The sequence below is a fragment of the Gymnodraco acuticeps genome, unplaced genomic scaffold (genome assembly GCF_902827175.1).
Source record: "Gymnodraco acuticeps unplaced genomic scaffold, fGymAcu1.1, whole genome shotgun sequence".
Classification (NCBI taxonomy): domain Eukaryota; kingdom Metazoa; phylum Chordata; class Actinopteri; order Perciformes; family Bathydraconidae; genus Gymnodraco; species Gymnodraco acuticeps.
Genome location: NW_022990692.1, coordinates 544,359 through 688,537, shown reverse-complemented (window position 1 = coordinate 688,537; position 144,179 = coordinate 544,359). Strand labels below are relative to the sequence as shown.

Genomic DNA, 144,179 nt, shown 5'->3' with positions numbered 1-144,179 from the left:
GAGTGTTGTATTCTAGCCTAGATTTTTGTCCTGCCCGGTTTTTGATCCCTGCCTGCCTGTTTACGGATCTCGAGTTCCTGCCTGCTCCCTGTCTGGTTTTGGTTGCCTGTCTGACGGATTTACTGGTTGACCCTGCCTGTCCCTGACCTGAATAAACTGAACATTGCTATACACTGGTTGTATCTGAGTCGTGCTATTGGGTTCTGATCTGTACCTGTGATCGTGACGGAACAATCTGGCCAACATGAACCTAGCCGACTCAGCGACAGAACCGCCTACGCACGATATTGTGTTACAACGCCACGAGCAGCAGCTTACCTTCATGGCTGAAGCAATGCAGGAGATGGCCGCTCATCACGAACGGACCTTTGTGAATCTCCGTGATCATCTTCAGAACCTTCCTGCTACGGTCCAAAGTCCGGAACTAACTCCAGCTTCCGCTGTTCGAATCCAGAGTCCTCCGGCATCGGATGCACGCCTGCCTCCTCCGGAACGCTACTCTGGAGCCCCAGGTTCGTGCAGACCATTCTTGGTCCAATGTTCCCTCGCCTTCGAGCTTCAGCCTTCCGCCTTCCCAACAGAAAGATCCCGGGTGGCGTATATTGTCTCTCTTCTCACGGGAAAAGCTAAAGACTGGGGTACCGCCGAATGGGAGAGACAATCCTCTGCCTGCTCATCTGTAAGCTTATTCTCCGATGAACTGCGTAAAGTCTTTGATCACGCTACACCCGGAAGAGAGGTCGCTCGGGGACTGTTTAACCTGGCGCAAGGAGGGAGATCTGTGTCCGATTACTCCATCGAGTTTCGTACTATAGCCGCCGAGAGTAACTGGAATGCTTCTTCACTTCTCGATGCCTTCTACGGTCTGTCGGATCGCCTTAAAGACGAACTGGCAGCTCGGGACCTTCATGCTGATTTAGATTAGCTGGTGGCTCTCTCCATCCGCATTGACGGCCGTCTGCGGGAGCGGAGGAAAGAGGGGGTTTTCTCCGTCGCCCCTCAGGCTCCGCCTCCCCCGTCAGCGCATGCTACTGAACAGGTGAGAGGAGGATTTTCTAACTCTTCTGAACCAATGCAGCTGGGGCGGACCCGGCTCTCCGAGGCAGAACGACAGCGCCGCCTGCGGGACAACTGCTGTCTTTACTGCGGCCAGGAGGGTCATCTTGCCTTCTCTTGTCCTGTAAAAGGCAGGGCTCACCAGTCATCCAGAGGGCGCTGGTGAGCCGAATTATGAATTTAGAAATGCCCTCTCGACCCCTAACCCATGCTCAGCTGAGCTGCTTGGGGAAAATGCACACTGTGGCTGTTCTTATTGACTCTGGTGCTGATGCCAGTCTTTTGGATATAACACTGGCCTTTCAGATGGGACTTGGTCGGGAGGTTTTGGAGAAGCCCATCAATGCTACAGCTCTAGATGGTCGTCTTCTCTGCAGAGTGACACACCGTTCAACGCCAGTTCAAATGAGCATGTCAGGTAATCACAGCGAAACACTCTCTTTTCACCTTATCCATGCACCACATCAGCCTGTCATTTTGGGGTTTCCTTGGTTAAGGAGGCATAATCCTCATATAGATTGGGCTTCAGGGACTATTAGAGAGTGGAGTGCTCATTGTCATGCTGTCTGCTTAAGATCTAGTTCCTCAATTGATTCCAGTCAGCCGATTATCTCTGAGTGTCAAGACCTTTCTGGTGTTCCCAAGGATTACTGGGACCTTAAAGAGGCCTTTAACAAGGTTCGGGCCACCTCACTCCCGCCTCATCGTGCTAATGACTGTCCTATTGAGCTGTTACCTGGTACTTCTCCTCCTAGAGGTCGACTTTTTTCTTTATCGGCTCCTGAAACTAAGTCAATGGAGAAGTATATCAATGACTCTTTGGATGCAGGGCTTATCCGGCCTTCATCATCTCCTGCTGGTGCAGGTTTTTTCTTCGTGGGTAAGAAGGATAAGACTCTGCGCCCATGCATTGACTACAGAGGACTCAATAACATCACTGTCAAGAACAGGTACCCCCTTCCACTTGTTTCCTCTGCATTTGAACTGTTACAAGGCGCTACTATTTTTACCAAGCTGGACTTACGTAACGCGTACCATTTGGTGAGAATCCGGGAGGGGGACGAGTGGAAGACGGGATTTAACACTCCTAGTGGACATTATGAGTATTTAGTCATGCCTTTTGGACTCACCAATGCACCTGCAGTCTTCCAGGGGTTGGTGAATGATGTTCTGCGGGATCTTCTCAATATCTGTGTTTTTGTATACCTGGATGACATTTTGATTTTTTCCAAGTCAAAACAGGAGCATGTGGTCCATGTTCGCCTAGTCCTCCAGAGGCTCTTGGAGAACCACCTCTTTGTCAAGGCCGAGAAGTGTGTGTGTTCCACACCACAGAAGTCCCGTTCCTGGGATTTGTGGTCTCCACCGGAAACATCAAGATGGATCCTGAAAAGACCAAGGCGGTGACTGACTGGCCACACCCTTCAACACGCAAGGAGCTCCAACGCTTTCTGGGTTTTGCCAACTTCTACTGGAGGTTTATCCGAAACTACAGTTTGGTGGCCGCTCCTCTCACAGCTCTCACCTCTCAGAACATTCCCTTCCTGTGGTCCTTGGTGGCCGAAGGGGCTTTTGGTGAGTTAAAGTCACGCTTCACCTCTGCTCCTATTTTGATTTTTCCAGATTCTACTCGGCAGTTTACTGTAGAGGTAGATGCGTCGGACACTGGAGTTGGGGCAGTTCTTTCTCAACAGTCGGCCGAGGATCAGAAGATGCACCCGTGTGCCTTCTTCTCTCGAAAGCTGTCCCCAGCGGAAAGGAATTATGACATTGGAAATCGAGAACTGTTGGCAGTGAAACTTGCCCTGGAAGAATGGAGACACTGGTTGGAGGGAGCAGAGCAGCCTTTTGTGGTCTGGACTGACCACAAAAATTTGGAGTACATCCGTTCAGCTAAGCGGCTGAACTCCCGTCAAGCCAGGTGAGCCCTCTTCAGCCCCCCTCTAGACCCCCACCACCACCCCGGACTATCGACGGGGAGACTGTTTACACTGTCCGTCACCTCGTCAAGTCCCGGCGACGTGGTAGAGGGTTGCAGTACCTGGTACACTGGGAGGGTTATGGCCCTGAAGAGCGTTCATGCATGGGTGCCTGCTCGCAGTATCTTTGACCCATCTCTCATTACTGACTTTCACCAGGCTCATCCCAATCAACCACGTGGGACGTCAGGAGCCGTCCATAGAGGGGGGTTCTGTCACAAGTTAGACACTTCTATTATTGTTTGTTTTGTGGCTCAACTAAACTCTCCTGTCATTTCAGATCCCGCCTTCCTCCAGGCCCTTGTAATCAGCTCACTTCCCTCATCTGGTCTCCCCAGCCCTTCCCCTCACCTGTTACTCATTCCCTCATCACTCCACAGTATTTATACCACCTCACTATCACTTGTCTTTTGCCAGATTGTCTTGTCGTTTCCACCAAGCTCTCCAGTGAGTGTTGTATTCTAGCCTAGATTTTTGTCCTGCCCGGTTTTTGATCCCTGCCTGCCTACGGATCTCGAGTTCCTGCCTGCTCCCTGTCTGGTTTTGGTTGCCTGTCTGACGGATTTACTGGTTGACCCTGCCTGTCCCTGACCTGAATAAACTGAACATTGCTATACACTGGTTGTATCTGAGTCGTGCTATTGGGTTCTGATCTGTACCTGTGATCGTGACAGATGTTGACTGCATTACTGAACTGTCCTGTTTCAGACTCACACCAGAACACTCCACTAACCCGTCTTCTGGTTATTTTGCATGTGGATCCAGTCATTGCCCCCCAGATAGAACAGGGATAAAGGTAACAAGGTTCATAAAACCTCATCACTCTCCACTCAGTGGAGTTTCCCTCACAGCTCAGTGACAGACGTGTTGCACACTGCCAGGACTCACTGTGAGAGACGCTGCTGAATTCAAATCTGAAACACATAAAGGTGACAAACAAAGCATTTATGTATATTGAAGGCTTAAAGCCAACTTGAACATTAAAAACAAAGAGTGAGTGTCATATTAAATCATGTAATGAATATGAAGAGAATTGCTGAATTTGGAGTTGTTTGTACCATTGGGGAACTTTTATGTAAAACATAACCAAAAGGCATATCCAAAATATTCCAAAACTATTTCAAGTCCTCCATCTAAAAGTTTGGGTGGCATAGAACAAGCAAACATAAGAAGAAATTAAATGTAAGGAAAAGAAGATGAAGGCACATATTTATTGTTTAATTGATTTCCCCGATAGGAGTAATGCTTGCATGTATTTAAAATAATAATCTTTAGACTCAACAAATTAATTAAAAGGAAATAAAATTATAATTCAAAATGTCTTTAATGTGTCATACCCACTTAATGGGAAGAAACTCAGCTATCAGACAATATGAACAATTTTTAGCAAAACGAAACATAAGGGTAATAACAAACGCTCTGAAATAGCCCTAAGCGAAAAAATGCTAACACACTTAGCACAGAACTTGTTAAAATACCTTTACTTATCGTATCTGCACAAACAAGATATCGATTAGCAAGCTGAGATTCCACAAATTCTACAGGTATTAGTATAATTACTGACCGATCGAAACTCGTGACATGAGAAGCTAACACAGACATCACACCATGTAGCATTAGGTAGCCAACACAGCAATATGTCTTACCTTTGTTGTCTGATCAAAAGTTGTCTTCAATGGCATTAAAACGATAAAAATGCTGCTGAAGGTTAATCCATAGGTTCATCCAATGTGTCTGTGTCACTTTGAAATGATTTCTGATAATCCATCAGCAATAAACCTAGTTTTCAGTTTTCAGATTTCAGAGCGTAAGATAGGTTTCGCTTTGGGCAAACTGCGTGCGCATAGCACTCTCACTATATGTGGAAATTCCCCTTCGGTTCTATTGGCTCTAACAGTTCAAAAGAGATGTCAATCATCAAAATCGACCAATGGGTTCCAGAGAAACGGCAAATACCCATTTCCAACCAAATAACCGCAGAGGTGTTTTTTTTTTGCTAAACCTCTGTAAAAAGGTCAAATGTCACTTGTTTTGCATCAATCTTGATACAGGGTACTTATGATATGTTATAGTTTGGATTCCTAAAGCTGTTGGTTTACTATCCCATCATTCAATGGTGGCTTTCACTATAAGTAATCGTTTATTTTTGGACGGACACTATAATTAAATTTTTTTAACTATGTTCAATCTGAACTTACTTTAAAAAATCTATATTGATTCTGTCTGTTCTACATCCAACTCACAGGTTTATCATTGCTTTGAGAAAAAATATTATTAATTTACCCCTTTTAGAAGGGAAGTTATTGTCATTTGTTCTGGGAATGTCATTTTCGAGCCTGAGACCTGAAAAACAGGCTTGGGGCTTAACAGGTTAAGACATATTCCCAACGGAAGAGAATAAAGAGATAAAAGCATTCAACAGTTAAAGGTGGGGTAGCTAATTTTGGAGAAACCATCTCGAATGCGCTAGAATTTGAAAATACACAGCCGGAAAAAATCTGCCACTTCCTTACAGAGCCCCTCCTCCAACACACACAAACGCGCACATGACCAATGAGGGCACGAGATAAGTTTGTGCACAGATGGAAAGCTGACAGGCAGGTAGGCCATCCAGTTATTTTAGCCGGGCCGGCTCAGATGATTGGTCGTGCTTTTTACAGTACTACGGCTTCCACAGATGTCAAAGCACTTAAGATATTCATTGCTATCTGGATGTTAAGAGCATTCCATGGAAAATAACAAAAAGTGTATCTCGAGCCGGTTTCTCAAATTTACCTACCCCACCTTTAAGGTAAGGTCGAATAATGGAAAGGTCAAAACAAACTTAATTCAAACTCTGTTAGATTTAAATGGCTATGATATTTGGTCAAAAATAAATAAATAGAGAAATAATAAAAGGAACCACATACTGACCTCCAGACCAGACGAACACAAGTTTGCTGTACCAACTGTAAAACACTGGATCTCCTCTTCCTGCTCTGCACACATATCCTGCTGTGTGTGTTTGTCCATCAATGATGAAGAGATGCTGTTCAGTCCCATTCTTGCTGCCAGGCAGCAACTCAAAGCTGTAGGAGTTGACTGACTTTTTGGGAACAGCCTTATACCAGTAGAAGCTCCAGCCAGCAGAAGGATGATCAACACTGCAGTTCAGAGTTACTGAGGCTCCCGGACTCGGCCATGATGGACACACAGTGAGGACAGGCAGAGGTGTGTCTGTTGGAAAGTGATTTAATGATAACGTTATGATGTATAATTGGTGGCTTACATGCACTTCTTGGATCCTATATATCTTATACAAACGTATGAAGCTAATTTAAGGGTGAACTGTCCTTAAATATAAAAACCAAAATACTAGTTTTTATTTTATATAGAGCAAAAAAAGTCAACTGATGATAAATGACTTACTGTCAGATACTGTCAATGTGAAAACAATCCATTTGTCGCAGGTTATAAAGTATAACAAGTTTTGTTGGTAAAACATTATCTTTATGTAAATGCTTTGATGTAAGAAGCTGATCCCTGTCTGTCTTTTTGTTCTTATTTTCAATACTCTTGATTTTGTGATAACCTAACAGCACAAGATTGTACAGCATACATCACCTGCCTTTACAGCATCAGTGGAGCTGTTCAAACGTTAACAAATTAAAATAATTTACTGATTATATACTGTGGAGGAAATAAGTATTTGATCCCTTGCCGATTTTGTAAGTTTACCCACTTAAAAAGAAATTAATAGTCTATAATTTTAATGGTAGGTTTATTTTTAACAATGAGAGTAAGAATATCAACAAGAAAATCCAGAAATTGACATTATATAAAAGATACAAATGTATTTGCATTTAACTGTGGAAAATAAGTATTTGATCCCCTTGTAACCAACAACAATTATTGCTCTCACAGATCGGTTACATCAGTCTTCTTACTTTAAAAAAGTACTCCTAATATCAACTTGTTACCTGTATAAAAGACACCTGTCCACAGAATCAATCAATCAGATTCCAACGTCTCCACCATGAGCAAGACCAAAGAGCTGTCTAAGGACCTCAGGGACAAGATTGTAGACCTGAACAAGGCTGGGATTGGCTACAAGACCATCAGAAAGCAGCTTGGTGAGAAGGAGACAACTGTTGGTGCGATTATTCGGAAATAGAAGAAAAATAAAATGGGCATTAATCGCCGTCGGTCAGGAGCTCCGCACAAGATGTCGCCCTGTGGGGTATTGATGATGGGAGGAACTTGTTAATGATCTCAAGGCAGCTGGGACCACAGTCACCAAGAAAACTATTGGTAATACACTACACCATAATGGATCAAATCCTGCGGCGCCTGCGAGGTCCCCTGCTCAAGAAGAACATGAAAGGCCCATCTGAAGTTTGACAATGAACCTCTGAATCATTCAAAAAAAGGCTTGGGAGAAGATGATGTGGTCGGATGAGACCAAAATTGGAATCTTTGGCATCAACTCGACACGCAGTGTTTGGACAACACATTCTCACTCCCAACTCGGCCTATGTTGACGTAGAGGGGGGGGGCCTTTAGCGTCGAGTTTCAACTATCAGGGCGTCCCATTGACTTGCATAGAGCTCCCTAAACGTTGGTAATAGATGAGTTGGGATCGCGGCGAAATGCTCTCCGCAGATCTTGTGGTGTCTCGTCAATTGTGTTAGTCGTGTTTGTTTTATGTCTGTCACTTCATGTTTAGTCAGGTATGTAATTCCAAGTCTAGTCAGGTTTCTATGTAGAGTCAGGTTTTCTTGTTACTTCATGTCTTGTCTGCCTATTTCATGTCATGTCTCGTTGTCCCATTTCCTGTTTTATTTTGTACTTACCTCTGGTCTTTCCTTTCAGGTCCTGTTAATTCCTCACTTTGGGTGATTTTCCGTCATCGTCAGCGTCTGTGCTGATTGTTTCCACCTGGTCCCTATTCCCTCATGTATAAATAGTCCTTGTCTCCCTTTGTCTTGTGCCAGTTCGTCTTGTTTCAGTGTGCTTCCATGTCCAGAGACCCAGCGTTAAAACCAGAGAGGAGAGTTTTGTTTGTTTGAAATCGAGAAGTTTTGTTTTGTCCTCGCATGAGTGATTTTTTGTTAAAACTTTGTTTTATTTTTTCATTAAAATCTGAGCCGTCGCATTTGAGTCCAGTATTTTTGTACCCCGCTCTAACAGATCTATTCTCACAGCGTTTATCAACCTTTTTCTTACTCAATATCAAGCCACACTTATTGTTTTTACTTCTTTATTTTAATTGAATAATGTAGGACTTTTGTTGACGTCAGTTAGGGAGAGAGTAGGGGCTCAGAATACTGAAATCTCTATTGTTTCATCGTTTTTTCTTTCTAATTTTGCATTATTTTCTAAACCACACACTGTTATTTACTCAACAATAAGACACAATTATCCTTGTGTTCAGAGTTGGGTGTAACGCGTTACAAAGTAAGGGGTTTCCGCCGCAGGTTTATATACATGTAGGCCTATGTAATCTGCGCGATTTGCGAGACCACATCTCCACGTGCAGTGCTGCATAAACATGGCTGAGTCTTTTAATCTGTAAACTCCCTCAACGGGCCGCTCGCTCTCTTTTGTTGATCGCCCTCTCACGGGTGAACAGTTCAATGTCCCGCTTCATTGTAGGAATTCTGCCATGTCTCTACCACTTTAGTTTGACCATCTCTGTTACTAAGTTATGGAATACTAAATAAATAAGTAATTAGATACCTTACCGTTACTGCGCTCATAAAGAATGATAAGAATAATGCGTCTTGAACTGGTTTCATTAATTAGTGTCTTGACGTTTCACAGACTGTTAGCTTGTTGTGTGGCTGGTAGCCTATTTTAGAGCATATAAAAAGAAAGACTTGTGTTATGTCTTCCTTAATGCAATAGTAATTGGGGGTGCAAGTGGAGTCTCGCAGAGGCAAAACTGTGGCGCGCACACTGTAGGTGCGCCGCAGTCTGCGTGATCTGCCTGTAGCGAGGGGCGGGCCGGCCCTGCGAGTAAAGTAACGAGTAAAGTAACGAGTAAAGTAACGAGTTACTTTATGTAGAGAGTAACGAAGTAGTGTAATATATTACTTTTTTTTAATGTAATATGTAATATATTACTTTTTTTTAGTAACGACCCCATCTCTGCTTGTGTTTATTTATTTGTTTGATTAATAAACACAAGTTGGAGTCCGTCAGGACCGAGGGTCGGAGCAGCTCATTTGCTTAAGAGAATTTTACACCCGGAAGTAAGTATTCTCTCCGCTTCGCTTGACAAACCCCGTGATAGTCCTCAAGCTCTGTGATTGGATGTTTGAGTGTGCGCCGAGGGTTACGCCGAGCGTCGAACAGCACTTTGAAATGGGATGGAACCACGGCAGACTGTCAAAAACTGGATTTGAACGGGTCCACCCCACCCCGTCCCAGGAAATACACATGCTGGCTATTGGCACGTCTCTACTGGGAATTGTAGTTTTAAAAGATGTTTTCGTATTTCCCATAATAAGAAGTTGCCAGTATTAAACTGTGTACATCCCTGGAGGTTTAGGGGATAGGAAATTGAAAACATATATTTAATAAATGGGTGAAAATTGCTTGTGTCCATAATGGGCAGCATTAATATATACCCACATGACAGCTAAGGTCAGAATAGCTTTATTTAACAGCTGGTCTTATGTCTGTGACCCCTCCTGTTGTTCATTGATAAGCCTGAACCATGCACTTGTCAAGGTTCAGAGGCACATTTTGCAAATATGGCAGTAGCCATCGATCATCTTAAGATAAGATATATTGATCCCAAGTTGGAGATGTTTTCGTTACAGCAGCATGTGTAACAGTTGTAAATATGCAGTGGTGTTTATTTGTAAATCATTTAGTATAATCACACAAATTCTGTGTTTTATATTTAATAATTCTGTGTTCTTTATTTATTGAATGTTCAATACCTGACAAGGCCGGAGATGAAAAACTTGGGTCGCAGGTTCCTCAACAGTGCATTACAAGACATCTATCAATATGTGTCTACCTCCACCGTTAAACTGTCATATTCTGCACATTTCTTATACTATCTACATACATCTTATAAGAGTTTAATAAACATGTATAATATCAGTTAAAATAAGTGCTTCAACATAGTTAACATGGCAGGAAAGTTGATTGTCAAGTCCCAAAACAAATTATGCAATATATTAGACGTTAAGTACTTTGTCAGGCTTCATATTTATCTGTAGATACCCCCAAAGCGTTTTTATTATTCAAAATAAGACCTTAACCTAAAGTTTTCTTTAATGTTTAAGTAAAGCCTAATGAGTTTGTCTGTTTTGCACATCCTCCTGCTAATGTCTTTGGACATCCGGCACTAAACTGTTTTATTGTAGAGATCACTTACAGTATCTTATCGATATGTTCTATTCTATAGTTCTATCATTGACCTTCTACTTTCCCTCTATTAAAGTATTTACTCTTAATATTTTTGTTTTCATCAAATATAACGTATCAACAAAAAATTCAATAACGTGCTTTAACCACTAGGCGGTTAAAGCACTCAAGTTTACAGTGTTAACACAATAAAATATACTGCTGTTTCCAGTTTAGTTTATGGATGTATTTTGTTATCCAAACATATATTGTTTTTATATTTGTAACATCAAACTGACAAAAAATATGGTCTTAACATGATCCAGTGGTCTAGTTAATAAACAATATATTATGAAACAACTAGAGCTGTCAGTCGATTCAAATATTTAATCGCATGATTGTCCATAGTTAATCGCAAATTAATCGCACATTTATCTGTTCTAAATGTACCTTAGAGGAATATTTTTCAAGTTTTTAATACTCTTATCAACATATGAGTGGACAAATATGCTTGATGCTAATGTTTATTATCATTTGAACAATGACAAATATTCTCATGAATATTAAACACAACAACCTCTGAACATTACAAATATTCGCCTCAATTCAACCTGGAACCTCTCATACAATAATACAATACAAATGGTGTGTGTGTGTGTGTGCGTGCGTTGGAGCTATGTGCAACTCAAGGCATATGCTCGAACGGGAGCTGCCTGGACGCTGCAATCATGTTGCGCACTATCCGTGCTGAGTGTGCTGACTTTTCGTACAATGTCCCACTGTCTGGCTTCCTGCATAAAGTCAAGTGCTCGGCGCAGTTGTGGCAAAATGTCGCTCCTCTGTTTTCATTTAAACAGCTCCTTATATCCGTTAGAGCAGCTAGCTAGCACCAGATGCTAACAACAACAATGCACGTAAGGTCTCTCTCGCTCGGGCCACACATACACACACCCTCCCGGTCCTCCCAGTCCTCCCAGTCCTCCCAGTCAGTGCCTGCCGGTGAGCGTGGAAGTGTGGTCTGCCACAAGCGGGCGGCAGGAGCAGGGCTGTCAGCATCAGCTTGTAGATGGTATTTTAAACTCGATGCTCTCTGAAACTACGGGGCGGCCGAGGAAAAAAAAATACACATGCGTTAATCGCGTTAAAATAATTAGTGGCTTTAATTTTTTTTTGCGTTAACGCGTTATTAACTCGTTAACTTGACAGCCCTAGAAACAACATAATATTAAAATGAACTCTTATTTTGAAAATACAGCTTCCTGTGTTCGAATGAGCTGCTCCGACTGTGGGTTCTGACTGACTTCAAAAGTCTGACATTATACAATCAAACAAATAAACACAAGGATAATTGTGTCTTATTGTTGACTAAATAACAGTGTGTAGTTTAAAAAAGAATACAAAATTAGAAAGAAATCTATGAAACAATACTGTACATATTTTAGTATTCTGAGCCCCTACTCTCCCCCTAACTGACAGAAACAAAAGTCTGACATTATTCAATTAAAATAAAAACAATAAGTTTGACTTGATATTGAGTTAGAAAAAGGTTGATAAACGCTGAGAATGGGTCTGCAGAGAGCATTTCTCACGATCCCAACTCGTCTATTACCAACCAGGGAGCTCTATGCAAGTCAATGCGACTCCCTGATAGTTGAAACTCGACGCTAAAGGGCCCCCATTGCGTTGGAAAGTGACGACAGGGACCCTGACATAACGTCAACATAGGCCGAGTTGGGAGTGAGAATGTGTTGGTTTGGAGGAGGAGAGATTCTGACTATAACCAGAGGAACACCACCTCACCTTCTTTTTGATATTCTTACTCTCATTGTTAAAACAAGCCATATAATAATTTCTTTGTAGGTGGGCAAACTTACCAAATCTGCAAGGGATCAAATACTTATTTCCTCCACAGTACATAAAGTAAAATGTGTTTTCTTTTTGTCAAAAAGTGTATTATACATTGACCAAACCGATGTTTTTTGGAGGGTTACATAGGTAGATTTGTCTTGAGTAAGTATACAAAAAGAAAGACAATTGTATAATTACTGTAGCGGCCAAAATCCTATAGAACTAAAACAGCCGCCGAGGCACTAGTTAGTGGATCTTACGCAGGGCAATGATCATCCAAGTCCAGACAAGAACCTCCATTTGTGCATTTTATTCCAATAATAAAGAACAATGAACAGGTTTCCTAGATCTCTTTCCTTAAGCCTTTCCTATGGCTTTCCCTTGTGTAGCTTGAAACACCCTGGTAAAAAACCGTTTGCCCACTAGTGCTCTGGCTCCCACCACCCACCTGTCTCCAATATATACAATTACACCAGGTGCTCTAATCACCCAGTGCCCAAAACATGCCTTCAAAATAAAAGCATAGAAACTACTTTAACTTATGAGACTAACTAAGAATACATTTACAATAAACAGCAAGGAAATAAATGTTAAACTATTAAATAATATAAAGAGATATATAGCTCCATCATTCCGGCCCCTAATTGTGGCCAGTGTAAACACACAATTACTTAAATATATAAATAAATAAAGCTATACTCTATCTTTATCCTATCCATACAACATACAAATAATCATCTGCATAGTTTTCAGGCAACAGCTTCCTGGAAAAGAAATGGAGAGAAAGAAAAATAGTCTAAAGAAACAAAGAATAAATGTTCATGATGCTACGCTGCTGCATCCAGGAGCAGGCGGATCTTCAAACCGGTCTCTCCATGACACTGGTCTTCATTTGGGGCTCACAGAGCTGACCAATCCTTTTCCGTTCGTCCTTCCCTTCATCCAGGGTCCACTTGTATTTGCAATGAAGAACATATCTCCCGTTGGAAATTATTTTCTGAGCCTTTTCCACTCACTCCGTCATCCAAATCCTCTTCATAAGGAGGCTCCTATGTGTCTCCATCACTGTTCACACAATCTATCTTGAGGTTGGAAAGCATTTCTTCAACCTGTGTTTCGGTCTGATGTTTATGACTTTGTTGACTCTCTGATGTCTTGGAGCTGGTCTCCTCTTTGTGGTTTCTTCCCTGCCTCACTCTCTGTGTGCTTTTCCCATTGCACTGCTAATGTTTTTTCTTTTGCATCATGATGAATGTGAAGTTTGATGAGCATCTTCTCTTGTTGTTCCACTGCAAGCTGGGAGGTTAATACAACAGGGCAGCCAGAGCTGAATCCATTGTCCTGTCCACCAGCCCCAGTATGAACACTTGTCTCTTGACTGTCCAGGTGAAACATGTGCTTTGTTGAAGGATGTGCTTGTATCCTCATCTTCAATGTGAAGGGCTGACAGTTGCTTCTGGTGACACACACTGCACTTCAAATAACTCCAATAGTCTTTGATTATGTGACCAGCAGGGCAAACAAAACTAGATCCATCCACCTTTATGGAATTTGTTTCCTCATTTTCTATTTTCATATTGAAGCTTGAACATGTATCCTGTGAGTGATGGTTGTGTTGGAGAGAAAAACAGTTGTAGTATGGGGCAGAAGGAAACTTTATCTTTTCAGATTTTTGTTTGTTACCATTTTCCACAGATCCTTTCGAGCCACGCCTCGAGTGGATTTTCAGTATGTCAAATTTGGCATTGAGTGCAGTCAGTTTTAGGTCAAAAGCAAGTTTTGTCTTTTCTTTTCTAAGCTCCTCCTCTTGGGCTTCCAATGCATGCTTCCTCTTCAATGCAGCCATGCGTTCTTTAAGGACTGCTAAATCAGCTTCAGCTTTGATTATTGCAGATGATCTGTATGATAATCTGACTACTTTCTGTGGTCTGGAATTATTGTCCTTTAAACATAACATGTGTGGTGCAATGTCCTTAGGATTTACCTCGTCAGAAGATCCACCTCTGTCCTGTGATGTGGCGTCTTGCATCATTTTTCTTTGATTGGCGTTATTTAAATATCCAAATTTGTTATTTTAATCCACAGGAGAAAACGCAGATGCATGCGCATGCCTGCGCATCAGAGTGCGTAATCACTGTGTGCACCTGTTCCACGGTCCAACTATTCTTTAAACTTTTTCCACTGTTCATTAATATGCGGCGAAACAATGACTCCAGTACTCCAATAGTGAGGCCGTTTTCCTATACAGCCACTGGAAAAAATGTTCACATACCGCCCATGTTCCTGTGCCGTTGTTGAAGTCCGTCCAGAGCCCGATGTGTCTTTTAAAGTGAAATCCAATACTCTACTTCAAACGCGGGCAATTCAAAAATCCACAAAAAAGAACTTCAAAAAACAAGTCCGCTTTCACGGCATGGTTTTTTACTTTGTAGCGGCCAAAATCCTATAGAACTATTCTTTTTGATATTCTTACTCTCATTGTTAAAATAAGCCATATAATAATTTCTTTGTAGGTGGGCAAACTTACCAAATCTGCAAGGGATCAAATACTTATTTCCTCCACAGTACATAAAGTAAAATGTGTTTTCTTTTTGTCAAAAAGTGTATTATACATTGACCAAACCGATGTTTTTTGGAGGGTTACATAGGTAGATTTGTCTTGAGTAAGTATACAAAAAGAAAGACAATTGTATAATTACTGTAGCGGCCAAAATCCTATAGAACTAAAACAGCCGCCGAGGCACTAGTTAGTGGATCTTACGCAGGGCAATGATCATCCAAGTCCAGACAAGAACCTCCATTTGTGCATTTTATTCCAATAATAAAGAACAATGAACAGGTTTCCTAGATCTCTTTCCTTAAGCCTTTCCTATGGCTCTCCTTTGTGTAGCTTGAAACACCCTGGTAAAAAACCGTTTGCCTACTAGGGCTCTGGCTCCCACCACCCACCTGTCTCCAATATATACAATTACACCAGGTGCTCTAATCACCCAGTGCCCAAAACATGCCTTCAAAATAAAAGCATAGAAACTACTTTAACTTATGAGACTTACTAAGAATACATTTACAATAAACAGCAAGGAAATAAATGTTAAACTATTAAATAATATAAAGAGATATATAGCTCCAACAATTACCTTGAGCTTGTAAATTGAGTAAAGTAAATTGAGCACTGAAATACATTTGAAACTACATCAGACATTATCAAACTGACAAATATATCATAACCTCAGGCATTTAAAAAGTTGTATCAATGGTAATTAAAACAGGAAAAGTACTCACAGAATAACCCCAGCGTGCAGAGCAAAGTGTGTCCCATCTTCAGATCGAACACTGACTCTCTTACACATACGTCCACTTTAACACGTGAAAACAAATTGAGGAAGACTAACAGAGCACTGTGGGAGGAAATCTGATCTGATCTCAACATGAGCTCATTGGTATTTTACACATTTCCTAAGAATAACTAGTCTCTCTTTCCTTCCTGTTTTACGTTGGCATGACTACTTCATGCTCATGCAAATACATTTTAGCTTCACTCTCGACCAAGATCCCATTTTAAAAAGGTAAATAAGTAAATAGTCATTTTTGCTCAACTCATATCTCAGTACAAATGGATGGCAGTATTATACTTGTGTTTCAAAGACAGATATTTTTAACGCCAACAGTTAGATGGTTCATCGAGACAACTGCAGAATGATTTAACCTCTTCGTCATTCTTTACCTGACCTTTATTGCAATTGTAATTCTGATCATTTATCATGCATTAGTCTAGAAACAAAAGACAAAAGTCAGGATTTTTTGGTAAAATAGGCATCTTGTAAACCTCTAATATTAGATGTTTCCACTGCTTCATCACTATAGTAATAACAAGGACAGATTATTCAAAGTGAGTAGTAGTAACAATGCCACTTCAATCACATTAGTATGCAAGAAAAGTGACAGGTGGTGTGACAGGTCACACCTCTCCCTACTTATGTTAATGAGCTAAGTCCCGCCTCCCATTGTTCGAGGTGGATGTCACACCTAGGTGTGAATTCACACGTAGGTGTGAGATCCTTTGATGTGAGGGGTGAGGTACATCACACGTAGGTGTGAAATGCCCCCCTGTGTAGTGCCTTTGTTAGAGATCCTTTTGAAGTGTATCATGTGAAAAGCCCCGGGCTAGCGCCTTTGTTGTCTAATTCTTTGATGTGTTGATTAAGTCTCTTTGTGTTGTCTGGCCCCTTGTCCCCTCAGAGTTGTATAATCTAATTATGAAGTCTAGTCCTTTGACGGGAGGTGTTATAACACACCGGTGTGACTTCACACTGGTGTGTTATAAGCCTCTGATGTTAATTTAGGAGATGATTAAGTCTCTTTATGCTGTCTGGCCCCTTCCCCCTCAGAGTTGTATAATTATGAAGTCTAATCTATCAGGTGTTGTAAGCCTCTGATGTTAATTTAGGTGTCTCTTGAAGTGAGGTGAGACTGTCTACCAGCCCCCTCCTAGCCTCTCCCCCCTTCCGGGCTATGACGCAGGCAGATAGTGGGGGGTGGTGGAATTAGAAATATGCTCAAACTAATTAAAAAGACAGCAATTCCATTCACCTTTTCAAAAAGAAAAATGGCCAAGAGAAGCCTCGAATGGGGTTAATCAGTCAGTTTACCGCATCCGTCCTGAGCGTCAGTCAAACGAATGCATCAGCAGCAATGCGGGGGTCTCTGTGCACAAACTTATCTCGCGCCCCCTTTTGGTCATGCGCGTTCATGTGTGTTGGAGGAGGGGCTCTGTGAGGAAGTGACAGATTTTCCCCGGTTTGACTGCAAAATACTTTCTTTTTTTTTACAGAGGGCTCCGCCTGCCCTTAACATAACAAGCCCCGCCTTTTCCTCGCCAGATCATTTAAAAATGAGAACACCTCAAGGACATTTTGTGAGCAGCAACCATGGATCTCGAAGAAAACAACTCTCTCACCGCGAGCTGCAGCCTGGAGAAAACGCCTGTAGGACCTCCATCCTCTCCAACAATCTGGACACCAGATCTCGACAGCTATATGGCTGATATTGATATCACGGGGTGGCTGGATATGCATCAACCTCCATCCGAGTCTCCAGGGGAATCAACAGTAGTAGGCGTTGATGTGCCATGCTATACTTGTGTTCCAGAGGTTCATGCTACAGAACGTGAAAGGACAGCTTTGTTCCTGAATACGGTAAAAGCTGTTGTAGCTCATCTGCTGGATAGGGTCGTGCAACTGTAAACATGTAACGGATGTCGAATCGCTCACCCCAGTCAGAGGCAGCACGAGTGTTTGTTTCCGACCCAAGATTACTTTCTGGATATAAATTATGACGATGTGATAAAGAGACTGTGGACCGTTCGTTTCATTCCAGCCATTCGGGACGCTTTACACCAGAGCCAGCTTCATGTGTCGGAGAGGAGAGTCTTTGGAGCTACCGAGGCGATTCTGCACAATCTCAGAAACACCAGACACTTTGAGGCTAAAATGAAGAAGATTTTCGACCAGCTGGTAGATAACGACGAGACCCGTCTGAAGACTATAAGAGCAGCTTGGGTCTTTTGGCAGCAATAGGAAAAACAAATTTGATACTTTTTCGTTAAAGTATGTTTTATATTTTTACTTCTTTTAACATGTGTTTTATACATGTGTGACATATCAATAAAATGCTTTGTAAGAAAAACTGTTGTACTCATTACCTCATCGGGCTGTAACAGGGAACATGTCTGAGAAACGTGTCATGCAAAAGGTGTATTACACTCCTTCTAATCCAGGGAGTTTAGGAGGTGTGGATAAACTCCATAGAGCTGTACAGAATGAAATGGGTAAACAAGTAAATGTAGAGAAAGTCAGGGAATATTTATCTGAGCAGGATGCATATACTTTACATAAGCCGGCTCGGGTGCGTTTTGTAAGAAACAGAGTTTTCGTACTCAGACCGCTGCAGCAATTTCAAGCAGATCTCTGCGATATGCAGTCGCTGTCCGAATATAATGATGGTTTTAATTATTTGTTAACAGTCGTAGATGTATTTTCGAAAAAAGCCTATGCTCAGGCATTAAAGAAGAAGACGGGTATTGAGGTTGCCCAAGCCTTTGATACAATTTGAACACACAGTGAGATTCCTAAAAAGATACAAACAGACGCGGGGAAAGAATTCTTTAACAAAGTTTTTCAAAACTTAATGAAGAAATGAGGTATACAACATTATGCAACCGCCAGTGATATTAAGGCATGTGTGATAGAGAGATTTAATCGTATGCTGAAAACTAAAATGTGGAGGTATTTTACAGCTAAAAACACTCATAGATATATAGACGTCTTACCTGAACTACTTGAAAGTTACAATAATAGTTATCACCGAAGTATTAAAATGACGCCACTGCAGGTAACCAAGGAGAATGCGGCTCAAGTGTTTCGGAATCTATATAACCCCTCCAGCCTTCGTAAAAAAGCTGCTGTCAAAATGAACTTTAAGGAGGGGAGCTTGTAAGGATATCCAAATTGAGAGGAGTATTCGATAAAAAATATGAGCAGAGTTATACGGACGAATTATTTACGGTGTCTGAAGGCTTACCTCGACAGCCACCTGTTTACAAACTCAAAGATTATGATGGAGAAGAGATCAATAGGACTTTTTATGAGAAAGAGTTACAAAAGGTACAGATATCCAAGGACAAGGCTTTTGATGAGAGGGAAAAACAAATGTTTTGTATCTTGTAGCTTCAAGGTTTGAATTTAAGCATAAATCTGTCAAATGTTCAAAACAACCTTTGTTTCACTGAAATAGCCTCAAAATCACAAACTGCCATTAAGAGTCAGATTCTTAACCAAATCTACTAATACAAAGTACTTAATTATCTACTTTTCAGCTTTTATACACAAAAGTGTATCCTTCAGTAACTTTTCTCAGAGAATTTAAGCATAAATCTGTCAAAGATTCTTAACGAAATCTACGGACACAAAGTACTTAATTATCTACTTTTCAGCTTTTATACACAAACGTGTATCTTTCAGTAACTTTCTCAGAGAATTTAAGCATAAATCTGCCAAATGTTTTCAAAAACAGCCTTGTTTCACTGAAATAGCCTCAAAATCACAAACTGCCATTTAGAGTCAGATGCTTTAAGGAATCTAATAAAACAGAGTACTTTCATGACAGTGGTCAGCTTTTAAAAAAGAAAAGTGTATCCTTCAGTAAAGTATAATGGAAAAAGGATAGAAAGACAAAAAACAAAATATCACAGTATGTTGAAAAATATGAAAAAGTAATGTGTTCAAAATAACATGAAGAAATCAAAGTAACGCTTCTAAAAAACATATATTTTAGAAAAGTAATGTTAGTCATGTCAAGTTATCAAGACTGCTGTGTTTCATCGAAACAGTGTTAAAATCACAAACATAACGAAAACGAATTCCTTACAAATTAATGAATATTTTACCCGGTTAAAAAGGTTTGCATCCATTAAAGTGTAACTAAAAGTATCCTAGTAACACCAGAAAAGAGTATAAAGCATTGATGGCAACAAAATGGATTGCTCCATTGAAATAGTGTTAAAATCAAAAAGTCCCTCTAAAGAAAATGTATTCAGATAAAGTATTTTATTTTCAGAAATGTTTAAGGTTTTGCATACATAAAAAGTGTATCTTACAGTTCCTTTTGTGAGAGAATTACACACAAATCTGCAGAGTGTCACTAAAAAGTTTTACACAGGGACTGATATTCTGTATGGGGGTTTCACACGGACACAAAGTACTTCATCTACTTTTTCAGCTTTTATACACAAAAGTGTATCTTTCAGTAACTTTCTCAGAGAATTTAAGCATAAATCTGCCAAACGTTTCAAAAAACAGCCTTGTTTCACTGAAATAGCCTCAAAATCACAAACTGCCATTAAGAGTCAGATTCTTAACCAAATCTACTGATACAGAGTACTTTCATGGTAGTGGTCAGCTTTTATACACAAAAGTGTATCCTTCAGTAACTTTCTCAGAGAATTTAAGCATAAATCTGTCAAAGATTCTTAACGAAATCTACGGACACAAAGTACTTCATTATCTACTTTTCAGCTTTTATACACAAACGTGTATCTTTCAGTAACTTTCTCAGAGAATTTAAGCATAAATCTGCCAAATGTTTCAAAAACAGCCTTGTTTCACTGAAATAGCCTCAAAATCACAAACTGCCATTAAGAGTCAGATGCTTTTACGGAATCTAATAAAACAGAGTATTTTCTACAGATGACTCCTCCCACTCAACGCAATAAGTCCCATCCCACTCAGCAAATCATATAAAACGAAGGACCCCCACTAAGACGACCGTTGAAAGTAGCCATGAATCTGAGAAAAAACAAGTCTGATGTAGCCTCCCCTTATTATCACCAGGATAACGGATATGGGCTTAATGACTGGATGTTACAAAGTAGGGGAGAGGATGTTCCCGAAGAAGAGCCCTCCTCTATATCATATCCATGTAAGGTCTTTAGGACAAAAGAGGACCACGATAACATGACATATGAAGAATATCTTTCTTTAAAAGATGGTATTATAGATAACCTTTATAGAAACAGTATATCTCATACCACTCGCCAAGATCGCAAACGACAATTAGCAGAAAAGAAAAGAAAAAGTAAAGAAAAACGAAGAAAAATGAAAAGGAGAAGAAAAATGAAAAGCAAACGCAGAATGTGAATGAAAAGAAAAGGACGGAAAACCAAAAAGACAAAACGAAGGAAGGTGAAAAGAAAAAGGAACAAAGTGAAGACATTTAATGGTGTTGTTGAGTCATTACCGGATCATAATAATCTTATAGATCATCTACCGCTAACCGACTGCTGCGAATGTGTTGAACAAATACCAAAAGCAATGGCAGAGCTTTGCTTCAATATAATGAGAGAAAAAGCACGATACTGTGGAATTGCCCAAATTGGTGACAGTGCCAGAGCATGCATTAAAAGACTGTTGAAGGATCTCTATTCTAGTATCGGTTGTCATTACATCGAAGGATATGCCAAAACGTGTGACGACATAGACAAAGCTTTTGAAGACAATTATATGGTACCTGTCCTTACAGCTAAACAAATCCTACGCCAGGTATTCAACAGACCACAAGAAGCACAAGAAGCCCCAGAAAGGATTACATTCAGAGCTAATAACGGTGAAACCGAAGAAGAAGCAAAGCAGATTATAATCGTTGCGGGTGAAAGGATAGAGAATTTGCATGTGATGTTAATGCATTTATCTGATATAAAAAATGCATTTGTTTACTTCCAAGAGACCCCTAAACATCTACTTGGGCAATGTGAATTGAACGATAAACCGATCACTGTCAATGAAACGCGGAGAGAAGCAGCAGTGCAAATCGTTAAGTCTATTACCTTGTATGCACTACGACATTAACTTGGTAAAATGTAATGTGTTTTTTATGAAAGTGTGTTGAATGTTGTGTTTTCAATTAAACAACCATTACAAAATGAAAATGTGGTTTTTTTTTTTTGCTCTCATATATAGTAATAGTATTGTAAACGAAACATTTATAATAAATCTTCGACAGGCTGCCACACAGCCTGCAGTCCGTCACCCCGACCCTCAGTATGTGCACTAAAGAAGGGGCAAAGATTACGGCTTTTTCGGTTTTCTAACCACCATTAGGCGTCTAAAAAGAGTTGGTTTTACTGAGGCACCATATTGATTTTTGCTCCACCACAAATGGAGTCATTTTCTTGACCATAAGGACCTGAGATGTGCACAAACCTGGTGACCAAATACAAGAAGCATCTGACCTCTGTGCTGACCAACAAGGGTTTCTCCACCAAGTACTAAGACATGTTTTGCAAGGGGATCAAATACTTATTTCCCACAGTTTAATGCAGATCAATTTTTATCTTTTATATAATGTCAATTTCTGGATTTTCTTTTTGATATTCTTACTCTCATTGTTAAAATAAACCAGTAATTTATTTGTAAGTGGGTACACTTACAAAATATGCAAGGGATCAAATACTTAGGCAATGAAAATCCTAACCCTAAACCTAACCCTGGGTCCTAAGCTTCTCCAATAATGCAACATACAATATACTCAAGACATAAAAAAGATAAGTGAAAACACTTCACAGAGCTCAGGAGTTTTACAGCCTTATTGCCTGTACATCCTTCGTGCACTCAGTTTGCCTAAACAACGCTGTTGTGCATACAGTATGTCAATACAACTTGGTATGTTGAATTGAAACTTGTGTATATGTTGTCCAACAGTATAATCAACCAGTGCTGCTATAAGCTGCCATCACGTCTCCCCCTGCCACGGAGCGTCAGGGCATTGGAGATGATGGACAACCTGAATGCCTCTAAATCCATCTGCCCAAAATGCTATGCGAGATGAGGCTCAAGCCACACCTGCAGGAAAAATTGCAAAATAAATAAATCACTAAAAGTCAATATCACTCTGTTATTGCCACTTCTGTTAACAAGGTTACCATTGAATGTCTTAACTTTTAAAAAATGGTTTAAAGGAGTATGTATGAGGAACTATCAGAATACCTTTATTCGTCCCACAGAGAGGAAATGCATATTTGTTACAGCAAGTGAAGAGTCAAATATGGTGGAGGAAATAAGTATTTGATCCCTTGCATATTGTGTAAGTGTACCCACTTACAAATAAATTACTGGTTTATTTTAACAATGAGAGTAAGAATATCAAAAAGAAAATCCAGAAATTGACATTATATAAAAGATCAAAATTGATTTGCATTAAACTGTGGGAAATAAGTATTTGATCCCCTTGCAAAACATGTCTTAGTACTTGGTGGAGAAACCCTTGTTGGTCAGCACAGAGGTCAGATGCTTCTTGTATTTGGTCACCAGGTTTGTGCACATCTCAGGTCCTTATGGTCAAGAAAATGACTCCATTTGTGGTGGAGCAAAAAATCAATATGGTGCCTCAGTAAAACCAACTCTTTTTAGACGCCTAATGGTGGTTAGAAAACCGAAAAAGCCGTAATCTTTGCCCCTTCTTTAGTGCACATACTGAGGGTCGGGGTGACGGGCTACAGGCTGTGTGGCATCCTGTCGAAGATTTATTATAAATGTTTCGTTTACAATACTATTACTATATATGAGAGCAAAAAAAAAAAAAACACATTTTCATTTTGTAATGGTTGTTTAATTGAAAACACAACATTCAACACACTTTCATAAAAAACACATTACATTTTACCAAGTTAATGTCGTAGTGCATACAAGGTAATAGACTTAACGATTTGCACTGCTGCTTCTCTCCGCGTTTCATTGACAGTGATCGGTTTATCGTTCAATTCACATTGCCCAAGTAGATGTTTAGGGGTCTCTTGGAAGTAAACAAATGCATTTTTTATATCAGATAAATGCATTAACATCACATGCAAATTCTCTATCCTTTCACCCGCAACGATTATAATCTGCTTTGCTTCTTCTTCGGTTTCACCGTTATTAGCTCTGAATGTAATCCTTTCTGGGGCTTCTTGTGCTTCTTGTGGTCTGTTGAATACCTGGCGTAGGATTTGTTTAGCTGTAAGGACAGGTACCATATAATTGTCTTCAAAAGCTTTGTCTATGTCGTCACACGTTTTGGCATATCCTTCGATGTAATGACAACCGATACTAGAATAGAGATCCTTCAACAGTCTTTTAATGCATGTTCTGGCACTGTCACCAATTTGGGCAATTCCACAGTATCGTGCTTTTTCTCTCATTATATTGAAGCAAAGCTCTGCCATTGCTTTTGGTATTTGTTCAACACATTCGCAGCAGTCGGTTAGCGGTAGATGATCTATAAGATTATTATGATCCGGTAATGACTCAACAACACCATTAAATGTCTTCACTTTGTTCCTTTTTCTTTTCACCTTCCTTCGTTTTGTCTTTTTGGTTTTCCGTCCTTTTCTTTTCATTCGCATTCTGCGTTTGCTTTTCATTTTTCTTCTCCTTTTCATTTTTCTTCGTTTTTCTTTACTTTTTCTTTTCTTTTCTGCTAATTGTCGTTTGCGATCTTGGCGAGTGGTATGAGATATACTGTTTCTATAAAGGTTATCTATAATACCATCTTTTAAAGAAAGATATTCTTCATATGTCATGTTATCGTGGTCCTCTTTTGTCCTAAAGACCTTACATGGATATGATATAGAGGAGGGCTCTTCTTCGGGAACATCCTCTCCCCTACTTTGTAACATCCAGTCATTAAGCCCATATCCGTTATCCTGGTGATAATAAGGGGAGGCTACATCAGACTTGTTTTTTCTCAGATTCATGGCTACTTTCAACGGTCGTCTTAGTGGGGGTCCTTAGTTTTATATGATTTGCTGAGTGGGATGGGACTTATTGCGTTGAGTGGGAGGAGTCATCTGTAGAAAATACTCTGTTTTATTAGATTCCGTAAAAGCATCTGACTCTTAATGGCAGTTTGTGATTTTGAGGCTATTTCAGTGAAACAAGGCTGTTTTTGAAACATTTGGCATATTTATGCTTAAATTCTCTGAGAAAGTCACTGAAAGATACACTTTTGTGTATAAAAGCTGAAAAGTAGATGAAGTACTTTGTGTCCGTGTGAAACCCCCATACAGAATGTCAGTCCCTGTGTAAAACTTTTTAGTGACACTCTGCAGATTTGTGTGTAATTCTCTCACAAAAGGAACTGTAAGATACACTTTTTATGTATGCAAAACCTTAAACATTTCTGAAAATAAAATACTTTATCTGAATACATTTTCTTTAGAGGGACTTTTTGATTTTAACACTATTTCAATGGAGCAATCCATTTTGTTGCCATCAATGCTTTATACTCTTTTCTGGTGTTACTAGGATACTTTTAGTTACACTTTAATGGATGCAAACCTTTTTAACCGGGTAAAATATTCATTAATTTGTAAGGAATTCGTTTTCGTTATGTTTGTGATTTTAACACTGTTTCGATGAAACACAGCAGTCTTGATAACTTGACATGACTAACATTACTTTTCTAAAATATATGTTTTTTAGAAGCGTTACTTTGATTTCTTCATGTTATTTTGAACACATTACTTTTTCATATTTTTCAACATACTGTGATATTTTGTTTTTTGTCTTTCTATCCTTTTTCCATTATACTTTACTGAAGGATACACTTTTCTTTTTTATAAGCTGACCACTGTCATGAAAGTACTCTGTTTTATTAGATTCCATAAAGCATCTGACTCTAAATGGCAGTTTGTGATTTTGAGGCTATTTCAGTGAAACAAGGCTGTTTTTGAAAACATTTGGCAGATTTATGCTTAAATTCTCTGAGAAAGTTACTGAAAGATACACTTTTGTGTATAAAAGCTGAAAAGTAGATGATTAAGTACTTTGTGTCCGTAGATTTCGTTAAGAATCTTTGACAGATTTATGCTTAAATTCTCTGAGAAAAGTTACTGAAGGATACACTTTTGTGTATAAAAGCTGAAAAGTAGATAATTAAGTACTTTGTATTAGTAGATTTGGTTAAGAATCTGACTCTTAATGGCAGTTTGTGATTTTGAGGCTATTTCGGTGAAACAAAGGTTGTTTTGAACATTTGACAGATTTATGCTTAAATTCAAACCTTGAAGCTACAAGATACAAAACATTTGTTTTTCCCTCTCATCACCCGCCTTTTTTTAGAATGTTCTCGACTTGAAAAAAAGCCTTGTCCTTGGATATCTGTACTTTTTGTAACTCTTTCTCATAAAAAGTCCTCTTGATCTCTTCTCCATCATAATCTTTTGAGTTTGTAAACAGGTGGCTGTCGAGGTAAGCCTTCAGACACCGTAAATAATTCGTCCGTATAACTCTGCTCATATTTTTTATCGAATACTCCTCTCAATTTGGATATCCTTACAAGCTCCCCCTCCTTAAAGTTCATTTTGACAGCAGCTTTTTTACGAAGGCTGGAGGGGTTATATAGATTCCGAAACACTTGAGCCGCATTCTCCTTGGTTACCTGCAGTGGCGTCATTTTAATACTTCAGTGATAACTATTATTGTAACTTTCAAGTAGTTCAGGTAAGACGTCTATATATCTATGAGTGTTTTTAGCTGTAAAATACCTCCACATTTTAGTTTTCAGCGTACGATTAAATCTCTCTATCACACATGCCTTCATATCACTGGCGGTTGCATAATGTTGTATACCTCGTTTCTTCATTAAGTTTTGAAAAACTTTGTTAAAGAATTCTTTCCCCGCGTCTGTTTGTATCTTTTTAGGAATCTCACTGTGTGTTAAAATTGTATCAAAGGCTTGGGCAACCTCAATACCCGTCTTCTTCTTTAATGCCTGAGCATAGGCTTTTTTTCGAAAATACATCTACGACTGTTAACAAATAATTAAAACCATCATTATATTCGGACAGCGACTGCATATCGCAGAGATCTGCTTGAAATTGCTGCAGCGGTCTGAGTACGAAAACTCTGTTTCTTACAAAATGCACCCGAGCCGGCTTATGTAAAGTATATGCATCCTGCTCAGATAAATATTCCCTGACTTTCTCTACATTTACTTGTTTACCCATTTCATTCTGTACAGCTCTATGGAGTTTATCCACACCTCCTAAACTCCCTGGATTAGAAGGAGTGTAATACACCTTTTGCATGACACGTTTCTCAGACATGTTCCCTGTTACAGCCCGATGAGGTAATGAGTACAACAGTTTTTCTTACAAAGCATTTTATTGATATGTCACACATGTATACAAAACATGTTAAAAGAAGTAAAAATATAAAACATACTTTAACGAAAAAGTATCAAATTTGTTTTTCCTATTGCTGCCAAAAGACCCAAGCTGCTCTTATAGTCTTCAGACGGGTCTCGTCGTTATCTACCAGCTGGTCGAAAATCTTCTTCATTTTAGCCTCAAAGTGTCTGGTGTTTCTGAGATTGTGCAGAATCGCCTCGGTAGCTCCAAAGACTCTCCTCTCCGACACATGAAGCTGGCTCTGGTGTAAAGCGTCCCGAATGGCTGGAATGAAACGAACGGTCCACAGTCTCTTTATCACATCGTCATAATTTATATCCAGAAAGTAATCTTGGGTCGGAAACAAACACTCGTGCTGCCTCTGACTGGGGTGAGCGATTCGACATCCGTTACATGTTTACAGTTGCACGACCCTATCCAGCAGATGAGCTACAACAGCTTTTACCGTATTCAGGAACAAAGCTGTCCTTTCACGTTCTGTAGCATGAACCTCTGGAACACAAGTATAGCATGGCACATCAACGCCTACTACTGTTGATTCCCCTGGAGACTCGGATGGAGGTTGATGCATATCCAGCCACCCCGTGATATCAATATCAGCCATATAGCTGTCGAGATCTGGTGTCCAGATTGTTGGAGAGGATGGAGGTCCTACAGGCGTTTTCTCCAGGCTGCAGCTCGCGGTGAGAGAGTTGTTTTCTTCGAGATCCATGGTTGCTGCTCACAAAATATCCTTGAGGTGTTCTCATTTTTAAATGATCTGGCGAGGAAAAGGCGGGGCTTGTTATGTTAAGGGGAGGCGGAGCCCTCTGTAAAAAAAAAAGAAAGTCTTTTGCAGTCAAACTGGGGAAAATCTGTCACTTCCTCACAGAGCCCCTCCTCCAACACACATGAACGCGCATGACCAAAAGGGGGCGCGAGATAAGTTTGTGCACAGAGACCCCCGCATTGCTGCTGATGCATTCGTTTGACTGACGCTCAGGACGGATGCGGTAAACTGACTGATTAACCCCATTCGAGGCTTCTCTTGGCCATTTTTCTTTTTGAAAAGGTGAATGGAATTGCTGTCTTTTTAATTAGTTTGAGCATATTTCTAATTCCACCACCCCCCACTATCTGCCTGCGTCATAGCCCGGAAGGGGGGAGAGGCTAGGAGGGGGCTGGTAGACAGTCTCACCTCACTTCAAGAGACACCTAAATTAACATCAGAGGCTTACAACACCTCATAGATTAGACTTCATAATTATACAACTCTGAGGGGGCAGGGGGCCAGACAGCATAAAGAGACTTAATCATCTCCTAAATTAACATCAGAGGCTTATAACACACCAGTGTGAAGTCACACCGGTGTGTTATAACACCTCCCGTCAAAGGACTAGACTTCATAATTAGATTATACAACTCTGAGGGGACAAGGGGCCAGACAACACAAAGAGACTTAATCAACACATCAAAGAATTAGACAACAAAGGCGCTAGCCCGGGGCTTTTCACATGACACAAAAGGATCTCTAACAAAGGCACTACACAGGGGGGCATTTCACACCTACGTGTGATGTACCTCACCCCTCACATCAAAGGATCTCACACCTACGTGTGAATTCACACCTAGGTGTGACATCCACCTCGAACAATGGGAGGCGGGACTTAGCTCATTAACATAAGTAGGGAGAGGTGTGACCTGTCACACCACCTGTCACTTTTCTTGCATACTAATGTGATTGAAGTGGCATTGTTACTACTACTAAAGTGACACATTTTTGGTCACATCTCAGCTCTTGCACCTCTAAATTCCTTCTGTCGCCTCAAAGCATGACTGTACTGGATCCCCAGAATAAGAGGGAGGATGATGAAGCAAATCAAACACCTTGTGTAAAGAATAATACGGTGGCCCTGAAGTGCAAGACACCACAGCATTTCACAAAACGCCACAGCATTTCACATTGGACGGAAAGGGTATTCCTTAGGGAGAACACTTCTTGTTTGTGATTGGACAGAGCCAGCCATAGAAGCACTACTGTGATTGGTTGTTTTTGCTGCCAGTCAAGAAATTACGCTTCGTGATTGGCCCAACACATCAGCCGTTAGCTGTTAGCACACACTCAGAGCTCACAGCTCCTCATATCTGTTCAGAAACTGGACAAAAGTTAAACATATACAAAACACAGACTGTCTATGTCATGGCAAATACAGTCGCTGCTTTATTTATGTCTGTATGACGTTGTTGTGAGTGTGGACGGAGCAGCTACAGGTTCGTTTAGCCTGATCGATCCGATTCCGATAGGATTTACTTGGAGATACGGCCCGCCCCCTCTCCAGCGTCTTGTTTGAATGACAGGAGTAAACACAGAATTAATACTTTATTAATTCATGGTTTTTAAGGGGCTTATCTCCATGTAAATACTACGGTAGACTACCCAATATTCGCATCGCTCTAATCGCTCGAGTTTCACCGCGGCTGTCAGCTGTGTTTGCTCCGTTTGCTCCTGTCATTCAAACAAGAGGCGCTGGAGAGGGGGCGGGGCGTATCTCCATGTAAATCCTATGGAAGATACCAACTACAACAAAATGAACATATTTGACCGTAATTTAATTGTAATACACGTTTCAAAGTGATGCCGAAGCAACTACATACTGATAACGGTTAGTAAAACTCATGAATTAACGCTTTAACAAGTCTGCAAACAAGACGGCAAGCGAAAAGCTTTTAAAATTCTTTCATACACACATACGGGTATTGGGCCGAGGGCGACACCGTACTTCCGGTATCCGCCGTTTTACGCGAGGTGCAAGCAGGCCAAGGGTTTAGCCGTACACCGTCTAGGTGTTGCTAAGCTTCCTGTACTGAATATCATAGTCTATTGCCTTAATCAATATCTAGTCAACTCTAAAATACCACATATATGCAATGGCATGATAATATTATTGTGACAAGTGGGGTATTCACCTGGTGTTTCCAGAAATTAGACTTCGAGGATCGTTTTTCCATACATCTGCAGGCAGTCTGTAAGGGCAATCCAACAACCCACACAGCTCTAGTTTACGCTGGTAACGACCTAGAGCACACCCTTCAAGTCCAGAGATGTAATCCGAAGACATGCAGTGATTTCTTCGGTCGTTAATTCAGAAAAAAAACATAGTGCGCTCTGCCTGGCAACGTTAGCTAGCTGTTTATATTTGCACCTCCAGGATATTTGCACCTCCAGGAAAATGGCGTATTTATATATAGATATATTGCATTGTGGGTAGCTCGTGACGTCACTGTGTGTGAAAGAATACTTTAAAATGCGTGTTTTCTGAACGGAATCGGATCCATCAGGCTAAACTAACCTGTTGCTGCTCCGTCCACACTCACAACAACGTCATACAGACATAAATAAAGCAGCGACTGTGTTCACCATGACATAGACAGTCTGTGGTTTTTACATGTTTAACTTTTGTCCAGTTTCTGAACAGATATGAGGAGCTGTGAGCTCTGAGTATGTGCTAACGGCTGATGTGTTGGGACATATTTCGCTGTGGGGTGTTGACCAATCACGAAGTGTCATTTCTTGACTGGCAGCAAAACCAACTAATCACAGCAGTGCTTCTATGGCTGGCTCTGTCCAATCACAAACATGAAGTGTTCTCCCTAAGGAATACCCTTTGCGTCCAATGTGAAATGCTGTGGCGTTTTGTGAAATGCTGTTGTGTTTTGTGAAATGCTGTGGCGTTTTGTGAAATGCTGTGGCGTTTTGTGAAATGCTGTGGCGTTTTGTGAAATGCTGTGGTGTTTTGTGAAATGCTGTGGTGTCTTGCACTTCAGGGCCACGGTAGAATAATCATGTAGAAGCAATTAAGTAAATAAAGTTTATTGATGCAAAACAAAGCTTACTCTTTTTTTAAATACACCTAGATTAAAGCCATATGATGCCTTTTCTTTCAATGATTTGCTATTATATTAACTGTACAAAATACTGTCTGATAAATGGAGAGCAAAGCTGCAAATAAGGTTTAATTAACAAAGGTTTAGTTTTTTATGTTGTTTCCATTCCTCTTGTCCTTACAGAAGACATTGTTTGATCTGGAAGAAAACCAAAGAAGAAAGAGATTACACTTTTTAAAGAATGTGGGTGTTTCATGACATATTAATCCCATTTAAAACATATTTAACAATATATGAAATATATAAAGTGATTGATCTAAATACTTACATGATGTTACGCTGCATTTTTACCAAGAGCTGTTCCTGGTTTGAGTTCAGAATAAACAGTTTCATCCGCTGGTGCAGGACTTGACTTCCCTATGAATTAAGAGATTATTATTATTTATTTCCTTACAGTATTCCCCCAGTTAAAAATGAAAATGTACTGGTATACATTTTCCTCCCAAGAGGGTAGAGTGATAGTTTGATAGAAGAAATTGCTCATGATGATTCACAACAGTTAAACATGTACGGATACAGATGAATGAAATGTCATATGCCCTGATGTTTATTTCATGAATGCATAGAATTGGAAGATAATTAAATAAACAAACAAAGTTTTGTGTAGGGTTTCAACATTGCTGACTTTTGCGACACCTTGTGACACATTTTAAAATGACCCCCTATCAGGCAGCACGTAACCATAACAACAAATTAAAGCGAGTAGTATTTCATCAGACCTGCAGCTGATGCCATCTGCACATGTGAGTAAACGCAATCCTCCGGTTCATTTTTCTTCCCTGTTAGACGGATCAGGAGTAAGCAAGCAAAACTTATTGCATGTTTTTGTTACAACATAAATTAAAAATACTCACCCTTCTTAGAAATGTTTTTGAGCTTGACCACAGAATATGTGACATCCCTGGATTCATCTGAAATATACAATTTCAACGGATCAAGAGAAAGCATGAAAAGACAAAACTTTACTTAATATAGGCACTGCTGGCCTACAAAAGCACCTTAAATATTATATGTTATTACGACATAGAAATTAAATACACCCTAGAACAGTGGTTCCCAACCTGGGGGGCGCGCCCCCCTTGGGGGGGGAACAAAGGTCGCAGGGGGCCAGGCCTCAGATTATTTGAGGCCAAATATCATATTTAGATTTTTAATTTTTTTTACATATAATTGTAACTCAATACATGATTGTCACTAAAAGCCTTGTCTATACATTACAATAAAATATAAAAAATAATTGATTAATTAATTTGAATACAAATTCAAGTTAGTGGCTATTATAGGCATAAAAAGACAGAAATGTATAATTCTTTCTTTAATAGAAATGTTTCTTCTGCGCGTAAAGTTTCCAAACCGGGCTTGTCTGGATAAGCGCATTTTTAAAAACATAGTCATTGTCCATGCCGGTTTCAGTTGGATTATTTGTCACAGTTGCTCCGATCAGATCGGTCTCCTCCATGTTGTAGATTATTTACGATTTTTGAATCCACATAAACACATCGGCAAAATCTGGCTTACTTTGAGCATGTGTTTTAAACAGTTGAATCCCTTTGTGAATTGTTTCCACTTCCGCGCCGTCCTTTAATTTCTTCATACAGCGGGAATCCAAATGAATTAATCCTGAGTCCAATAACCATCAAAGTCACTCCAATAGTGCTCCTTAATTACGCTTTCATCCTCCTTTAACAAAATACATCACATTGATCCAGTAGTTGTAGCATTTTGAGACTTTGAAACTTTAATTACCGCTGTTGCGCCCCCCCCCCCCCCCCCCCCCCCCCCCCCCCCCCTCTTGTGTGTGTCCTAGAAGGCAGCACTTAACCATAACAAAAACCTTAAAGCGTGTAGTGTTTCATCACACCTGCTGCTGCTGATGCCATCTGCACATCTGAGTAAACACAATCCTCCGGTTCATTTTTCTTCCCTGTTAGACGGATCAGGAGAAAGCATGAAAAGACAAAACTTATTGCATGATTTTGTTACAACATAAATTAAAAATACTCACCCTTCTTAGAAATGTTTTTGAGCTTGACCACAGAATATGTGACATCCCTGGATTCATCTGAAATATACAATTTATTTTATATTTAAAAGAGTGACCCTTGAATTGTCATATTCCAGTATTTATATTTACTATACTGTACCATTTGCAGGTTCTCTAGGGCCTTTGACTGTTGCATAGAGACAGGCATTATCTGAAGAGAAATCAAAACAAATATATATATATATATATATATATATACTGTATATATCGAACGCACTTATTGTAAGTCGCTTTGGATAAAAGCGTCAGCTAAATGCAATGTAATGTAATGTAATATTAAAATCACTCTATATGAACTCCTACATTTTTTAAAACAACTAATGAGAAATGGAAATGCTACTCGGTTAATAACGTTAACAATAAATTAAAAACATATTAAGGATTCAGGCTGACCCTGGAGAACAGAAGCATATTCTCTTTGGTTAGTTTCGTCCTGGTTGATCATGTGGTCTGTAGCAGGGCTCTGATTGGTCCTCTGAGATCTGGTGGGCAAAACACATGTAGTAAATGAAGTGGATTTATGAAAGGAACATATGACTGCTGTCATGTTCATAATAAAACAAAAAAAGATGTGTTGTACCAACCTGCTATAGCATGAATCTGTTAAAAACAAAAATAATACTATATTATTTTGCATTGGGAAAGTGTCCTACTGTCAAAACAGTACATGTGATTACATTAGAGTTAATCTTATTTCAGAAGAAAATAATCTCACCTTTTGACTTCCTGTATAAATACAGGAACAGCAGCAGGAGAATAATCAGTGAAACTCCACAAAGCAGCCCAACGATCAGCAGGACGGGAAATTCAGAGGCTTCTCCGTGCCCGGACGCTGCTATTATAAGTAATCCTTATTAATATTATATCTGTAACACTTTCCTGTAATAGATTAACTTTATAAAACCTTTTTCTCTTACACAAACACAGTTTAATTCAGAAGAAACTAAGCTATCTTTATCTCAGACTGTAACACAGTTTACAAAAAAGGAAGTGTTTTTAAATGATACTCACATTTTACTGAGAACCAACTCTCTGGTGATGTCCAACCATCTGCTGAATCTCTCTGTTTACATTTATAAAAGCCTTCGTCTGACTTTGACACTGCAGAGATGTTCAGCTCCCTTCTGGTATCATTCTGGATGAGTTTGTCATTTTTATAGAAATCCAAATTATATACATGTTCTGTCTTGAACTTGCAGCTAAGAGTGACAGGACGTCCCTCAGCCACAGGATGGACAGGACTCACCAGGATAATTTCACCATCTGAAAACAAATCAAAGAATATAAAGGCTTTGTCAGAGACATCAGCTTTTGAAGATTTAATACGTTTATGTGCAACTGGCCTAGTCTGGCAGAAGCTGAAATGTCAGGTAGATGTAAGAGGACAATAAAAAGCAGAATATTATCTTTGATCATTGAGAGAAGTAACCCTGGAGTTCACTTCGCAAATTGGCATTTTTTATAAAGTTTTACTAATTTGAAGAGACATTTGGCTAATGCATGTCACCTTCACATTTTAAAACAACATAATACTTCAGAAACAAACATTTTAAATAATTAAAACTCACACTCTTTAGTGATGTTGACTGCATTACTGAACTGTCCTGTTTCAGACTCACACCAGAACACTCCACTAAGCCAGCCTCTGGTTATTGTGCATGTGGATCCAGTCATTGTCCCCCAGATAGAACAGTGATAAAGGTAGTCAGGTTTAGAAAACATCCTCACTCTCCACTCAGTGGAGTTTCCCTCACAGCTCAGTGACACAGGCGTTTTGGTGAAGTGCTGCACACTGTCAGGACTCACTGTGAGAGACACTGCTGAGTTAATATCTGAAACACACAAAGAGGACAAACAAAGCATTTATGTATATTGAAGGCAACTTGAACATTACAAAAAAAACAAGAAGCATTTAATCAACAATAAAGAGTGAGTGTCTAATATGCATGTCATTAATTGTTGAGTTAATTTTTGAGAGAATTGCTGAATGTAAAGCATTTGGAGTTGTTTGTAAACTTTTTTGTAGAACATATCCAAAATATCCCAACACTCAAAAGAAATGGAGTCCTCCATTTAAAAGTTTAGGGGGCATAGAACAAGATAACATAGAAAGATGGATCGAAGAAAGAACATATATGAAACCTAATACAAACAATAAGAACAAAGCTATGGAGAGAATGAACCTGAACCACAGCTTCCAATTTATCTGATGCTTGTGTGAAGGAAAAGTTCCCAGAATAAGGGAATTCCTACCATTTTGCAATAATGGAGAAGTCAAAGCATACTGACCTCCAGACCAGACAAACTTAGGTTTGCTGTACCAACTGTAAAACACTGGATCTCCTCTTCCTGCTCTGCACACATATCCTGCTGTGTGTGTTTGTCCATCAATGATGAAGAGATCCTGTTCAGTCCCATTCTCGCTGTCAGCTAGCAGCTCATAGCTGTAGGAGTCGTAGGAGTTGTAGGAGTTGTATGACTTTTTGGGAACAGCCTTATACCAGTAGAAGCTCCAGCCAGCAGAAGGATGATCAACCCTGCAGTTCAGAGTTACTGAGGCTCCAGGACTCGGCCATGATGGAGACACAGTGAGGACAGGCTGAGGTCTTTCTGTTGGAAAGTGATTTCAATATACATTTATGATTTGTAATTAGTGGAAAACATGCACCCCTTGCATCCTACATATTTTCTACAAACATGTAAAACAAATGTGAAGGTGCACCATCCTTTAATATAATAACCAACATATTATAGATTATATGTTTATATACATATAGCAAAACAAATCTAATAATGACAAATGACTTACTGTCAGATAATGTGAGGACATCACTCCAATGCGTTGAAGGCATTTCACCTTTCAGTCTGCCCTTACACCCGTAGTCTCCACTTTGTGAGGTCAGAGTAAGTTTAGGATCAGATGTCGGAGGTGTTTCTGACCCAGGTGTCGTCCATATGTAATCCCACTCAGAGTCTCCTCCATCCTTAATTTCACATGTGATCGTTTCTCCAGAGTACATCTCAGGCCAGTTGGGTCGCAGGGTCACAACAGCCCTGTTTGTGACTGTTAGAGTAAGAAGCACAAAATACAAGAATAAATAAAAATAAACACATATAACATTCTTAGCGACCTTCTTAATCCTTACTTTCAAATATTATAATTTGTATTTTCTTTATGACATAATATTAGATGTTTAAATTACCGACTGCATCGCTGTACTCTGTGTAGTAAACAGGGTCTCCTCTTCTTCCTCTGCACCAGTAGACGCCTCCTCGTGAGACACTGATTTGGTCATTTGTGAGGAAAAAAACATCTTGTGTCTTCAGGGGTTCAGAGGTGTTCCCTTTTTTGTACCAGAAGTATCTCCAACCAGAAGCTGATGATGGACCTACAGAGCAAGTTAGAGTCACATTGCCCCCTCCTGGAGATATGTCTCTCAGCCGGGCCTTTGGTTTTGCTGTTTAATGTAGAATAAAGGTACAAATGTTTACAAAATGTTAGTTATTGTCCCTGTAAATAAGCCGAGCTTGACAAATAATACAAATGTATATTTTCTCCAGCAATCTTAGTAATATTCAATCACTGTGTATGCTATAATGAACATAATGAAAATATAGAGAAATAACTATGCTAATATTATATTTATAACCACTGAATTAGTTGGTTAACCTTATGTGGAAACGCACATAAAACGGGGTGAAAATGTCAAAAGCCTTTTTTTATTTGTTCATTGTCCAGTGTTTCTAAGACGATGCAGAAAATATTCTGTTTCATTTTGGGTTTACTAAATGTCTGAAGCTTTTAGGTATGAAAATTACTTACGTTCAGTTCTCAGTGTTCTTGGTTCAGATTCTTCGTTGCTAAATCTACAACTGTAAGAGCTCCCGTCTGACATTACTTGAACGGTGTTTTTTGCCATTAATGGTGACCGGTGGTTTCTGTCCGTTGTGATCAATGATCCGTCTCTGTAGAAGGAAGCATTCTCCTCTCTCTGAGTACGATGCCGACAGCGCAGAGTCACTGATTCTCCTTCAAACAAAGTGGACGCAGGACTTTCCAGGATCACGTTTTTTTCTGTGTCACACAAATGATTCATTATTATAGTAAAACAGTTCAATTAATACAACATTAGTACAAAGAAATACTTCCAGTTATGAAGAATACATTTTCACATTTCATGAAAAAGGAATACATTTTTACCTGCACCGTTTGATTAATTACTGTTAAGCACATTAAGGCGTATTCATTTCTAGAATATATTGGTCTTTCTTCATCATTTGTCACAATTAATAAAGTATAACAAGGTTTGTTGGTAAAGTATTATCTTTATGTGAATGCTTTGATATAAGTAGCTGATCCCTGTCAGTTGTTTTGTTCTTATTTTAATACTCTTGATTTTGTGATAACACAAAGCACAGGATTGTACTGTATTCTTCACCTGCCTATACATCATCAGTGGAGCTGTTCAAACATTAAAATAATTTACAGATTATATATTAGAACTTGTCCAAACTGCGTGTTCATATCAATATGGCTCATAAATAAAAAATGCTTTTATTGAACTTGGTCACGGTGGTATTCCTTTGATCACTTACCTGATATATATAGATGGATTGTATTGCTTGTCTTTGTTGATCCTCTGTTCTGAAACAAGCAACAATATTCACCACTGTAGCCTTTAGATAGAGGGTGTAATGTTCTGAAGTTTTGTTTGTTGGGAAGGAAAAGTTGTCTATGTTGGTGGTAGATTGAGTAAAACCAGTCGCTGTCTTCTCCTCCTGTAATGTCACACTTGAAGGTCACAGACTCTCCAGAAAAAAAAGCAGTCCAGTTTGGCTCAATGGTCAGCGCAGCATCTAGAAACCATCACAAGATACATAAAGTAAAATGTGTTTTCTTTTTGTCAAAACATTTATAATTCATTGACAAAACGGAACACACAAAACAGAGGATGTTGTTTGGAGAGTTACATAGGTAGATTTTTGCTTTACTTATATATTAGTAAACAACAAGAAAGAAAATTGTATAATCACCTTGAGCTTCTCCACGGTAAAGTAAATTCAGCACTGAAAGAAGTATGAAACTAAATCAGACATTATCAAACTGACAAAGATATCATCACCTCAGTCATTGAAGTTGTAACAACGGTAATTAAAACATTCAAAGTACTCACAGAGAAACCCCAGTAGAGAGAGCAAAGTGTGTCCCATCTTCACATCCAACACTGATAATCTGTTCCTCTGCTTCTGAGAAATTCTTCTACTTTGTGAAAATAGAAAGATCGAAACTGCAGCATGAAGAGAAATCAGGAACTACAGAGAAACAAATGCAATGTAATATTGGGAAAGGACGTTATTTTTAACTTCTTTACACGGTCTGGGCTTCCTTCCCGTTTACACAAAGCTCACACAACTGAACAGCTTCTAACACAGCACGTTATGTTTGTGCACCTTGGTTTAGGTATCCTCAAATAATGAAGAGACATAAGGTATTCAAATATACTTCCTGACGTAGATAAGATCATCCTGTGGGCTCATGCTTCGGCACAAATCAGTACTTATTGATGCTGCTATAAAGACTGCTGCATGAAGTGTCTTTTCTAGCACAAATTAAGTGATACAATTGTATGTGTCATACTCACTTTATAATCCATGGGCCTTCTCACCAATATTTCAAATGAAAATGTGTGTAACAGCTTTGACCAAATAGTTGAACTGGAGTGCTGGAGTGTTCTCGAGGAATTCCCTAACCCTTAGAAACAACCTCAAGTGAATGTGAAGAGAGACAAAGTCCTGCCCCCTCCTCGAGATAGACTCTATCTACTTTAAGGGGGCATAATTCCATATATATATATATATCATTAGTAGTAATAAAGCAATCATTTGAATACAGAATATGTTTTGTCCAGGTGCAAAATTGTATCACAACAGTTGTACAAAAATGATTTAATGCCATAAAAATGATCTAAATAAATAAATACCACCATGGGCGTAGGAAGCATTCTGAATGTGGGGGGGACATTTATAACGGGGGGGGGTGCTCCTCCTCCATGAAAAAAATAATTGATTTCCTGTATTCTGGTGCATTTTGGTGGTTTGATACTTTTATGTGGCTATACTAGCATGAGGGAAATGATGGGTACATTTTGTAATTTCATCCAGTAGTAAAGAAAGGAAACATATTTGATTATTAATTCTGAGCCGTCTTTAATTAAAAAAACACTCGTTATTTATTTAAACTCAAGCATCTCTTGCATACAGTTGCAATTTCTGTTAAATGCATTTATTTAATGTTATCAAATGATCAAACAGATTAGACCAGAGGTTCCCAAATTATTTCAGCCCGAGACTCAAAAGAGACATTTGGTGTCTCCCCAGGACCCAAACTTACAAAAATACATCACGAATTGCCATAACATCAACATTTAAAAACTACTGATAAAGAACACAACAAAACATGAATTTTAAATGTATATGACATGTATTTAATTGTAAAAAGAACATTACAAAACTCTGCCAGTTGGCGACCTCATAAAAACAGGTACGCAACCCATTTTGACCCTAACTTTGGGAAAGACTGCTCTGACTATATGAAGGCCCCAAAAACATGCCTTCTTGTATCATTTGCAGAGATAAAGAGCTGGCAAATCTCTTCTATGTCAACTTGATCAAGTTTGTCTTGGTGGATGTGGTAGACCCACATTGTTCAAACGACGTTGACTCATGGAGGAGCGGAGCCATGTCTTAAGCCTTCTTAAGGCACTAAAACTTCATTCTGCTTCGGCTGAGGAGCATGGCACTACAAGAAGAAGTCTAACCAAATACTCTACTTGGGTAAAGAGAGCACGGACTTCTGGCAGCATAGCTTTGAGAGTGTTTACTGCGTCAGCGATGGTGCTGGATGGATATTGAAGCTTAAACATTGTCAGCTGCACCTCCAGTGAATTGTGATTCAGTTCTGGGTAAAGACTGACAACCTCTTCAACCTTTCCAGAGACTAGCACCCTTTCCAACTTGTTAAGAGTATCAAAGCGCTTGGTCAACTGTACATCAACAGCATCTAGCACTTTGAAGAATTCGATTCTATAGTGCTCTTCAGATGATGCTGGTGTGAAAGCTGCTGCATTTCCTGTGTAGCGCTTAGGAGGTCTCCGGATGTGAGGCATCTGGATGGTCTCAATGCCCATTTCACTGATCATGTCACAGGCCCTTGCATAAATCTGATGGAAGCTTTCATCAGACCTCTTCACTCTAAGTGTTTTTTTCACGCAATCAACTGCAGCTAGCATCCCTGTGACGCTTCCAGTTTTGCTCTGAAGGGAGCGGTTGAAGCACTCTAGTTCTTTAAGGGCTTCAGAGGCAAGAAGGAGGCAGAGCGAAGTGTGCCCCTTCTGAAAGCGTTCCAGGAGTCCTCTTGCGGTTGTGCACGTGTCAGAGGAGCCAGATGCAGCCATTTCCTCCAGACTGAGCAATACCTTTTCATACTGTCCTACAACTGCCTGAATGGCCACTAGCCTCACAAGCCATCGTGTAGGGCAGAGGGGCTTTAGAGTTATGAAACTCCCTTCTTCAGATTGGGCAATCTCTTTAAATATAGTCTTATATTTTCCAGACTGGTGGTAGAGAGTGCCAAGTTTGTGGACCAAATTCAGTGCATCAGACACAACAGAGGATGAGCTACAGGCTGTCTGAGTCACAAGGTTGACACAGTGAGGACCACAATGGACATACAAAGCAAGAGGTTGCTTCTCTCTGAGAAGTGCTTGAACTCCTTTGCTTTCGCCGGACATGTTTGCAGCTCCATCGTAGGTCTGCCCTCGAAGACAGGACAAGGGCAAGTTCAACCGCAGGAGAACATCAGTTGCCACCTTAGCCAAATTCTTCCCTGTCGTTGAAGATACCTCATATAGACCTACAAAGTCTTCATGAGGGATAAGGTCATGATCCACATAACGGATACATATGGCCTCTTGTTCAACTCCCGAAACATCCTGAGTTCCATCAATAATAATGGAGTACTGAAGTGCGGGCAACCCCTGTACTGTATTTGTAATCCTCCTAACAATGGAGTTGGCCATGATATTCAAAACCTCATTTTGAATTACAGCACTTGTGTAATTGTTTGAGGGCTTACTCAGCCATCTCTTCAGCACATCATCATCATCCCCTGATCTGAGTCGTAGAAGCTGCCATAGGTTGCCTTCATCACTGTCATGGCCACGCAGAGCTAGACCCTGACGAGCAAGAAAGCAAATTGACTGAACTACTTTGAGCAGACATGATCTCGCCTCTCTTTGCTGCTGTTCCTTGGCTGTGGACAGCTGAGTTACAACACTTTCTTGTTGGTATGTGTGTGTTGTGATTGCAACTTTGTGTGCTTGACTCAGTTGGTGGGTTGAACATTTCTCAATTGCTTTTCTTCAGTTTCGAAAACCAGTGGACACAAAGGCTTGATCCATATTGTTTGCAAGTGTGCTACTCTGTCTTTTGAAGGCTTCCATGCAATAATAGCAGAATACGCCATTCTCCCTAGGAGAATAATGAAACCACGGAAAGTCCCTGAACCACTTCTCCTGAAATCTTAGCGTCTTATTTGCAAGTTGCTGGGGTGGAATGACTCTTGGGTCAGGATGATTTGGCTTGCTATATATCTCAGCCTGGCTCTCACTCTCGTCCCTCTCAAACTGGCTCTCACTCTCCTGGCTCTCACTCTCGTCCCTCTCACTCTCGTCCCTCTCAAACTGGCTCTCACTCTCCTCCCTGTCTAATCTTGCCTTCTCTTCCTACAAACAAAAGTGGAAAATTGAATAGGCCATACATTTTTTATACTGCCAAAAACGTAATATTAAGGATCCCCTGTGTAAGATTTTCGTCATTTCTAAAACATAATATTTGCATTGTGTAACATATGTTGACGCCAGGCTGTGTTTCAAAGCACTTGATTACACTCTCTGCCATTGTGTGTAAATAAATGACAATGATTTGAGGGTGCATTGTGGATTTACAGTTTGAAAGTGAGCATAGCCTAGGACGTATGAAGTCAGATCAGTCTCAATATTAATAAATGCACACAAGGATTCACAAATGTATTTCGGAATTTATATATAAATGACTCTCTCCACAAAAATATTTTTCAATGCACACAGAAATATTTATTGTTGTATATAAATGTAAAAAAATCCACAGATAAAAAAGTTTCACAAATGGTCATATTTCTGACATATACATATTTCTTGTTTTAAGTAATGTAAAAGAAAACCACAATTAGTTAGAATTTCCATAGTTTCCTGTTAAAAAAATATGCATTTGTCATTTCCGTCAGGGAAGTCTAAAAAAAACAAAACACAAATGCAGAGGTTCACAAGAAAAGCAGTTTAAATGCCCATTTTTTGTACATTTATATACAACAATAAATATTTGTGAGTGCATTGAGAGATATTGTTGTGGAGAGTCATTTATATATAAATCGCAAAATACATTTGTGAATCCTTCTGTGAGCATTTATTAATATTGAGACTGATCTGACTCCATACAGATGTTAAGTTCATCTAGGAATCATTGACTTAAATGTTGCTCTTCTGTCTATATTGGCCATATGATGCCCCTTGACTGAAATGTTTCCTGTTCAATATCCCCACTGATTTTCTTAAAATTCTGGGATGAGAGTCCACATCATAATTTACTCTAAACTGTCATTTCCCTTTCATCACTCACCTCAGCAATGGACCTCTCTCCACTATCCCTGTGTTCTGCCTCTGACTCACTCTCAAGCGCCTAGATGTCAAGAGAGGTGGTGAAGTGATAATTATTTATTGAGCAGTATACTCTTTCAGTCTTTCACATTGAATCATAACAAGTCATATTGAATGTAAATACAACTGACTCTAAAGTAAGTCCCCGTCTGTGACATTGGACATTTTGAAGACTCAAAGCCCCAAGCAGTAGGTAGAATATTAGCTAGTCTATGTAATGTGCACAGAAAATAAATAGTTAACTGAATACTGGGATGGAAATTGCCGATAAGCACTCAGTAAAACATAAACACACAAAAAGCTTCTGAATGATAAGAAGTATAATTAAAACATAATGCACATTACCATTTTGAGAGAGAGTACCGAAGTTAAAGAACTCAGAAAATAATCTCTTATCGAACTGAGGCTCCAGTAAAACACACTGAGCACAGAGAGATCGGGTTATTCATGTTCCCTGTTTACATGATAAATACTAGTAACCTGGCATTTCGATGCCTTTTCTCATCTAAACTATTCAGTATTTGTATCTCTCTATCATGACATAAAGACGAAACTCCTCTCAAGAAGTGAGACGCTTTTGCCGCCATCACTGTTAACTGCTACCAGCCCATTACTTACTTTCCTCTTCTTCGAAAAAAATGTTCTTATGTCCATGTTGTCTGGGGGAGAAAACATATCAAACCAAGAGATCGTCAGCTTTGATTTTCGCTGTATTAACAGTGTCCTGAACATTTGGTGTGTGTGCCTTACCTCCGCTACCGGCATCACTTCATACAACAGATCTGAGCTGTCCAACTATGACAACACTCCTTGAACATGCGCGCTATGGGAGAATCTGCCTTGGTACAAAGTAGCAGTGAAAACATGGTACGGAGTTTCATTGATTTGGTCATTCTATCAATAAGCAAGTGGAATGGATTTGATAGTGAAGCACTGACACAGCGCTCTACAAAGTGCGTCGAGTGGACAGACCGATTCACGGACTTTCCGCATGGTAAAAGTGGGGGGGTCTAAACTAATCATTTCAAAAAGTGGGGGGAGACTTGTCCCACCCTGATATAATGGCTGCGACGCCCGTGAATACCACAACACTTCAGTTCAACCCGGAGAGACGTGATGTAAGAATTACATATTTATTGTTTACACGTCATATGAATGAAATGATTGCCATGATAGTACAACAGGAGAATGTAATGGTGTTTGGCGATTAGGCCCCCGGTTTGCAGGATAATCATTCAGGAGGGAAAGCACCGCTCCGATGAAATCCCCGGGGTCTAGACACTGGTGGTGGTGATGAGTAGGTGAGACCAGTCTGAAGGAGGAAGGTTTAGCTTTGTCCTGAAGGAGACGGGAGGCGAGAGGGGTGGAGGCGGGTTGCGTGTGATCATCTGCAATGACAACTGACAGGGAGGAAGAGCAGGTATTTAAGGCATTTAGCATGTGCAGCGATTGGCTGCTGAGGCATGACGCCCTCGTATTTAATGAGGGGGGAAGGGAGCCATAGAGTGACGTGTGAGTGACTCGAGTTAGGTCTTCCTTATTGAACTTGCGCTAAAGCTTTCATTTCAACCCGGAGAGACGTGATGTAAGAATTACATATTTATTGTTTACACGTCATATGAATGAAATGATTGCCATGATAGTACAACAGGAGAATGTAATGGTGTTTGGCGATTAGGCCCCCGGTTTGCAGGATAATCATTCAGGAGGGAAAGCACCGCTCCGATGAAATCCCCAAAACCAGTGAAGTATGAATACTGAGATGAACTGAGTTGCTTACCTTGTGGGGTGACTGGTGATCTGGGGAGGAGAGATAATAGATTAACACGTATATGAGCGACACTGTGCCGGAATCACTGCCGGAGCTTACTGGTCATGCTGAGACTCTGACTGCCGAAATCAGTGCCGGTCTTATCTGAAAACGACCTGCGGGTCGCATGCCTGGCCAGCAGGGCTTGACTACGCCGAGGAGCGAGCGGTTTCGTTTTGTAACGGTGGCCCAACGTCCACGACACCGAAGTGTACGGTAGCCTTCCGCTACGACACCGAAGTGTACGGTGGCCTTCCGCCACGCCTGACTTCGCAGGCTATATATATATATTTCTCTTTATTCTTTTTCCTTTGTTTTGTAACTGACACCGAAGTGTACGGTGGCCTTCCGCCACGCCTGACTTCGCAGGTTATATATATATATATATATATATTTCTCTTTATTCTTTTTCCTTTGTTTTGTAACTGACACCGAAGTGTACGGTAGCCTTCCGCTACGACACCGAAGTGTACGGTGGCCTTCCGCCACGCCTGACTTCGCAGGCTATATATATATATTTTTTTTTTTCTCTTTATTTCTTTTTCCTTTGTTTTGTAACTGACACCGAAGTGTACGGTGGCCTTCCGCCACGCCTGACTTCGCAGGTTATATATATATATATATATATATATATATGTATCTTTTTTTCTTTACTCTTTGTTTTGTAACTGACACCGAAGTGTACGGTAGCCTTCCGCTACGACACCGAAGTGTACGGTGGCCTTCCGCCACGCCTGACTTCGCAGGCTATATATATATATATTTCTCTTTATTCTTTTTCCTTTGTTTTGTAACTGACACCGAAGTGTACGGTGGCCTTCCGCCACGCCTGACTTCGCAGGCTATATATATATATATATATATATATATATATATATATATATATATCTTTACTCTTTCTTTATTTCCTTTGTTTTGTAACTGACACCGGAGTGTACGGTGGCCCGAGTCCACGCGGACTGCAGGAAATACATTTTACACTGATGCGTTTGAGCAAGGCCTGGGAATGAAATACCTGTGTGCCGGAGATGAAGCCCATTACCTGTAGTTGCGGCGTGAGACGAGACATTATTCCCTGTGGGCGGGGCCCGCGGAATTAGGACAGGAATGCAGTTTTGAATATCGGGAACCTTAGTGAGACATGTATACTTGTGAATGTGTTTGAGCCACCACCAGTTATATGTATAACTACCATAGTTAGGGTCTGAGAGATCTTTGGGAAGCCCGTACGGCGCTGATGTCCGGACGAATGAAGGTTGTGAAGGCGGAGGAGGACCACCGTCCTAGTTGTTGTAGGGATGAGGTAGAGAGACCTTGATTAGCAGCAGAGGTGGCTGCACCTATCCTGAAGGAATGCCCGGGTATGATATGGGTGATAGGCTGGATTTAGTGAGAACTTGCTTGGGTAGAAATTGACGGGGCCATGACCCTGCGAACCACTCTCCCTGGAAGAAACCCCCCAAAACCCATGGATGGGCGGCATCCGTGAAGACCTCATTGAGTCAGAGGAACGCACGAGGCCATCGTAAATAAAGTAATTCCGTTCCAGTGGGCGAGCAGGAGGGACCAGAACCGAAGGTCTGAACGGCAGCCTTCGTCTAAGAAAACGCAGTCATGGAGGTTGTCGACCGCTGATGCTGCGTCCAGGAGGCGGGAGATGAACGAGCGCCCCTGGGGGATGACGTGCATGGCGAAGTTGAGGTGTCCGAGAAGGGAGAGCAACTGTTGTTTTGTGATAACTTGTTGCTCGCAGTATGACTTGGTGATGTCCTGGATGCGCTGCGATTTGTCGGAGGGGAGAGACGCCTTCATGTCTATGGAGTCGAGGATGATGCCTAAGAACTCTAAGCGTGTGACGGGACCTAACGTTTTCTCTTTGGAGAGAGGGACACCTCACTCCTGAAGCAGTGTTTAAGCTTGGCCAGTGAGATCCCTGAGCTGTCCTGTGGCGGGTTTATGGGGAGGAAGTCGTCCGGTAGGTGAAGGACGGAGGGGATTCTGACGATGTTCAGCAGGATCCAATGGAGCGCTTCCGAGAAGGAATTGAAGATGCAGGGGCTGCTTCTGCACCCGAAGGTCGTGCGAACGCGAAGATAGAGTTTGGACTCCCACTTAATACCGAACAAGTTCCACTGAGACGGATGAATGGGGATGATTTGAAGGCATCGGTAATGTCCGCTTTGGAGAGCCGAGCTCCGTGCCCTGTGAACTTGATCATCTTTATTGCATTATCCACTGAGGCATGGTGAAGGGAGAACTGATCTGGAGGGATGATGCTATTGACGCTGCAGAATGGGCCGGAGCAGGGAGCGGACAGATCGAAAATCAGCCTTTTATTTACGTGTGGCTATTCCGATGGGATTTGAACGGAACACTGAGAAGGGGGAGGAGCTAAAAGGACCGATTATATATCCTTTGAGAAGTTCTTTGTCGATGAGCTGGGAAACTATGTTGGGTTCTTTAGCGGCTGTAAGTTTCTTGCTACGAAAGTCACTGTGGGAGATGGGAGGACTCCTACCCTGAAGCCTTGGGAGAGCCCTGACGGGAGATAGTCAACGAACACGGAATCTGTAGATAGCGCAGCTGCTAGCTGAGGGATGTTAATGGGAGTGGAGGGGTGATATTCCAGAATGTTTTTTTTTTTTATTTGTTTTTTTATGTTTCTGGCGCAGAGCCACTGTGACGGCCCGTCCACACGGTGGCGTGCGTTACAGATTCCGACGCTTCTGCCCATTCACTTTGAATGGGGTGACGTCACTTTTAGTAGAACTGTATTTTGGGAAGCGACGTGGAGCGTTTGCTGGCGTTGCTCGCTTCAAAAAGTTGAGCAATGTTCAACTTTTGGCGCCTCGGCAGAAGCGTCAGCCAATGAAGTCCCGTTTATGCAAATCTGCCGGTACAAGCGCTAGCCAATCAGACCGCGTGTATGTTGGGAGAGACTACGCAGGTAATTCCTCATATTCCAAAAATGTGAGGGAAAATTCATTATAGCGGTAGTGAATCACCCGGTGCTGTATGATCAGTCTCTGTTCATCTACCGGGATACAAACCAGAGGAGCGAGGCATGGAGGGAGGAGGCAGGGACAGTGGGTGAAACTGGTAGGTTTTCGCCTGTTGGGGATTTTTTTTCCTTTCCAGTTTACTTAGTTTTAACATTGCTATTGCTTTGTGTGTCGGGGGCAAGAGATTCATGTGATTGGTTGTTGCTGCTGTGCGGACCGTAGCGTAGGCAGAAATTTACTTTAGGGTGGGCCTGTAAAAATATAGGGTGGGCCAGATTTTCTTCTGCGCATCGGAAACTAACCACGATCCCGCCGGTACCGGTGGCAGATTACTTTTAGAATACTTCCTTTCCTCTTCTTTTTCTTCTTTCCTCCTCTTCTTTTTATCTTTTCCTCTTCTTTCTATCTTTTCCTTTCTTCTTTCTCTTTAGAATACTTTCTTTTCCATAACAGATGGGTATGTTTTGGTGAACGGGAGACACGTATTTTACTGTTTTAATGGCTTATGAAGAGCACGAACACGACATTTTAGTGTCATTCTTGACAGCTCTCTCATCTGCACCGTACATAAAAAGAAAAACTCACCCAGACTGCATTCTTTGTACTGTCTTAAAACCTTTCCTTGGAAAAGTGTATGCATTGTAAGGTGTCCTTGGGTGCTTTGAAAGGCGCCCCTAAATAGAATACATTATCGTTATTTATTATCTGAAACGATGTAATCACTTTTAAAACTTTTCCCAGTTACTTGTCCCATGCATTCGGCAGCAGCAGGCCATTCAGTTAGATTTGATCCCGTTATGAATGTCATAATTTCGACAATACATAAATGCTACATAAACGTTATCTTCCACGTTTTATCTAAACATCTCCGTTTCTACCTTCCAATATGTTTTGAAAGAGAACTCTCTCTCTCTCTCTCTCATCTGCGTGCGGGGCGGGGCCTCACGGACACGCTACATCTCTCGCTCGCAGATACGCTGCATCGCTGTGCACACGGTTCTGCCGGTAATGAATATTACATTGTGAGGAAACTTTCCACCAATAATTCCAATAAGTATTCACTTCAGGTTTACGAAAGTAACTGCACTCAGTTTACTCGTTTTTTCAAATGTAACGCCAGCTGAATGTACTGATTTTTTTTTTTTTTTTCTTTCTTTTTCTTCCGATTACGTAACACCGTTACATGTATTCCGTTACGACCCAACCCTGTGTAAGGGTCGAGTGCAAACGTTTTCGTTAAAAACTAGTACCTGAGTGCAACGGAAGTTGAAGCTCCTGTGGCGGAGTCTTCCAGAGCCTGGAGGCGAGCATCGATAGCTATCATGGAGCTAGCCAGGGATTGCAGGGAGCCGGCCGCGCTACTCTCCATAGGGGTGTGTGACGCTCCCGGACTGGCGAGCCTGAGAAGGGGTGGATTTTTTGGAGGGGGACGGGATCCTGGAGGGCTCGACTTCCTGCCCTTTTTTTACCTCCGCGGCTGCGGCCTCGTCCTGCTCTCTGGGAAGCTGGCTGGAGCTGCTGCCCCGGACTGGGGAGCTACGCTGGAGACCTGGTCCGAGAGCTATCGCCGCTGAGAGAGAGTGAGGCCTGGGGCTGTGGGAAAGCCCTGCTGCAGGAGCCCGGCGATGAGGAAGTCTTCCTCTGTTGATAAGCCGCTGTGGGGAGCCGAACCGGGATCGGAGACTTCCAGAGAAGGTTCGTGTTCCGAATTGTCCGAGTTGGACATCTTGAGCTAGTTGTTTCTTACGGTTTTTCTCACGAGAAGCAGTATTGTATTGCAACTACCATTGCGTGTGATCATCTGCAATGACAACTGACAGGGAGGAAGAGCAGGTATTTAAGGCATTTAGCATGTGCAGCGATTGGCTGCTGAGGCATGACGCCCTCATATTTAATGAGGGGGGAAGGGAGCCATAGAGTGACGTGTGAGTGACTCGAGTTAGGTCTTCCTTATTGAACTTGCGCTAAAGCTTTCATTAGTTGTGAAGTTTTAAATGTGGTGGGCAGTCAAAATTAAAAGCTTCCACTTCCATGCATCAGTGCAAAGCTAAGGAAGTGAACCGTAAGCAGTCAATGGTTTAGTTATTAGTTAGGAGTTACATTTACATGATATCAGACCCTGCTGCCAGACTTCAGAAGGACTATTTGTGTAGGTAAAGTATCAAATAAAGTAGTTTGACACCACTTTGTAGTCATATATCGAAAGAAAGCTTCAAATATAACTGCACAGTGACTGGATGTTACGGTTGTTGTTTGTCTGCTCATTAATCTGCCTGAGTGTTTTCAGCGGTGTGTGTGTGTGATTATGCAAATGAGCTGTGTGGTTGCCCCAACATCATTGGCTGTCATCTCCTGGTCCACTTCCGAGGACACTGATTGGAGCACGCCGGGCCCGACGTTCTCCAATCCCTGTGCAAGCCCAGCGCACACCTGCTGGAGAGGACTACAAAGCTGGGGACAATCATCACTCTGGAGGCTCTGTTGAGTGAACAGACGCCTCTCGCATTTTGCTCTTCATTCTGTGGTTAATCTTGTGTGTTTATCTCCGTGTGATATTGTGTGTTAGTAGAGTGTAGAGTAGGTTAGTTAGTGTTTAGAGTATCGTTGGGATTTGTGACTGTTGCCTTTAGTTAGCTGTGTGTTTGGTGTAGACTCCCTTTGTTAGTTGTACCACTCTTGAAGTGAGGTTTTGTTTGGTTCTTTAGTTAGGGTACTAGTATTTATTTTCCCCACATATGCCTTTAGACTCCTTTTTTAGAGTCTTCCTTTTGTTCGGTTATTTGTCAACGATGCCCTTTTGGCCCTTTTGTTTGTTTCAGACTGCCTGCCTGCCATTTTGTTACACCTTGCTTTATAATAAAACCACTTATAATTAATACCAATACCACTCTGGTCGTGTCGCTTCCCTTTGGTTCCCCTAGCCCAATAGGGAACGTAACACTGGAGAAAAAATTAAATAGAATATTCTCAGTAAAACATACTTACATAAATTGGACAAATTAATGTTTGCTGTAGTGCGTTCAGTAGATTCTCTTCTTCTATCTCTTTACATAGAGAATACTGTATGTTTACCCATGGACAATGTAGGAACACAGTAACATATATTTACATTTTGAGATCATACAAGATACTAAAGTTTAAGTACTAGCAGAAAACATATAATATATTAAGTCCATTAAGGGTTTTGGTTAAACATTTTTATCTTAATGACAATAACAGGTTTGAAAAATACAAAATGTTCTGCATTGTTTTCTTCCTGGACAGGCTTTACTGCTTTGATTGCATTGAAAGCATGAAATAAAGATAATACTTGTGGGTTGTTTTTCGTGAGAACTTTACCATTAGTGAGAACATCCGTCATGTTTTTAGTTATTTTGGTTAATCTGCTTCAGAAAATACCGAATATTTGTATTATTAAAGATGAGATGGTAAATTAATCCAAGTTATTTTTATTAATGCAAAACAAAAAATGTGCACCAAAAATCTGAAAGAAAACAAATACAGTGTACAAAAGGTGTGTGCTTCAGTTCCTTTGAACCTGAACATCTTGTTTGACCTATTGGTGGCGCTGTGACTGCAGATGTTTTGGCTTTGGCAAGAGACTACTTCTGCAGGTAAATTAAAGGCATTAGATCATGTGTTGGCACCCTGTGGTAGCATCTAGTAAGAATCATTCACTGAACAGTACATGCAGGTATAATTGCATTTGGGTTTTATTAATAATATATATGTGTGTCCACTGTGTGCATCTACAGTGCTAAAGCATGTGTCCATACTGCATATATTAGTATCTGGCTCTGATATCACCAAATGTACAACAAGGTTAGAGCCACATGATCTGAATCAGACATGTAACAGAAAAGGTTATAGTACAATGTTTTACACTAAATATAAGTACACAGAAAGTAAGTATCCAGTTGAATTGCAAAGCCTTCAGCATGTTCCTAGAAAGGCCGTTATTAAAAAAGGCTCTGCGCTATTTACACAAAAGCAGCAAATACACTCAATTGCTGAAACAAGGATGTTGCTTTTCATGTGTGTATCCGCTCCATTGGTTCTGTCCATGAGGATGTCTTTATTGATCTGGAAGAAAACCAAAATTAGTTATTATCATTGGGTACTTTCTGCTTGTGATACTGTTTTTGAATACAACAATGTATGTTAATGCCAATTTTTTTGTATGTTAAAATATTTAAATTTGTCATTTAATAATTATGATGTTTTAAGTAATGTTTCATTAAACCAAAACATGTCTGGAAAACAACATGCTGTTTATAAAAAGGCATTAAAATGCACAAAAAGTGTAAAAGCTTTATTTGGTGGATTTGCTCATAATAAAAGCTTTTAGTATATTAATATGTATATGTATTAAAGTGTTTTGAACTTGACTTTACCTGTAGCCACGTTTGAGTAAAGGCTCTCTTCTGGTTCATTACTGGCACCTGTTAGAAGGATTAAAATAATGTATCAAAGGACAATTCCTGTACTTAGTATTTGTATTTATATTTGTATTTAGACACTGCTGGCCTACAAAAGCACCTCAACCATTGCATGTAGTATTTGTATTTCTGCATGTTAAACACAAATTAAATACTGTACCATTTCCTGCTTCTACCGGCCCTCCGATTGTTTCATAGAGACAACGATCACCTACAGAGAAGTGAAAATCAACCATGGGTATACCAATCATTTTAATCACAATTAAGGCTAAGAGTTCAAAATAAATCATTTTATTAAACCGGACAAGGGCTGACCATGGAGGAGAGTAGAATATTCTGGCATGTTTTGAATTTCATCCTGGTTGATCATGTGGTCTGGAGCAGGGCCCTGATTGGTGCTCTGAGATCTTGTGGGCCATACCCATGAAGATAATGAAGTGGATTGACTTTAACCTATGACTGCTGTAATGTTCAAAATGAGATACAAGAGGGTTGTACCGACCTGATGAAGACTGAATCTGTAGAATACAAGAAACACTTAGTTACATTGTTTTTGAATTGCAAATATTTCCGGTACATGTAATCTGTGATTTTAAGTAATTATAGTTCAATTAATTTGATATCAGATGAAAAGGTTCTGACCTTTTGATTTTCTGTAGCGATACAGCAGCGGGAGAATTATCAGTAAAACTCCACAAAGCAGCCCAACAGTCAACAGGATGGGAAATTGAGAGGCTTTTCCAGGCCGAGACGCTGCTAATATAAATAACCTTAATTATTACACTATAAACCATCTGTCCAACCATCTGCTGAATCTCTCCGTTTACATTTATAAAAGCCTTCGTCTGACTTTGACACTGCAGAGATGGTCAGCTCCCTTCTGGTATCGTTCTGGATGAGTTTGTCATTTTTATAAAAATTCACATCATAAAGAGCCGTTTGTGTCTTTAACTTGCAGCTAAGAGTGACAGCAAGTCCCTCAGCCACAGGACGGACAGGACTCAACAGGATAATATCATATTCTGAAATAAAAGAATAAGAAGGCTTTGTCAGAGCAATTAGCTTTTGCAGATTTAATACGTTTAGGCACAACTGGTCTAGTCTGGCAGAAGCTAAAAACAGGTAGATGTAAGAAACAATAAAACACATAGAATATTAACTGTGATCTTTGAGAGGAGTGACCCTGGAATTGACTTTGCAAATTAGCCTTTTTTATAAAGTTTTAACTTCACCTTCACATTTCAAAACAACATAATACTTCAGAAATAAATATTTTAAATAATGAAAACTCACTCATTGTGATGTTGACTGCATTACTGAACTTTCCTGTTTCAGACTCACACCAGAACACTCCACTACCCCGTCTCCTGGTTATTGTGCATGTGGATCCAGTCATTGTCCCCCAGGAAGAACAGGGATAAAGGTAGTCATATTTCGAAAAAAATCTCATCACTCTCCACTCACTGGAGTTTCCCTCACAGCTCAGTGACACAGGCGTTTCGGTGAAGTGCTGCACACTGTCAGGACTCACTGTGAGAGACCTGCTAAATTCAAATCTGAAACACATAAAGGTGAAAAACAAAGCATTTATGTATATTGAAAGCTTAAAGGTGGGGTAGGTAAGTTTGAGAAACCGGCTCGAGATACACTTTTTGTTATATTCCATGGAATGCTCTTAACATCCCGATAGCAATGAATATCTTAAGTGCTTTGACAAAAAATCCATACAAAAAAGTCATCTGTTGACGCCGTGGCGCTGTAAAAAGCACGACCAATCATCTGAGCCGGCCCGGCTAAAGTAACTGGATGGCCTACCTGCCTGTCAGCCTTCCATCTGTGCACAAACTTATCTCGTGCCCTCATTGGTCATGTGCACGTTCGTGTGTGTTGGAGGAGGGGCTCTGTAAGGAAGTGGCAGATTTTCTCCGGTTGTGTATTTTCAAATTCTAGCGAACTCGAGTTGGTTTCTCCAAAATTACCTACCCCACCTTTAAAGCCAACTTGAACAATAAAAAAAAGCGAGTATCATATTAAATTATGTAATTAATATGAAGAGAATTGTTGAATGTAAATAATTTGGAGTTGTTTGTACCATTGGGGAGCTTTTATGTAAAACATAACCAAAAGGCATATCCAAAATATTCTAAAACTCAAAAACTATTTAAAGTCCTCCATTTAAAAGTGTGGGTGGCATAGAACAAGCAAACATAGAAAGAAGGAAGAAGAAAGAAAATGGATTGTTTAATTGATTTCCAGATAGGAGTATTGCTTGCATGTATTTAAAATAATAATGTCTTTAGACTCAACAAACTAATTAAAAGGAATAAAATAACCAAAAAATATATATAATCAAACAATTCTAACTTAAGACATATTCCCAACTGAAGAGAATAAAGAGAAAAAAGCATTCAACAGTTAACCGTTAAACCCCATCCCTGTTGTTCAGATCTCAGGCTCGAAAATGACATTCCCAGAACAAATGACCATATCTTCCCTTCTAAAAGGGGAAAATTAATAATCTTTTTTCTCAAAGTAATGGTAAACCTTTGAGTTGGATGTAGAAAAGTCAGAATCAATATAGATGTTTTTTATTTTAAAGAAAATTCAGATTGAACAGTAAAAAACTGTAAATTATAGTGTCTGTCCAAAAATTATTTTTTAATTATAGTGAAAACTAACCTTGAATGATGGGAATGTAGACTAAAAGCTTTAGGAATCCAAAGTGCAACATATAAGTACCCTGTATCAAGATTGATGCAAAACAAGTGACATTTGACCTTTTTAGAGAGGTTTAGCAAAAGAAACCCACTTCTGAGGTCATTTGGGCAGATTTTCCATATCTCTGGCCCCCCTTGGTCGATTTTGATGATTGACATCTCTTTTTAACCGCTAGAGCCAATGGAATCGAGGGAAAGTTCCACACACACACACACACACACACACACACACACACACACACACACACACACACACACACACACACACACACACACACACACAGCTTACCAAATAAGGAGTGAGAGTGACGCGTAGCCAAAACCGGAGTTGCGACACACTCTGGTGGCTACCATTAGCAGCTAATTTTTATTCTCCGATTTTTTGCATAAAAATGGAATTATTGATTATCAATAATTTGTTCAAAGTGACAGACACATTGGATTAACCTATGGATTAACCTTCAAACGCATTTGTTCTCGTTTTAATGCCATTGAACACGACTTTTGATCAGAATAACAGCAAAGGTGAGCATATCTCCGTGTTTTGCTACCTAAAGCTACGTCGTGTGTTGTCTGTATTTGCTTCCCCTGTCACAAGTTATAATCGCTCAGTGATGATCCTTATATTTCTATAATCTGTGGACTCTCAGGATGTTATCTAAGCTTGTTTGTGCAGATCCAATAAGTATATTGATCAGTATAGCTAGAGTTCTGTGCTAACGGCCTTAAGATTTTTTCGCTCGTGGCTAATTCTGAGGCTCAGCGTTAGCTTTGTGGTTTGTTTTGCAAAAATAAATAAAAATGATCAGTTAGCTGAGTTTCTTCCCGTTACATGGATATGAAACATTCATAGTTTATTAAATATTAAGAAGCCCTCAGACCATGGCCGTATCTACCATTGAGGTCACCGAGGTCCGGACCTCGGTAATATTTTCCGAGCTGTGTCTATAACAAAACTTGTGAAATAATTGCACTAAACGGGGTTCTTTGTAGTACTTCCATTTACTGACGATGGGGGCGCTGCATAACTACGTAGCCTCTGTTAAAGCAAACAGAAGAAGAAGACATGTATCAACAAACCAGAGCCATATAATAGAAGAGTTATGACAACGGAAGTCCAAGTACGGTTATCATCACGTGGTTCATGTAGACGAGGATTGTTCCCCGGAAGTTCATGGCGGGCAATGTGAATGCATTGATAACAGGAGATAGAACTACGATTTTTGGTAATTATTAGTGAATAAAGGTTTTGATTTTCAATATTTATACAACAAATCGATATGTGTATGTATTTACATCAATATGTTTTAAAAAATAAAATAGAATTTGGTAATATTAAGTGATAATATTAGGATTAGTGTGAACAACTAGTTTACATGTTAGGCTAACAGTGCCTTGGTTAAAGAGCCTGTTGCTGTTTATTTATAGCTTTGAATTCTTTAAAACCAATATTATCTTCTTAAACCTGTATGGTAGTCAGGAGCATCATTTTCTAATGTTTATTGATATATTTAGAGGGAGGGGATCTAAAGTAATGCTTTAAAATTCAGATTAGATTAATGTCTACCATTTTCTTAAATTCATGGTAGTTTCAGTAACCATGGTAATTGAGGACACAAGTTATCTAAATGACTAATGTCATCTTTATGGCTTTCAGAAAGGACAGGAGACCGACAGGTGACTATCAAAGGACTAGCAGCAGCAGCATGATGATGATGATGATGATGATGATGATGATGATGTTAAATGTGTTGTTTTAGGAACATCCATTGCAAATACATGGAATTCAATAAACATTGAATAGCATATCATGAAGTTTGTCTGTGCCTTTTCCTCCGTGTTGTCCTGGTTTGCTGTGCTGCCTCCTAGTCGCCACCATGGTTTGCTGTGCTGCCTGGGGATGCTCAAATCGCTCCGAGAAAGGAGTACGAATGTACGGCTTCCCCACTGACACAGAGCGGAGGAAAAAATGGCTGGCTCAAGTCAGCAGGAGCAATTTCACGACCAACAGCAACAAAATATGTGATGTAATTATATACAAACACTGCATTTGCACTTTTTCACAAAACGAAACCACACCATTGGGAAAGCTTAATGTTTTGTTTAATACAAAAAAACAGGGAAAGGCTTGAAAGTCCACTGAGACAAATGTAACATTTGTGATATTGGGCTATATAAATAAACATTGATTGATTGATTGAAAAACACTGAGAGTTGAAACTCAGGGTGCAGGGTGAGGGTCTCAGTGCAGGTATTCAGGCTCCATTGAATCCCCCTCTGGTTCTTGTGCTGAAAGAGGGAGTAACAGACAGGAGAAAGGGTTATACACACCTATATAGCACACACTCCCTTGGGGAGATAAGGTGTGGTCTTTGTTCCCAACTGAAGTTATGGAACTTTATTATTTGTGAGTTTAACAAAGTATGACAAATGGCATCAGTAACAGATGTGATATGAATTTCTATAAAGTTGTCTCACATTCTTGGTCATATTTTATATACAGTATGTAATGAGTATAACATGTCCAGTAAGTATAAAGTGTTTCCTAATACTGTGTATTCAACCACTATGGAATATGTATGTGGGCAGACAAGATTCAGACACAGTTGTTCTGTGTGTGAAGTAACCTCAAGTCACTCCGCAGGCACATTTTGATGCAGACCAGTTTGTCAAGACAAAAAAGGGCAAGACTAGGCTGAGAGCAGAGGCTATACCCACCATCTTCGTGCATCGCCCTGTGGTCAAAAGAGAAGGGCCCCTGCACCACGATTCACCCCGGGACCTGTATCTACAAAGCCCATAGCTCATGATCACAGCGATAGTGTGAAAGGTGACACAGGTATAATAAGTATGAACTCTTAGTAACAAAAGTAATATTTCTTATTTTTAAGTGGTATAATATTTAAAATGTTCGAAAATGTACAGTTCCATGTCTTCTACATACATTAGTCTCAAAGATTGAGGGAAAAAGGGATGAGGAGACTGAGAGAAAGGAAAGTGAGGGTGAAGAAAGAGAGGACATAGCCAGTGAGGAGAGACAGGGAGGGCGGACATCACCCACTCAGCCAGCAGCCAGTCAGCATACGAGGGAACCAGCAGCCAGTCAGCATACGAGGGAACCAGCAGCCAATCAGCATACGAGGGAACCAGCAGCCAGTCAAACAGATCTATTAAAACAATTAAAGAGAAAATTAAAGAGCCAAGAAGGAATCACCAAAAAGCAAAGGCTGCACTAAGAAAAATCAGGAAGGAAAATACAGCTCTCAAGACAACAACGAAAATTAGGGACAAGAAATATAAGAAAACATTGCTCTTCCACCTGCCAGCACCCAGCTAACATCACTGCCCCTCCACCCGTAACATCACTGCCCCTCCACCTGCCAACATCACTGCCCTCCACCTGCCAGCACCCAGCCAGAGGAGCGCAAACAACAAAAACAAACAAGGTGTCCCGTCATGTACCTGGAAGTTTGGGTTGGCAAAATGGAGTAAGAGAGGGACTTGAAAAACCTTGGTGGCTCTCTACTCATGTTGTTACAGTTGTCTTGGTTACAGCTCTCAAGTAGTTTTTTTTGCCATTTCCACATCTTTAGAAAATATGAAATACAAAATTGAAGTGAAATCAACCTCTTCTCTGGAGAACAAACTTTGATTTCTCTGTCTTGTGAGTTTGCAGTCTTGCAGTTTTGCTCCTCCACCTGTAACATCACTGCCCCTCCACCTGCCATACAGTAGGTTACTAACAAGATTACTTATATAATACAGTGATAGAGTACATGTTTAGTATGCTTACTTATATAAAACAGTAGTATTAAACTTACCTTGTGTTTTCACTCTCACTTAAGTCCCTCTCCCTTTGCCATCAATCCAAAATCAGCTGAGCTGCAACATTATACAGACAGGTAATAATCAACATAATCACAAGGACACAATATGGCTCTGCTAAAAACACTCACTCTTACACGCACCAAAGTTATATTTATCTAATATTTAACTCCCTCCACCCCCGCATACAATCCCGTTTAGAAGCCCCTCTTCTCTAATTCAACAACGTTGGACCAAATAGACATTAAGAGAACGGAATTTACAATTAAAAGGCTGTTCAACGTGTGTTGCTAACTTGCTTCGGTATCCTAGCTTGATCTGTTATCTGTAAACGTTCCCTAAATCTACTAATTTAGGGATAATCCACTGACATCCTTTCATACACATGTTAATTTGAATCAGATGTACTGATAATATCCGCAATATAAATCTTTAAACTTCTTCTTACCTTTAAAAGTCCGTCACGAACGGTCTATTATGCTGCAACTCTACAGCTCTGCTAGCCTTGGTACTAACTTCCGGGGAACGATTGAGAGGCTCCACGATCCGCCATTGCTGTAAAAAAGTGGTCCATTGGAGTGAACGGAGATGTCGTAACTCTTCTATTATATGGCTCTGCAACAAACCAACGCAGCCCGGACTTGAACCGGAGCAGCGGAGGAGTGATGAGGTATCTAGAGATCTGAGTCCAGCGAGCTGCTTGTATTTCTGTTCATCAGGACGTCATATGACCAGCAGATCCTGTGTGAACGCTCTACGTTAGTCAGTGGACGTCCGACAACATGCACACTAACTTATATTGCAGCTATAGGCTATACTTTGGTTTAAATTGCGTGAATAAACTAGCTAGCTAAAGTTAATTACATTCATCCAATGTCAGAAGGATTACCTTTTAACAAACGTTGTAATGCTTTTCTTTCATTTCAATTTGAGTAAAACATTGAAGATATAACATTGTATTGTTTTCTTTTTACACTGACTCAGATATAATGAAAAGATTACGTCAGTCGAGGCTCAGCTTTGGAAGAGACAGGACAGGCAGAGAGAAAGAGAGAGAGAGAAAGTGATGGAAGTCAGGGAGGAACTGGAGTCACACAACATAATGTAGGCTTAATAAGCCCATCTATTTATCTATCTATGTATCTATAACAATAGTCTTCATTTACAATAGGCATAATTTTAAAACATACATAACTGTAATAGATATTACAGTTATGATGTCATAATAACATACTATTGTATAAAACACAATTTGCTTACATCTTTGTGCTCTTTTGAGAATCAAACAAAACAGATTTAAATTAAAAAAAAGAATGCAAACAAACAAGTGAAATGAACTAAATAGCTGAATTGCTTTTAATTCACTGGCAGAAGCGACAAGTGAGGAGGAGCAAACAGTGAACAACGAGGGAGAGATTGAACAAAAAGAAAGAGTAGAGGACAGAGAGAGTAATGAACAGGAAGAAGACAGAGAGATTAAAGACGATGGAAGAGAGGGTGCAGGTTATGGAAAGGAGAGAGACATGGAAAATGAATGTTGACAATGTGTTGTGATCATTTTAGCCTCTTCTGCATGTCCAGATCATTAATAGTAACAATCAACTGATTCTTATGTATTACACTTTGAAAATAATTGATGCTGACATTGTCAGCCCACTGACATGGGTTGAAATCAATATATTATCCAATTTGTGACCCCCCACAGGACTTAAAAAGCACCTAACTAGATCATGAAAATCCCAAAAATCTCAGGGGGTATCCCCCTAACCCCCCTAACATGTTTGGACCTCGGTATTTAGGAATTCCTGGATACGGCCCTGCCTCAGACGCTGTTTCCTGCAGATTATGCGTTTTTCCGCCCGGGGGCGGGTCGATGGGGTTCAACAGGTTATGGTAAGGTTGAATAATGGAAAGGTCAAAACAAACTTAATTCAAACTCTGTTCAATTTAAATGGCTATGATATTTGGTAAAAAATAAATAAATAGAGAAATAATAAAAGGAACCACACACTGACCTCCAGACCAGACAAACGCAGGTTGGCTGTATGAAGTGTAAAACACTGGATCTCCTCTTGCAGCTCTGCAAATATATCCTGCTGTGTATGTTTGTCCATCAATGATGAAGATACGCTGTTCAGTCCCATTCTCAGCTCATAGCTGTAGGAGTTGCCTGACCTTTGGGGAACAGCCTTATACCAGTAGAAGCTCCAGCCAGCAGAAGGATGATCAACCCTGCAGTTCAGAGTTACTGAGGCTCCAGGACTCGGCCATGATGGAGACACAGTGAGGACAGGCTGAGGTCTTTCTGTTGGAAAGTGATTTAAATATAACGTTATGATTTATAATTGGTGGGTAACATGCACTCCTTGGATCCTACATATTTTTTACTGACGTAAAAGCAAATTTAAGGGTGAACTTTAAAAACCAAAATACTAGTTTTTACTTAATGTTTTTATATAGAGAAAAAAAAGTCAACTGATAATAAATGACTTACTGTCAGAAAATATCGATGTGAAAACAATCCATTTGTCACAGGTTATAAAGTATAACAAGTTTTGTTGGTAAAGTATTATCTTTATGTAAATGCTCTGATGTAAGAAGTTGATCCCTGTCTGTCTTTTTGTTCTTATTTTTAATACTCTTGATTTTGTGATAACCTAAAAGCACAGGATTGTACAGCATACATCACCTGCCTTTACAGCATCAGTGGAGCTGTTCAAACGTTAAAAAATAATATCATTTACTAATTATATACTGTGGAGGAAATAAGTATTTGATCCCTTGCTGATTTTGTAAGTGTACCCGCTTAAAAAGAAAAGAACAGTCTATAATTGTAATGGTAGGTTTATTTGACTAATTAGAGACAGAATATCAAAAAGAAAATCCAGAAATTGACATTATATGAAAGATACAAATGTATTTGCATTTAACTGTGGGAAATAAGTATTTGATCCCCTTGCAACCAACAAGAATTCTGGCTCTCACAGATCGGTTACATCAGTCTTCTTACTTTAAACAAGTACTCCTAATATCAACTTGTTACCTGTATAAAAGACACCTGTCCACAGAATCAATCAATCAGATTCCAACCTCTCCACCATGAGCAAGACCAAAGAGCTGTCTAAGGACCTCAGGGACATGATTGTAGACCTGAACAAGGCTGGGATTGGCTACAAGACCATCAGAAAGCAGCTTGGTGAGAAGGAGACAACTGTTGGTGCGATTATTCGGAAATAGAAGAAAAATAAAATGGGCATTAATCGCCATCGGTCTGGAGCTACACACAAGATCTCGCCCTGTGGGGTATTGATGATCATGAGAAAGGTAAGGGATCAGCCAAGAGCTACATGGGAGGAACTTGTTAATGATCTCAAGGCAGCTGGGACCACAGTCACCAAGAAAACTATTGATAACATACCATAATGGCTCAAATCCTGCAGCGCCTGCGAGGTCCCCTGCTCAAGAAGAACATGAAAGGCCCGTCTGAAGTTCGACAATGAACATCTGAATCAATCAAAAAAAGGCTTGGGAGAAGATGATGTGACCAAAATTGGAGGAGGACAGATGCTGACTATAACCCGAAGAACACACAAAATACAAAATCTGCAAGGGATCAATACTTATTTCCTCCACTGTACATAAAGTAAAATGTGTTTTATTTTTGTCAAAAAATGTATTATACATTGACCAAACCGATGTTGTTTGTAGGTTATTTGTCTTGACTAAGTATACAAAAAGAAAGACTATTGTATAATTACCTTGAGCTTGTCCACGGTAAAGTAAATTGAGCACTGTAATACATTTAAAACTACATCAGACATTATCAAACTGACAAATATATCATAACCTCAGGCATTTAAAAAGTTGTATCAATGGTAATTAAAACTGGAAAAGTATTCAGAGAATAACCCCAGCGCGCAGAGCAAAGTGTGTCCCATCTTCACATCGAACACTGACTTTGTCTCTTACACATACGTCCACTTTAACACTTGAAACAAATTGAGGAAGACTAACAGAGCACTGTGGGAGGAAATCTGATCTGATGTCAACATGAGCTCATTGGTATTTTACACATTTCCTAAGAATAACTAGTCTCTCTTTCCTTCCTGTTTTACGTTGGCATGACTACTTCATGCTCATGCCATGCAGATACATTTTAGCTTCACTCTCAAGATACCACTTTAAAAAGGCAGAGTAAATAGTCATTTTTACTCAACTCATATCTCAGTAAAAATGCACGGCAGTATTATACTTGTGTTTCAAAGGCAGATTTAACACCAACAGTTAGATGGTTCATCGAGACAACTGCAGAACGATTTAACCTCTTTTCATTCTTTACCTGACCTTTATTGCGATTATAATTCTGATCATTTGTCATGCATTAGTCTAAAAACACAAGACAAATGTCAGGATTTTTTTGGTCACATCTCAGCTCTTGCACCTCTAAATTCCTTCTGTCGCCTCAAAGTATGACTGTACTGGATCCCCAAAATAATAAGGAGGATGATTAAACAAATAAAACACCTTGTGTAAATAAAAATCATGGAGAAACAATTAAGTAAATAAAGTTTATTGATGCAAAACAAAGCTTACTTTTTTTAAATACACCTAGATTAAAGCCATATGATGCATTTCCTTTCAATTGTTTGCTATTACATTAACTGTACAAAATACTGTCTGATAAATGGAGAGCAAAGCTGCAAATAAAGTTTAATAAGTTGTTTCCATTCCTCTTGTCCTTACAGAAGACATTGTTTGATCTGGAAGAAAACCAAAGAAGAAAGAGATTACACTTTTTAAAGAATTAGGGTGTTTCATGACATATTAATCCCATTTACAACATATTTAACAATATATGAAATAAATAAAGTGATTGATCTGAATACTTACATGATGTTACGCTGCATTTTTACCAAGAGCTGTTCCTTGTTTGAGTTCAGAATGGTGCAGGACTTGACTTCCCTATGAATTAAGAGATTATTATTATTTTGTTTTTACAGTATTCCCCCAGTCAAAAATGAAAATGTACTGGTATACATTTTCCTCACAAGAGGGTAGAGTGATAGTTTGATAGAAGGAATTGCTCAGGATGATTCACAACAGTTAAACATGTACGGATACAGATGCATGAAATGTCACATGCCCTGATGTTTATTTCATGAATGCATAGAATTGGAAGATAATTAAATAAACAAATAAAGTTTTGTGTAGGATTTCAACATTGCTGACTTTGGAAACACCATGTGGTCATTTTTTGAATGACACCATAGCACGCAGCATGTAACCATATTAAAAGCTTAAAGGGAGTACTATTTCATCAGACCTGCAGCTGATGCCATCTGCACATGTGAGGAAACACAATCCTCTGGTTCATTTGTCATCCCTGTTAGACGGATCAGGAGAAAGCGTGAAAAGAAAATACTTTACTTAATTTAGGCACTGCTGGCCTACAAAAGCACCTTAATTATTGTATGGTATTGTTACGACATATAAATCAAATACTCACCCTTCTTAGAAATGTTTTTGAGCTCGATCACAGAATATGTTGCATCCGTGGATTCATCTGAAATATACAATTTATTTTAGATTTAAAAGAGTGAACCTTGAATAGTCCTATTCCAGTATTTATATTTGCTATACTGTACCATGTGCAGGTTCTTCTGGGCCTCTGATTGTTTCATAGAGATCGGCATTATCTGAAGAGAAATCTAAATCAAACCAAATTCATATTAAAATCCCTCTATATGAACTCCTACATTTTTTTGGAATAACTAATGAGAAATGGAAATTCTACTCGGTTTATAACGTTAACAATAAATTCAAAACATATTAAGGACTCAGGCTGACCCTGGAGAACAGAAGCATTTTCTCTTTGGTTAGTTTCGTCCTGGTTGATCATGTGGTCTGTAGCAGGGCCCTGATTGGTCCTCTGAGATCTGGTGGGCAAAACACATGTAGTAAATGAAGTGGATTTATGAAGGAACATATGACTGCTGTCATGTTCATAATAAAATAAAATAGAGTGTTGTACTAACCTGCTATAGCATGAATCTGTAAAAAAGAAGAAAGTACTACTTTATTATTTTGCATTGTGAAAGTGTCCTACTGTCAAAACAGTACATGTTATTACAACATAGCCAATCTTATATCAGAAGAAAATAATCTCACCTTTTGACTTCCTGTATAAATACAGGAACAGCAGCAGGAGAATAATCAGTGAAACTCCACAAAGCAGCCCAACGATCAGCAGGACGGGAAATTCAGAGACTTTTCCATGCATGGACGCTGCAATTATAAGTAATTTTAATTAATATTATATCTCTTTCCTGTAATAAATTAGCTTTATAAAACCTTTTTCTCTTACACAAACACAGTTTAATTCAGAAGAAACTAAGCTATCTTTATCTCAGACTGTAACACAGCTTACAAAAAAGGAAGGGTTTTTAAATCATACTTACATTTGACTGACAACCAACTCTCTGGTGATGTCCAACCATCTGCTGAATCTCTCTGTTTACATTTATAAAAGCCTTCGTCTGACTTTGACACTGCAGAGATGGTCAGCTCCCTTCTGGTATCATTCTGGATGAGTTTGTCATTTTTATAGAAATCCACATCATAAAGAGCAGTTTCTGTCTTTAACTTGCAGCTAAGAGTGACAGGACGTCCCTCAGCCACAGGATGGACAGGACTCACCAGGATAATTTCACCATCTGAAAACAAATCAAAGAATATAAAGGCTTTATCAGAGACACCAGCTTTTGCAGATTTAACAAGTTTATGCACAACTGGTCTAGTCTGGCAGAAGCTGAAATGTCAGGTAGATGTAAGAGGACATTAAGACACAGAATATTATCTTTGATCTTTGAGAGAAGTAACCCTGGAAATCACTTCGCAAATTGGACTTTTTTTATAAAGTGTTACTAATTTGAAGAGACGTTTGGCTAATGCTTGTCACCTTCACATTTCAAAAGAACATAATACTTCAGAAACAAACATTTTAAATAATTAAAACTCACCATCTATAGTGATGTTGACTGCATTACTGAACTGTCCTGTTTCAGACTCACACCAGAACACTCCACTAAGCCAGCTTCTGGTTATTGTGCATGTGGATCCAGTCATTGTCCCCCAGGAAGAACAGGGATAAAGGTAACGAGGTTCATAAAACCTCATCACTCTCCACTCAGTGGAGTTTCCCTCACAGCTCAGTGACACAGGCGTTTTGGGAAAATGCTGCACACTGTCAGGACTCACTGTGAGAGACGCTGCTGAGTTAATATCTGAAACACACAAAGAGGGCACTTAAAAACACGCAAACGGTAAACGACAATGCATGCAAAAAGAGATTAAACAAGCCTAAAAAAGGAATGTTTAATCCATGCATATATTGCATTTGTTGAAAATAAAAAAATAATTGGTGTTGTTGGTTAATTGGTGTTTTATGTTATATGTAAAAAAAATAGTGATTCCGATTGACACAATATCAAAATAAAGTTGTCCATTTAAAAGTTGGGAGGGGGCAAATCTACTAAAGTAGGAGGAAAGACAACTGTCAGAAAATTATTTTATCTTAAAATGCAGTCCAGTCCAGGAGCTGAATCAGTCAGTCATTATTCTGTTTTAGAGAAAAAGATTGAAAACTGAACTATGACCTGATGCTGGTGTAAAAGAAAGTTCCCAAAATAAGTGACTTTATTCCATTTTGCAATAATGGAAAAGTCAAAACAACATGCCTCCAGAGCAGAACAACTTTGATAAAGAAATGTTTTGGCCTAATGATGGTACAAACTACAGAAAGGAAGAAAAAGGAAGAACACACTGACCTCCAGACCAGACAAACTTAGGTTTGCTATGCCAACAGTAAAACACTGGATCTCCTCTTCCTGCTCTGCACACATATCCTGCTGTGTGTGTTTGTCCATCAATGATGAAGAGATGCTGTTCAGTCCCATTCTTGCTGCCAGGCAGCAGCTCATAGTTGTAGGAGTTGTCTGACCTTTGGGGAACAGCCTTATACCAGTAGAAGCTCCAGCCAGCAGAAGGATGATCAACCCTGCAGTTCAGAGTTACTGAGGCTCCAGGACTCGGCCATGATGGAGACACAGTGAGGACAGGCTGAGGTGTGTCTGTTGGAAAGTGATTTAATGATAAGGTTATGATGTATAATTGGTGCATTACATGCACTCATTGGATCCTACATATTTCTTGAAAACAGTATTAAAAAAAATGTAAGTGTGAACTGTACTTAAAGGGGGGGTAGGTAAGTTTGAGAAACCGGCTCGAGATACACTTCTTGTTATAGGCTATTCCATGGAATGCTCTTAACATCCCGATAGCAATGAATATCTTAAGTGCTTTGACAATAAATCCATAAAAAAAGTCATCTGTGGAAGCCGTAGAACTGTAAAAAGCACGACCAATCATTTTAGCCGGCCCGGCTAAAATAACTGGATGGCCTACCTGCCTGTCAGCCTTCCATCTGTGCACAAACGTATCTCGTGCCCTCATTGGTCATGTCCGTGTGTGTTGGAGGAGGGGCTCTGTAAGGAAGTGGCTGATTTTTTCCGGTTGTGTATTTTCAAATCCTAGCGCACTCGAGCTGGTTTCTCCAAAATTACCTACCCCACCTTTAAATATAACAACCAAAATGGTAGTTATATTTATATAATACTAGATATAATTGTTTTGTTTATATACAGTAAAAAAAGTCAACTGATGATAAATGACTTACTGTCAATGTGAAAACGATCCATTTGTCACAGGTAATAAAGTATAACAAGGTTTGTTGGTGAAGTATTATCTTTATGTAAATGATTTGATATAAGAAGCTGATCCCTGTCAGTCTTTCTGTTCTTATTTTAATACTCTTGATTTTGTGATGACACAAACCACAAGATGGTATATATCACCTGCCTATACAGCATCAGTGGAGCTGTTCTCATAAATAAATAAAAAATGCTTTTATTGAACTTGGTCATGGTGGTATTACTTTGATCACTTACCTGATATATATAGATAGATTGTATTGCTTATTTTTGTTGATCCTCCGTGCAGAAAAAAACATTGGTATTCACCAGTGTAGCCTGAAGCTAGAGGGTGTAATTTAAAGCTCTCATGTGTCTGGTAAGAGATGAATTCTCGACCATCCCTTTGGATTGAGTAAAACCAGTCGCTGTCTTTGCCTCCTGTAATGTCACACTTGAAGGTAACAGACTCTCCAGGAAAAAAAACAGCCCAGTTTGGCTCAATGGTCAGCACAGCATCTAGAAACCATCACAAGATACATGAAGTAAAATGTGTTTCCTTTTTCTCAAAACATTTATAATAAATTGACAAAACAAAAAAGAGGATGTTGTTTGGAGAGTTACATAGGTAGATTTTCGCTTTACTTATACATTAGTAAACAACAAGAAAGAAAATGTTATAATTACCTTGAGCTTGTCCACGGTAAAGTAAATTCAGCACTGAAACAAGTTTGAAACTACATCAGACATTATCAAACTGACAGAAATCAAACGTATCATAACATTAGGCATTTAAAACGTTGAATTAATGGAAATTAAAACATTAAAAGTACTCACAGAAAAACCCCAGTAGAGAGAGCCAAGTGTGTCCCATCTTCACATCCAACACTGATAATCTGTTCCTCTGTTTCAGAGAAAATCTTTTACTTTGTGAAAATAGAAAGATTGAAACTGCAGCATGAAGAGAAATCAGGAACTACAGAGAAACAAATGTAATGTAATATTGGACAATTAAGTTGTTTTCTAACTTCTTTACACGGTCTGGACTTCCTTCCCTTTTAAACAAAGCTCACACAACTGAACAGATTTTAACACAGCACATTTTGTACACCTTCGTTTAGGTATCCTGTAATAATGAACAGAGATAAGGTATTCAATTATCCTTCCTGACAGATAAGATCATCCTGTGGGCTCGTGCTTCTGCACTAATGGTCAGTAATTATTGATGCTTCTCTAAAGACTGTTGTATAAAGTATTTCTAGAAAAAATAGTACATACAGTTTTAAGAAGGAGATACAATTGCATGCGTCATACTCACTTTATAATCCATGGGCCTTCTCACCAATATTTCATATGAAAATGTGTGTAACAGCTTTACCCAAATAGTTGAACTGCAGTGCTGGAGTGTTCTGGAGGAATTCAACTTTAAGTTTAGAAACAACCTCACCCACAGGAAGTCTCTCAAAGTCCCTTTACCAGAAGTGAATCTGAAGAGAGACAAAGTCCTGCCCCCTCCTCGAGATAGACTCTATCTACTTTAAGAGGGCATAATTCCATATATCATTAGTAATAAAGCAATCATTTGAATACAGAAAATATGTTTTGGCTAGGCGCAACATTGTATCACAACCTATGTTGCAAATGTATTATCTTTTCAATTTACACACGGCATCTATTGCACGTCTGTCCGTCCTGGGAGAGGGATCCCTCCTCTGTTGCTCTCCCTGAGGTTTCTCCCATTTTTCCCTTTAAACTGTGGGTTTTCTCCGGAAGTTTTTCCTTGTACGATGTGAGGGTCTAAGGACAGAGGGTGTCGTATTGTCATACTGATATTTTGTACAAACTGTAAAGTCCACTGAGACAAATGTAACATTTGTGATATTGGGCTATATAAATAAACATTGATTGATTGATCACAACAGTTGTACATAGATGACTTCATTCAATAATGATCGAAATAACTAAATACCACAACACTTCAGTAGTTGTGAAGTTTTAAATGTGGTGGGGAGTCAAAATGGAAAGCTTTCACTTCCATGCATGAGTGCAAAGCTAAGGAAGTGAACCGTAAGCAGTCAATGGTTTAGTTATTAGTTAGGGAGCTACATTTATGGCGCGTTTCCACTGCAGCAGGTAGCCCCGTTTAAGCGTCCTTAAGCGTCCTTAACCGTCCTCAAGCGGCCAGGCCGGTTTTTGGTGGCGTTTCCATATAGCCTAGTACCGGCCAGCGGGTACTTTTTCCCTCTTTTTCCGGCCTCATAAAATCGTGGTTCCCTCAGACCAGGGCCAGGGCTGAACTAGTGACGTCAACACTCTCGACTGCTGATTGGTCAGAGAGAATCGTCACAAGATCGCGCGCGAGTTCATCCCTAGCGTCGCATATATATTTAGAAGCAAGCTTGCAGCATTTTTATAAACAGCATTTTGTAAACGGATGAGCTACAAAAATGGCTACGTCTAATAAGAAAAGCACACCGTGGTCGACCGAGGAGGTGACGACCTTCCTACATCTCATTGGGGATGATCAAATCCAGCGGGAGCTCGACGGAACAACTCGAAATGTGAACAAAAACAAAGCCGATCGCCCCGCCTACACTGCGTTGCTACCCCAGGTCCTAAACTGTAATGGAAATGCGCCACGGCCTGGGCCGGCCAGCGAGGCAGCCCGAGGCCAGAGCGAGGACGCTTAGGGACGCTTAAACGGGGCTACCCCACTGCAGTGGAAACGCGCCATTACATGACACAGGCCCTGGTGCCAGACTTCAGAAGGACTATTTGTGTAGAGTAGGTAAAGTATGAGATAAAGTAGTTTGACACCACCTTGTGGTCATATATCGAAAGAAAGCTTCTATTATAACTAGGGTTGGGTACCGAGAACACAGGAGGCCGCAAGCGGAGAGACGCACACAGCAACCGCCTCGGCGCCAGACTCGCCCTTCGGCGGCTGCAGGGGCTCCGTCCCACGTCTCCGCTCCCCCAGAGACAGGGTCTCTGCAGAAGTAGTCTCTTTCAGAGCGCGCTAATTAAGTCGGCTGCCACTAATCTGTTGATTAGTAGACAGGAGGGCTCGCTGCAGAAGCCTGGTTTTAACCTGTTGGTTAATAAACTACAGAGCTCGCGGCATTCCTCTGTCCGAGATACGCCTCCTACACACTGCCTTAATAAACCCATGAGCGCCGTTATAACGCCTCGTGTGGGCAGCACTGCACACACCTCCATCCATCCCCTGAGCGTGTACGCGCCTCATGATGAGAGTCGGAGTGAGACGCAGCGTGTAGAGGCCCCCACGCAGCCCTTTCGGTCCAAGCACACCTTGGGTTGCCTCACGGGCAGCGGCGGCAGGGGCTCTGGCGTGGCTCGTCACCATGACGACCAAAAAAACACATCTCGAGCACGTGTGCCCGCTCTCAGAGTTTTTCTTAGAGTGGCAGCTTAGCTGTTTTACGCCCTAACCCGGCTTCATGCCTAAGGTCATCACAACTCTTTTAGGTCAATAGTGATCACCCTGGCTGGCTTATTCCCCCCTCCTTACAGGTCGGAGGAAGAAGCCACGTCTCATCTCCTCTGTCCTGTGCGCTCGCTGTCTTGCTATGTGGCGCGCACGGCGGCCTGGCGCCGTTCTCAGCGCCTGTTTGTGCACTATAGAGAGCTATGGGCATAGATATGTCTCATAATTATTTGTGTGAACATAAAAATAATTTGTGTGTAAATATGTGATTTGTAAATGTAAAACAACGTCCACAAATGCATTTAAAAGATTTGCAAACTCACAAATACATTTGCAAGTGTAAAACGGATCTGCAAATACGCTAAATATGTTCACAAATAAAAAAAAGATCTGTGAATATCTCTTTAACATTTACACCTTTCGATCAGGCATTTGTAAATCCATTTTGTATTTGTGGACCAAAAATGCGCTTGCGGATCTCAAATCTCTGTTCACGGATCGTCTTTTTACACACACGGAATTTTGAGACATATTTTCCGCCGGTCTCGGCTAAAATCTACTCGTGTCACTCGGTTATTTTTCGGAAACCATGTGATGGCCTGCTGATGGCTACATTTCCGCATTATTTCAAAGTAAGCATGATGGTTTGTTTAATGCTCTGTTTTTGTATTATAATGAACAGTGGAACGTTAGATGCATTCTTCATCACCATCATCATCATCATCATCATGTTATAGTGATACAGTTAGTTTGTGTTATTGGTTCAATATAGCATATATCGAGCACTTTCGTTGATGTTGAAGTGCAGGCTATAGCCTACGCCACTTTCGGGTCCCGGGGGAGCAGCTGGCAGCGAAGCAGCCCAGATAAAACTCTTTCTTCATTGTTTGTTGTGTATTCAGTCAAGCGGGTCGAAGTTACAAAGCACTTCACATCTTATTAATCGGCCTAATTTTACCTTACCAGTGCAGTAATAAAGTAATCTGTAGAAAAGCACCGTATTTAGGTCAGGGTTATGGTGATGAAGAATACATCCAACGTTCCGCTGTTCATTATAATACAAAAACAGAGCATTAAACAAACCATCATGCTCTTACTTTGAAATCATGCGGAAATGTCGCCATCAGCAGGCCATCACGTGGTTTCCGAAAATAACCGAGTGACACGAGTAGATTTGAGCCGAGACCGGCGGATAATATGTCTCAAAATTCCGTGTGTGTAAAAAGACGATCCGCGAACAGAGATTTGAGATCCGCAAGCGCATTTTTGGTCTACAAATACAAAATGGATTCACAAATGCCTGATCGAAAGGTGTAAATGTTAAAGAGATAATCACAGATCTTTTTTTAATTTGTGAACATATTTAGCGTATTTGCAGATCCGTTGTACACTTGCAAATGTATTTGTGAGTTTGCAAATCTTTTAAATGCATTTGTGGATGTTGTTTTAAATTTACAAATCACATATTTACACATGAATTATTTTTATGTTCACACAAATAATTATGAGACATATCTATGCCCATAGAGAGCGCTCGATCGGGCAGCCTCTGTCTGCACAACGGCTGTCACACTGGCTGTGTGAGGCTGTGTCACAGGCATTTGTCTCCTCTGGGGTGGAGCCCCTGGAGAATATCAAGGCGCACTCCACCAGAGGAATGTCCTCCTCCGCGGCTTTGCACGGAGGAATGTCAGTGGAAGATATTTGCACGGCTGCATCTTGGTCTTCCCCCTGTTCATTTATTCATTTTTATTTGAGGGATGTCTCCCATTCCTCTCTGACACACCCTGTACTGAGTGTGCTGTCGGAGTGAGTGACGTCAGGGAGCCAGCTGTGCGCCTCTCTCCTGCCTGTCTTCACGCGGAGAGCGGCCCTTTTCCCCTCTTATAGGAGGGATGTTCCCTTTTCCTCTGACACACTTTGTACGGAGTGTCTGGTCAGAGTGAGTGAAGTCAGGGATCCAGCTGTGCGCTCTTCTACCTGTCTGACACGCAGAGAGCTGCTGTTCCCCCTCTATGATCGCTGGGCAAGGTGGGACCTTCGTCTCTACTTTCTCACAGCGGCCGGTATGTATTGTTCCCAGCCTTCACCCCGTCGGGAAGATAAGCATGTTTTGCTATGTTCCAGGGACGGTGATGTGCCATTACGCATGGCACAACAGGCCGCCCCTCCCTACAGGCCAATCACGCAGGCTGCATGGGGCCCCGCCTTGCGCAGGGGGCCCCGCCCAGAGGGCCTCAGCTGCTGTGCGCAGTTCTCCGCTCAGTTCTCCGTGCACCCCCCGTGAGAGTGAGAGGTGACGAGCACGTCTGTAACCCATGCTGTAACCCGACACCGTTGCAATGAATCGACATCTGACCAATCACGGCTTTGATATAGACCACTAGTGCAGGTGAAGAGATGTCGGTGAAAAGACAGTTTCAGTCCGGCACAAGCAAGAGGGGAAAAAAACAAAACATGAAGAAACTAGAGCATCACTCGAAGGTGGGTTATTGTATGAGTCAAATGTACAACTTGCGAATGTTGTATAAGTCAAATTGCCAATTGCCATCTTAAAACATCAGCTGCAATTCACGACATGAAGAAGGCAGTCTCTGCAGAGCATATAGGCTAATGGAGATGCAGTTATTTCCAGCATTCTTTATTTACCATTCATTCAAGTATGTGATGCCTTTTATCTGCTAATGTACAGGAGGAAGAGTGATACACTGTCTGTCTAGTTGGCTTACATAACAGTTAAAGTTTACAGCCTAAAAAACATGGAGCATTTTTTCCCCTTTTATTCATTTTTATGTCAATTTGCACATTTCATGGTGACGCTCAGCCCCTCCCCTTAACTCCTAACAGTCATCATCATGTCAACCACAACACAGAGAAATACTGATAGAAATGTGTGTGTAGTTGTTGATACATTGCTGACAGAGGGAACTAGAATACAGATTTAAGAAATATCAGTTTTTGAGCATGTCATAAGCATGTTTTGTCTTGACTATATTACAACTATATTATAATAAAATAATATAATATTTATATTATTGAATTGATTATTATTATTAGTAGAAGTAGTTTATTTGCATTAATTATATTTTTAATCTTTTTGAGGCTAGTATTTGGCAGGAAATGCAGACGTATTCACCTGTAAACGCATACTGAACGACATACATGCACATTTACCATTTACCTCACTGTATAAAAAAGTAACTGTTGATAATAATAATAATAAACAGGAATTATATTTGCAAAGTAGCCTACTTTGTTTCCAACACACATTTTTCCCTCCTGTCGGTTGGGGGGGGGGGGGGGGCCTCATCTCACAATGTCGCTTGGGGCCCCAAGTTGGCCAGGGGCGGCCCTGACAACAGGCATCGAGCAGGTGTGCCTGTTTTTCTAGTGCCAGGCGGACCCAGTGGGGCGTAGAAAATCAACTAGCAACGCCGTGCTGTCATATAGCAACTGCTAAGCTACTGCAGCTAACAAATCCTGGCGCCGCCCATGTGTAACAACATTCATAATTAAGTAAATGTAACACCCTTTTCACCCCGGTTACACTTTTCATTTGCCCTGTACGATGGGCGCTGTAAGTGATGAAAATGGGGGATGTTGGCTTATCTGGCACCCGCAGCTCACAGCCAAAGTGTGAGGGAGCGTGGGAGCGTGGGAGCGAGCGAGGGAGAAAGGGAGGGTGCACTGGTACCAGCGCTGTTGTTATTAGCATTTGGTGCTAGCTGCTCTAATGGATATTAGAAGAAGATGTTTCTACAATAATGTGGAGGGAGAGTCCTCTCCAGTCAGACTGAGAGGCTAATAACTACAGCTCAGTGAGGTAAAGGACTCTGAGTGTTTAGATAGTTCACTTTAGTCTAAGTTATCTCAGTGGGTCTCAAACGTTTTGATCACAATTTATGTAAACACATATTTCCAAGGCACTCCTTTATAATTATTGGGATAAAACAGGTTTGAAATCATTCCAATGTATACTATAGGACAGTAAACCAGACATATCGTTTTAAACAGGAGAGAAAAAAAAATATGCATAAATAAAATAGTAAAATAAGATATGAATGAACAAAAATAAAATACGTTACATGTATTTGTTATTGGTTATGTTCACATACTTATTTAATTATTAAAATGTAAACCGATATTTTTCATATGGGTGTTTAGAGTTGTACCCCCTAGATCTAGTCTCTAGTAATTCTGCTTAAAGTGCACCAGATTGAAGCATTTTACTTTAAAATTTTCAAACATTTCTTCCCGGTATGCATGAGAAGGCAGATATGCTTGTTTTTCTCAACAAGAACTGTTTTTAAATGGGGGGGGGGGGGGGGGGGGGGTTCCTTTTAAAAGTTGGACTGTTGCACTGTTGTAGCTTCAGTGGTTCTCAGGTTACAGTTACATAGCAGTGAATATAAACAGACTAATTAATGTGAATATTACTGTAAACTAACCTGTGTAAAAGTTTCTCGAATAAATGTAATTTTTTGGTGGAAGAAGCATGTATAATTTGTTTACCCTGCCCCTCAAAGAATCGGAATTGAGAACCGTTAAGAACCGGAATCGAAAAGTAGAATCGGAATCAGAATCGTGGAAATTCAAACGATACCCAACCCTAATTATAACTGCTCAGTGACTGGAGAAAAAGTAAAATAAATATCCTCAGTAAAACATACTTACATAAATTGGAAACATTTATGATGGCTGTAGTTTGTCAGTAGATTCTCTTCTTCTATCTCTTTACATAGAGAATACTGTATGTTTACCCATGGACAATGTAGGAACACAGTACCATATATTCACATTTTCAGATCATACAAGATAATAAAGTGTAAGTACTAGCAGTAAACATATTATATATTAAGTGCAAAAAGGGTTTTGGTTACCATTTTTTTATTTTAATGCCAATAATATGTTTGAAAATTATAAAATGTTCTCCCTTGTTTTCCTCCTGGACAGGCTTTACTGCTTTGATTTAATTGAAAGCATGAAATAAAGATAATACTTGTGGGTTGTTGTTTTTCTATGAGTGAGAAATTCCATCATGTTTTAATTATATTGGATAATCTGCATCATATAATACAGAATGTTTGTATTATTAAAGATCAGATCACATAATCCAAGTTATTGTTATTAATACAAAACAAAAACATGCCCCAACAATCTGAAAGAAAACAAATACAGTGTGCAAAAGGTGTGTGCTTCAGTTCCTTTGAACCTGAACATCTTGTTTGACCTATTGGTGGCGCTGTGACTGCAGATGTTTTGGCTTTTGCAAGAGACTACTTCTGCAGGTAAATTAAAGGCATTAGATAATTTGTTGGCACCATGTGGTAGCATCTAGTAAGAATCATTCACTGAACAGTACATGCAGGTATAATTGCATTTGGGTTTTATTAATAATATATATGTGTGTCCACTGTGTGCATCTACAGTGCTAAAGCATGTGTCCATACTGCATATATTAGTATCTGGCTCTAATATCACTAAATGTACAACAAGGTTAGAGCCACATGATCTGAATCAGATATGTAACAAATAAGGTTGTAGTACAATGTTTTACACAAAATATAAGTACACATAAAGTAAGTATACAGTTGAATTGCAAAGCCTTCAGCATGTTCCTAGAAAGGCCGTTATTAAAAAAGGCTCTGCACTATTTACACAAAAGCAGCAAATACACTCAATTGCTGAAACAATGATGTTACTTTTCATGTGTTTATCTGCTCCATTGGTTCTGTCCATGAGGATGTCTATTGATCTGGAAGAAAACCAAAATGATTTATTATCATTGCTTTCTGCTCATGGTACTGTTTTTGAATACAACAATGTATGTTAATGCCAACTAATTTGTGTGTGAAAATATTTAAATTTGCCATTTATTAGTTACAATGTTTTAAGTAATGTTTCATTAAACCAAAACATGTCTGGAAAACAACATGCTGTATTTAAGAAAGACATGAAAATGCACAAAAAATATAAAACTGACAAGCAGCACAGCACATAATAAAAGCTTTTAGTATATTAATATGTATATGTATTAAAGTGTTTTGAACTTGACTTTACCTGTAGCCACGTTTGAGTAAAGGCTCTCTTCTGGTTCATTACTGGCACCTGTTAGAAGGATTAAAATAATGTATCAAAGGACAATTCCTGTACTTTATTTAGACACTGCTGGCCTACAAAAGCATCTCAACCATTGCATGTAGTATTTGTATTTCTCTATGTTAAACACAAATGAAATACTCTACCATTTCCAGCTTCTACCGGCCCTCCGATTGTTTCATAGAGACAACGATCACCTACAGAGAAGTGAAAATCAACCACGGTTACACCAATAATTTTAATCACAACTAAGGCTAAGAGTTCAAAATAAATCATATTATTAAACCGGACAAGGGCTGACCATGGAGGAGAGTAGAATATTCTGCCATGTTTTGAATTTCATCCTGGTTGATCTTGTGGTCTGTAGCAGGGCCCTGATTGGTGCTCTGAGATCTTGTGGGCCATACACATGAAGATAATGAAGACGATTGAATTTAACATATAACAGCTGTAAAGTTCAAAATGAGATACAAGAGGGTTGTACCGACCTGATGAAGACTGAATCTATTGAATAGAAGAGAAACTTAGTTACATTGTTTTTTAATTGCAAATATTTCCGGTACATGTTATCTGTGATTTTGAGTAATTATAGTTTAATTCATTTGATATCAGATGAAAAGGTTCTTACCTTTTGATTTTCTGTAGCGATACAGGAACAGCAGCGGGAGAATTATCAGTAAAACTCCACAAAGCAGCCCAACAGTCAACAGGATGGGAAATTGAGAGGCTTTTCCAGGCCGAGAAGCTGCTAATATAAATAACCTTAATTATTATTTTTGTATACAACACTTTCCTCAAAGCACTTCACAGGAACAGAGCTTCAAGGTCCGACCAAGCCTCAGAAATCTCTAAGATTAATAAACAATGACAATCAAACATTTTTTTATAAACAAAACCTATATTCACTGGTATAAATCAAATCAAATCAGGTTTTATTTATATAGCACATTTTAAAAACGATTTTTGGTCGAGTCAAATGCTCAAACATGCAAATAACACATTACTACAATCGCAAACAGAAGACAATAAATTACAACAGCAAATATAAAAATCAAACACAGGGAAATATCATGAGTCGTGCTCCGCTCTGACTAGAAGGCCAGGGAGAAGAAGTGAGTTTTTAGTGTTGATTTAAAAACCCCTAGGTGTTAGGGAAATAATTGTCCTTGACTCCTAGATATGACGTACATGACCAACCCTGACGTCTGTTGATCTCCTTTAAGGACATAGGCTGCTTCAGCCATAATGTTATTGTTCCCATTCTGTGACCGGGCAACACTAGGTCACAGATGGTCTGTTGTTGTGGGTGCACTGTGACACTTCCTTCTTTGTTGTTTGTGGACTCCAATGTATGACATCTTCGAGGCCATAAGTGACGGACGCAAGTAACTCAGTGTGCCCAACTGTTAAAGCTATCTTATCAAAATATGTTGATTACTCTCTGTGAAACCAGTTAAATGGGCTAACGAGAGAGAGGCGCTCCAGAATTGACGTGGCAACCCACCCGTGCAGTCAGACCGTGACTGCTGTGACTTGTGATGTGAACTCTCCTGCCGTAACTCCAAATAAATCATCAGTGTTTGACATCGAAGCTCCTGCTCTACCGTGTCTCCTTCCTGAGTCAGTGACTCCCACTGCATTGCTACACAGAAGTTTCCCTTACACTAGGGTCTGGGCCGACCTCACATGGAGGGGCAGAGTGTTCCAGAGCCTAGGGCCAGCTGCTGCGAAGGCTCGGTGCCCTCGGGTTTTGAGCCTGGTCTTGGGCACTACCAGCAGCAGCTGGTCAGCCGACCTTAATGCTCTGGCTGGGGTGTAGCGATGGAGGAGTTCTGCTATATAGGTCGGAGCCAGCACATTTAGGGCTTTGAAAACAAATACAAGGATTTTAAAATCAATACGGAACCTAATTGGAAGCCAGTGCAATGAGGCCAGAATTGGGGTGATGTGGTGATGCTTTTTGTGGCCAGTGAGAAGACGTGCAGCTGCATTCTGCACTAGCTGCAGGTGTCTAATTGACGCCTGGTCCATACCCACGTATAGAGCGTTGCAATAATCCAACCTTGTTGTTACAAAGGCGTTAATAACCCTTTCCAGGTCTTTAAAAGATAAAAACGACTTGGTCTTGGCCAATAGTCATATTTTAAAAAAGCAGGTCTTGACTACGGTGCTGACCTTCTTATCAAATTTAAAAGCGCTATTGAAGGTCACTCCAAGGTTCATGACAGAGGGGAGGATGTTTTTATTGAGGGAGCCCAGAATATCAACCGGAGAGGCTGGAGGTTGGGGTCCAAAAAAGATGACTTCGGTCTTGTTCTCGTTGAGGTTGAGGAAATGTTTGCTCAGCCAGGATTTGATCTCTGTCAAGCAGTCCATCAATAGCTGTAACGAGTTGACATTAGAATTGAAAGGCAGATCTGTACATCATCGGCGTAACAATGGAAGGGGATGTTGTGTTTTGTATGTACAGTAGAAAAAGGATGGGGCCCAGAATCGAGCCTTGGGGAACCCCACAGGTAAGAGGGGCTTTGCAGAGGAGAAGGCACCTAGCTGCAGTGAGAAGCTGCGGTCTGTCAGGTAGGACCTGAACCATTCAAGGGCAGAGCCTGTGATGCCTGCGGACTGTTCGAGCCGCGACAACAGGATGCTATGGTCCACAGTGTCGAAGGCAGCTGTCAGGTCTAAGGTCAGGTCAGCACCAGGACAGCTGGGCTACCTGAGTCTGCGGCTAGGAGCAGATCATTAAAAACTCTTAAAAGGGCTGTTTCAGTACTGTGCATGGGTTTGAAGCAAGTCTGAAACTTTTCACGAATGCCATGCGTGGTTAAAAAAGACTGCAGCTGGGCGTAAACTACTCTATACACTGAAGAAAAATATAAACGCAACACTTTTGTTTTTGCTCCCATTTTTCATGAGATGAACTCAAAGATCTAAAACATTTTCTATATACACAAAATAACCATTTCTCTCAAATATTGTTCACAAATCTGAAAATATCTCCTTTGCCGAGATAATCCATCCCACCTCACAGGTGTGGCATATCAAGATGCTGATTAGTCAGCATGATTATTGCACAGTTGTGCCTTAGGCTGGCCACAATAAAAGGCCACTCTAAAATGTTCAGTTTTATCACACAGCACAATGCCACAGATGTCGCAAGTTTTGAGGGAGCGTGCAATTGGCATGCTGACAGCAGGAATGTCCACCAGAGCTGTTGCCCGTGAATTGAATGTTCATTTCTCTACCATAAGCCGTCTCCAAAGGCGTTTCAGAGAATTTGGCAGTACATCCAACCGGCCTCACAACCGCAGAACACGTGTAACCACACCAGCCCAGGACCTCCACATCCAGCATGTTCACCTCCAAGATCGTCTGAGACCAGCCACTCGGACAGCTGCTGCAACAATCGTTTTGCATAACCAAAGAATTTCTGCACAAACTGTCAGAAACCGTCTCAGGGAAGCTCATCTGCATGCTCGTCGTCCTCATCGGGGTCTCGACCTGACTCCGGTTCGTCGTCGTAACCGACTTGAGTGGGCAAATGCTCACATTCGATGGCGTCTGGCACGTTGGAGAGGTGTTCTCTTCACGGATGAATCCAGGTTTTCACTGTTCAGGGCAGATGGCAGACGGCGTGTGTGGCGTCGTGTGGGTGAGTGGTTTTCTGATGTCAATGTTGTGAATCGAGTGGCCCATGGTGGTGGTGGGGTTATGGTATGGGCAGGCGTATGTTATGGACGACGAACACAGGTGCATTTTATTGATGGCATTGTGAATGCACAGAGATACCGTGACGAGATCCTGAGGCCCATTGTTGTGCCATTCATCCACGACTATCACCTCATGTTGCAGCATGATAATGCACGGCCCCATGTTGCAAGGATCTGTACACAATTCCTGGAGGCTGAAAACATCCCAGTTCTTGCATGGCCAGCATACTCACCGGACATGTCACCCATTGAGCATGTTTGCGATGCTCTGGATCGGCGTATACGACAGCGTGTTCCAGTTCCTGCCAATATCCAGCAACTTCGCACAGCCATTGAAGAGGAGTGGACCAACATTCCACAGGCCACAATCAACAACCTGATCAACTCTATGCGAAGGAGATGTGTTGCACTGCGTGAGGCAAATGGTGGTCACACCAGATACTGACTGGTTTTCGGACCCCCCCTGACCCCCCCCCCAATAAAGCAAAACTGCACGTTTCAGAGTGGCCTTTTATTGTGGCCAGCCTAAGGCACACCTGTGCAATAATCATGCTGTCTAATCAGCATCTTGATATGCCACACCTGTGAGGTGGGATGGATTATCTCGGCAAAGGAGAAGTGCTCTATCACAGATTTTTTCAGATTTGTGAACAATATTTGAGATAAATGGTTATTTTGTGTATATAGAAAATGTTTTAGATCTTTGAGTTCATCTCATGAAAAATGGGAGCAAAAACAAAAGTGTTGCATTTATATTTTTGTTCAGTGTATATATACACTATAAACCCCTGTTCACATATCTTATATTTTCAATGCTGCTCATGTAATCATGGTCATATTGTATGAATGTTTTAAGACTGAATACAGAACTGGAAAAATATATTTCTCTTACAAAAACTAAATTGTATAATTCAGAGGAAACTAAGACAACTTTGAATGAAGTAATAACTGTCTTTTTTAGCTCTGACTCAGCAACACATCTCAAAAAGAGGAAACTGTTTTTATCATACTCACATTTGACTGAGAACCAACTCTTTGATGAGGTCCTACCATCTACTGAATCTCTCCGTTTACATTTATAAAAGCCTTCGTCTGACTTTGACACTGCAGAGATGGTCAGCTCCCTTCTGTTATAATTCTGGATGAGTTCGTCATTTTTATAGAAATCCACATCATAAAGAGCCGTTCCTGTCTTTAACTTGCAGCTAAGAGTGCCAGGAAGTCCCTCAGCCACAGGACGGACAGGGCTCACCAGGATAATATCATCATCTGAAAAAAAAATCAAAGAATATCAAGGCTTTATCAGAGATATCAGCTTTTGCAGATTTAAAGGTCACCTATCATGCTATTTTTAGGCAATAGCATAGGTCTCAAATATATAAACATATATTAAAAACATGTCTATGAAGTGTTTTGCTCAAAATACCACACAGATCACCCATTCTAGCCATGCCTCATATCCCTCTATTTCACTCCCTGTTTCAAAAGTGCTGATTTTATGTATAAAGCTTAAAAAAAAAAGAATTGATAAAAAAAAAGGAGGGGCCTGAGTTCATGCGGGACCCGGCAGCTACTGTCTAAACTAAATACTGCCGTGATGAAACGCCATGGATTATCAAGGATTATTTCTGAAACAGTATGGAACTCAAAGGCTTTCTCTTTTGCCGGGTTATACCACAAGGTGAGTTCCTTTTTATTTCCTGCTTCTTCACACACATGATCTGTGCAGTAGGCTACAGGTTAGCTCTGAGTGTTTGCGATGCTAATGTAAACATGCAACAACCATATTACGTCCAAAGCAGTCGGGCATTGTTTCTGATAGGGCAGTGGGTGTAAAGCCAGCCTACATTTCCGTTATTACGTCATATCGGACACAAATCTGGATCAGCTCCGTTGTAGCCTCGTTTTTAGAGATTTGGGTAAGGAGGAAAAGAGAGAGGGTTTTATTTTCTGACGCTGCGTGAGTTCCCTGACACACCGGGAACACATATTCATGTATAAAAGACATAAAAAAGTGCATTTTACATGATAGGTCCCCTTTAACCTGTTAAGCACTGAGCCTGTTTTTCAGGTCTAAGGCTCGAAATGACATTCCCAGAACAAATGACCATATCTTCCCTTCTAAAAGGGTTAAATTAATAATATTTTTTCTCAAAGTAATGATAAACCTGTGAGTTGGATGTAGAAAAGTCAGAATCAATATAGATGTTTTTTTATTTTAAAGAAAATTCAGATTGAACTAGTAAAAAACTATAAATTATAGTGTCCGTCCAAAAATATTTTTTTACTTAATGAAAACTACCCTTGGGTGATGGTAATGTAGGTTAACATATAATAAGTACCCTGTATCAAGATGGATGCAAAACAAGTGACATTTTACCTTTTTAGAGAGGTTTAGCGAAAACATTTGGTTGGATTTTCCATATCTCTGGCCCCCCTTGGTCGATTTTGCTGATTGACATCTCTTTCTAACTGTCAGAGCCAATGGAATTGAGGGAAAGTTCCACATACACACACAGCTTACCAAATAAGGAGTGATAGAGATGCGTAGAAAAACCGGAAGCTGCACTAACCTCTGGTGGCTACCATTAGCAGCTAATTTTTCTTCTCTGATATTTGCATACAAATGGAATTATGGATTATCAATAATTTTTTCAAAGTGACAGACACATTGCTATAACCAGGGCTTCACATAACTGGTGCGCAGGTGCGCATGCGCACCTCTGCCAAAAAAAGAGCACCGTGTCATTTGAAAAAAGGCGCATTTGCGTACCAACATTGAGAGAGAGAGAGATAGAGAGAGAGAGAGAGAGAGAGTAGAGAGAGATAGAGATAGAGAGAGAGAGAGAGAGAGATGAGAGAGAGAGAGAGAGAGAGAGAGAGAGAGAGAGGGAGAAGAGAGAGAGAGAGGAGAGAGAGAGGGAGAGAGAGAAGAGAGAAAAGAGAAAAGAGAGAAAAGAGAGGAGAGAGAAGAGAGAAAGAGAAGAGAGAGAGAGAGAAATATATTTGCGAGTTGCATATGATACATATACATATGAACTCAGAGCCGGCCCGTAGCGCTGGCGTAATAGATGTTCGCCTAGGGTGCCAGATCTGTGGAGGCGCTGCGCTGGCAGCTCTGGGAGGGAAAAAAACATTTTGACCGTTGGTGCTCATCCTAATTTTCGGCCTTGATGTAACAATATTCATAATTAAGTAAATGTAACACCCTTTTCACCCCGGTTACACGTTTCATTTGCCCTGTACGATGGGCGCTGTAAGTGATGAAAGTGGGGGATGTTGGCTTATCTGGCACCCGCAGCTCACAGCCAAAATGCGAGTGAGCGAGGGAGAGAGAGAAGGGCGCACCGGTACCGGTGCTGTTGTTATTAGAATCTGTTGCTAGCTGCTCTAACGGATATAAGAAGAAGATGTTTCTACAATGATGTGGAGAGAGAGTCCTCTCCAGTCAGACTGAGAGGCTGATAACTACAGCTCAGTGAGGTAACGGACTCTGAGTGTTTAGATAGTTCACTCTAAGTTCAAACAGTTTGGTCACAATTGATGTAAACACATATTTCCAAGGCACTCCTTTATAATTATTGGGATACACAGGTTTGAAATCATTCCAATGTATACTATAGGACAGTAACCAAAAATATCCTTTAAAACTGGAGAGATAAAAAAAAATGCATAAATAAATAAATGTTAAGGTAAAATAAGATATGAATGAACAACATAAATAAAATAAGTTACATTAATTTGTTATTGGCTATGGTAGGTTATTGGTTATGTTCACATACTTATTTGATTACATCCACTTGTCTAAGATGACAACACTTTCGACCCAAACCCAGCTGTTGACTTGTGGATGCAAGCAGCTAATCGCAGACTCAACCAGAGAGAAAGAAGTAGGCCTACATCATCAGCTACCATGTCTGACAGAGAGGAAGACAGTGAGAAGAACAGAAAGGAGGGTAGTGATGAGCTTGTAGGATTACTGGTTGTGCTAATGTTGTCCTGTGTTCACCTCTGCATGTGTGTTCTGTGTTCACCTCTGTGTGTTCAGTGCCGTGTGTCTGGCAAATAAAGTCAAGACCCCCTCAAAAGTTACGGTTTATTTCATTTTAAGGATGAGCACCAAGCAACATCTCCAGGTGCTCCTTTGAGAACCAGGGCAAAAAAGTTACGTGCACCCCTGGCTATAACCTATGAATTAACCTTCAGCCGCGTTTTTTTCTCGTTTTAATGCCATTGAACACAACTTTTGATCAGAATAACAGCTAAGGTGAGCATATCTCCATGTTTTGCTACCTAAAGCTACTTGTGTGTTGTCTGTATTTGCTTCCCCTGTCACGAGTTCTGATCGCTCAGTGATGATCCTTATATATTTCTATAATCTGTGGACTCTCAGGATGTTATCTAAGTTTGTGCAGATCCAATAAGTATATCGATCAGTGTAGCTAGAGTTCTATGCTAACGGCCTTAAGATTGTTTCGTTCGTAGCTAATTCAGAGGCTCGGCTTTGTGTTTTTTTTTTTTTTAAAATATTTTTTTTATCAGTTAGCTGAGTTTCTTCCCGTTACATGGATATGAAACATTCATAGTTTATTGAATATTAAGATGCCCTCAGACGCTGTTTCCTGCAGATGACGCATTTTTTCCCCCGGTATCGGGGGTGCAGTGTAGAAGAGGTTAATACATTCATACACGACTGGTCTACTCTGGCAGAAGCTGAAATGTCAGGTAGATGTATGAGAACAATAAAACACATAGAATATTATCTTGATCATTGAGAGGAGTAACCTGGAAATCACTTTCCAGCTAATTAGCCTTTTTTTATAAAGTGTACTCACTTTGAAGAGACATTTGGCTAATGCTTGTCACCTTCACATTTCCAAACAATGTAATAATTCAGAAACAAATATTTTAAATAAATAAAACTCACACTTCATTGTAATGTTGACTGCATTACTGAACTGTCCTGTTTCAGACTCACACCAGTACACTCCACTAAGCCAGCTTCTGCTAATTGTGCATGTGGATCCAGTCATTGTCCCCCAGGAAGAACAGGGAAGAAGGTTGCCAGATTTCGAAAACCTCCTTACTCTCCACTCAGTGGAGTTTCCCTCACAGCTCAGTGACACAGGCGTTTTGGTGAAGTGCTGCACACTGTCAGGACTCACTGTGAGAGACGCTGCTGAGTTAATATCTAAAACACACAAAGAGGGGACATTTAAACCATGCAAACTGAAAAAGACAATGCATTGGCACAGCAAAACTTCTACTTAATTTACCCTGAAAAAACTAAACGGGAACAAACTAAAGTAGGAGGAAAACAAAAGTGAATGTCACAGTGTCTCAAATCCCACACACATTTTTTAATCATATGTATTGTTTATGTCTTAAACCATTTAACCAGCAGATAAATATCTTAAAACATATTCCCAACAAAACAAATAAAGAAAACACTTACCAGTTATATCTAATTACAATGTATTGTAGAAGTACTTATATTATTAGGTTTTGGATTTACAAAGTCTAAGGTTTGAACCATGGCGAACAACAACTCATGTGTCAGGATGAACTCGTGTTAAAATTCAGTCCAGTCCAGAAGCTGAATCAGTCAATTATCATTCTGTTTTAGAGAATAGTTTTGAAAACTGAAATATGACCTGATGCTGGTGTAAAAGAAAAGTTCCCAAAATAAGTGACTTTATTCAATTTTGCAATAATGGAAAAGTCAAAGCAAAAAGGACTCCAGAGTAGACAAACTTTGATCAATACATTTGTTGTGCTAACTAAATAAAGAAATAAAAAGGAACCACATACTGACCTCCAGACCAGACAAACTTGCGTTTGCTGTACAAACTGTAAAACACTGGATCTCCTGTTCCTGCTCTGCAGTAATATCCTGCTGTGTGTGTTTGTCCATCAATGATGAAGAGATCCTGTTCAGTCCCATTCTCGCTGCCAGGTAGCAGCTCATAGCTGTAAGAGTTGCCTGACAGTCTGGGAACAGCCTTATACCAGTAGAAGCTCCAGCCAGCAGAAGGATGATCAACCCTGCAGTTTAGAGTTACTGAGGCTCCAGGACTCTGCCATGATGGAGACACAGTGACGACAGGCAGAGGTCTTTCTGTTGGAAAGTGATTTAATGATAAAGTTATGATGTATAATTGGTGGGTTACATGCACTCCTTGGATTCTACATATTTTCTACAAACGTATATAAAAAATAGTTTTTATTTTATTTTATATCGAGCAAAAAAAGTCAACTGATGATAAATGACTTTGTCAGATACTGTCAATTTGGAACAAAATCTATTTGTCACCTTATTATGTAATGAAGTATAACATGGTTTGTTTGTAAAATATTATCTTTATGTAAATGCTTTGATGTATGAAACTGATCCATTACATTACATTACATTGCATTTAGCTGACGCTTTTGTCCAAAGCGACTTACAATAAGTACATTCGACCAGGAAGACACAACCTTGAAGAAAACAGAATCATATAAGTATATCAGGTTTCATAGAGCCAAACATTTCAAGTGCTACTCAACTGGCTTTAGGTAATCCAGTCCTTTATTAGTATAAAAGTGCTTCGTTAATCGTTCTAACGCTCGAAGTGGAGTCGAAAGAGATGAGTTTTCAGTTTGCGCCGGAAGATGTGCAAGCTATCTGCCGTCCTGATGTCAATGGGGAGCTCATTCCACCATCTTGGAGCCAGGATAGCAAACCCACGTGTTTTCGCCGATGGGAACTTGGGTCCCCCTCGCAGCGAGGGCGCAACGAGTCGTTTGGCTGATGCAGAGCGTAGTGCACGCGCTGGGGTGTACGGTTTAACCATGTCCTGGATGTAGGAAGGGCCAGATCCATTCGCAGCACGGTAAGCAAGTACCAGTGTCTTGAAGTGGATTCTAGCAGTTACCGGAAGCCAGTGAAGGGAGCGGAGGAGCGGAGTGGTGTGGGAGAATTTAGGAAGGTTGAAAACCAGACGAGCCGCTGCATTCTGGATGAGCTGCAGAGGTCGGATGGCACATGCAGGTAGACCAGCCAGGAGGGAGTTGCAGTAGTCTAGGCGTGAGATAACGAGAGCCTGGACCAGAACCTGAGTCGCTTTCTGAGTCAGCTGGGGACGTATCTTCCTGATGTTGTAAAGCGTGTATCTGCAGCAGCGGGTTGTAGCAGCGATGTTTGCAGTGAAGGACAGGTTGTTATCTAGGGTCACACCCAGATTCCTTGCAGTCTGAGTCGGGGAAACAACTGAGGTGCCGATGTTGATTGTCAGGTCAAGAGTTGGACAATCTTTTCCCGGGAGGAAGAGCAGCTCAGTCTTGTCAAGGTTGAGCTTGAGGTGGTGAGCAGACATCCACTGAGAGATGTCAGCTAGACAAGCAGAGATGCGTGCGACGACCTGGGTCTCTGAGCGGGGAAAGGACAGAATTAATTGGGTGTCGTCAGCGTAGCAGTGGTAAGAAAAACCATGCGGGCTAATGACTGATCCGAGCGAGTTTGTGTACAAGGAGAAGAGGAGGGGACCAAGAACAGAGCCCTGAGGGACCCCCGTAGTTAATTGACAAGGGTCGGACTCAGACCCTCTCCAAGTCACCCTGTAGGTACGGTCTTTCAGGTATGAGGTGAGGAGGGAAAGTGCAGAGCCTGAAACTCCAAGTTTTTGGAGAGTGCGAAGGAGGATCTGATGATTCACCGTGTCGAATGCAGCAGACAGGTCCAACAGGATGATGACAGAGGAGAGGGATGCAGTTTTGGCAGTGTGCAGTTCCTCCGTGACAGCAATGAGAGCAGTTTCTGTGGAGTGACCTGCCTTGAAACCAGACTGGTGCGGATCCAGAAGGTTGTTCTGATTGAGATAACAGGAGCGTTGTTTAAAGACAGCGCGTTCAAGTGATTTAGACAGGAACGGGAGGAGAGAGACAGGCCTGTAGTTTATAACATCAGACGGGTTGAGAGTGGGTTTCTTTAGGAGAGGGTTTACTCTTGCCTCCTTGAGACTGTTTGGAAAGTGACCAGAAGTTAGAGAAGTGTTGATGAAATGGGTGAGAAACGGTAGAATATCAGGAGCGATAGTCTGAAGGAGGTTTGAAGGGATAGGGTCCAGAGGACAGGTGGTAGGGCGGGCAGAGGTAATGAGGGTAAGAACCTCACTTGGAGAGAGAGGGGAAAAGGAGGTTAGTGTGTTGGTGGAAGGAAGGTCTGGTGACCCAGCGGTGAGTAAAGGTGAGTCAGAAAAAGAAGAGCGAATATCATTAACCTTTTTTTCAAAGTGGGTAACAAAGTCGCTTGACAGAAGTGAGGAGGGGGGGAGGAGCTTTTGGAGGGTCCAAGAGGGTGGAGAAGATGGAAAATAGTTTTTTAGGATTGGAATAGGAAGATTGGATCTTATCTTGAAAGAAAGTGCTTTTTGCCTGATTATTATGTGCCTGATTATTATGTGTGATCCCCGTCAGTCTTGTTGTTCTTATTTTAATACTCGTGATTTTGTGATAACACAAAGCACAGGATTGTACAGTATACTTCACCTGCCCATACAGCATCAGTGGAGCTGTTCAAACATTAAAATAATTTACAGATTATATATTAGAACTTATCAAACTGCGTGTTCATATCAATATGGCTCATAAATAAATAAAAAATGCTTTTATTGAACTTGGTCATGGTGGTATTACTTTGATCACTTACCTGATACATTTAGATAGATTTTATTGCTTCTTATTGTTGAGCCCCCATGCTGGAAAAGACATTGGTATTCACCACTGAAGTTTGTAGTTAGATGGGGTAATTTATAGCTCTCATGTTGGCCGTAAGGGAGAAATCCTTGACCATCCTTGTACATTGAGTAAAACCAGCCGCTGTCTTTGTCTCCTGTAATGTCACACTTGAAGGTAACAGACCCTCCAAAAAAAAAAGTTGTCCAGTTTGGCTCAATGGTCAGCACAGCATCTAGAAACCATCACAAGATACATGAAGTAAAATGTATTTTCTTTTTGTCAAAACATAAATAATAAATTGACAAAACGGTACACACAAAAAAGAGGATGTTGTTTGGAGAGTTAAATAGGTATTTTTTTTGCTTTACTTAGTAAACAACAAGAAAGAAAATTGTATAATCACCTTGAGCTTGTCCACGGTAAAGTAAATTCAGCACTGAAAAAAGTTTGAAACTAAATCAGACATTATTAAAATTAAAGAAATTACATATCATAACCTCAGGCATATATAAAGATGTAACAATGGAAATTAAAACAGGAATAGTACTCACATAAAAACCCCAGTAGAGAGAGCAAAGTGTGTCCCATCTTCACATCCAACACTGATAAACTGTTCCTCTGTTTATGAGAAATTCTTCCAATGTAATATTGGAAAAGGAAGTTGTTTGTTATCTTCTTTACACGGCCTGGACTTCCTTCCCTTTTAGACAAAGCTAACAAAACAGAGCAGCCTTTAACACAGCACATTTGTTTTGCACCTTGGTTTAGGTATCCTCTAATGATGAAGAGAGGTAAGGTATTAAAATATCCTTCCTGGCGTAGATAAGATCATACTGTCGACTCGTGCTTCTTCACAAATGGTCAGTAATTATTGATACTGCTACTGTATAAAGACTGCTGCATGAAGTCAAAAAGTGTTCTTTCTAGAACAAATTAAGTGATAAAATTGCATGGATCGTAGTCACTTTATAATCCATGGGCCTTCTCACCAATATTGCATGTGAAACTGAGTGTAACAGCTTTAACCCAATAGTTGAAATGCAGTGCTGGAGTGTTATGGGGAATGTGAAGAGAGACAAAGTCCTGCCCCCTCCTCGAGATCGACTCTACTTTAAGGGGGCAACATTTCATATCTTCATCATTCATAATAAAGCAATCATTTGAATACAGAAAATGTTTTGTCCAGGTGCAAAATTGTATCACAACAGTTGTACAAAAATGACTTAATGCCATAATAATGATTGAAATAAATAAATACCACAACACTTCAGTAGCTGTGAAGTTTTAAAGTTTCCACTTCCATGCATGAGTGCAAAGCTAAGGAAGTGAACCTTAAGCAATCAATTGTTTAGTTATTAGTTAGGAGTTACATGTACATGACATCAGACCCTGCTGCCAGACTTCAGAAGGACTATTTGTATAGAGTAGGTAAAGTATCAGATAAAGTAGTTTGACACCACCTTGTGGTCATATATCGAAATACATATTCTATTATAACTGCACAGTGAGTGGAGAAAAAATAAAATAGAATATTCTCAGTAAAACATACTTACATAAATTGGAAAAATTAATGTTGGCTGTAGTGCGTCAGTAGATTCCCTTCTTCTATCTCTCTACATAGAAAATACTGTATGTTTACCCATGGACAATGTAGGAACCAGGGACGTACCTTGCGAACAGGCAAGGCAAGCAACTGCTTGGGGCCCCGGACCAGAAGGGGGCCCCCAAAGAAAGTAGATTAAGAAGGTACACAGCAACGACAACATGAAACACCCTTTAATTTACTGCAACGACATGTCGGGAAACCCCCTCAAGGCGGTCCCACGCATAGCGTGCCGTAAAATGCTGCTTCCTATCTTAAAGGTCCCATGTCATGCTTTTCCGGTTATTACCCGTCCCCTTGTGTGTTATGTAGCTTTTTCTGCATGTAAACGGTCTGCAGAGTCACAAAGCCCTCAAAGTACACCTTGTAGCGAGTAAAACTCTAACACAGAAAATACATGTTGCCCCAGACGCCTCGTTGGAGATTTCTCTTTTTCTTCCAGGAACCAAGTGACGTAACGACGACCCAATGGACCAATCCGTGGAGCTCCTCACACACACCCTCTCTCTCTCTCAGCGGCAAAACCTTGATGCGCTGGGGGGGGGGGGGTGTGCGGGTGCTAGTGGAGCCTCGGAACTCGTGATGTTCCGCTGTATCATATGTGTAATTTGTGGCACAATTCAAACGGGATAGAAAGATAATCTTTCTCTCGCCAGTGACTTCAATACATACGAAGGGAGGGACTTTGCCTCTCTATAAAGCAAATGTAAGGGTGAACTACTGTATCCTTATAAATAAAAAACAAAATACTAGTTTTATTTTATATAGAGCTAAAAAAGTCAACTGATGATAAATGACTTAGTGTCAGATACTGTCAATGTGAAAACAATCCATTTGTCACAGGTAATAAAGTATAACAAGGTTTGTTGGTAAAGTATTATCTTTATGTAAATGCTCTGATGTAAGAAGTTGATCCCTGTCTGTCTTTAGGTCCTTATTTTGAATACTCTTGATTTTGTGATAACCTAAAAGCACAGGATTGTACAGCATACATCACCTGCCTTTACAGCATCAGTGTCGCTGTTCAAACATTACAAAATTTAAATAATTTACTGATTATATACAGTGGTGGAAATAAGTATTTGATCCCTTGCCGAGTTTGTAAGTTTACCCACTTAAAAATAAATGAACAGTTTATCATTTTAATGGTAGGTTTATTTTAACAATGAGAGTAAGAATATCAACAAGAAAATCCAGAAATTGACATTATATAAAAGATACAAATGTATTTGCATTTAACTGTGGAAAATAAGTATTTGATCCCCTTACAACCAACAAGAATTCTGGCTCTCACAGACCTGTTACATCAGTCTTCTTACTTTAAACAAGTACTCCTAATATCAACTTGTTACCTTTATAAAAGACACCTGTCCACAGAATCAATCAATCAGATTCCAACCTCTCCACCATGAGCAAGACCAAAGAGCTGTCTAAGGACCTCAGGTTACAAGATTGTAGACCTGCATGCACAAGGCTGGAATTTGCTATAAGACCATCAGAAAGCAGCTAGGTGAGAAGAAGACAACTGTTGGTGCGATTATTCGGAAATAGAAGAAAATGGGCATCAATCGCCGTCGGTCTGGAGCTCCACACAAGATCTCTCCTTGTGTGGTATAGATGATCATGAGAAAGGTGAGGGATCAGCCAAGAGCTACACGGGTAACCCATAACTCAGATCAGCTCCAAGTACATTGGTGTCCATCTAGATAATACACTCAGCTGGAAGGCGCATGTTCAAGGTCTGTGCTCTAGACCAGTGGTTCCCAAACTTGTTGTGCCCAAGGCACACCAAAGGACAAGTAAAAATCTCAAGGCACACCTATTGTGAAAAATAGCCCTTATAACACGTGTTATCACTCATATCATGTAAAATATCTGTAAATGTGCATAATTATTTACTAATGCCAAATAAAATGTGACAAAGACAACTATATTACTCATGAAATATTTATTAACGAAATATTTCAGAAATTAATTTGAAACTTTATCAAATTAGGCTTCATCAAAGCAGCAACACACTAATTTAAACCTGACAGGTCACAACATTAAAAATGAGGCAAAGGAAACTCAGCAGAAATTCAGCACAGAGAACTGTCAATGCAAGGAAGCTGCATTGTCCATGGTCCTGAAATACAAATTATAAATGTAACATTTCAGCAATCAGCATTGAAACATGTGCTATTGTAAATATTTTGCCGACTTACAAATTAGTGAGATACAGGTGCCTGTCGGGGCGCGCAGACGTTTTTAATCCTTGGTTGCACTGAGGAGAGGGCCACTCGCAAGTCCTGTTCAACAGAGAGCCGTGACCTCCAGTTGTTCTTCATGTAAATCAGAGTAGAGAACGCCAACTCCAGAGATGGGGTCGTTACTAAAAAAATGTAATATATTACATATTACTTTTAAAAAAGTAATATATTACACTACTTCGTTACTATCTGCATAAAGTAACTCGTTACTTTACTGGTTACTTTACTCGCCGAGCACGTACGAACTGCGCATGCGTTAGTGGCAATAACTTTCCTTACCAGCAGGCGGCGGTAGTGTGTATTTGTCATTCAAAACAGGCAACAACCGGAAGACAGAGAAGAAGAACAGACTATGTGATATAAACAAACAACAAATAGCGTGTGCGGTAGCTTCACCTTAGCATGTGTTCTTTGCAGGTGTGTGTTGAGGTTTGACGTGGTGTTTCCAGCAGTGGATAACAGCTTCTGGCCTGGACACAGTTTGCACCTCACCGTCACATTCCTGTCTATTCTTCGGACGAACTCAAAATAATGGGCATACCTCCACCCCTCGAAAGTTATCGCTGACTCAGCCATGTTTATGCAGCACTGCACGTGGAGATGTGGACGCACAAGTCGCGCAGATTACGTACATATAAACCTACAAATTACTGATATAGTAAATTAAAAAATAATTATTTTTGTGTAGAAATTGCAATAATAACGTATGGTTGTCACAAAATCCCACGGCACACCCGGACTTGCCTCACGGCACACCAGTGTGCCGCGGCACACCGTTTGGGAACCACTGCTCTAGACTTCAACAGCGATTATACTTTCTGTGTAGACTCCGGGCTTTCGGAAGTTTCATGTTACTGTTCTATCATGCAGTGTTGGAGAGCATCATGAGGTATGGTATTACTGCCTGGTACGGTAACTTGACAGTGCAGTCAAAGTCACAGATCGCTCGCCTGGTACAGACTGCTATGAAAATTATGGGGGTTAAAAAACACCCATCTCTCCGAAACATATATGAGCAGTCCATTATCAGACAGGCAAAAAAAAAAAGTGTCTGATCCCACCCACATATTCCACCCAGAATTCCAGCTCCTACCTTCTGGTAGAAGATTCAGGGTTCCCAAGAGTAGGCTGAACCGCTATAAGCACTCCTTCCTACCTATGTCGATTAAGCTTCTTAACATTCACATGAAATTAAATGTAGTCAAATGTAATGAAATGTACTTTTTAAATGTTGGCCATGAGGGTAGTGCAATAGGTCGCCATTGTCAGTATGTGTGTATTGTGTTTGTTCAAACGGTGTATGATTGATCATATGTGTATGTCTCTTAATGTCCACTGTTTGTATATGTACATGTATGCGGAACTGCAGGACGGAGTCCAGAACAAATTCCCTTACGGGGATAATAAAGTATATCGTATCGTAAACGGGAGGAACTTACCCTTTCATGCATGAATTATGAAAGCCTCAGTCAGGATTTTTACCAAGTGTTATTATTGCTCTTGGGGCATGAAAAACAAGATTTGAACTTTTTTTTTTTTAAATCTAGTTTTTTCAAAGAGATTTTTATATGTCCACTCAGGTGGACAGTATGCGTTCAGGGTTTGAATTGAAGAGATGTACATTTTGAAAAAATGATAAATAAAGATGTGCAAACTTAAAATTACTTTATAATAATATGAGTATATTGATTTACAGCCCAAAAAGATATTGCAGATGAAGTATTTTCAAGAATAACCAGGGCCAGGGGCCAATTTGAGGCCCCACGCACAGTTATTTGATGAGTGCTAGTGGAACCGTGCCGCGCCACCCTAATTGCGCCACATAAGCGCATAGGTGCGCCTCAGATGAGGCCCCCCTCCGCAAGGTGTGGCCCCCTCCACAAGGTGAGGCCCCACACAGTCTGCATGATCTGCCTGTAGGGAGGGACGGCCCTGGGAACAACAGCAGCAGTACCAGTATGAATTGTAGTTGAAATATAGCCAGTGATGCATGACGTCCACTGTAGTGGACAGGTGGTTAATCATGATTTCCTGCAAACATAAAATCAATACTTTGATCATTTATGAATTATATGATTCCTTAGTTGTTACTTGATGTCACCACCTTTTTTATACCTGCAGGGGACGCTTTCCATAAAAGGATTGGCAAGATATAGATGGGTGACTTGGTCCATGTGGCTTTCTGTCGTCCATCTTGGTTTAGAGACATGTATCATGCACTTACACTGACTTGACACTGAGTGGCAGTGTATGGGATGATGCAATAGGGTCCTATGTAGTGGCTGATGGTGCAACTATTCCAAAAAAAAAACAATGCAAGAAAACACCTTTTGAATAGCTGTCCACTGGAGTGACCTCTATGCATGAAAGGGTTAATGATCTCAAGGCAGCTGGGAGCACAGTCACCAAGAAAACTATTGATAACATACTACACCATAATGGATCAAATTCTGCAGCGCCTGCGAGGTCCCCTGCAAAAGAAGAACATGAAAAGCCTGTCTGAAGTTTGGCAATGAACATCTGAATCATTAGAAAAAAGGCTTGGGAGAAGGTTATGTGGTCCAATGAGACCAAAATCGCGATCTTTGGCATCAACTGTTTGGAGGAAGAGAGATACTGACTATAACCCGAAGAACACCATCTCCCCCATTAAGCATGGAGGTGGAAACATTATGCTTTGGGGTGTTTCTCTGCTAAGGGGACAGGATGACTTCCCTGCATCGAGGACAGGATGTACGGGGCCATGTACCGCGAAATATTGGCCGATAGCCTCCTTCCCTCAGCTAGGACACTGAAAATGGGTCATGGATATGTTTTTCAGCACAACAATCAACCTTAACATACGGCCAAGGCAACAAAGGAGTGGCTAAAGAAGAAGCACACTTAGGTGATGGAGGGGCCTAGCCAGTCTCATAGAAAATATGTGGAGGGAGCTGAAGCTTCGAGACGCCAAGCATCAACCTCAAAACCTTAAGGATTTGGAGAGGATCTTCAGAGAGAGATGTTCACAAACCTGGAGACCAACTACAAGAAGTGTCTGACCTCGGTGTGTCCAACAAGGGTTTCTCCACCAAGTACTAAGACGTGTTTTGCAAGGGGATCAAGTACTTATTTCCCACAGTTAAATACAAATCAATGTTTATCTTTTATATAATGTCAATTTCTGGATTTTTTATTTGATAGTCTTACTCTCAATGTTAAAATAAACCTTCCATTAAAATTATAGACTGTTAATTTCTTTATAGGTGGGCAAACTTACTAAATCTGCAAGGGATCAAATACTTATTTCCTCCACAGTACATAAAGTACAAAGTGTTTTCTTTTTGTCAAAAAATGTATTATACATTGACCAAACCGATGTTTTTTGGAGGGCATTATCAAACTGACAAATATATCATAACCTCAGGCATTTAAAAAGTTGTATCAATGGTAATTAAAACTGGAAAAGTACTCAGAGAATAACCCCAGCGCGCAGAGCAAAGTGTGTCCCATCTTCACATCGAACACTGACTCTATCTCTTACACATACGTCCACTTTAACACAACAAATTGAGGAAGACTAACAGAGCACTGTGGGAGGAAATCGGATCTGATGTCAACATGAGCTCATTGGTATTTTACACATTTCCTAAGAATTACTAGTGTCTATTTCCTTCCTGTTTTACATTGGCATGACTACTTCATGCTCATTAATGCAAATACATTTAAACTTCACTCTCAAGATCCCACTTTAAAAATGTATTTTAGAGTAAATAGTCATTTTTGCTCAACTCATATCTCAGTACAAATGGATGGCAGTATTATACTTGTGTTTGAAAGGCAGATATATTTAACGCCAACAGTTAGATGGTTCATCGAGACAACTGCAGAACGATTTAACCTCTTCGTCATTCTTTACCTGACCTTTATTGCATTTGTAATTCTGATCATTTATCATGCATTAGTCTAGAAACACAAGACAAATGTCAGGATTCTTTGGTAAAATAGGCATCTTGTAAACCTCTAATATTAGATGTTTCCACTGCTTAAACACTATAGTAATAACAAGGGCAGGTGATTCAAAGTGACACACTTCTGTCGCCTCAAAGCATGACTGTACTGGATCATAAAAGGGAGGATGATGAAACCCATCAAACACCTTGTGAACATAAAAATAAAGTAGAAGCAAGTAAATCAAGTTTATTGATGCAAAACAAATCATGCATTTTTTTTTAAAATACACCTAGATTAAAGCCATAGCATTTCCTTTCAATGATTTGCTATTACATTAAAGGTGGGGTAGGTAAGTTTGAGAAACCGGCTTGAGAGACACTTTGTTATATTCCATGGAATGCTCTTAACATCCCGATAGCAATGAATATCTTAAGTGCTTTGACAAAAAAAACATAAACAAATTTCATCTGTGGAAGCCGTAGAACTGTAAAAAGCACGACCAATCATTTTAGCCGGCCCGGCTAAAGTAACTGGATGGCCTACCTGCCTGTCAGCCTTCCATCTGTGCACAAACGTATCTCGTGCCCTCATTGGTCATGTGCGCGTTTGTGTGTGTTGGAGGAGGGGCTCTGTAAGGAAGTGGCAGATTGTTTCCGGCTGTGTATTTTCAAATTCTAGCGCACTCGAGCTGATTTCTCCAAAATTACCTACCCCACCTTTAACTGTACAAAATACTGTCTGATAAATGGAGAGCAAAGCTGCAAATAAGGTTTAATTAACAAAGGTTTCGTTTTGGTATGTTGCTTCCATTCCTCTTGTCCTTACAGAAGACATTGTTCGATCTGTAAGAAACCAAAGAAGAAAGAGATTACACTTTTTAAAGAATTAGGGTGTTTCATGACAGATTACTCCAATTTACAACATATTTAACAATATATGAAATATATAAAGAGATTGATCTGAATACTTACATGATATCACGCTGCATTTTTACCAAGAGCTGTTCCTGGTTTGAGCTCAGAATAAACAGTTTCATCCGCTGGTGCAGGACTTGACTTCCCTATGAATTAAGAGATTATTATTATTTATTTTTTTACAGTATTCCCCCCAGTTAACAATGAAAATGTACTGGTATACACAATCCTCCGGTTCATTTGTCTTTCCTGTTAGAAGGATCAGGAGAAAGCATAAAAAGACAATACTTATTGCATGTTTTTGTTAGAACATAATTCAAATACTCACCCTTCTTAGAAATGTGTTTGAGCTCGAGCACAGAATATGTGACATCCATGGATTCATCTGAAATGTACAATTTATTTTATATTTAAAAGAGTGAACCTTGAATTGTCATATTCCAGTATTTATATGTAATATACTGTACCATTTGCAGGTTCTTCAGGGCCTTTGACTGTTTCATAGAGACAAGCATTATCTGAAGAGAAATCAAAATCAAACCAAATATATAGTAAAATCCATTTATATGAACTCTTACATTTTTTAAAACAAGTAATGAGAAATGGATATGCTACTCGGTTAATAACGTTAACAGTACATTCAAAAAATATTAAGGATTCAGGCTGACTCTGGAGAACAGAAGCATATTCTCTTTGGTTAGTTTCGTCTTGGTTGATCATGTGGTCTGTAGCAGGGCCCTGATTGGTCTTCTGAGATCTGGTGGGCAAAACACATGTAGTAAATGAAGTGGATTTATGAAAGGAACATATTACTGCTGTCATGTTCATAATAAAAAAAAGTAGAGTTTTGTACCAACCTGCTATAGCATGAATCTGTAAAAAAAAGAAGACATTTGCTGCTTTTTTATTTATGTGTATGTGATTACATTAAATTAAAGCTTATATCAGAAGAAAATGATCTTACCTTTTGACTTTCTGTATAAATACAGTAACAGCAGCAGGAGAATAATCAGTAAAACTCCACAAAGCAGCCCAACGATCGGAAGAACGGGAAATTGAGAGTCTTTTCCTGGTCCGGACGCTGCTAATTTAAGTAATCTTTATTAATATTATATCTCTAACACTTTCCTGTAATTCAGATGAAACTAAGCTTTCTATATCTCAGGCTGTAACACAGCTTACAAAAAAGGAAGGTTTTTTCTTTAAATCATACTTACATTTTACTGACAACCAACTCTCTGGTGACGTCCAACCATCTGCTGAATCTCTCTGTTTACATTTATAAAAGCCTTCATCTGACTTTGACACTGCAGAGATGGTCAGCTCGCTTCTGGTATCATTCTGGATGAGTTTGTCATTTTTATAGAAATCCACATTATAAACGGTTTCTGTCTTTAACTTGCAGCTAAGAGTGACAGGACGTCCCTCTGCCACAAGACGGACAGGACTCACCAGGATAATTTCACCATCTGAAAAAAAAATCAAAGAATATAAAGGCTTTATCAGAGACATCAGCTTTTGCAGATTTAATACGTTTAGGCACAATTGGTCTAGTCTGGCGGAAGCTGAAATGTCAGGTAGATGTATGAGAACATTAAAACACAGAATATTATCTTTGATCTTTCAGAGAAGTGACCCTGGACTTCACTTCGCATATTAGCCTTTTTTATTCATTTTGAAGATATGTTTGTACGGTGGCCGGCAGGTGCAAACGCGGAACAACGGCCCAAAACGCATACATATGCAGGAAACACCTGCAAATAATGAAATGAAAAACAAACAAACCCCGAAAACAAACGCAACAAAAAAACGCTGCAAATACCAAAACGATATGCAAAGTCCAAAGCACGTACAAAAAAAAAACATTCCGGAAGTGCTCCAGGCCTCTAGGGGGCGCGCTATGTGGAACAGATTGATGTATGACCAGACATAGAAGAGGCTTCTCAATACTCAAATTTCCCCTCCTCGACTCCTCGGTCCTCCGGTAGTGACCCGGAAATGAATTTCAGCACGCCATTTTGAAGGACGTCTCATTTCTCTAAATGCACACCAAGGACCGAGGATCGAGCATCGAGGAGGCTCTCTGGAGGAGCTATAACCGAGGATACACTGATGGTTCCTCCACGGCTCCTCCGCGGATGCATTTCCGGGAACGGTGGAGGCGTGACGCACGGCCGGACTTATCTCAGCCAATGACAGCTCTGCATGCATCCCCTGGATATTCTTTTAGAAACTGCTTTCATCGCGATGCGATGTTTCCAGAGAGAACAGCTGTGAGGTTCGTGCAGAAAGCAGAGCAGTGTGTATAATATATATCACTCAGTATAACAGGCCTACATTACTCTCTTTATTTGCTTTAGTTTAGTAGATATCTACAAACAAAGAGTCGATATTTTTCTAAAACCATTTAGTGCTTCACATAATAAAATACACAACGGCTGTAGCCTGATTATGCTTTAGGAGCTGTAGGTGCGTGTGGTACAGTGTGTAGGGTACAGTGTGTAGGTGTGTGTGTTGTACAGTGCGTAGATGTGGCGGACAGACGTGTCTCAGTTGGTTTGGTGTCCTCTGCTTACTTTTAATACTTGTAAATACAACTTTTGGTAATTTCAATTCCCCATTTCAGCGACCACAGAGAGGGGGGGGGTATATCCAGTCTCTGATTGTGTTACGTTATTATGAGAGTGCTCTCATACTTTAAATTGTATATATTTATATAAATATATTTGTGTGTGTGTGTGTGTCCGCATCTGTAGCCTGTTATTGTCTCATTATACCGCACTCTCAATTAATTCAAAGTAAATATATAAGTGGTCATGAACACATCTGTCCATCAGACAGAGGGCTGCTGTGCCTCCTGTCATCATTAATGGACGTCTCTTTAAAATGACCTCTCAGAGGAGAGGAGTTCTCATTTCTCTAACTGCCTGCTGCTTCCCCTTCTCTCTCCTCGGTTCCCCTCCTCAGTCCTCCGCTCGCATCTCCTCTGGGCGGGACTAACGGTACGTCCACACAGCAGCGCTCAAAAAATCTTGGAGGTGGGCGTATCTGAAGCTTGGGGATTTTTTGCGAGCAACGCGAATCTCCCGCCCCCGACATACAAAGCAATAGCAATGTTAAAACGAAGTAAACTGGATATAAAATCCCCAAACAGGCGAAAACCTACCAGTTTCACCCACTGTCTTTGCCACCTCCCTCCATGCCTGGTTCCTCCGGTTTGTATCCCGGTAAGTTAATAGGGACTGGTCATAAAGAACCGGGTGATTTGTTACCGCAATAACTAATTTCTCCTCCATTTTTAGGAATATAGAAAATGAACTGCGGTATGTCACTCCCAGCTTTCACGCGGTTTGATTGGCTAGCGCTTGTACTGTCAGATTTGCATAAACAGGATTTGATTGGCTGACGCTTCCACCTCAGCTTCAAAAGTTGAACATTGCTCAACTTTTGAATCCTGAAAATCCTGGAAATCTTCGCTTTGCTTCCCACAATGCAGTTCGGCGAAAAGTGAGGCAACGTGACGTCACCCCATTCAAAGTGAATGGGCTGAAGTGTTGGAAGATTTTTTTAACGCTGCTGTGTGGACGGGCCGAAGTCTCGAGGAGGGGAGTCGAGGAGGGGAAATTTAAGAATTGAGAAGCCTCTAGAGAGAACGAACAAGAGTGATGGAAATCCGGAGGAAAGAAAGTTCATTTAAGTGGAGAAAGATATAAGAAGGTAAGTTTTGTTTTGATACATAGAGCGTCATATTTATATAGCTAGCGTTAGCTACTACACCAGCTGAGGAGAGCTTCACGTGAAGAGAAGATAAAGTGAGGGAAGAACATTGTTAAAAGAGATGACAAATCAAGTGCAGGCAAATAACACGGGAGATAGTGAGTACCGCGGAAAAAGGACATTTGAATTCTTAGCAGTTTGTTTACTGTATATGTATGTATTTGTGTATGTTGCAATTATACAGAGCTTTAGCAATTGCCTGTAACTATGGTCATGCTAATAAAGCTATTGAATTGAATTGAGAGAGAAGTGACAAAATGTGAAGAGGGACAAAGTAATGACAGGATAGTAGTGTGCATTAGACATGCTCAAGAACAAATATAGAGAAGACATTCAAGGAGAGAGAGAGAGACAAAACACAGATTCAACGGTAAACATGATGTATCTTTCTATTTATTTATTAACCACTATTTAGACTATGTGTTTTTGATTGACTTGATTAAATGGATTTACTACATCAATGTATGTCTTTTCAGGCTACCATGTTTTGTCCTTTCTGTGGCCAACATCTGGGGACGGTTCAAGTGTTCTGTGACTCCTGTGGCAAACATGTACAGTTTTTGGCAGAAGTTGAACACAACAGTAAGTTCACTTTTTTCTGTTTCAAATGCAAGAAATAAGGATTCAACACACTACTCTGTTTAGAATACTAATTGGCAGATGCATACACTAGTTATCAGCATGAAGGACACGTTTCTTCATTGTCTGTTTATGTGAAATGTGTAGAAGCCATCATTAAATTGTAGACCAATGCATGATTAAATACACAAAACAGCTTATGTTATACATTCATAATTGTGTATTAGTTCTATCTTTATAGAGAACATTATACATTTAGAATCAGATTTTGAGACAGTGAGCGGCTGGGAAAGTCACACCGCCATGGGGCACAAATAGTTGCTGACGTGATGTTTTCTTCATTCTCAGGCATTCCATAAGGAGGGTCAGGAACTCACGCTTGGGACCACCAGTGTCCACTCCATCCTCAGTTTGTCCCTCATCATCAGTGAACTTAACTGACATCTCATGAGAGGGGTCGAATGCAACACACTCTCACTCCATAATCGTCCAGGAGCGACGTTTGGTCAGGGTCCCGTGGCGTGCAGTTGTGACGCTCCTAGGCTCCTTCAGCTTCATAAAGGGACGCAAATAGCTTTTAACTGATTGCAATGTATTCCCATCTGCGGCGGGATTTGACGCTCATGGAAGCACGGCATTCGTTTGTGTCGGCTGCCCTTAAAGGCAATGTGAGCGTCCATTCCCATTGGATAACGTCAAATCCCGCCGCAGATGGGAATACATTGCAATCAGTTGAAAGCTATTTGCGTCCCTTTATGAAGCTGAAGGAGCCTAGGAGCGTCACAACTGCACGCCACGGGACCCTGACCAAACGTCGCTCCTGAACGATTATGGAGTGAGGTGTGTTGTCGAATGAGGCACCTTTGAAGCCGCGGATTGCTCCATCCCACATATTGGCTCTATTAATATTGAACCTGCTGCAAGATGTATTTGTTATTTTTGCAGAGAGTTCTGCAACAATGTCCTCCGCAGTCAGGTATTCTGTGCTGGGAAAGACAAAGTGATGTATTGTAATATTAAATGATGAAGCTAGTAATAAGATTTACAGTATAGAATAGAACAATTAAGTGGTAATAGTAACAATTAATACCTTTGCTCCATTTTGTCTTCTGGCTCAGACTGGCTAAGTGGACACACATGTGTAGTTGCTGCAGTGAGAAGACAGTTGAATAATTATTTTCAAATACATAATATATGCATGACAGTCATATTTACAAAAGGATGTCGATCCTCTTCCTGGTTTATTTTCAATACATTGGGTTCTAAACTGACAACAGTACTTTTGTCATACTCCTGCACAATCCTTGTAAACATTTGAAATGGATGCAACAAACAATATCTGATCTTCGAAAAATATTTGTGGGTGTTTTTTGTATCGTCTTCACTAAGATGTCAGATGTTGTAGGTGTCATTTGGAAATGTATGAAAGTATAATTGTTCTGTTTCCTGGCAATGTTACCCACTGTGATTGGAGGCTATACAAACAAATGTAAAAATAAAGATACACACCAAACAACTGTGTCAAGATGCAACTGTCAACATCGTTTACCTATAGAAGTGGTTCTGACCCAGAACCAGACTAGACCTCTTCCTGGAATAGGGTTGGTGCTCTATCCTAATTTTACCCAGGAAATAAGTGCACACAAAAGGTATTTATTGATTTCATGTTCACAAATTCAAACCTACATGGTATAATTAGATTTTTAATTAGTCTTACCCGATCAGACGCTGGTTGTGGGTGCCTGAGAGGCCTGATAAAGGTAAACAACAAATATATTCAAACTACTATACTGTTAAAACATTCTGCTTCTTGTGGCACAAAATAATATGTTGACAATGTTTTATTTTACCCTGGCAAACTGTTGTCCATTCGTGGAGTGCTCACTTTTGGAACATTTGGAATGTCCCACACCTGCATACACACAAATGACTGACTGAAATAAAAATAAATTCACTTTAATTAAGAATAAATGCCACGATAAATCCAAACTGACCAAGGTACATTATATTGTTGACCGTCCTTTAACTCTCACATTAGGATTTACATTGGGGCACAATAAACCAACTCCTCTCTGCACCTATAATATATCTATATGATGTCAAGAGTTACATTTAGGTGCACAGTGCTGTCTCTTGACTTGCAAGCTCTTTTACCAAACAAACTAACGCTAGCTGGGTAAATATGACGCTCTTTGTATCAAAACAAAACGTACCTTCTTATATATCGACTTTTTCCACTTCGATCAACTTTGTTTCCTCCGGCTTCAATTTGCAGCACTCTTGTTCGCTTTCTTTATGTCTTGTCAGACATCAATCTGTTCCACGCAGCGCGCCACCTAGAGGCCTGGAGCACTTCCAGAAAGTTTTTTTTTTTAAATGTGTTTTGGGATTTGTATGTGCTTTGGACTTTGCATATCGTTTTGGTATTTGCAGCGGGGTTTTTTTGCGTTTGTTTTCGGGGTTTGTGTGTTGTATTTAGTTTGCATCATTTCTGTAAATGGAGCGTTTTTTGGTTGTATTTGTTTTCAGGATTTGTTGTTTTTCATTTTAGGATTTGCAGCTGTTTCCTGCTGATGTATGCGTTTTTGGGCGTTGTTCCGCATTTGCACCTGCCGGCCACCGTACATTTGGCTAATGCATGTCACCTTCACATTGCAAAACAACATATTTCTTCAGAAACAAACATTTTAAATAATTAAAACTCACCATCTTTAGTGATGTTGACTGCATTACTAAACTGTCCTGTTTCAGACTCACACCAGTACACTCCACTAAACCGGCTTCTGGTTATTGTGCATGTGGATCCAGTCATTGTCCCCCAGGAAGAACAGTGACGAAGGTTGTTATATTTTGAAAACCTCCTCACTCTCCACTCAGTGGAGTTTCCCTCGCAGCTCAGCGACACAGGCGTTTTGGTGAAGTGCTGCACACTGTCAGGACTCACTGTGAGAGACGCTGCTGAGTTAATATCTGAAACACAAAAAAGTGACAAACAAAGCATTTATGTTTATTGAAGGCAACTTGAACATTACAAAAACAAGAAGCATTTCATCAACAATAAAGAGTGAGTGTCTAATTAATTCATGTAATGCATTTTTTAGAGAGTTGCTGAATGTAAAGAATTTGGAGTTGTTTGTAACATTGGTGAACTTTTATGTAAAACATGACCAAAAGGCATACAAAATATCTCAAAACTCACAAAAGAGTTCAGGGCTTCAAACCAGTACCACAGCTTACAATTGACCTGGTCCTTGTGTGAAGTAAAGGTTACCAAAATAAGGGAACTAAAAAAAAAGTCAAATCATACTGACCTCCAGACAAGACGAACACAAGTTTGCTGTACCAACTGTAAAACACTGGATCTCCTCTTCCTGCTGTGCACACATATCCTGCTGTGTGTGTTTGTCCATCAATGATGAAGAGATCCTGTTCAGTCCCATTCTCGTTGCCAGCTAGCAGCTCATAGTTGTAGGAGTTGCCTGACAGTTGGGGAACAGCCTTATACCAGTAGAAGCTCCAGCCAGCAGAAGGATGATCAACACTGCAGTTCATAGTTACTGAGGCTCCAGGACTCGGCCATGATGGAGACACAGTGAGGACAGGCTGAGGTCTTTCTGTTGGAAAGTGATTTAATGATAACGTTATGATTTATGATTGTATGGGTAACATACACTCCTTGCATCCTACATATTTTCTACAAACCTGTAAATCACATTCAAGGGTTAACTGTCCTTACTATAATAACAAAATAAAATCATATTTGTATTTACAGCAAAACAAAAGTAAACTGATGATGTATGACTTACCGTTAGATACTGTCAATGTGAAAACATCACTCCACAGCGTTTCAGACATTTCACCTTTCAGTCTGCCCATACACTGGTATTTCCCACTTCTTGATGAAGGAGCAAGGTGAGATTTCTGAGGTGTGTTTGACCCAGGTGTCCTCCAAGAAACTTCCCACTCATAGTCTCCTCCATCCTCAATTTCACATGTAAGAATGATCGTTTCTCCAGAATATATTTCAGGCCATTTGGGTTGCAGGGTCACAACGGCCCTGTTTGTGACTGTTAACCATCAAATTAAACAAAGGCAATGTTAAACATAAAACATAGAATTGTTTGTGTCAAATACATCATTTGCTTTCTGTATGACATAATATTAGGTGTTTTAATTACCGACTGCATCGCTGTACTCTGTGTAGTAAACAGGGTTTCCTCTTCTTCCTCTGCACCAGTAGACGCCTCCTCGTGAGACACTGATTCGGTCATTTGTGAGGAAAACAACATCTTGTGTCTTCAGGGGTTCAGAGGTGTTCCCTTTTTTGTACCAGAAGTATCTCCAACCAGAAGCTGATGATAGTCCTACAGAGCAAGTTAGAGTCACATTGCCCCCTCCTGGAGATATGTCTCTCAGCTGGGCCTTTGGTTTTGCTGTTTAATGTAGAATAAAGGTAACATTTTTTACAAGATGTTAGTTATTGTCCCTGTAAATAAGCCTTGCTTGACAAATAATACAAATGTATAATACTGTATATCTTATCCAGCACTCTTAGTAATATTATATCACTGTGTATGTTATAGTGAAAATATAGAGAAATAACTATGCTTATATTTATAACCACTGAAGTAGTTGGTTAACCTTGAGTATAAACGGCCATAAAACGGGGTGAAAATGTAAAAAGCCTTTTTTTTTCTTTGTTCATTGTCCAGTGTTTCTAAGATTAGGCAGATAATATAATTATGTTTCATTTTGGGTTTACTAAATGTCTGAAGCTTTTAGGTATATAAACTACTTACTTTCAGTTCTCAGTGTTATTTGTTCAGATTCTTCATCGCCAAATGTACAACTGTAAGAGCTCCCGTCTGACATTACTTGAACTGTGTTTTTTGCCATTAATGGTGACCGGTGGTTTCTGTGTGTTGTGATTAATGATCCGTCTCTGTAGAAGGCAGCATTCTCCTCTCTCTGAGTACGATGCCGACAGCGCAGAGTCACTGATTCTCCTTCAAACAAAGTGGACACAGGAATTTCCAGGATCACGTTTCTATCTGTGTAACACAAATGATTCATTATAATAGTATAACAACTAAATTAATAACACATTAGTACAAACAAATACTTCCAGTTATGAAGAATACATTTTCACATTTCATGAAAAAGGAATACATTGTTACCTGCACCGTTTGAATAGTGTTAAGCACATTAAGGTGGATTAATTTCTCGAATATATTGGTCTCTCTTCATAATTTGTCACAATTAACAAAAGTATAACAAGGTTTGTTGGTAAAGTATTATCTTAATGTAAATGCTTTGATGTAAGAAGCTGAGTTTTGTAAGAGGTATTTTTCTTCTTATTTGAATACTCTTTAATTTGCAATAACACAAAGCACAGGATTGTATAGTATACTTCACCTGCCTATACAGCGTCAGTGGAGCTTTTCAAATGTTAAAACTAGGGCCGAGACTTTAACGCGTTAATTAAGATTAATTAATTACACAAAAATTAACGCATTTTAATCGCACTTATTTTTGCACCGCGGAACGTTTCTCACTGGATGAGTTTCAGGCGTACCGATTATACTGGAGCACCAACTAACGTTCATGACTTCAGACAACAACAAACCACAGTGAACAAGTGGGAAATGTTGTTTTAAAAAACGGACGGATGGAAGCATCGATAAGAGCACGGTTGTGTGCAAATTATGCAAAAAGGAATTCGCATATCACCGCAGCACATCAAGCCTCAAGTATCACCTCAATGCAAAACATATAGCAGCTAGCGTGGACGTTAGCCTCTTTTATCGCGTTCACACCAAAAAGAGCCGGTACTAAAATTAGTTCATGAGAACCTTTTTACCCCCACGAAAGTCCCTGCTAGAGAGCAGAGAGCTGCTAGAGAGCAGGGACTTTCGTACGGCTCTCTTGTGAGAAAAGAGCTATATTTCTGATTGGCTGGGTGGATTGCAAACCACGCCCCGTAAAACTCCCAAAAAGTTTTGTGAAGCCGCCATTTTATTATCCTCGCATTAGCATTATTAGCATTAGCCCAGCGCAGAAACGCAGAGAGACTAACTTATGGCAACACAAAATAAAACATGGGAGCGGTGGAGATGAGGAGGTGTTGGCGTTCTGGCGATTTACTCGGAAGGCTGCTGGGACTCCCAGCAGCTTCTACTGAAGCCAGTCCCCAACTCCGGGGACTTCCGGCCGGGGACTTTGGGCGGCAGTATACGACGTGAAGTGGTTTGCGGCCTGCCAGTAAAACCAAAGCAGAAGAAGAAGAAGTGCCGTCAGTGGCTTCATTTGCCTAATCCACCCTCAGGTTCAAAGAGTTCTCATGAACTAAATTCTCATGAACCTTTGTGGGAAAAGTACTGCGGTGTGAATGCGCCTAATGGTATACTAAAATACTTGTGAAAAAAATTGCTTCTCACTGTTCTCAGGTCAAATATTTATGTGATTAAAAATGTGATTAATTTCGATTAATTAATTACAAATCGAGTCCCGGCTCTAGTTAAAACATTAAAATAATTTACAGATTATATATTAGAACTTGTCCAAACTGCGTGTTCATATCAACATGTCCAGCAGTGGCCAGTTCAAGTCCCCGACCAGACCTAATATGTGGAGTGTGGACTGCTACTTGGAGAGGTCCCAGTTCCCCTCCTGCCCTGCTGTGGTGCCCTTGAGCAAGGCAACGGACACCCCCCTTCCCCCCTCACTCCCATTGCTCCCCGGGCGCTGTGCAATAGCTGCCCACTGCTCCTAGTGCTAGACTCCTGGTCAGTGGCGGCCGGCCCATAGGCGCGCTAGGGGCACCGCCCCACCTCTTCCCACATACAAAATTAAAAATTAAAATAAATATATATTTAAAAAAATATTTTTTTATTTTATTTTTATTTTTAATAAACAAGGTAAATATTATATAATTGGTATCAGTAAAATGTATAATCTACAATAAAATCTCGTTTAAAATTGTGTTACGACGATGTCTAAAGTTACTGATAAGTCACATGTTTCCTGCCTGGCCTTGCCCATGTGTCATTACCTTTATATATACAGTCTGGTCATTACCCTCTCTCGTCTGGGCGGTAAGAAAGGAGCCCTCAACCAGTGCAGCAGCAGCCACTAGCAGCTGACTGTTGCTATCTGTAAACTATGATGCCGAAACATAATTTCAGCCAATCAGCGTCGTCAAATCTGATGATCACCGGGCGCCAATGTCAGCGCCCGGTCCAGTCTGTGAGTAGTTTGGACACTAGTGACTCGTATCCGGTGGGGTGACGCAGTACGGCAGTAGTTAATGAGGATGGCTTCATGTGCAGGTGGAGTCTCCGGACCTCGGTCTACACCCAATTCCGTTCAAGAGCTAATCTCCAATCCTTTCGAAAGGAGAAGTTTGGGAGATAAACTGTTGCTTAAAGACCTTGAACCGGACCAACCCAATTTGTATATATCGCAGCAAGCTCGTGAAAAAGACAAAACGTATCAACGAGGCTTCTCACGCAGCTGGTACACCAGAAAGGCATGGCTAGCTGGATGCAAACAGGTAAATGCTGTCTTTTGTTTCCCATGCTTGCTCTTCAAACAGCCGGGGACAGATACGATGTGCCCGTGGACTGTGACGGGGGTAAACGATATGAAGCATTTGTCCGAAAAAATTAAAAAGCACGAGTGCACAAAGTTACATATGACAAGTACCTTCAAGCTAGCCATGCTAGGCAAAGCTAACATAGCATAACAACACAGCCGTTAGCTCTGTTCAGAAACTAGACAAAAGTTAAACAAGTACAAACCACATACTGTCTGTGTCATGACGAATACAGTCGCTGGTTTATTTATGTCTGTATAGTCCGTTGTTGTGAGTGTGGACGGTCGGAGCATATATAACGTTAGCTTAGCCAAGCTTCATTTAGAAAACACGCATTTTAAAAAGGGTTTTTCACCTGCCGTCTGTCTGCAGACTTGTCAAAGCATTAATTCATGGTTTTTACTATCCGGTTTCAGTATGTTGTTACTTCGGCATCATTTTGAAACGTATATTACAATTAAATCACGGTCAAATATGTTCATCTTTTTGTAGTTGTAGCCCCCTTGCCAGCGATTCTCTCTCTAGTTTAGCATACTCAGCCCGACTCAGCCTGGTTGTTCCTGGCCCTAGAACCACGATTTTATGGGGCCAGAAAACTGTGAATTAGGACCCGCTAGCCGGTACTAGGCCAAGTGGAAACGCAACCAAAAACGGGCCCCGCACGGCTCGGCACGCTTAAAGCGAGCTCCGCGCTGCAGTGGAAATGAGCCATTACATCACCAGAAGTCTTAATTTAAGGGGTAATTTCTCCCAAAAAAAAATGTATTACTCACTATATCAACAGCCCCACCAAAAATATTTTCCACCAGCCGCCACTGCTCCTGGTACTAGGATGGGTTAAATGCAGAGGCCAAATTCCACTGTGTGTGCTTTGCATGTGTGACCATTAAAATATGGTTTCATCCCTCCCAATTCTATCTATTAACATGGCTCCTTAATTAAAATAAATTGCTTTTATTGAACATGGTCATGGTGGTATGACTTTGATCACTTACCCGATACAGTTAGATAGATTGTATTGCTTCTTTTTGTTGATCCCCCATGCTGAAACAAGCACTGGTATTCACCACTGTAGCCTGAAGTTAGAGGTTGTAATGTTCTGAATTTTTTATTGCTGGGAGAGAAAACTTCTCCATGCTGGTTGTGGATTGAGTAATACCAGTCGCTGTCTTTGCCTCCTGTAATGTCACACTTGAAGGTAACAGACTCTCCGGTAAAAAAAGTTGTCCAGTTTGGCTCAATGGTCAGCACAGCATCTAGAAACCATCACAAGATACATGAATTAAAATGTGTTTTCTTTTTGTCAAAACATTTATAATTCATTGACAAAACGGAACACACAAAAAAGAGGATGTTGTTTGGAGAGTTACAGTTGCAAGAAACAGTATGTGAACCCTTTGGATTCTCCACACATAGCGTTGTGTGTTCCTTCCAAACAACTCAACTTTGGTTTCATCTGTCCACAGAATATTTTGCCAGTAGTGCTGTGGAACATCCAGGTGCTCTTTTGTAAACTTCAAACGTGCAGCAATGTTTTTTCTGGACAGCAGTGGCTTCCTCCGTGGTGTCCTCCCATGAACTCCATTCTTGTTCAGTGTTTTACGTATCGTAGATTCATCAACAGAGATGTTAGCATGTGCCAGAGATTTCTTTAAGTCTCTAGCTGACACTCTAGGATTCTTCTTCACCTCATTGAGCATTCTGCACTGTGCTCTTGCAGTCATCTTTACAGGACGGCCACTCCTAGGGAGAGTAGCAACAGTGCTGAACTTTCTCCATTTATAGACAATTTGTCTTACTTGACTGATGAACATCAAGGCTTTTAGAGATACTTTTGTAACCCTTTCCAGCTTTATGCAAGTCAACAATTCTTAATCGTAGGTCTTCTGAGAGCTCTTTTGTGCGAGGCATGGTTCACATCTGGCAATGCTTCTTAAGAATAGCTAATTCAAAACTGGTGTGTATTTTTTATAGGGCAGGGCAGCTTTAACCAACACCTCCAATCTCGTCTCATTGATTGGACTCCAGGTTGGCTGACTCCTGACTCCAATTAGCTCTTGAAGAAGTCTTTAGCCTAGGGGTTCACATACTTGTCCCACCCTGCACTGTGAATGTTTACATGGTGTGTTCAATAAAAACATGAAAACATATAATTGTTTGTGTGGTATTAGTTTAAGCAGACTGTGTTTGTCTATTGTTGTGACTTAGATGAAGATCAGAACACATTTTATGACCAACTTATGCAGAAATCCAGGTAATTCCAAAGGGTTCACATACTTTTTCTTGCAACTGTACATAGGTCGATTTTACTTTATTTGGTAAACAAAAAGAAAGAAAATGGTATAATTACCTTGAGCTTGTCCACGGTAAAGTAAACTCAGCACTAAAATAAGTTTGAAACTACATCAGACATTATTAAAAATTAAAGAAATTAAACATATCATAGCCTCAGGCATTTATAAAGATGTAACAATTGAATTTAAAACTGTAAAAGTACTCACAGAAAAACCCCAGCACACAGAGCAAAGTGAGTCCCATCTTCACATCCAACACTGATAATCTGCTCCTCTGTTTATGAGAAAGTGACAATGACATTTTGGAAAAGGAAGTTGTTTTTTATCTTCTTTACACGGCCTGGGCTTCCTTCCCCTTTAGACAAAGCTAACAAAACAGAGCGGCTCTAATATCACCAAATGTACAACAAGGTTCGAGCCACATGATCTGAATCAGACATGTAACAAATAATGTTGTAGTACAATGTTTTACACTAAATAGAAGTACACAGAAAGTAAGCATACATACATTGTCATACTCACTTTATAATCCATGGGCTTTCTCACCAAAACAGAACATTTCATATGAAAATGTGTGTGTTAAACAGCCTGTATCACAAAGTTAGACAGTGTTGCATCCAATCACATATTTTGTACATCTCTAGGAGAAATTCTAGTTTAATTTTAGAAACAGCGTCACCCACAGGAAGTGTCTCATGTGTCTTTCCAGATGTGAGTGTAAAGAGCCAAAGTCCTGCCCCCTCCTCTAGAGATATATCTACTTTATGGGGTCATAAGTAATAAAGCCATAATTTGGATATGGAAAATATTTTAATTCTAGGTGCGAATTGGATCACAACAGTTTTACAAAGCCGACGAAAATGATCAAATTCAATAAATACAAAAAGACTAGTTGTGTATTTTAAATGTTGTCATCCAGGGATTAATGTAGCTAAAAATAGTGAGAAGTCAAAATGTAAAGCTTTAGTATTTAACTTAATTTAATGTCTTCACCCCACCCAGGCAGCAGTGCAAAGCTAAGGAGGTGAACAGTATCAGTCAATTGTGCGTTCACTACTTGTCAAATGAACAATGTAGGATCCCTGTACTGTGTATTCAACTTCTGAAATTACTTAACATGCTCAAATGTAAGTCCTAAGAGAAAATACATAACATTTAAAATCAAAATAGGGATTTAGTTACCATTTTTCACTTATAATACCCAAAGAGCTACGGTTCACTGCTTTGTATTGAGGTCTTTTTTAAGTGTGTTCGAAATCAAATATTTGCTGTTTTTTTATTGATCAGGATTGAATGCTTTGTTTGAACTACAAGCATGTTACAAAGATACTACTTATGCGTGTGTAAATATTTGTGACAAGCACATGAGAAATTCCAGTATGTTTTCAGTTAAAGGTGGGGTAGGTAATTTTGGAGAAACCAGCTCGAGTGCGCTAGAATTTGAAAATACACAGCCGGAAAAAATCTGCCACTTCCTCACAGAGCCCCTCCTCCAACACACACGAACGCGCACATGACCAATGTGGGCACGAGATAAGTTTGTGCACAGATGGAAGGCTGACAGGTAGGTAGGCCGTCCAGTTATTTTAGCCGGGCCGGCTAAAATGATTGGTCGTGCTTTTTACGTTTTTTTTAATGGATTTATTGTCAAAGCATTTAATATATTCAGGATGTTAAGAGCATTCCATGGAATATGACAAAAAGTGTTTCTGAAATAAATGACATACCCCACCTTTAATATTCGTTTCAATAGAATAATTTGTATAATTGAATAAAAAACTAAATGTAATTTAAGGTAGCTTTTTTTATTAAAAACAAAAACAAAAGGCTTAACATAATGCTCTGAAAGAAATCAAACACACTGTACAAAAGATGTATCCTCCAGTTTTTGGGTATTCTGAAAATCTTGTCTGACCTATTGGTGGTGCTATGACTTCACATTTGTTTTCTTCTGCAACAGACAGTACACCGTGTCGACTTGCGAAGGTTGCTCCTGTGAAGTTGTTGCCTCAAGTTTTGCCTGATGTCCTATAGTTTCTTCACTGCTTTTGCCTTGATGGGATGTTGTATTGTTTCTCTCTAAAACACTGTAGACTGTATCCACTTCCCGCTTAGATCCCAGCTCCTCTCTTGGGCTGATGTTTGGGCTGCTCGTCTGACAGGGCAATGCATCATCCACGTTTTCATACCAGGCTTGACTGGAAGTAGAGGAAGAGACACTCGGCACAGAGTTTGGCTGTTCCTCCGCTGGCTGGCTTTGTATTATCCGAGCAGGAGATGTCTGTGACAAAAAGAAAAGGCAGTAAAATGTGTTTTTTTGTATTGCAAAATCAATATGTAGCATACTAAGATAAACACCTCCGAGCGTCTCAAAACTCTATATCTTGAGGAATCTAGAGAAAGGTTTTAGTGGCATTGACCTGAAAACATTGGATTCAAATGGAATAAACAATATTCTTACATCCCCAGATAAATAAGTAAATCTTACCTGTTTTTGATTACATTCTGTTTGAAAGAGCCTTTTAGCCACACAGACAGCAAATGCACAGAGGGATACACACAATGCAATACATATAAGTATTACAATGTGTAGTTTTAATGTTACTTCAGGTTCAGGATTAGATTTTCCAAAGCCTGGAAAGACATAGAAACACATTTTAACAGATAATACCTGCAACGACAGGTATTAAATGGATGAGGTGGTGGTTCAAAAATGTAGAAAAAAAGACCTGCATACATATTTTCTGGATTCAAAGTGTATGATTAACAAATAAAGAATCACAAAATACTTACACATTCCCTCCATGCTTTCAGAAACATTGCTCTTGCTGACATTGTTGTTGCCACTGCAGACAATAACTCTGTTGTGGAGGAAGATGGTGATGTTGACCTTGCTGAATAATGATCTCTGAGATATTGTGCAACTGTTGTTGTCACACACAGAACACACCCAGTCACCCTGGATGGAGCAGTTGACTGTGATGTTGCAGGGGTCAGCAGACAGGTTAAAGTGCAGCGGGGAACTCCTAATGAAAGGCCTGGGAACAGTTTCTGAAAAAAATTAATAGGCATTAGATCAGTTGTTGGTAGTAAGAATCGCAACACAATGTTCACAATATGAAGTGCATATTTACTAAAGAGAATATCGATATATAATTGCATTGTTTTTTTTTGACATAATGTATAAATGTAATACCTGTCCACTCTATTTATCTACAATGCTCCAGCATTTTCTAGTGCTGATATTGGAAAGCTTTCGTGACCCAAGCTTTCCATCAGACATTTTAAAGATAAGACCGAAAACCTATATAACCAAAGTGGCTTAAATAAGGGGGGGAAATACAACTCCTTAGAGAGTATGTGAAATTATTCTTTTACAATAAACAGGGATGTACAAAGGCAACAGGATGCAAAAATGGTCAAAGTCATATAGATAGTTTTACTTGGATCTTCATTTGATATTTATTTGTTAACTGGACTGTAGACTTTTTTTAAACCACAAAGACAAAAAGGTAAATGTATTTTAAAAAGGGGCGGGTGATAAAAACATGTTGTTTATGTCGTAGATGGTTAAAAAAAAGTCTTAAAGCCAGTCTTGAAGACAAAAATGTATCCTTAAGAGGCGTATTGTAATGTTAAATAATGAAATGTAAAGCCCATAATAAACCAACTAAAGTCAACAAAATATTAAGAACTTACCTTCAACAATCAGTTTGTGGGTCTCAGTTTGTCTTTTCAAAACTGAATTAATGAAAGAAAAGGAATAGGTGCCGCTGTCTGTCTCATTGAGCTTGGTGATACACAAGGAGGAGTTTTCTGGATTATAATACACTTTGTCCTTGTACATAGGGGTGATGTTTTTACTTAAAACAATAAGCTCCTTTTCAAAAAGCCACTCCTCTTTTTGATATCTTGATGATTTTATGTGTAGACATAATGAGCTGTTTTTCACGCGGTAGTGCATCGCTAGCGGAATCTCCGCTGTAATCCCTGAAAGGAAACATTCAATAAAATCATAAATTGTCTTAAATGTCATTAGAGCCAAATACCTAAAAAAAGATTTTATGCAGCAATAATGTGACCTAAAATAAACATAGATACATAAGCATAAAGTAAAATAAATCTGATCATGTACCATGGTGAGACTTTATTTTACATGAGAAATACTAATGTTAAGGCAATTATGATTGATTTAAATGTTAAGGAGAATACTAAATATTTCTTTAACTGAGCTTAGAGACTAATAAAGATGCTGTTGTTAATCAACTTTGCTTTCAAGATACCAAACCATTTACAGTTCAGGAAGGGCCATTATCTACAATACTCTGGTGGACACTTTAGGCTGTAAAATGCCAGCAGAAGTGCATTTCTAAAGAATAAATGTATCTTTAAAATCCTATAGAAAATGGCAGAGCTTTAATTTAAATAACCTCAGAAACAGAAGCTTTATGAACTGTCAAAATGTAATATATTTCCTACATTAATTAAAAAAGACACTAAAGTCTGCATATGTTAAATAAGATGTTACGCTTTTTAACACGGCGTTAAAGCATGTTTCATGATAAAATTCCATTCAAATTGTTAAAATGTGTAACCCTAACATGCAAATAGTAAAAAAAAAAAATTGTCTTACCTGCAATAATCCAGGTAAAACTCAGAAGCAGAAACATTTTAATCATCGACAGGAAATGTTAACGTTAGCGAAACCTTTGACGGTTAAAGACAGAGTGCACAGACCATGAACGCAGCAGAGAAATGTTGGCAGAAGAACAGCAGGAAATGGTAACCAGCAACCTACTTTGAATACATGTGATTGAAGCAGATGAGGCAAAATAACTTAAAAACCTTAATTCAGGCCTAGTAATTTATTATCCTTTAAATAAACTAACCCAGAGACAGCATTATTATAACTCAAACATATCAATAAACTTCACCAAAAGGCAAAACAAATTAACCTCACTATCAACACACATCAAAAATGTGAAATAGTCAAAACCTTATTGTGCCAAAACGTGTGTGGGTTTATAGACAAAGAATAATGAAACCTAATAATCTAGCAAAGGTGGGAAAGATGCTCAGATGTTGTACTTAAGAAAAGAAGAAGTGAGAGTGTAAGCATACTCTGTTACAAGTACAAGTTGGGTATTGAAAATGTTGGTCAAGTAAAAGTATAAATCAAAATATACTTAAAGTCCCAAAAGTATAAGTACTCATTATGCAGATTGGCTCATTTCAGAATAAGAATATATAATATGTTTTGATAATAATTATATATGCATTAATCTGTTTATCAAAGCTGGAAAATGTGTAGCTAGTTTTAATTACTTTGTACACTGCAGGGTAGCTTGTGAATTTAGTTTATCAAAACACTGAAATACTCAAGTACAGTACAAGTCCCTTGAAATTGTACTTAGGTAATTGAGTAAATATACTTAGTCACTTTAAACCACTGCAGTCTGGCATACAAAATCAAACAACCAAATGTTAGATTATTTTGTGGGTCCGGAATTTACTTTTTTCTTAAATGTTTTTGCTCCATCTAATTGTTTTACTTTAGGCCTGGAACCAATGTAAAGTACTTACAATTATTATTTTTTACAAAATATTTTTGCATTTAATACAACTTTTAGCAATAAATTCAGTTTCACGTGCCAACGAAGCTCACTTCATCAAATAAAATACTCTTTAGTCTTTTATAGTATCATTTGTTTTTGCCGGCAATTCAAACAGGAACTACATTTGTTTTAATACAATGAATATTTGTTTTATATTCTAAACTGCTGAAGGTCTTCCAAAATAAAAAGAAAGGTGTAGAATAAAATGTATTTTCATCTGAAAACGTGTCAAAGGCCAAAACATTTGCTGTGGTTTCAGACCTTGAATAAAGAAATCAAGAAAATTAGCTAATAATAATGTTTTAACCCCGATTGTAAATCCAACGAGAACTTACTGAAATAAGTCTGGAAACTGAGGAGCACATTTTCTTCATGTCTTAAAACAGTTAACCACAGTGTAGTGATGTGCTCTTGTTCATTTCCGTTAAGATTGTCTTTACTCACCAATCAAGCACAGATTCTTGGTGTTCTTCTTGTCTATAAGAGGAACAAGATGTTAGTCTTACATCTTTTTATTTCTGTAATGTGTTGAACAGCATATAAAACTCCCTGTATTTAGTCTTAACTGTCAATAATGTACATAAGCTATTTAATATGTAATTCTGCACACTTGACCGAAATGTGTTAATCAATAATACAAATATTTATCATGTTTATGTAACAGTTTTACATTAAGCTTGTATCTGTCAAGAAAACCTAAATTAATTGCAAATAAAATATGTATCCTTATCTAGTTTATTGCTGGCTAGCAGCTGCAATGGTACTTGTGCAGTACAATCAACTTGCAGAGACTGCAAGAATTATAATAGGTCATGCAAGTACACTATTAACCTTTGAATTGTAGTGGGGTAGAAGAACAAAGTAGCTAATTATTTAAATAGTTAAGTAAGGTAAAAGTCGCTCAATGTTGTACTTAAAGGTGGGGTAGGTAATTTTGGAGAAACCAGCTCGAGTGCGCTAGAATTTGAAAATACACAGCCGGAAAAAATCTGCCACTTCCTTACAGAGCCCCTCCTCCAACACACACATGACCAATGAGGGCACGAGATAAGTTTGTGCACAGATGGAAGGCTGACAGGCAGGTAGGCCATCCAGTTATTTTAGCCGGGCCGGCTAAAATGATTGGTCGTGCTTTTTACAGTACTACGGCTTCCACAGATGACGTTTTTGTATGGATTTCTTGTCAAAGCACTGAAGATATTCATTGCTATCGGGATGTTAAGAGCATAGAGAACCGCAGTGACGCGTCCTAAAACCCGGATGTAAACTCCTTCCGGTTCCTTCGTCAAAAACGAAAATGCTAACTTTTTAAGGTTTTTTTAAGGTTTTAAGACGCGTCACTGCGGTTCTCTATTCAATGGAATATAACATAAAGTGTATCTCAAGCCGGACTCTCAAACTTACCTACCCCACCTTTAAGTACAGTGCATGATTAAATATAGTTAATTACTTAACATCACTGCTTATTCGTAGCTGCTATTACAGGTCCCAAAGATGAATTTTGCATATTTAGAAAGTATGCAAAAAACGTGGCCACAGATAACACACAAGTACCACTACAACACAAGCACTGCAGCAAAGGAGTTAAAGATCAAATGCAAAGCTTCCAAATATGCTACATTTTTATAGAAATGTTGTTTTTAAGACTGCCTGTATTTTTTATTTTATTTAAATCGAGATAATACACCCAAAAAAAAGCTTTTTATTGATCCAAAACTCGACCCAAAGCCGTCTGAATTTCTGACATGTAATTCCCAGCAGCCTCCGCGCGCGTGACGTAATAGTGGCCAAACAGTCTCTGGACCAAATATCCCGACTCGGCAGTCTCGGTCACATGTTTTTCGAAAAGAAAACTGAATTAACATGGGTTATTGTTGAGCTTTTTGTTGTACGAACGGTGCGGGATCTGGGAGAGTTTTACATGCATTTCCTAAAGACCAAATCATCCGCAAAAAATTTATTTTTTTAGTGAATCGTGTTGGCTGGCAACCGACAAAATGGAGCAAGTTGTGTTCTGACCACTTCGCGTGTGATGCATACGACGTTGATCCTGCTATCATGAAGTCTGTTGGTGGAGAAGCATTAATAGCACGTCGGAGGCTGAAACCCGGAGCCGTCCCGTCCACATTTCAGCACAAGAAACCACTGAAAGAACGAAAGAGCCGGGCGATGCAGAAACGCCAAAGAATTGAGGTAAACAACTTTTGATTAGATTTCAAAGCGCACGGAGCACAGCAGATAACGCAGATAACGGAATTGCAGTTTTATTGCTTATAGAGGTGGGCACCGTTAGATTCTGTGTCTTTACGATCATAAACAATGTGTTGGATGTGGAGCTAGGATAAGTAATAAGGGCGCTAGGAGTGATAGGTTAGCATTTTTCGCTCGGGGCTAATTCACTGTTAGCATTGTAGTTTATCTGCAGCTCATTCATCGCTCCTCCACTCATAATGGAAAATGTCGAACGTCCTACAGTCGGTGATGCAGACTTCTTCTCCCATCTCTTCCTTCACTTTCCCATAGTTGTGGCAGCACTTGTTTTCTCGGCTTGTAGGCATGGTCTGGCAGTTTCCACATCTACACCAATTCTCGGCCTCTTCCTCAGATGGCGAACTTGAATCATCGCCATCAACACTTTCATCGGTGATATCAGGTGACGTTTCCTTGTATTTCCTCTTCGACATCAGAGGCTCGTATAGATATGGTTGAATGTCGACAACATACTCCAGATATTGGGTGGCCTCCGACTCAGAATCAGACATGATAGACGAAACTAAGTTGTACTATCGGCAGAAGCCGCTTGTGAGCCGCTGCGAGCGCTCGGGGCTAATTCAGAGGGTCACTCAGAGCGCCTGGACTTTATTTTTCTAAACCTCTCTAAAAAGGTCAAATTTCACTTGTTTTGCATCAATCTTGATACAGGGTACTTATTATATGTTATAGTTTGGATTCCTAAAGCTTTTAGTCTATAGTCTACTCAGAATCAGACATGATAGACGAAACTAGTTGTACTATCGGCGGAAGCCGCTGTGATTGATAAGCCAGGTGGAAATATGTTTGGCACATCTGACGTCACGCGCCGCCATCTTGCGGAGGAGCGGCGGAGAAAATAAATCGTCGGACTTGGTGTTGGGGGTTGAACAAAATTAATATTGCCCATTGCCAGACTCATATTATCTCCGATTTTAATACTGCAATATCTTAGATAGTGTTGTAGCTATATGATTTCGATTGTACTGGCAATTATACAAAAAGCTTTGCATTTGATCTTTAAATGTTTAATAAAAGGCTGAAGTGAGGATTTATAACGGGCTGTTAGCATCCTTTGGTAACTAAACAGCAGTAGTACTGCTGCAGTTAGCTGCTATAAACAACATGAAAAGCTTGGCACTTTTCACAGCTTAATAATTATGTTAACAATTTACCCACTAATTAAGCGCTAACGTTACCTAAGCTAACGTTAGCCCACTGCTAACGTTAGCCCGTTAGCCCACAAGTAGTAAGACTGGAAACGCTGCTAAGAAGCTGTATCCTTTAATGGGTAAATTAATATCAGTTATCACGCCAGTAAACACTCTATGAACAAACTGAAACGGTGTGTTATAGTTACAAATTTGTTAATTGTACACTTAAAAGTTCAGCTGTTTAGGGAGACATGGACTTACCTAGCAGGACTCAGAAGAGAAGGATTCTCCCGGGCTTGGTGTGACGAATCTCCTATTCATTGATGCGTTCAAGGACACTCAGAAATGCTATTGTTACATATGGAGAGCGCTGGAAAAGAGATTAATGAGAGTATTATTTTGTTTATGTTATATATTTGTTAAATAATTTAATTTGTTTAACTCCACAGTGTACAAATGTGAGTGGTCAGGATCCATTATCAAAAACACCCTCATGCATAAAGACAGACGTGCAGAAACAGCTTTGAACTGCAGTTAAAGCAGCCTGCAATGGTATTTGCAATAACCTACAGTACAGTGAACATACTAGAACCAAAACCAGGGATTGACATTACATATTTAGAAATTCACATATTTTCTTGTCAAAGACTTGTATTTATTTACATAACATAGAGTGGGAAGCTTCCCCATTATGTAGGAATTATATAAAGAATTCAAATAAATGTGGCAAAGGCTCAAATGTGTTGAACAACACATTTGTAACAGGTTTGTTAATTGACCAAAAAATATGAACAGTTGGAAGATTGACAATGGGATTATTTGTAGGTCATTGAAAAGTAGAATCATTTAGAAAGATGTGAACATTGAAGTTTCTATTTTAGAAAAGCTGACACTGTAGTAGTGCATCGCTGGTTTTAAAAGTGATTTATAAGAGTCATGTTTAAAGATGTGCAATACTTAAAACGTTTATAAAGATCCTCTGAGTTTGTGTTATTAGTTAGCTGATCAAATGTTAGGGATAAATACCTTGACATATTAACTACAAGAGCTTGAATCAAACAAGCAACCTTGCATTTGAAAGATTAACTCACATAGCAAAAGTCGCACCTGGTATATAAGTGGTGTGGCTGAGTACTTTAAAGGGTTCGTGAATAGAGAGGACTTGAATGTGAAATAAGAACAAGAAAATAAAAGTCTAAATGCATGAAAAAGCAGCAGAATATTTTAACTGAATACTTTAGAACTAAAAGCATACGTCACCAATAATGTCTAAAATATGTGGAACATGTTGAAGTCAGTATGAAGTCTCCATCAGATGGAAAAGAATAGGCTGAGACAGTCTGTTAAACTCCAGTGACCACGTCATTAGTCTGCTGCTCTAATTATGTCAATTGGAGTTATGACATCGTGTTCCATGACACAGGTGTTTATATTTGAGCTAACGACGTGTCCAGAGATCAAAGGTTTCCATGGTGATCAGTGAGAGGAGAGCATTTTCATTGTTCTGAATGAGAGATAAACCTCTTACATGTGAACGTTTTGTTGAAGAACCGTAACAGATATCGGTGACATTTCAAAGCGTGAAGCATGTCAAGGAACTTGAGCATCTGAAGTGTACTTTTTGTGTACTTTCGGGTTAATAATGTGGCCTTTTTGGCAGATTAACTAAAGGTGTGCGGCTGCTGTGGTGGGGAAAGGTGAGGCTGAACTTACAATGGGTTTTAATGGAGACATGTTGAAAGTTTTTGTCACTTCATGCCCTCAAGAGGCATTTTGTTTAATTATTTTTGCTTAATTTGTTTTTATCTTTCAAGCTACGAGATGTTTTCCTACGTTTGTCATGAAAAATTATGTCTCAGGAATGTAAGGTTTGGGAATTATGGCAGGTTTAAAAGAAAATATGAAGGCAAAATTAAATCTGTCCTCCACTCTAGCTGTGACATCACGCACTCTAAAATCTGAAGAAGGCCTCTTTACCAAGGTCTGAACAATGTTTAATATCTCTAAAAGTAAGAATCAGATTTAAAAGTTGTGTTACACGAATAATGTCGGAAAGATGTGTAACATTTTAAAGTTGGAATGAGGTTTCTGAGTGAAAGTATGAAGGAGCAGTTAGCAGTTGAAGAAGGAGCAGTTAGCAGTTGAAGTTGCATGAAGATTGTTGAAGTCTGAAGAGTTTCTCCATTGACTTCCATGTTAAAATATGTGATGAATTAAGGGATGTATCTCTGGAATTATGAAAGTTATGAATGATAAAGGTAATAGCCATCGATTCCCGACCGAGCTGAACGTTTTGATGTTTGAAAGAAGTTTCTGCGATGTTCAATGTGGGAGAAGAAGAGGCGCAAAATAACCCGGCGGAATAATAAAGAATTGCGTGCATAGCATAACAGATAGTTGGAATGCTGTGTCAGCATTCCCACTAAATAATTAAAAGCACACACATACAGTAGACATGTTGTAAATAATACATTTATTAAAACAGCCACTTAAAAGTGCTTACTCAAACAGTTAGACCAATGTGAGTGATCCATATACAGTGTACACAGAAGGCTTTACAGTATAAACAAATACAACCAGCCTCACCAGACATTGATACTGAAATATTTTCAGTGATTTTGAATATTTTCCATTGGGCTTGTGTGGAGCAGTAGATGTTTACATTTGAATAGTGGCTCTTCATTTCTACCAAGAGGAAACATTTAAAACAGAACCTCAGTTTTATAATATATCATTTAAGAATATCATATTTTTTTAAGAATAGAATCTATTTTGTTGCAATTTACGTTCTTGTAAAACATTTCTAATGCTCCTCATTCCTTTAGTTAAAAAAATACTTTTTATTCACTAAGGATTTTATTTTCCCTTTAACAAGAACCACAAGTTGATTACATTTTGATGCATCTATCGCCATTTCCATGTACAGTAAAAAGATAGGCATTATATTTTCCTTCAAATATATGAACTTATCTAATACAAAAAAAATCAGTTGATTAGACACTCATTGGCTGGAAAAAAATGACAGCAGTAAAAAGGTGGGCGCAGTGCGGCCTACTTTACGGAAATAACTTTCTGCATTGATAAAATGGTAAATGTGGAGTTGTCTATCAAATTTTAGAATGTATAAAAGTAGTTTTATACACTGTACAGAGGTACATCAACTCATACTGTACAAAACATTCAAGACAAATAAGTTCATACAACCAAAAACGCATACTCACACTTACATTCCCCAATCATAACACAAGATGTAATCATTTATTACAGTGCATTAAGTATCAGTTAGTTCAGTTATTCCGTTGCCACTTTTTTTTCAAGTTAAAGTGCTTTTAGTAGTATTACTAAACATATTAACCCCAATAAACAAGAAAAATATATTCTCATCAAAAAGCACAATATTTTCAGGTGCAACAAAACGATGTTAGAAACTATTGGGTACATAAAATATGATACATTCCTTTAAAATAATTTGCCAAATATATAACATGGTTCCAGTACCTATCCTTTTGCAGGTATTTTGTTAATATAAAAAAGAGGAAAAACAGTACCGTGATTCAGTGATTAACATCCTTATCAGACGTTAAACTACACTGAAAATTATTATAATCTTCTTATCAGGTCAATGTGTCCGTTGTTGAATTATGATTTTCAGAAGAAATAGAAATTAGCTTTTTTCTGAAATCATGTTTACTTTTATAATTCATTCTTGGTTCAAGTAAGAGTAACACATTTCTAGACATTTCTCAAAATAAGTTGATTTCTATTGGAATCAGATTAAGTTATTTCTATAACCCTTAGGGCTACATTATAGACAGAAATGCCCTGGTAAGATGAAGGATTCTGCAGTGTTGGAGCATCCAGTATATCAAGTCTTTTCCAAAAAGTAACAATGAGTGTAGAAAATGTCTCTGTGGAGGACTTGTTGTGCTGCACATTTGTACATGTTGGATTTGTAACTTGCTCGGTGTTGTGTTGTCTACAGACCTGTGGTTACAGGTGTTTAATTCCCTTTGAAATGTGTGGGCGGTTTTGTGCAGAAGATGTTTCGATGTCACAGTGTGAGCAGCTGGTTGTTTTCTTCCTGTGTCAACTTTATTTATCTCAGTTTCACATCAACCTCCTATAACCACTTCCTGTCTCTCTTCCCTCACACATTACTAATTCGAACACTAAGTGGGCTGCTATCTCGGATGCGCCCTCTCTCTCTCCCTTTCTCTTCCCCCCTGTAGTTCTCTTCCAGTCGCATCTTCTCCTGGTCTGTCCCTGCCTCCTTGCTGCCGTGGCGACGGGTCGCCTGTGAGGGCGGGCTCGGTGGCAAGGCCTGCTTAAAGAGAGGTGGGGTTTTGGTTTTGGCAACTTTGTCAAAAAAGGCGAAATCGGCCACGTATTTCCCTGAGGGAGACAGGGAGACGACTGGGGGAAACTCGTAGCCCCAGAGGATCTCATCTGGAAGGTAGGATGTTCGAACCTGGCAGGTAGCGGAGGTCGGCTCAACGGTGGCGCTCAAGATCACCAGCAGCTCAAAGTCAGCCAGGTCAGGGTCTGTCCAGCCACCACCTGGAGGACAGAGGACACCGGAGGCTTAACAACAACAACAAAAACATTATAAATCAAGCCATGTTCTAAAATGAATTGTAATGCATTTTTGTTTCTTGCGACTTGGGGGCAGCATAACAAGATGAAAACACAACATTGCGCACTAAATTATGAAAGTAGTTATTGCTAACATGTAAGCAAACAGTTGCTCTAGAGTCTTGTCCAACCAAGTAACAAATGTGGGTCCATCATTCACTCTCCTTTTGTGCACCCGCATGGGCTGACATTTTCAAACATAAAAACGTCTAATTTACTCACTGATTCAAAAAACACAGGGCTTGAACACTTTTCTTTTCACAGTACTAATTTCTGAAATTTGAACACACATTCAAAGAAAAAAGCCGTCACATGTTGGATATATTCCCATCATTAATGTTTAATATATCTTTAAGAGACATTCACAACACAACACAGAATGTGCTTGTCATTCATCGACACACAATCCAAATAACACAAAGGACACACTTGAAGACATGTGCACTCAACCAAACACACACCTGCATCAACAGGCCTCACTCAGAATGCAGACTCTGTCATCTGTCTAAACAGTCCTTACCCTAACCCGGACCCAGTACCGCTCCCACCAGGGCAAAAACACAACGTTTCGCAACTGCTTGTACTCACTATGGTAAACTTGGTTGGGGGATTCTCTTTATTGGCCTATTTTGGGTGGAGCTAAGGGTTCCATCTGTATTTATGTAGTGATCTCCCAAGCAGCATGGCTAGGAATGCTATTGCTGCGTATGTTGCCATGAAATCAGACTTAGAGCAGATTTAGAGCAATAAGAATTGTAAACAGAGCTGATAATTGTGAACAAACCCATGTACTATTCATACACTCATGTTCTATAATTTAGAGATTTTGGTGGACTTTAAAACCCTATAATATTTGAAGTAAAATATTAGATCCTTGTATCTAGAGGTTGTTCCATATTACAGTGAGACACTATGAAATAATCCTCTGTGATGTGAATTATGCTAAAAAGCAAACTGTTAACATGCTACCTGTTAAAGTAAGATAAGGAACGTTATAGCTGCTAAACATCAGCATGTTCGCATTCCCAGTGTTAGCATTTAGCAATATAAGAACCTTTCATCAACCAAAGTCAAGTTTTGTTTATTTCTCAGCTCGACAGGAAATACAAAAGTATTTGATTGAGTCATCGGGGTAGTTTCCCACAGTTGGCACACACTTACATTTTCTATCTGTATGTTAAGAGGAATGTAGTGATATTCTAGCTCAGTGGTTTGGACAGCATTGAAGCCTCTCCTGTAGAACATCTCCACAGTGTCCTGCCCTTCTTATTCAAGGACTCAAAGTCACATAATGCCAACACAATTCACACACTGCTGCACTAGAAAACAGTTTCCATCAGAGCAGTTCCAAACCCCTAAATTAAGTACATGTGGATAACATAAAGCAAGCTCTGCAGGGACCCCTTAAGCTCTGTTCAAAGACCCATGAAGTACAGAAGTGTGCTCAGTCATGTGTACTATCATGAATGTATGTCCAACAACTAGAGACTTTTAAAAAATGTCATTACACACAGCAATCCAAGCATCCATCCATGATCTAGCCTATACGGAGCGCATCGCAGGTCACACTGGGACAGAGGTTATGTCTTTGGGTGTAAATGCTAACTCACACATTTCTTACATTCTCACACACTGTAACAAATTTACAATCTGGTACTTGAAAGTGGAACTAGGATTAAAGTCTGTGTTATTTTGTATACATACATTACAGCCTATTTGGTTCTTAAAGTCAAAGGCAGTTTAATATGGTCCCAAAATGATACGGTACAAGCATTAGTTTTTAGTTAGTTGTGCTTTTAAGGCATTACTTTCTGGATTTATGCTACAAGGAAACAATCCAGATGAAGCAACATTGGAGACTTTGCATCAAAAACTGTTACAGTAGGCCCTTAGAAGAGGGATTACTGTAGTGCTATAAACAGCATAATGTGTGCAGTAATATAATCCCTTTAATATGGCTACATTCAAATAACTGCTGAAGGGGAGGAAATGATGACTGAAAAAAAACAGGCAGAGATGAACGTTGAAGTTAAAGGGAAACAGCAGTAAGGGATAGTAATTGGTAAATTACAATAATATCAGAAAGTGTGTCAAGTGAGGCCATGGAAAGCCGTGTACAGTAAATGAGTAGTCTGAGTGTAAATAGCTCCACGATCAGAGTCCGCCAATACTGATACCTTTCTGGTTTCCAGGGCTGAGAGCTCTTTGCTGCTGTAAGTGGATCTGTGCAGGTTTTCGTGTCAGCACCCCGGACTGTACAGCATTGTGCTCTAATGAGGGGTGTCTCTGCCGATCTCTCTCACACACATTCCAGCCAAAGAAACCCTCTCCTCTAGTGCCAAACCCGGCCCAACTCTAGACGGATGCAGCCAAGCACGCAGCACATGACCGTAAATACCAATACACCTACATACATATACATGTCGATTGTACGTACAGTTATTCGCGTTGGTTTCAAATTAGGATATCGACCAAGTCCTAGAACATATTACAACTTTTTACACCAGATGATTGTTGGAAGTGAATTGTTTTATGTAATTTCCACATAAGGCATGAAATGATACAGAACACATGAACCAAATTCAACATAGTAAGTGCCCAAACAAAGAGTATAAGTACAGTAAACTACAGATATTCTAGTTTGCTTTGTTGGCTTCAAATGTTGACATAAGAGCCATGACCCACCTTTGGCTGCCCAGGCCCTTAGGGGGCTGTTATCGTCGATGATGTGGTAGTAAGTCAGGGGGATGATGAGGAAGGGGCTGTCACTGGACGTGTCCACCTGGAAAGGTACGTTCCGCTGATCCAGCCGCACCGTCTCGCCCTCCTTAGTTAGCGACGTCTGAAGTAGCTTTCCCGTCACCTGGGAGCCAAGATGGAGTCAGTAAATGTAGCCAAGAGTTTGCAGAAGGCCTCCTGTAACCAAAAGGCCCTAGGTTTAATACCTGCAATGGCCAACTGCATGGCATGGCATTACCTGACATGTCCATTACTGATCGTCATAAACTACATGTCAAACTAGTCATAAAGCTTCTGTCAAGCAAGCGCTATACATACAAGAGATAATGGGTCTCATAATGATATTTTCCTTCCTTCTTCCTTCACTGGCTTTTAATTGTGATTGTTTTTCAGTGTCACAGGGTTCATTTCCATCTTGGCATGAGGTGAAATCAAAGGTAAAGCTCATACACAGAGATGAACAACAGGCAGAGCATTATGTATTTAGGGTTTCAGTCATGATACTTAAAAGCAACGTGCATACCTGGCATCCTAACAAAAGGCTTTTGCGCATGTTGGCCACTCTGATCATGAGGCAGGGGTGACCCTCGTGATTTGCCACAACGGCGTGTTGACTAAACTTCACCGTCTCACCTCTTTTCTTGGGGCGAGCAACCTACAAAATAAGGGGAAAGGAGAAGAAGAAAAAAAGGCAATTCCTGTTACTACAAACACTCCACATATAACCTTCAGCAATCATCTACTTATCTAATAAGTTGTTTAACTACAGGGGAAGAGTAAACTGTTTATATAACCTTGCTTTTAAAAGATAGGAGATAATAATCAACATGGTGATGTTCTGTATGCATTTATGTGCTGATACAAAGTCGGCAAAGGAAGGACAATCATATCAGAGTAATATTAGAGGGGGTTTGAAGAATGAGCAATAAACTGCATCATCCCAAGACAACTATGCAATAAATATAACGGAAGAGCCTATGAGATGTTTTTGGTGAAATTAACCTCAGAAACTACATTTGAATACCTTGGCAAGGAAAGTGCCGGTGATGAAGATCTCCATCACCATGGTAATGACCAGCTGACAGATGAGCAGGATAATGGCGCCAGGACACTCCTCGGTGATGCACCGGAAACCGTAGCCAATTGTGGTCTGAGACTCGAGAGAGAAGAGGAAGGCTCCTGTAAGCGTCTTCACCTCCATTACACATGGAGTATGGTTGGAGGGGGGGTCAAACTCTGGAGGGTGGGAGGAAGAACACAAGACCTTGGGTTTAGGGGTGTAAACAAATGATCAAGGAATGTTTTGTTCCCTCTACCAGTGTTTTGCCGGATCTTTCTCATGCTCTTTCTTCAACTGTTTGACTCCGTTTCTTTCTTCAATATTAACTCAATTATAAAAAACAGTACTTGCACTTCATAGGTCTTTTTTACATGAAGCAAGAGTACACGGATAAAGCCTTTCTTTATTGAAGACGATGTGGTCAAAAGGACAACCAGTGAGATGTTTATAAGACTGCAATGTATTTTTCGGCAGCTGATAATGTTGCTGATCATTGCATACAACTCATATCCTGCATGAGGTACTAATGTGTGGGTCAGGTGAACACCAAAGTACGATTGGTCTTCAGGGAAGGACAAGAGCCTCGGTACCACATTTCAAGACAGTTCACCATAAATGTCCATTACACTGTGGCACCAGAGGAAAAACCAGGGGTATCTCCAAAGTCATTAAACTTCATTTCCTATCCTTTTCTTCTCTCCTCTGACTCCAACTGTCCTTCCTCCTTGCTCCTTACCAAGTAGATCTCCATGTATCAATGCCACCAGGTACCAAAGCACTCCAAACACGAACCAGGTCCCAGCAAAGGTGGCAGAGAAGAGGAAGAACTTGTAGCGCCATTGCATGTCCAGAAAAGTCGTCCAGAGATCACGAAGGTACAGCGCCCCACGCCCGCTTACATGCTCGATTCGTACATTGCTTCGCCCGTCTTTTGAGAGGACGCGGCGCCTTCTTCGCAGAGCATTGGGCCCTCCAGCATCAGTTGCTCCTCCACCTGCACCAGCGCCTCCGGGCCCCGTCGGGGAGCCCAACAGGGGCTTAGTGATGTCAGTCTGTGTCTGGGAGTGGCATATTTTCTGAGGGGAGGAGCCTTCTGAGGAGGGAGGTGTGGCTGAGGTCATGGCTGGCGCTACAGGGAGTTGGATACAGAAAAAGGAGACAACAGGAGGTTAGGAGAATAAGAAGCTTGTGGATAAAGGGGCTATATATTGAAGAGGGGTGAGATTGTGAGAAAAAAAGGCATTACTCGTGTGAGCAGTGAAATTAAGTGAACAGCAGGTGAGTCCAAATGAAAAGGTGCAGGAAGTGTGAAAAAGAAGAAAAGATGGAAAATGTGATAACCACTTAAATGAGAAATGACGAAATGAAATGGGGATTATAAGAACATCAACTGGACAGTGTTCTGGCTATCCAAGGTGGTCCTTTTAAGCCCCCCACATCCTTTCATTAGAGGCAGCTGGCCCTGTCAAAATAAAAGCCCCCTTTCAGTGTGAAGGCACAGCTGCTCTTTCACATTAAAAGCTTGATAGTGCAGGCTCATTCACGTGTCGGATGCGGAAGACTGCTACTGAATTGAGATGAGGAGAAACCAGTGACTGTTGTGCAACATTAAAAGGATTAAGAAAAATAAGTCTTTAGATTTGAATCAAGGACAGTTAGCTCTTCAGCTGGACCACCCTCTCCTATGTTGCTAAAAGCTGCTTTTTATACTCTGCCTTTAGTGGAGACCTAAATTATGCAGAACGTGCAGCAGATGTGAAAGGCAGATGTGCAATATTTTGGAGACAGATCTAGCTTTTGAGAGGAAGTCAATGCTACAGTACAATGATACATACTTTATTAGTCTGCGCAGAACAATGACCTCAACCGCATCCAGCATCTTAATGATCAACTGGATTTGAGAGGAAAAAAGGGATGTGTTTATTAACATTTGGGCTCATGTTTGTTCATAATGGCTAATGTAGGCTAGTTGTATTCCCGTAAAACTACGCCATCAGTCAATATTCAAGCTAAGTGCTGGTTGTCAATTGAATGCCTGTCCAACACTGGTCGTGTAATGTGATATGATGGATCGGTATATAATTGCTGGCAGTATATCAGAAAGAGAAGTCCCTCGTCCCACCCCTGGGTGCCATGGACACTTATTGTCACTGTCTGGGTTTTTCCCTGTACAAACTTAACAGTTCTCATCTGGGTTGCAGTTAATCCACATCCTTCTTTCCTTCTCTCTTGCTCACACTCACTGTTTACTAAATGGCCCTTTTGTCTCAAACTGCCTCTGCTTTCCGGAGCAAATACAACGAACCAAAAACAAAACACAAACAAAAGCCTAAGAAACACGACAATCTGATACGGTCTGTCCTTTCCTGTCCTTTCTGACCCTTCTCTCTCCTCTCTCCATGCTGGAGCTCACACTGAGTGAATGAATAGAGATCTGTGCTGATGTCTGTGCTCTGAATACTAAAATGTGGAGGGGGAGAAAAAGGGAGGGAGGCGGGGTCAAGAAGAGGACCTTGTGATTGGCCGTGTGCATCTCCAGCTGAACTCTGAACCCTGCAGAGCGCCTGCCTACACATACAGTAAACACACACTTGTGTATTGAACGTATAGACTTCTTAAGCACTTACAACACAATACAATACCATTGACTGTCCAAAGGAATGCTTGGTTTGCCAGGTCAAGACTGTACACACAGTAATACAGTAACTTGCAATACTAATATATCTGTAAAGTAGTATTCAACCATTTGTTGGCAGCACAACAACGTGTAAACGTAATTATGTTATATATTATGTTATGCTGCTTTTAATTGAGCTGCCCATACTCACATACAGTATGCCTTTTTAGTCATGTATTCTGTACCTGCCGTGTTTATTTATTTATTTTATTTCATTACCTTTGCTTATTATGCCTGTTTTTAAATGCCTTTTTAATAATGTATTTAATGCTGTATTTGTTCTTAAATGTATTTTGCTTTTAATCTGTAAAGCACTTTGAATGGCCACGTGCTGAAAAGTGCTATATAAATCAAATTGCCTTGCCTTGCCTTATATCATTGTATTATATTATTATTGTATTGTTATAACTTATACAGTTGTTTTGCAAACTTCTTCTTGATAGTTTCTTCTTGCTAGGTCTAATTTTGACTCCCCTTTTACCTCTGTTTTGGTCTCCACCACCTAGCAGCTAAATGCCCAACTATGTTTTGTACAATTATGGCCCTTGTCCTTTATCCTTTACAGTCACCAGTTTTATCAAATTTACAAAGCAAGTTATATCAATATTAGTGATGCTAAAACAATATTTAGGGATTGTATCAGTTGTACTGACAGTAATACTGATGGATTTCCTCTCTTGTAAAATGATTTTTTTCTACATTCAAGGTCAGGATCTCTTCCTCTCCATCCGGCTCTCCATCCCTCTCCTTCCCTCTGTCCTGTGCGCACAAGAATCCTTTGTTTTCCAGGAGATGAAAGGGACAAAAGCCACCATTGAAAAATACGACTGTGTGAGCGAGTGAGTGAAAGAGAGAGCAAGTTAGACGGGGAGAGGAGAGCGGTACGGAGGGTTAAAGTGTGTGTGTGTGTGTGTGTGTGTGTGTGTGTGTGTGTGTGTGTGTGTGTGTGTGTGTGTGTGTGTGTGTGTGTGTGTGTGTGTGTGTGTGTGTGTGTGTGTTTGTGTGTGTGTGTGTGTGTTTGCAACTGTGTTTGATCGTGTGTGAGTATGCAGTGCTTGACATTGTGAGGGGGCAGAGATGGGGGGGAAGAAGAGAGAGAATAATTGGTTTTGAGGGGAGGATTGAGAGAGAATTGAGCATCGGGTGACAAAGGGGGTGAAAGAGGAAGAGGGAGGGAAATGGATGGTGAAGGAGCAAGAGGAAGGGGTATACTGTATAGAGCGAAGGTAGAGGAAACAGATCTGTGACAAAAGAGGGTCATTGGTATTCCAGAGGAGAGTAATCCCTTCCACTCTGTGCCCCTGTCCAGTGTCCACAACCATAAAGAACCCCTAGCAGCCAGTACACTGCATTGAAAAGACTCAATACAACACAAACTGAATGGCAGTGACCACTGTCCACACCACAGCCGCCTCTCAACACAGGCCATGCCAAGAAGGCATCTACTCAGCCAACACAAGACGTTGAAACCACAAACCTACTGGAGCCAAACTGAACGCTGCACATCGAAATGCAAATGAGCTGCTGTTGTGTCAATGTGTCTTTATATAACCATTGAATTATTTCAGACAATGTCATTAAGTAATAGCCTCTTCTTTAGCGCCGCTTTGTGTTGACCTTCTTTTAATTTGTTCTAAATCCTAGTCCGTCTCTTTACTTCCACGCGTTATTGTCAATACTATAAAAGCCACGTAATACATTTGCATGTGCTAGGACAGGTGACGTAATATAAACACTAAAGTTCCCATAGGGAGGAGAGTTGAGGTCAACGTTGATTTACTTGTTCTGTAACATCAACACTTCCTTAATGACTTAAACCAAACCTTGTTCTTAAAATGTACTTATTTGTTTTGTTACTTCCGTACTTAAGTAACGCCACTTCCATAGTTATTCTAACCTAAACAAAGATCTTAAGATTAACTTTGTTTTGTAACTTATTTACTTACATAAAGTAGCATCACTACCGCCCGAACCACAATTATTTCCTAAACCTAACCAAGTTGTTTTGGTATGTACACATGTTCTGCACTGGCACACTTACCAGGAGGATACATTGCTATAGTATCCATAGTTGCTGCTCTGATTGGTTCACACAGCCTCCTAAAAGGATTTCTCAAAGCCGACAGTTCACCATAAATAGGCTTATCTGATTAAAACAGACGATATTTTAAATAATCCTAAATTATTTGAGCACCAGAGTTTACACTGGACAGCCTTTAATTTAAGCTAAAACCTAAAAATCACTACATTTGGAAATACAAAGCTTTAAACACAACCAACAAAGTCAATACAGTTAGTCAATAGGTATTTCTGGTAATCTCCCCCCACTGCAACTTGAGCTAACATCTACAATCAGTGTATTTGTATCGTGGCCACTATAGAGTGTGTATTCCATGTTAACAGATAGTTTACCTTCTTGTTCAATTAAACCACAGGAAGTAAATGGGACCAGTCGCCATGGTGATCTGACGTTTGTCTTAATGTGTCCAGCAGTCTTTTTCAAACTTCCAACTAAATCTTAACATCACTCGCCTCCACTTCCTCGGCCCACAATAAGTAGCCGAGGAGTTACGACATTGACCCAGATCAAACAATGGAGAGCAGCTGCCGGCCAATAGGCTGTAATTTAGAACCAACTTTTACCATCTTCTTGTAGTAGCCAAACGTCTGTCTCTCTGCTGTAAATCTGACCGGTCTACTACTGATGAGGTGCTGCTGAAGATTTCTCAATGAAAAGATACAAGTTGTTTTGACTGAAGGTTTCCGAGCCAAGAGTTTCTGTTGCCTTGGAGTCAAAACACAATCACACCTGTTCCATCAACTATGTTTTGTACACGCTGCTAACATGTTCTGCTACTTTTGAGTACTGTAACTTCTAGTGTTCAGCTCTGTATCGTGTTAATGCTGCAGAAGCTTACATGTTTTTCCTATGTTTTGCATCTTAATATTTACACTTAACTGCTACAGTATGAAGCATCTACATTCATCATTGGTAGGCATGCAAGACAGGTGCAGGATGTTGAGACTTAAGTTAGGTAAACTTTTCAGTGAACACTAAAATATCTTTAACTAAAAACATTGTTGCAACCATTTCACGATTAACTTTTGTAAGATGTTCTGCTATTAATGCTCCTAATGTAATGACATAGACCCAGATTATATGCAACAGTCATACATAGTGGTACAGATTGTAAGTGGAACTTCCTCCATTGTTACTACTAATAGCCCTCCACACTGCAATGTTGCACCTGTTAATTCCCCACTCTGCAACCCTTATACGAGAACTATTAATGACATTTGTACTCAAGAAAGATATCAAAGCTCAAATAAAAGTGTGCTCTATAGAGATTTGTATTGGGTTGCATTTGATGACATTGGCCTGCAAACAAGTCAAATAAAGAAGAAGAAAAAGCAGAAGATATAAAGAAGAAATGTAACAAAATAACAGAAAGAAAGACTGATTTTAAAATGTTTTGTCACTTACCTTTCTGTTGACTTGTAACAGGAGTTCACTTGGACGACAGCTTCAGAAAATGAAGATGTATTTAATTTCACTGTCCGACAGACATGTGAAAAAGACAGACGGCATACAATTCAATCTGTCTGGAGGAAGATTGAAAGAAGCCGAGAAAGTTCACGGTTTTGAACGACACACACTTGTTGACAGCTCGAGCATGTTTTACATCACCTCTCACTTTGACATCACATTGTTTGTTTTCTTTTGCTGTCCCCTCTACGTCGTTGTCATCCTATAGTGAAAAATAAATAAATGGAAAAACTCCTAGAAAGACACATGAAATCAGAGTAGAGGCCTGGGTGAGGATTAACCCGCGGTCAGTCAGTGTCTCCCAGCACACTGGTACTGGCAGTACCGGTTCTGGCTCCCTGTTACTGGGTCATTATGTAATCAGATGAGCACAGTTTGCAGTTCCTCCTGCATGTGAAGCTGAGAGGGAGCCCAGTGTGTCCGGACTGAGAAACGTTAAAGTAGCTTGTGCTGTCCACTCCTCCAGGACCCCCCTGCACGCCTCTCTATATAAACCCAAAAGTATTCAGACGGCCGCTGTTTCACAACATTTTTAATTCATTAATTCAACTCTCCTCCCAGCTTCTCCTCCTACCCTCCCTCTCCGTGTCTCTCCCCGACTGTACTCTATAAATGGGCCTCTTTGTTGCCAGGCCTCCTCCGCTGTTTCAGCCTTTGTCAACTTTCTCATGTAAATGTTTGATGGTTATAAGATACAAGCCTGGAAGTTGTTGCATTGAAACAGAGGTATTTACAAATCAAAGACGGGGGGAAAACAGGGCCCTTGTGCACTTGGCTCTTTGCAGTTTTGCGTTGGCCAGCCTGCGTTGAATGGGTAATGACGGGGCATCTCTGTGAGGCTGTGCCATGTCCGCCTGCAATGAAGGGGACTCAGTAGTGTATAGGCGAGTACATATGGTCCTGCTGTGAATGGACAGCACGGGATGACCACGATAAATTAATTCACCAAAGAAACTGAAACACTGGTCTTGTGAGGGAATTTGCACCTCTGGTGGAAAGAAAAAGTGCTATTAAGTACATTTATTAAAGTTTGGTACTTAGTTCCTTTTTATTTATTTGAGTATTTCCATTTTGGTGCACCTGCCACACAAATATAGGAATCTATTTTTAACATATAGGTTTGGTGTTGCCAGAAGTTGGAATGAAATATCTTTTAACATAAAAATATATATATTTTTCTAAATAGAAAAAGGGAAACAAATATAATGGATATCATTGAATGTTTGATGTTAATGTTTTAAAATGTTCCTTACTTAAATCTTGAGTTTCCTCAAGTTTTAAAGGTTCCGCTAGAGTGATGATTTGATTATAGGCTACATTTACATTAGCTTTACTTAAATTGTAGTATATAGACACCAATATAAGAACATATATTGTCTAATTCCCTATTGAGTTAGTGTATGTCTCTATAGAAGCAGCCTAAATTAGGATTTTACTCCATAGAAAGTTAAAAGGGCAACATGTCAGCCCACAATTCAAAGCTTGCCTTTTAACTTTGTTTTGACCGGAGTTAAATTTATCGTATTTCCAGATGAGAATCCCAAGGTGGGGCATAGACACATGAATCAGAAAGTCGGAGGCACTGCACAATAAACCCGGCACTGCGCAATATTGGGCCCGACTGGATTCACACGCACATCAATCTGTGGGGCCCCTCCAACCTGCCAGCCGGTGTTGTTCCTCCTCAGCACCCTCTCCTGTCCTGCAGAGTTTGGGACTCCCCTTATCCGGAGCAATGGGGGTCTGCATCCTTTGGGGCCCAGATTATACGAGTGTGTTTACCTTCTGGGGGACTATTTTGTAAGGATTCAGGTCTTTCTAGGTCAGGGTCATCCTTGGTGGGGAGCTTCACCTGAAGTAATGAGAGAGCTAGCAAATAGGTTGATGAATGAAAAGAAATACATGAAAATGTACCAGAGAGAGATTTAATGGAATAATTGACTGTGCTTATTTGGTCTATAATGACCTCAAATAACCTACTCAGTCAAACCAACATAAAACTTTTGCAAATAACTGCATTCAACCCATTTCAAATTACATAAAATACAATTGTTACAAGAACACAACTGACCTGTATCATTGCTGTATTGTTGTCTCTGGTGTACTCCTCATTCTCCTCTTTATCCTATTTCTGAAAAAGGGCTACTCTTGTTTCTTCACCATATTGTTTTTTAAAATGTACTTATACTTTGTTGTAAAAACTAGGTAGGCCTACTTTCTAAACTAATGACACTGCCATCATCCTCAGCTTCGCACAGTGTTGTTTAGAGCAGATGTTAGCTAGCTAAATTAAGATGGTTGCAATGCTAAACAACAGCATTTCAGCATCAGCATGCTAACGTTAGCATTTAGCCTAATGTACAACTACGCTTCAGTAGCGCATTACATTACGAGTTCCGAGCTAACTATTTTTCCCAATTTTAAACCGATCTAATCACAATGGGCTTTTCTCACAGCAGATATTTTAACTTTTCTTAGGGGGACAAGCACAGGTGTTTTTAAAACCACTAACCAGTATACTGTTCTTTTCCTTAAATCAAAGCAGCTAAATGTAGCCTAATTCGTGTGTCAAGTCAAAACTGTCTTTTGTGAAAAAAGCGTTTTAACCGCATCATTGATTGCCTTATGCGTTTCCAAACGATACACACGGCTGCATAAAATAATGTGAAAAGGCTCAAAGTTGCACGGTATCATAATTAACCTGCTTCATGCACGTGTGAAAGAATGTGAACTTGCAAAGCCAACACAAGCCAACACATTGCTCCACTGTTTTCAGACCGGCGAGAGTTTTAGGAAAACTGTGTCACAGAGGTCAGCGGTGACAGAGAGGGAGGCAAGAGAGGAGGAGGGAGAGAACGTGAGAGGACACAATGAAAGGGAGGAAGGAAGGGAAGAAAGCTAAAGATGGAGGAGGAGAGAGGAGTTTGTTGAGCAAAGAGTATCAAAGAGGAGGTGTGGAGGAAGGAGGGAAAGCAACAAATGATGGCGTAAGGTTGACCGGTCGGAAGGCTCCGATCGCTTTTTCAGCTCCATCTTCCTTTTTCTCCACCCCTCTCTTTGTTGATCTGGCTCCTTGGCCCAGGATATGGTTTGTGTTTCCATCACATGGTGCCCTCCCCCTTTGTTTTTTTCACTTTCATTCACCCAAGCAGAGTGAAAAAAAATCTCTCACAAAGATTGTGTGAAAATGTGCACAGATAAATACCAACACCGCAAAGAAAAACACAGACTGAAAGACAGGAAGAAGAAAGGAGAAAAACAAGAGGAATATCGCTTACTTGTACTAACTTTACTTAGAATAAAATTGCATAATAATTTATTCTACCCAGTTTTGGAGAGTAGAATGGCAGGTTACAGAACCATAATAAAACAACCTGATGCTTTAGAAACTCTTTGACAAGATATCTTCAAGCTTCTGCACGACGGAATCTCATAAAATAGAAAAAAAGACAATAAAAGTTTAGTGTAGTACATTTGACAAAGGCATGGTAGATATGTTCAGGATTAATCTCTCACTCCATCTAGTGGTTATCTGTCTCTCACACACACACACACACACACACACACACACACACACACACCACACACACACACACACACACACACACACACACACACACACACACACACACACACACACACACACACACACACACACACACACACCACTTCAGGGGACATTACATTGACTTATATGCATTTCCTGGAGACTTATCCTAACCTTAACCATAACCAACACATGCCTAACTCTAACCAAGTCTTCACCCTAAAATGAATGATTCCCCTTATGGGGACCTCCATTATGTCCCCATAAGGGAGGCGAGTCCCCACACGTGACTGTATAAACAGATGTAGGTCCCCACAAGTATAGTGGACCACACACACACAAAAAAAACAATTTCTTGCTTGTTACTAAATGAAAGTCAAATTTAAAATCAAACGATAGTACTGTCTATAGCCACCTTCATTATCATATTGTTAAACCTGACAATGAGTTACAGTTAACCAATTAGATTTTTGTAAATGTGTAACATTTAAGGACTAAACAAAGACAAAAAAAGTTACAACCATGACAAACATAACAGCTGTACTCAATTTAGCCTCAAGGGGTCAATGCTACTCCTACACAGAACAATAATAAACCAGGTCAGTATTACTCTGATCTGTGACATCTTAGACTAGGTTTCAGAGATTTAACAATCTATATTTTCCTATATTCTGAAGATATAATTGTACTTGTCACAAAACTAAATCAGAAAGGAAGAGGAATTGATTATTTCGGAGCAGGATCATGTGTTTTCTTTTGTCGTTGAATGATAAGCGGTATCAACAATTTACTGTACCAAGATAAGAAAACACACACTCTTTATCTTGTGACTAAAAACTTAATTTCCACTCATGTGACATGCCGATAGATCCCAAACCTGTAATAGAAACAAGTCAAGAAACATAATGAATGCAGATTATAGGCAACAAGAGATCACTCATTCTCACTCTTTAAGATAGGATACGACCAAAACTTGAGGAACAAAAACACTATATATACACAGACGTTTAAACTTGCTTGTAATTCAATATACAATCTGTTGATCCTGCAGAGAAACTGCCTTTGATCAATTGTTTTACTCTAAAACGTAACTGTAAATGTCTATATAAAGGATTTCTGATTCTGAAAACAGGAAATTGAAAACTCCAGCTTTCAAACATTTTATTTATTTATTTGCTCCAGAGAACAAACTCTTAATCTTATAAAAGTGTTGCTAAGGAGCCTGCAGGAGGAAGCTGTTATCTCAATCTATGGGGAAACACATGCACATACAAACAAATGCACAAACGATTTCTCCTTCATTCGTTTTATCTAATGCGCTGCAGCATGGCAGTCTGCAAATAGCTTGTCTAATTTATGCCTTCACGAGGTTGAGTCAAGTTCTCATAATGATAAAAACCTGATCTGATCTTCGCATGTTAGCACATGATCTCTGTACACCAAGATCCTCAACCAATTTATTTTAAAAATGTGTATCATGCTTAGACTGAAAACATCGTCTTTTCTTTCTTAGTGATTACGAGCATTTCCCACACTTTTTTTTCAGGTGCCTAACTGTGAAAAATATGTTTTGAGTTCTGCTCAGACGTGATGCCACATCAGCTTCAATGGGTTATTCCTGTCATCCTGTTTGTTAAAGATAAACCAGGTTTAAAGGTTCAATGTTTTGAAACCTGTGGCAGATAATCCAAAGCAGTTTGTTCCACGTTAAGCATTATGCTGTCTTTACGAGTTTCCATTCAGTCCATTGGATTCCTCTAACCCTGATCCATGAGGTTTTTGTCCAATGCTTAGAGAAGGATTCACCTACCCAAATCTACAAAAACATGGTATTTATTCAACTTTTTTTGTCTTTTAGATGTTTTAAAGGCATTGTTTCATAATGACCAAAGTAAATTAACCTGGCAAAAGCATTACTTACTTAATCACGGAGTCCTTAATAAAAATGTGGTTTTATAAACATATTGCTAATAGATTTCAATAGCATGCAGGGCCATCAAAGGTCAGGAGCCTCTGAACCCAAATGAGTTCCCCAGGGATCTATACTGGGTCCTCTTTTGTTCATATTGTACATAAATTACTTTGGTTAATTACATAAACACATATGACACAAAGTGTATGCTGATGCTGATCTTTAATGTTTTTGTTCTTATTAAGACTCTGATTATGTTTTTGACGATTTACTTTTATAACCTTTTTAACTATTACAGTAATGTACATATACTCAAATAATTCCTGGAGATATAGTCAGATATCTTGTTGATTGACACTATTCAGATCTTCATTATTTTTGCTTTCCAATTATTGTTCCCTGTCTCCCCAACATTGATTCAGGTAATCATTGCTGAATGCAAACAGCTGAACCAGAGTCTTTGCAAAGAGACCTGAAAAGACAAACAGTCCATGTGGGCCATCGGTTACATAACTCTGACCACACAAATGACCATATTTGTCCTTTTACACCCACCGCTTTATTTATATGTCATTTCGATACTCTGGGGTAACCCATTACAGTCTCAAAACACATCTCTTCACACTCGCATATCCACCCTGATCATTATCCATCACACACCCTCTGTTTTTATCTATTTGATTGATTTATATACTGCATTGTCTTGTTTATGTCTCTTATGCTGGTGTTATCTTGTTTTTTATGTGTTTGTACGGCGACCTTGAGAGCCTTGAAAGGCACCTATATAAAATAAATGCATTATTATTATTATTATTATTCGTTTGTAGAAATGAGTGTATTGAAACACAAAACATTTTAAATATTGGGAAATCTTAGGAATGTTTATGGATCCTAGCAAAATGTGAGCCCCTGGAATGATCATCACCTTTGACCACACTATTGACCCTTTTAGTTTATTGATATATTTTGACCTTGTGGGAATCTTACAGTAGCCAAAAGTACACATTGTCCCATATTATCTGCTGAGTCATGCTGAATCTGCAGGAAATTATCTAGATTCAGACATTTTAATATAATGTAGTCCAGGCTGAACAGTACAGTAGCTACAGTAATTACGTTTACTGCTAAACTCAATCACTTGTAGTGGTCCTGAAACCGTATGCTGAAGAGGTTGCTGGTAATAATCGTCTTGGTATAGTTCCCTCCACGGTGTGAATAGGGTCAGTGTGTAAGGTTCATGAGTCCTTGAAAATGAGACCACAAGTTCAGTTTCCCACATGAAGCCACCATGTTCCACTGATGGGAACCTTAACAGCTGCATACAGTGCATGTGGAATGTATTCTGTGCACCCTAAGCTTTTTCACATTAAGGTGCGAAGAGAATGTTTAGATTACTATTAAGGGAGTTAGCAGGGATTATAAATAGAGGTGCCCCATCAAAGGTAGACATTTTGGGACTTTAGAAATACTTTCTTAATGCAAGCAGTGACATGAAAGGTATATACTACTGACTATATTTGACTCATTTAGCAGCTGCATCGATATTGCAATTTGTAGATGTACAGTACTAATAACCTGACATTTAAGAATCTCAATTAGTCTGCACATAATCTGACCCTCAATGCCAGGATAATACCCCAATCTTCTATTTGTACCAAGCCTTTTTGTCACATGTTTGTTTTACCAATGTTATCTTTACTGAGATAGGCCATCCGAAGGTTAGATAAAACATATTTCCCCCACTTTTTCAAATATCCATGTCTAAAGGGCATGTGGGGCGGGTAGTTTTGTTTCATGTTTTCATCCATAGTTAGTTTTTGTTTTCCTTAAGCATGGCATTAAATAAAATGGCACGATACATTTATTTAGGGACAGTGAGTGCAGTCAAAAGTTTTCTTAATGTCATAGAAACCTAAAGAGCGGTTATGAGATTATGTCTGGAGGGTCACTAACATGCACCCATTGCATTATACTGTTTATATAATAGTAGGAGTTTAAGAGGAATGTCATAAGTGACAGTGTCAAGGCTGCAAAGCAAAGTCTGATATGCTTGTACTGTATGTAAGCACTTTATCTATACATTGATAGAAAGACACTGATACATTCGTCATAATAATATATTAATTTAATGACGAATTTAAGATTATGCTTTAATTAATATTTTAATAATTATCCGGTTTGGAATATCGCAAAAATGTGTTAATTGGGACAATTGTGTCTTTGATAATTAATCTCTTTTAACAATTTACTAACTAAAAATACCAAAAAAGTACATTTTATTTGTTTCATAACACTGTTAATTAAAAGCTTTGGGTTTTTGACAGATTTAATAGGGTATTTTGATTCAAAACAAGATGGTATTACTTTATACCATGGTGTGCTGGACTTCGAATCAGGGGATAGCAAGTTTGAGTCCCATTGCAGTCAGCATGTCGTTGTGTCTCCGGGGTTTGCCCACAGTATTGAGTATGTAAGTCGCTTTGGATAAAAGCGTCTAACAAATGACATGTAATGTAATGTAATTTGCAGATCATGTATTTGATAACTTTGTGAGTTTAAATCCAATATTCAATCTCCTTGTAGCTCTGCTTGGGTCACCACCGACTCCTCAATTCACCAACTAGTTTGTTACTTTGTCCGTCTGCATTTTGTGCGTCTAAATTCCACAAAGAGGCAATCGGTGCATCTGAGAAATATTTGTATTCTCCGGGATAAAATCTTTAAACTTTAAACATGTAGGTCGTCTTAAGTAGGTTAAAAGTATCTCCGTACAAACTTCAGTGTCTTCAACGAATGATTGATTTACCAAGAATCTGTACTGAGATTAGTTTCAGAATTACATTACACACCTTCAACTATTTTCCACCTTACTTTTTCATTTGCAAATCAAAACATTTGTTGAATAATTTTACAAATGTTTTTAAAATT

At 39.8% G+C, this 144,179-nt stretch overlaps 3 protein-coding genes and 3 long non-coding RNA genes across 9 annotated transcripts; 1 reads left to right on the top strand and 5 right to left on the bottom strand.

Annotated features, from left to right (window-relative positions):
- Positions 1–30,805: 30,805 nt before the first annotated feature.
- Positions 30,806–113,435, bottom strand: LOC117555506. Its single transcript, XM_034230384.1, has 31 exons — positions 112,326–113,435; positions 112,175–112,207; positions 110,820–111,080; positions 107,030–107,281; positions 106,409–106,663; positions 106,037–106,297; positions 105,542–105,844; positions 104,937–105,200; positions 99,092–99,343; positions 98,839–98,958; positions 98,732–98,747; positions 98,342–98,631; positions 98,203–98,259; positions 97,942–98,020; positions 95,258–95,321; positions 89,727–89,793; positions 89,579–89,611; positions 89,147–89,407; positions 86,276–86,578; positions 85,388–85,651; positions 81,475–81,729; positions 33,627–33,746; positions 33,496–33,511; positions 33,305–33,393; positions 33,012–33,062; positions 32,873–32,929; positions 32,729–32,791; positions 31,722–31,778; positions 31,587–31,646; positions 31,136–31,224; positions 30,806–31,005 (listed from the first exon to the last, which is right to left on the bottom strand). Exons 1-30 carry the CDS (start codon positions 112,417–112,419, stop codon positions 31,142–31,144), a joined length of 4,380 nt encoding a protein of 1,459 aa, XP_034086275.1. The 5' UTR covers positions 112,420–113,435; the 3' UTR covers positions 30,806–31,005; positions 31,136–31,141.
- On the bottom strand, positions 50,909–52,624 carry LOC117555566. The gene is made up of 6 exons (XR_004570410.1): positions 52,557–52,624; positions 52,417–52,432; positions 52,230–52,321; positions 52,075–52,125; positions 51,870–51,917; positions 50,909–51,558 (listed from the first exon to the last, which is right to left on the bottom strand). It is a non-coding gene; the product is annotated as an uncharacterized LOC117555566 (long non-coding RNA).
- LOC117555563 lies at positions 101,479–102,742 on the top strand. Its single transcript, XR_004570407.1, has 3 exons — positions 101,479–101,591; positions 102,128–102,233; positions 102,579–102,742. It is a non-coding gene; the product is annotated as an uncharacterized LOC117555563 (long non-coding RNA).
- LOC117555564 lies at positions 103,052–104,891 on the bottom strand. Of its 2 annotated transcripts, none has more exons than XR_004570408.1 (6): positions 104,444–104,891; positions 104,081–104,164; positions 103,948–103,981; positions 103,780–103,845; positions 103,321–103,378; positions 103,052–103,216 (listed from the first exon to the last, which is right to left on the bottom strand). It is a non-coding gene; the product is annotated as an uncharacterized LOC117555564 (long non-coding RNA). The 2 variants fall into 2 exon arrangements; XR_004570409.1 differs by having other exon boundaries at positions 104,081–104,142.
- Positions 113,436–113,904: 469 nt separating the features above from the next.
- Positions 113,905–116,871, bottom strand: si:ch1073-220m6.1. 2 transcript variants are annotated; one of them, XM_034230404.1, is made up of 5 exons: positions 116,752–116,871; positions 115,818–116,108; positions 114,912–115,169; positions 114,607–114,752; positions 113,905–114,399 (listed from the first exon to the last, which is right to left on the bottom strand). In XM_034230404.1, exons 1-5 carry the CDS (start codon positions 116,795–116,797, stop codon positions 114,046–114,048), a joined length of 1,095 nt encoding a protein of 364 aa, XP_034086295.1. In that variant the 5' UTR covers positions 116,798–116,871; the 3' UTR covers positions 113,905–114,045. The 2 variants fall into 2 exon arrangements, with proteins under 2 accessions (XP_034086295.1, XP_034086296.1); XM_034230405.1 differs by having other exon boundaries at positions 113,905–114,401; positions 114,618–114,752.
- Positions 116,872–123,591: 6,720 nt separating this feature from the next.
- On the bottom strand, positions 123,592–136,305 carry kcnj10a (potassium inwardly rectifying channel subfamily J member 10a). Of its 2 annotated transcripts, none has more exons than XM_034230412.1 (6): positions 135,730–136,305; positions 130,305–130,697; positions 129,533–129,744; positions 129,032–129,163; positions 128,455–128,632; positions 123,592–125,694 (listed from the first exon to the last, which is right to left on the bottom strand). In XM_034230412.1, exons 2-6 carry the CDS (start codon positions 130,687–130,689, stop codon positions 125,285–125,287), a joined length of 1,317 nt encoding a protein of 438 aa, XP_034086303.1. In that variant the 5' UTR covers positions 130,690–130,697; positions 135,730–136,305; the 3' UTR covers positions 123,592–125,284. The 2 variants fall into 2 exon arrangements, with proteins under 2 accessions (XP_034086303.1, XP_034086304.1); XM_034230413.1 differs by lacking the exon at positions 135,730–136,305 and adding an exon at positions 134,658–134,794 and having other exon boundaries at positions 125,285–125,694.
- Between the last annotated feature and the right edge of the window lie 7,874 nt (positions 136,306–144,179).

What these genes read in the sequence shown, in the direction of transcription:
- si:ch1073-220m6.1 (XM_034230404.1), bottom strand. Translation starts at nt 116,797, where the DNA reads ATGATTAAAATGTTTCTGCTTCTGAGTTTTACCTGGATTATTGCAG. An exon ending in TTTTACCTGGATTATTGCAG is followed by an intron (nt 116,109 to 116,751) that starts GTAAGACAATTT and finishes GTTTCCTTTCAG; the next exon opens with GGATTACAGCGGAGATTCCG. An exon ending in TGAAAGCATGGAGGGAATGT is followed by an intron (nt 114,753 to 114,911) that starts GTAAGTATTTTG and finishes ATGTCTTTCCAG; the next exon opens with GCTTTGGAAAATCTAATCCT.
- kcnj10a (XM_034230412.1), bottom strand. Translation starts at nt 130,689, where the DNA reads ATGACCTCAGCCACACCTCCCTCCTCAGAAGGCTCCTCCCCTCAGAAA. An exon ending in GATACATGGAGATCTACTTG is followed by an intron (nt 129,745 to 130,304) that starts GTAAGGAGCAAG and finishes CCCACCCTCCAG; the next exon opens with AGTTTGACCCCCCCTCCAAC. An exon ending in GCCTTTTGTTAGGATGCCAG is followed by an intron (nt 128,633 to 129,031) that starts GTATGCACGTTG and finishes CTTGGCTCCCAG; the next exon opens with GTGACGGGAAAGCTACTTCA.
- LOC117555506 (XM_034230384.1), bottom strand. Translation starts at nt 112,419, where the DNA reads ATGTCATTGTCACTTTCTCATAAACAGAGGAGCAGATTATCAGTGTTG. An exon ending in AGTCAACATCACTAAAGATG is followed by an intron (nt 99,344 to 104,936) that starts GTGAGTTTTAAT and finishes TTTTTTTTTCAG; the next exon opens with ATGGTGAAATTATCCTGGTG. An exon ending in GATGGCATCAGCAGCAGCAG is followed by an intron (nt 31,779 to 32,728) that starts GTGTGATGAAAC and finishes TGTATATTTCAG; the next exon opens with ATGAATCCAGGGATGTCACA.